At 45.2% G+C, this 121,896-nt stretch overlaps 1 protein-coding gene across 4 annotated transcripts; it reads left to right on the forward strand.

The window, feature by feature from the left end:
• Positions 1–31,766: 31,766 nt before the first annotated feature.
• Positions 31,767–120,976, forward strand: LMCD1 (LIM and cysteine rich domains 1). 4 transcript variants are annotated; one of them, XM_053296803.1, is made up of 6 exons: positions 31,767–31,972; positions 75,503–75,591; positions 93,000–93,255; positions 105,778–106,104; positions 113,499–113,714; positions 114,431–120,976. In XM_053296803.1, exons 1-6 carry the CDS (start codon positions 31,946–31,948, stop codon positions 114,587–114,589), a joined length of 1,074 nt encoding a protein of 357 aa, XP_053152778.1. In that variant the 5' UTR covers positions 31,767–31,945; the 3' UTR covers positions 114,590–120,976. The 4 variants fall into 4 exon arrangements, with proteins under 4 accessions (XP_053152778.1, XP_053152781.1, XP_053152780.1 ...); XM_053296806.1 differs by lacking the exon at positions 31,767–31,972 and adding an exon at positions 59,539–59,557; XM_053296805.1 differs by lacking the exon at positions 31,767–31,972 and adding an exon at positions 70,235–70,352.
• Positions 120,977–121,896: the final 920 nt, after the last annotated feature.

A 121,896-nucleotide genomic window follows, 5' to 3' on the forward strand; every position in this document is an offset into this window, starting at 1 on the left:
AGACTGAGTTACTCTGGGGCTGGCTTCATACCAGCAGTGATGTGACAACAGTGGCCAAGTTGCCACAGAACAATAATGAAACATATTTCCAAATTTTAGAGATATATTAGACTTCCAAGAAAAAATATTAGAAAGACTGTAAAAGGTACCAGCTAAAGGGGAAGAGGTGGTATACTTTACCGGTAGTCCAACTATTGGTAAAGTGGTTGCAGCCTTTGGTATATAGGTAGTAGTGAAAGTCATGTAATTCAATTAAGTCACATAGTGAATATAGAAATTAGAGGGAGAATAACAAAGAACCAAGAAGTGAACTTGAGGAACCCCAGCAGTCGAGCTGGAAGAAAGTGGAAGAACTTCTCATACTGGAAACAATGGCCAAAGTGACAGCATGCATATGTCGACATGAAGGACCCACTGGGGCTACTGTGCAACTTCAAAGGCAGTCCCAGCAGTGGAGTGTGATGGGGCTGCTACAGAATGACTTGAAACTGCTTTCAAGAAGCCATACAGTACTCTCTCCATTGAAAACAATGGAAGCAGTGTTACGGTGGAGTGCCACATACCCTCTTTTGGGGACCCAAAACATGGTTATAAAGCAAATAGTCTTCCCACTGAAAGAGTTTCAGGTACCTGATCCAAAAAGGTCCCACTGGACTTCCATGGAAGGGAGCAGGAGTAACCAAGCAAAAAGTGTAACAATTGTGAGTGACTGGCCTGTAGAATGCACTTGACTACCTCCCAGATTGCTTTCAGGTCAGTCACAGTGTGTCCTTTCAGCTGAAATGCTGAGAACTCATCTAGAACTCATCTAGAATCATGCCTTTTTACACATGAGTAGAATTCCTACTCTAGAGTGGTCCCATTGGTTACACTGGATGCTCCCCAACTTTTAACCGCCCTGAGCCATTTTGGAAGGGCGGTATATAAATCAAATAAATAAATAAATAAAATAAAACTTTTTCAGGCCACATAACCCAGAAAAAAATGTATATTTCACTCCAGAAGAGTGCTGCGGTGACCCCACCTCTCAATCATAGTGCCATGTGTGACTACACAACTTGCTGAGAATGTGAGCTTTTGGCAAATAAAAAGGAACATTTCAAACCACACACAAATAAGGATTCATACTTCAACATCTCAGTTCTCAGCATTTCAGCTGAAAGGACACACTGTGACTGACCTGAAAGCAATCTGGGAGGTAGTCAAGTGCATTCTACAGGCCAGTCACTCACAATTGTTACACTTTTTGCTTGGTTTCTTGTCAGTTGTCCTGGGCACAAACTTCCTGGGTACATACAATACCAATGTCTTCTGTCCATCCAAGCCAAACACAGATGACAGTGCTTCCCTTTGTGAATGTGGTTGCATCTCTGGGGTTATGTCTGGCTTGTTGTGTTTCATAGTGCTTACACAGGTCAACTCCTTGTTCAGGAGAGCCTCTGCTAGCTAGACACTGGGGTGGAAAGTTACCCCCATCACAAGTTACCCTTCACCACAATTTTCTGAGGGCAGGTTAAGATGAGCATTGCCCTGCACACGTAAGATCATCAGGTCTGTGGCAAGAACGCACTTGCCCTAATGTCACTGGTGGATGCACCAATGCACTCTAGGCACACCCTTTATTCACATGCGAAGAATGCTAATCTGAAATCACCCCTCCACATACACTTCAGCAAGCAGTTCCAAAGTGTTGTTCCATGGCTGTACACATTGCTGCACAACTTACAGGCCTACTTGTCTTTGTTGCAGTCCTCCTATAAATTGCTTCCCAAGGTCAACATCTCCTGTCAATGGGTAGGATATTTTTGCATCACAGCACCATCATAATTTCAAACTGTACTTATTTGGTTTGGAATGTGTGGCCAGAAGGGACAGCCAGTCTTGGAAAGCTAACTGCTGGTCAGACCCCAGAATGTAGCTGTGCTGCAGCTGCTCCACAAACAAGGTCCAGATACCTTGCCAGATTGGCAATCACTCTTCTCTGCTTTCATGTGGCTTTGTCATTGAACCTTAAATTATTTGTAATGTCCTCAAATTATCTCAGCTGTATCATGACATCTAAGTAGGAAGGCCCTGAATCTACTGCCCACTGTCCCTGCACCACTTCCTGATTGGCATGAAACACACCAGCCAGGACTAGCAGGCAAAAATACACTGAAGCTGTTCTCACGTGCACCCTAGCCCAGGCTAGGGAAGCCCAGCCTGGGCTAGGAGGACCGCTAGGATTGGGCCTGATCAAGTGAGCCCTTAACCCGAGCTTCAGGATTGTGTGTGCACTGGGGCTGCATTCAGCCCCAGCAGACACAGAGACAGGTGCTGCACCCATCTCCTTGGGAAATCCAACAATGCACCATGCATGTCATGCAATGCATTGTGGGATATCTGGAGGTCAGGAGACATCATCCCAGTCTCCAGAGCTCTGCACTCTGCCACATAGTGTGGATCGTCTGGAAGCGTGGCCCTTGGTCCCAGCACGATTCAAGCCCTCATCTGGGGGAAAAGGTAAGTTGAACCAGCCTTCCCCCTTGCCCGTCCATCCCCCTCTCCCCCGGCCATGTGAAGTTATTATTTATTTATTTATTACTTACATTTCTACACCACCCCATACAAAAATGTCCCTGGGCAGTTCACAATCAAAAAGCCATTAAAACATTGACACAATTAAAACAATCTAAAAATACAACTAAAAACTCTCGAACCCAAAGCTTTGAAACTATAGACTGGCTGAATGGCCCCACTTTCAGTTCTCTCATGGTGTTTCCATCAGAACACAGGAGTCTGTTGCCTGCTGAGTCAGACAGTAGGTCCATCTAGAGTAGCGCTGTCTACTCTGACTGGTGGTGGCTGTCCAGGACTTCAGGCAGTATTTGGATTCCTCCCTCAGGGTTCACGATGGTCCTCTCTCTCCCTCTCCCTCCACCCTTTCTCTCTCAGATTGCAGGGGAGGGTGTTGCTTCACTCATTGCCTCCTCCTCCTGCTGGACTAAACTTCTTTTGGTCTGGCCTTTCACCAGAGGATGTAGACCCCACCTCAGCACTGTGTGGTGGGCAAATAATATAAATAATTAATAGACTCTTTATAGACCGCTTTTCGCCATTTCTGCTTGTCATGTGACCCATTATTCTGGTACCTTCACTGGCAGGTGAATGAGGTTCAGCAAACTGTTCAGTGCCACATATTCCATCTCTATGTATTCCCGCTCTCTCCACCTGGAACCAAGAAAACACACACACACACACACACACACACACACACACACACACACACACACACGGCTTTATTCCAGTAGGAGAAATGGGAAAAGGCCAGAGATGTACTGCAGATGGATGAACCACTGATGCCAGGCTTACTGAAGTGGTTGCTGCTATTGTGATACTGTTGGCTTTGTTCCACTGGCTAAAATCCCTGCTTCTGCAAAGTCAAATGCTTCTGAATGCCTTACTTGTTCCAAACACTAGGTCTGGCATTGTGGGAGGGGCTGGTTTCATCTGTCCTATCTCAAGAACACAAAACTATACAGTGTCGCAGATTAGTTTTGAGACGCTATCATCATCTGGGGTGGAAACTGAAATTTCTAAAGAGAAATAGGGTGTTCTATCCCATCCCAAAGGGCTTATCATGAGTATGGGATACAAAATCACCCCACCATAGAAAGTCCATTCATTTCTGGAGTGGTTTTTCTCACAATTCACTTATAATGGGAATGGGATAGAAACCCCACCATAGGGATTCCATTCATTCCTGGGATGTTCTCTACCCTCTGTAGTTTTCTACCCTATTTTTATTAATATCATGACCAGTGAGGGGCCATATTTGTGGATACATTGTGTACCAGAGTGCAGGTAAGAGTTTGGCAACAAGAGCATAGCTGCTTGTTTACTCACCTTTATTCAACTGGGGGTGGAAATCCATCCCCAAATCCAGATGAGGGTTAAACAGAAATCCCGAATAGACTCGGGTACACATAGTAGGAAAGGTCAGGGAGAAATTGCTTCCTTGTAACTTGGTTGGCCTGTGGCTCAGCTTTCTCTGGCCATGGCTGAACCTGCAGGGTGGGGCTAAGTAAATGAAGTGATAGTGATGACTTCTGGGGCCAGGTGCCCAGGAAAGAGCATTCCCTGGGCTACCCGGTGAGTGCCACAAGCAGCATGGAGGACCATGTTCAGTGCTAAAGGGTTCTAATGCTCAGGGATGATGATTGGCTTGTCCAGCTGGAAACCACTAGGGTTTAAATGGACATTGCTCAGAGGCTCCCGGCATGGGAAATTCAGCTAAAAATCACTCATGGTTGGGCAGTGAAAACCCACTTTGGCTGGTAGTCTATGCTTTCATGAGAGAGTAGTCTGCCACTGAGAACCTGATACCTTGGAACAGGAAGGCTGTATATCCAAACTCAATGTGGTTATGATGTGGGTCTTTTTCAACTAAATTTTTGTGTGTAGTTTTTTTGCTAACAGAAGAGGCTCTTATGAGGTTTGGCTCTTTGGATACTGAGCGCTTGGTTGAGGACCCCTTCAGGAGCTTCTCTTTTTATTCAGGTGGGGGGGCCTTCGCTTCCTTTCCCGTGGGAACTGGGGATGAAACCCAATCTCACTAATCTGGTGAAAAATAGAACTCAGGGAAGCCTCCTAGCCTAGCTACCTGGATTCCTACTCCCATCTTCACTCACATACAGTGTATGCACACTCATACCCATGATATGAAGGGGGTCTCAGGAAGGATAGGAATATTTACCTGTCCATTTGAAGCGCTGACAACAAGCTGGGTCTCAAAAAGGATGGATGCTGGGGTGCAATGAAAAATCCAGATGGGCAGCAATCTCAAGAGTGATTTGGGAGGGGTTGATGGGCTTATTTTATGGGGTAAAAGCAGGAACATTCCAGGAGCACTGAAAAAGCATCTGGTTACTGATTACCTGGAGCGCTTCCCAGGTGAGACAAAAGAAAAATCTGGGGAACAAAAGGGTTAGGGTTTGCTTTTGGGCTTAGAAAGATCCAGAGGCGATGACCCAAAGGAATTGCTGAATGGAAGAGAAATGTGAAGGAATGCAGAAATGTATTGGAAATTTACAGGCAATGGAGAACTGTGTCCCACAGGTCTTGAAAGGGGGTAAGAATAGCCATACAGGGGTGTCTATTTTGGGTGTTGGGGGCCTTTTGCAGACCCACAAATGGATAGGAAGTCACTGCCATGCTTCCTTCTAGACATAACTCCCTGGGCTACTCCTATGCTTTAGCGCAAACGCTGCTTTCCCCGGACCAATGTACACATGAATACAAGCTACTCCATTTCATACACCTCAAGTAGGGGCATACAGGGGAGTGTCCAGACAGTCCAAAAGTGAACCTCCATAATATCAGCACTCTTTAACTGCCAGGAAATGATTTTAAGTTATTCAGAAGCAGCCCCTACACCATTAGGTAGATGGCAACCCCAGTGGGCCCTAATGTTGATGTAGGCTTGCCTGTCAAGCCAGCCAAGCTGCTGAAGTCATGAAAAAGGCAGTCTTTAATACATGATCATACTGTAACAAATACCCTTCAATCATTCAACCACCATAGCTAAAAATAATCATTTGAACGGTTTTGATCTGGCACTGATACTCTTCCCTCCCCCTATAAAAACTTGACGCCAGGTCATCGTGAGCTGATTTTTCATAGTCTTGCATTATTTACTTAGCCATCAAGGAAAACATACCCCCTACTTATGATATTTCCAAAGTGACATTGTGACCAAATATATATGGGCCTTAGAGAGGAAAGTACTAACAAAAATACAGGAGGTCTTGAGGCAACAGAGCTCTGCCATCTCACACACGCTGAACCTTTGCTTTTAAATGTAGTTTTACACTTCTGAGCTGATCATTGTAATTAACTGTGTGAAAGCAAGAATCAGTTTGAACATCATGATTATAGTGGTGCAGTGGTGCATTTGACCAGCCCTGTCAAATGGGAATGGCATCAGCTTCTGTTACAAACATTGCTTTTATTGCAATTTGTGATTTTAATTCTGATTCAAAATTGTGGTCCTCCAAGAACCTTCAGTTTAAGATGAGAGTTAAGATCTGTAGGCAGCAGGCACAGTCTGTGAACTCCCATGGAGGCGAGGCCCCGCCAGTGGCCAGGTGAGTGGTGGAGGCGATTCCTTGCCGCGGGGGCTGCTGGGCGGCATGGAGCACCGGCTCCTTTTACACTTAAAGATGCTGCCTGCCGCCCCCCCAGAGGCGCATTCACGGGCTGCACCTGGTAGGCAGTTATTGTGGCTGGAGTAGAGTGGACTTTCTGAGTGGACATTTAAAACACAGTTGGCATTTTGGGGGAGCACTATGCTTTGTAAAGATGCATCAGAAAGGAATTCATCAAGGGCATCTCTAGCGAGGAATTAGGAAAATTGCACTTAGTGAATTTATGCCTGGCTGTATCCCTCTCCATACCAATCTTGAGCTTAAAGACCAAGGCAAAAAGGTCATTCACATGGCCAAAAATGATGGTGCGGGGAGGCAGGCTCCTACCTGCCTTCCTGCACACAACCAAAGTTTGCTGGAAGGCTCTGCCTCTCATGGGGCTGCACAGCTTCACAGCAAGTGTCAGAACAGGAAGCTGGAGGAGGAAGTCCTCTGCATCTCTCAATACAGGAGCACGGTGCATTTACTCACAGCCAGGAGCTCTTGCCACCCAGCTCTGTGTGTGCTTGGGCTGCCTGAGCGCACCTCGGTAATAGCCCGGGGAAACTTCCTGTGCTACCGATTCTGTGCTACAGAATCGGCCTTGATCCCAGCGCTTCACATGAGTAGCCCTACCCTGGCACAAGCAGGGTAGCTTCATGTGAATAGCTTCAAAGTGTGGAGCATAGAGCCTCATTTGTAAAGCAGCATAATATACAAAGTTTTTACAGCTTATATGGCAGGGAAGTTAAGACAGGCACTATAGAATCCAGAGAATGAAAAGGAGGTATAACACCGGCAGATCAGGCAGTAGAATACAATTAACATTAATAATTTGATGACGCAAGTCTTCAATACAGCAAAACAATGCAGACTGCTCTCCTGCTGGTTCTCTATCTGTTCCACCTCCAGTCTAGGACTGGACTACACTGTAACTAAAGCATCATCTAAGAACTGGTCTGGATTAGGGGATGAATTAATCAGAAACACCACTGGCATCTTAACTTACAATTTGCATGCTTTTTAGAGTGAAAACTGAAAGCATCTTAACTGCCATCTTAAACTGAAGATTGTTGGATTACTGGATTTACAGGCTTTTTTGAAAAGGAAACTCTGATTGGACAACATGGAAAAGGGAAGTTTTAACAGTTGCTCTTACCCAGGCTGGTGGCTAAGTGGACCCTCCATATTCACAAGCAGAGCCTCTCTGATGTAGAGAGCGCCTGTTCAAAGGCCGTCTGCCACCACCTTGTGTGCACTTGCCAAGGCCCCTTCCTTCTAAGTCCACGTGCCACCTCGCCTCACTTGGCATGCCCTTGCTGCTGCCTCAGTGAAAGAGAATAAAAAGAGAAAATAAAAGCCCGTGAAAGGAAAAGGAGGAAGAAGGGAATGTCTGTTTGGCTCTAGAAGTGCCAGAGTGCTCCTAGAGTCTCCTTATCAAACAGCTACATTCAGAACCAGGAAGTCACGTGCAGGGCTTCAGAACCCTCCGTGGGCAGAACTGGTGATAAGCCCCCTTCTGTGATTTTACTCTGTTATTATGGGAACTTCAGAGGTAATAACTCGGAAAACTAGATCAGGTTTTTCCCCAAAAACAACAACCAATTATGCTTCAGAATATGCCTGAATTTTAAAAAGCATGTAAAAAACATGATGTTTTCTCTGATGGTAAAAAAAAAAGGGGGGGGGAGCATAGCAAACACATAAGCATCTGTTTTTATGAGTGATATTTAAACTGCTGTATCTCAGTCATATTTCAGTGGAACTGCACCAGATTTGGAGTGGTGGTGTCTCTTGTCACCTAGTTGACATCTGCTTGCAGTCAGGTAGATTTGACAGATAGTTTTGATTTTATGCTCAATGGAATGTTCAGGGCTTAAAATGATAGAAGACTGAAACAAGACCTCATCTTAACTATTCTGGCTCTACCGTGGCAGCATAATATCTTTTTAAACTTGGTACCTCTCTGAATTTTTTTTTTAAATAAGAAAATTAGAAGATGTATATACACTTTCAAATTTTTTCTGACCTAGAACATAAAGGAACCACAGAGTATAATGCCCAGTGTTTTTTTTTGTTTTGAAGTAAAGTAGAACTTAAACCAAGGTTTGTAAACTGATGCAGAACTCTGAAGATGAAGCTATTTTCTTTTAAATCTGTAATTGTTTTCATGATTTTACAAGCAAGCACTTAAGCAGGAAAGATTTACTGAGACCCTGGAGTATTTGTCTACTGAAAGACCACAGCATGTAAACACCATTTGTTCTCATGTCTATGAAAAAGCAAGGGAGCTTTAGGTAACTCTGAAATTGCTTACATTTCCAACAATGGTGCCTTTCTTTTCATAGATGCTGATTAATATTTATTGCTAGAGCAAATGGCAGCTCAAGTGGTGGCAATTAAGCAATACATCGTTAATTTAAAAAGAATACATACTGTCAGCTAACAATAAGCTGGACTTTATGAATAATTGAAGCAATATGACAAAAAATTTAAAAGTAATGGTTGGAGCATTATAATATCAACTTAGCAGAACATCTTAATCATCAGGGGGAGGGGAAAGGCTTTCCAGACAAAAGGCACAAATACAGGTTATTTGCTGGGTGAGGCATCAGGTCCTTGCAAAATAGTCTGCAACATTTATTCATAGGTAGGATTTTTGTGATCAATAAATGATAGTGAGGCAGATGTTGGGAATCCTTTATTAGTTCTGACTTGTTCGCATCTGGATCTCTGAGGCTTTCTTAAAGGAGAGGTTTTGGTGAATCATTCTGGTTTGTTAAAGTAAATGGAGTGAGAGCTAGGCAAAAACATATCGCTAAAATGTAAATGTACTTTTGGCTTCCCTCAGTGAAATAAGTAAGTAAGAGGGGATGCAAGGCCATTCCGCCTGCCTTGCCGGGACTCACCAACTGGCCCCTTTGCCTCCAGTGGAAACTCCAGCCCAGACAGGGAGCAGCCTGCCTGCCTGCCTGCTCGTGTCTGTTGCCAAGATCCAGCTGGCTGGCTGGCTGCCAGCCTCCCAGATTGTAGAACTGCACCACCTGTCACTTGTCCTGGGAGCTGCTTGTGGGAGGAGTGGCTTTTGGGGCTTGCAGGCTTAACAACAAGGAAGCTCACCAAAGGCGTAGCTGTTGGCGTGGCTGTCGGCCCGCCTGTAGGCAGCCTTTGAGGGTAGGGCTGGGGGGTTGGGTTGTGCCAGGCCTTTTGCAAGTATGTGTTTGGGCTCTCTTGAGTGGGATGGTGCTGGAAGTGCACCCAGCAGTTCTGGGGTAGCTATTACTGTCGTGGTGGGGAATAAAAGAATTGGTGCTGGCGGAGCAGCTGGCCGTTACAGGAGAAGGGATATCAGTAATTTAGTAACTGTTTCCACTTCCAACTGCTCTATCAACTCTCAGCCTCAGGGAGCAGCTCCAATGACCCACAGAGTCTGGCCTTGCTCCTCTGCAATGCCAGGTCAGTTCAGAAAAAGACTGAAATTGTCCACTATTTGATCATGGATGAGGGAGCTGACCTGGCATGTATAACTGAGACCTTGTTGGGGGAAGCAAGTGGTCCAGTGTGGGCTTAGCTTCTCCTTCCAGGTTACTCTGTCGTGGAGCAGGCTAGGGGAAGTGGGCGGGGCAGGGGGGTGGAGTGGCTGTAGTCCATAAGAATACCATTTCTCTTACCAGGGCCCCTGTGAGACAGTTGACTTATATTGAGTGCATATTTTTGAAAGTGGAAACTAGGGATAGATTGGGGATTCTGTTGGTGTACCATCCACCCCGCTGGCCAATTGACTCCCTAACTGAACTGACGGAGCTGGTCACAGAGTTGGTGTTGGAGTCTCCTAGACTTTTGGTGCTGGGGGACTTTGACATCCACTTTGGGGCTTGCTTGTCTGGTGTGGCTCAGGAGTTCATAGTGGCCATGACAACTATGGGCCTATCCCAATTAGTTTCTGAACCAACTCATGTTGCCGGCCACACTCTCAATTTGGACTTTTGTTCGCATCAGGGGGGTTGTCCATGGGTGGGGGATCCAGTGGTTTCCCCATTGTCATGGACAGACCACTACCTGGTTAAGGTTGGTTTCACAGCCACAATCCACCCCTACAGGGATGGTGGAACTATTAGGATGGTCCATCCAAAAAGGCTGCTGGACCCAGTAGGATTTCAAAAGGCCTTGGAGGATTTTAATGTTGGTGCGGAAAGTGATTCTGTCAATGCCCTGGTGGGAACCTGGAACAGGGATCTCATCAGGGCAGTAGACACAATTGCTCCTAAGCGTCCTTTCCAACCTCTTTCAAAAATGGCCCCTTGGTATACTGAGGAGTTGCGGGAGCTGAAGTGGTTGGGTAGGCAACTTGAGCGCAAGTGGAGGATAATTCAATTTGAATCTGACAGGACCCAGCATGTGACCCATTTGAAGACCTATGCGGTGGCAGTGTGTGCAGTGAAAAAGATATTTTGGTCTGCTCACATTGCAATTGCAGGTTCATGCTCAGCAGAGCTATCCTGGGTTGTGAGGAGTTTAGTCTCTGCTCCTTCTACTTTAAATCAGTCCCTGGGGTCGTTCTGCTGTGACACTTTTAATGGGTTCCTTGCGAACAAGATCTCCTGTATTCGGGCTGACTTGGACTCCACTATTTCTGCAAGGTCTATGGAGGACGTGTCCAGCGATCCCATTTTCAGTACTAGGTTGGATCAGTTTCAATGTGTGACTCCTGAGGATGTGGACAAGCTGCTTCGGGCAGTGTGGCCTACCACATGTTCTCTGGATCCTTGCCCAACTTGGCTGCTTCTATCTAGCAGGGAGATTGTTGGAGGTGGCCTGATTAATCTCATAAATGCACCACTGAGGTAGGGTAGGGTGCCTCCTTGTCTGAAGGAAGCAATGGTTAGACCGCTCCTTAAGAAGCCTTTCCTGGACACCTTAGCGATGGATAGTTACAGGCCAATCTCCACTCTCCCTTGGTTGGGCAAGGTGATTAAGAGGGTGGTGGCCAACCAGCTCCAGGCAGTTTTGGAGGAAACTGATTATCTAGACCCATTCAGGCATGGCTCGTGAACTCTCCTCCGGGGCGGCGGTGGGCGGCTTCTTTAAGGGTAAACGGAGCTGGTTATGGAGCCAGTTACAGAGCCGGGCACGGCCAGCAGCCCCCGTGGTGGGGAATCACGTCTGCCACTCACTGCCGGTTATCTTGAGCCCTATATTAAGCAGTCTGTTAGTTGCACAGATTGCTGTTAGCAACTTTCGCTTACCGCAGACTGTGTTCCTATTTAGAATTCCTCAACCTTTCGAGTTCCAGTTTGCCCTTGTTCTGTTCTTTCCTGCTCTGTTGTTTCTTGTTCCATTAATTCCTTGCTCTGGTGTCCTTTCTTCTATTCATTCCTTGCTCTGTTGTTTTCTTTTCAGTTATTACTCAGTTATCGTAGAAGGGGGTACCTAGTTCAGTTCAGGGGAATTTATTCGTTTACCACTATTTTTCTTTGTGAGTCTTTCATTTTCCTTCGTGCAGCTTCACTGCTACTTTCTGTTTAACTCACAGGAGGAGAGCTGAAGGGGTTGTAAATCCTGTTGGGTTAGCCGAGGTAACAGATTTATGACAGTGTTATCAGTACGCTGATGACACCCAAATCTACTTCATTTCATCTTCAGGAAATGGCACTCATTCTCTAAATGCCTGCCTACAGGCAGTAATGGGCTGGATGAGGGATAACAAAGCTGAACCCCCGCAAATACTGCTGCCATCACAGGAATTAATAAAGTATCTGTTTGAGTACTTCCAGGAGTCCTGCGACTGCATGGTTTGGCTCAGGTGTGATACATGTATAAAATGGCTCATAATAGGTTTGTTAGTAGGCAGTTATTTGGACAAGTGAAACAGTTGAATACAGGCATGGATTTTAATTAATGTAGATTCCAGATCAGAATAGATGTGAGTGATCTTGTAGAGGAGAGCTGGTCTTGTGGTAGCAAGAATGACTTGTCCCCTTAGCTAAGAAGGGTCCACCCTGGTTGCATATGAATGGGAGACTACATGTGTGAGCACTGTAAGATATTCCTCTTAGGGGATGGAGCCACTCTGTGAAGAGCATCTAGTTTCCAAGTTCCCTCTCTGGCATCTCCAAGATAGGGCTGAGAGAGATTCCTGCCTGAAACCTTGGAGAAGCTGCTGCCAGTCTGTGAAGACAATACTGAGCTAGCTAGACCAAAGGTCTGACTCAGTATATGGTAGCTTCCTGTGTTCCAATGATTTTATCCAAAGCTGGTGGTGGAAGCAATGCAGTAAGGCTAAAGACCTCTTGCAAAAATTATCATAAAGAGCTAGGGAAACTGGGCCAAGCCACACACAAAGGCTGTGGGGCTTTGTGTGGCCCAGAACAACAAGCAGAGGCACATGATATAAATCCACTCCCAAACCTGTGTTGGAATGTACATTCTCATCTGCTACCAATTGCAAGACATCTATGAAAGTACAAGGCACAATTCGAAAGGAATACAAATCTTCAGCTTAACCTTGCTGAATTATTCTTGATGAATAAGAATTGCCTGTGCAAGTAGAGATAACATTCCAATTCTCTTATATGTAAGGTAACCAAATTTGGAAATATGTAAGATGAATTATCTTCACAACCACATGTATTTTTAAAATGGTGAAATTATAGGGTCTATTTTTGCTCAGTAACTTAGTAGTATCCAGTGGGCGGGGGCCGAATTCTAGAGTGCCACAAAATACATCTCTGACTAGCAACTGTACTGCAGTAATATTACCTTTCCACCCAAGCAGTCAGGAATATAATTTTGAACAAGTAATCACAGATAAAACTGACACATAAAGAAGTCTTTCTTTGCTCTATTGGCAATCAATATGAGAACTGATAGCTGGATTTAATTGTATACTTTTTTTCATTTTGGCCTTCTTCCAGTAATTTCTCATGTTCTTTTTCATTTATTTTGGAACCTGCAGAATTTGAATTTTCAGCAAGAAACATTGACTTCTGTCAATGCTTCTTGGTATTGTCATTCCTCTTTTCAAAAGCATAGATGAAAAAATACAGTGAATATACCTTTGCAGAGGTATTTTCCATGTTAGTGATTTATTCATTGTCTCACAACAAAACAAAAAGCTTCTAAAAATTGCCTAAGAAAACAGCGATGCAAAAACTCGATGAGCCAAAAGCATTTTTAAAAAATCATTTGCTGCCATAATGTCATCTTCCAAAGTTTGTTTCCTGTGGAGCAATAACTAGGACAGGCAGAGTTTACTTACTAGTAGAAAAAGTTGTGCCGTCGAATGGGTATCGACTCCTGGTGACCACAGAGCCATGTGGTTTTCTTGGTAGAATATAGGAGGGGATTACTATTTTCATCTCCTGCGCGGTATGAGATGATATCGTTCAGCACCTTCCTATATTGCTGCTGACTGATATAGAAGTTTCCCATGTTCTGGGAAACACACCAGCGGGGATTCGGACCAACAGCCTCCTGCTCTCTAGGCAGGTTATTTCCCTGCTGTGCCAGTGCAAACCGGCTCAACCTCAAGCTGGTTGGATATTGAACTTGGCTGGCTCAAGGGTTTGCCCAAAGCTCGCCTTCAAGCCGAACCAGATCCAGTTCAGTTCGAACTCAAGCCGAACCACATACACTCCCCCAGCCAGTCTGGGGTTCTAACAACAAATCTTTTTAAAAGAAATAACCTCACTGCCTCTGGGGGCTGCTGCTGCGGGAGGTCTCTAGCAGTTCCTCCTGCCCCCACCAACCTCCCCCGATCACCCATTGGCCCAGTTCCAGCAGTTTTCCAGTGGTTTTTCGCCATTTCCAGACCATTGTGGACTTCTTCATGCTGACGGTGACCATTTTGGAGGCTGCCATGCATGCACACTGGCCATCTGCATGCCCAAAATGGCAACCGCCAGCACAAAAAAGCCCAGAACAGGCAAAAAATAGCTGGAAAGGGCTGGGAAAATGCACGGATTGGGTCTCCATTTGGAGACCAGGGGAGGCCTCGGGGGGGGGGGAGGAACCACCAGAGACACATACACACACCCCACTGAAGCTGCAGCCATAACCCCCCCAGAGGCAGTGAGTTTTTCCCCAAAAAAAGTTTTTTTCAGTTAGAACCCCAACCCCCAGGCCGAATTTGAGTCGAAACGGGGGGGTCTGTTCGGGGATGCAAAACTGAGCATACCTAGTTCTGTTCAAGTCCATTTCCGACTCAAACTGAACCGGGCATACTGGTTTCATGCACACCTCTACTCTCTAGGTGTATGACATGGACATGTACTCGTATTATAGAAATAACAACAACAACAACAATTGACAATAAAATTCTGGCATCCCAGGTCCTTGGGAAGGACTCGATGTCTGGATAAAACAAACCAGTCAATAACACCTGTATGACTGTGTAAACAATAGTAATAATAGTAATAATATAATATTTTTCTGCAGAGAGCAGGGCAAGCATGGTGTGTGTGTGTGGCCAGCAAGACCCAGGTTGGGCATCCCAGCCTCCCAATCACAGAAACATCTGCCATCATGGATACAGTGTTCACCTTTTCAAATGAATGCCACTGTAACCATGAGCCATGGTTGATAACCATAATAACCATGATATGATGTCATTTTCAGGTCATGCCAGATTGTTTTTAAAAAATGGCAGCTGCTAGAAAGACTGCTTTTCAGATTGCCACTGTTTACCCCACATGCACCAGGAACATGTGCATCAGAAGTCTTACTAAATTGGGGGTGGGGAGCTTCTGGTAAGCTGTTGTGATATTATGAGTCTGAAAAGCAGGGTATTAATTTTTTAAAAAATATATCCATACATACACATTTCAAAATTCAACAATTAACTGTAAATTAAAACAATAACAAGCCATTTGTCGCTGCAGCCTCCTGAGTGCTAGAAAAGCCATTCTTTAGGGACCTTTAGCAACCACATAAGATGCGGTAGGTAGTGGCTGCCAGAAGAAGGGGGAATTACATGTGTTGAAATGAGTGGAAGCAGGAAGGATATTTACACTGGCAGAGCACTTACTGCTCTAAAATATTAACAGTCACAATGCAGCAATAAATACACCAAAGATAACATTTGGGAAAACAAAATGGTCTTTGCCAGGCAACAAAAGGCTATGAATGTAGGTTCTATATTAAAGAAGGGATAGAATCTAACCAGGTAGAAAACCTAGGAGGACTGGAGTCCTCCACAGAAACCCTGTGGGTGACAATACAAGGCCTGAAAGGAAATGTGCTACTGGGGACATGCTATCACATCAGGGAGGCGTCAAGGAGAGACAGGGCAGTAATAATGGGTGACTTTAATTACCCACACACAGACTGGGTAAATTCACAGTCAGGTACTGAAAAAGAGATCAAATTTCTAGATACGCTGAATGACTGTGCCCTATTACAGTGGTCATGGAGCCGACCAGAAAGAAGGCGACCTTGGATCTAATTCTGAGTGACACTCAGGACCTGGTGCGTGATGTCAGTGTCATCGACCCTTTAGGGAACAGTGACCACAGTGCCATCAAATTCAGCATACATGCGGGGAGAGAATCACCAAGGATGTCTAACACAGACAGTTTCAATTTCAGAAGAGGAAACTTCTTCAAAATGAGGTGACCATAAGGGAGGCAGAAAGAGAGTTTGAGGAACATTTAGCTAAAAGCATCAAGGGGAATAACAAAAACTTCTTTAAATACCTCAGAAGCAGGAAACCTGCCAGGGAGGTGGTTGGACCGTTGGACAATGAGGGAGTGAAAGGGATTATTAAGGAGGATATGGACGTTGCGCATAGAAGCTAAATGAGTTCTGTGCATCCGTCTTCATGGCAGAGGATACTGAGCATATTCCTGTTCCTGAACCAGGCTTTTCGGGAATGGAGGCTAAAGAACTGAGTCAGATAGAAGTGACAAGAGATGATGTTCTAAACTGTCTGGAAAAACTGGAAACTAGCAAATCGCCAGGGCCGGAAGGCATCCATCCAAGTGTCCTCAAAGAACTCAAATGTGAAATTGCCGACCTCCTTGCTAAAATATATAACTTATCCCTGCAATCAGGCTCTGTACAAGAGGACTGGAAAATAGCAAATGTAATACCAATTTTCAAAAAGGGATCCAGGGGTGATCTGGGAAATTACAGGCTGGTTAGCTTAACATCCGTTCCAGGCAAATTGATGGAAAGTATCCTCAAGGATCAAATTGTAAAGCACATAGAAGAACAGGCCCTGCTGGGAGAGAACCAGCATGGCTTCTGCAAAGGTAAATCTTGCTTTACAAACCTTTTGGAATTCTTTGAGAGTATAAACAATTGTGTGGATAAAGGTGATCCAGATGACAGAGTATACCTGGACTTCCAAAAAGCTTTTGACTAAGTTCCTCATCAAAGACTCATGAGAAATGGGTTAAGGGGACAAGGGGATTGCTAACTGGTTGAAAGGCAGGAAACAGAAGGTAGGGATAAATGGAGTGTTTTGAAAATGGAGGGAAGAAAGAAGTTGGTTCCCCCAGGGATCTGTACTTGGGACTGGTGCTTTTAAATTTATTCATAAATGATCTAGAAGTAGGGGTAAGCAGCGAGGTGGCCATATTTGTAGATGATACCAAATTTGGGTAGTGAAATCCAAAACAGATTGTGAGGAGCTGCAAAAGGATCTCTCCAAACTGGGGGAGTGGGTGATAGTGATGTGCACGGACCGGTCCGGAGGCCATTCTACAGGGCTCCGGACCAGTCCGGACATGGGCGGTCTGGGGTTCGGCCGGACTGGGGTGGGGGTTCCTTTAAGGGTGGGGGGAGGGTGTACTTAACCCTCCTGCTGCTTTTCCCCCTCTGCGTGCCTTTTTTTAGTTAGCAATTGGGGCAGCAGGAATCCTCCCTGCCGCCCCTTTCCCCACTCGGCTGCAAAAGGCTACAGGAAGCTTTTTGAGCGTGCGCACATTGCGCGCACGCGTCATGTCTCTACAACATGCAAGCGCGTGGCCACACGTGCGCGCTCACATTGCGTCCCTGCCCTTAAAGGAACCCCCACCCCACTGCCGGACCGCAGCTCTGCGGTTCTGTGCACATCACTCGTGGGTGACAAAATGGCAAATGTAGTTCAATGTTGGCAAGTGTAAAGTGATGCACATTGGGATGAAAAACCCCAGCTTCTAGTATACGTTGATGGGATCTGAGCTGTCGGTGACTGACCAGGAGAGGGATCTTGGGCTCGTGGTGGACAGCTCATTGAACGTGTCGACTCAATGTGTGGCAGCTGTGAAAAAGGCCAATTCCATGCTAGGGATCATAAGGAAGGGGGTTGAAAATAAAATTGCTAATATTGGTTAGAGTGCTGGACTAGGACCAGGGAGACCCGAGTTCAAATCCCCATTCAGCCATGAAAACTAGCTGGGTGACTCTGGGCCAGTCACGTCTCTCTCAGCCTAACCTACTTCACAGGGTTGTTGTGAAAGAGAAACTCAAGTGTGTAGTACACCGCTCTGGGCTCCTTGGAGGAAGAGCGGGATATAAATGTAAAAATAACAACAACAACAACAACAACAACAACAACAACAACCTTATACAAAATGATGGTGCAGCCACACCTGGGGTACTGTGTACAATTCTGGTCACCACATCTAAAAAAGGGCATTGTTTAACTGGAAAAGGTGCAGAAGAGGGCAACTAAGATGATCAGGGGCCTAGGACACCTTTCTTATGAGGTAAGGCTACAATACCTGGGGCTTTTAGTTTAGAAAAAAAGATGACTGCGGGAAAACATGATAGAGGTCTATAAAATCATGCATGGTGTGGAGAAGGTGGATAGAGAGAAATTCTTCTCCCTCTCCCATAACACTAGAACCAGGGGTCATCCCATGAAATAGATTGCCAGGAAATCTAGGATCAGCAAATGGAAGTACTTTTTCACACAACACATAATCAACTTGTGGAACTCTCTGCCACAGGATGTGGTGACAGCCAACAACCTGGATGGCTTTAAGAGGGGTTTGGATAACTTTATGGAGGAGACGTCTATCATTGGCTACTAGTTGGAGGGCTAAAGGCCACCTCCAGCCTCCAAGGCAAGATGCCTCTGAGTAACAGTTGCAGGGGAGTAACAGCAGGAGAGAGGGCATGCCCTCAACTCCTGCCGTTGGCTTCCAACTGCATCTGGTGGGCCACTGTGTGAAACAGGATGCTGGACTAGATGGGCCTTGGGCCTGATCCAGCAGGGCTGTTCTCATGTGCACACTGAGTGTCTTTGGGGAGAGTACTACAATCTGTGCGTAAGCAACCAGAAGACCCTGTCTCTGGCTGCAACTGCCTAACCCTCTGTTAACTTCTCTGGAAGCTTTTGCTGAAAGGTGGCATAGAAGTCTTTTACATGAATTCATTAATTCATTCATATTTTGGGGACTTGTTTAAAAAACATAGATACATAAATGGCTAGATAATCTACAACGGGGCCATTCACACGACCATTTGGGAGGGCGGGCAGGGAGGAAGGCTTACCTTCCCCAGAAAATGATTATTTATTTGTTTGTTTGTTTAACAGTTAAATGTCTATATTGCTTTTCATTAAAACAATCTCAAGGTAGTACACATAAAAGTTAAAACAAGACTATTTATTATTCATTCATTCATTTATTTAATGTATTTTTATACTGCCCAAAACTTATGTCTCTGGGCGGTTTACAACAAAATAAAAACAGAAAGTCTGTTTAAAAAGTCTATAAAAACACACAGTTAAAATATTAAGCTAGAATATAAAAAATACAGCTCTGATTAAGAAGAATTAAAAAACAAGCACAATATAACCATAAAAATACGACAATGACAAATATTTATGTGCTGCTTTTCAGCAAAAAGTTCCCAAAGCTTTACATACTGTAGATATAAATAAATAAATAATGTGGCTCCCTTTCTCTAAGGGCTCACAATCTAAAAAACATAAGATAGATACCAGCAACAGCTACTGGGAGGATTCTCTGCTGGGGTGCATATGACCAGTTACCCCCCCCCCCCACTAAATTAAAAAGAATCACCATGTTTAAAAGGTGCCTCTTTGCCCAGTTAGCAGGAGTTAGGTTTAGGAGCAGCAATAGAAACACCTGGGTGAAAAGCCAAGATTTTACACGCTTTCTAAAAACTGTGATGGAGACTGAGGAGCAGATGGCCAAGACATTGCTGGGCATGCAGATCACATGCTCAGACAGTCCATTGCTGCCCAAGGCAGCACAGAGGTGTGGGTGTCAGGACGTGCCATCCCAGCCCCTGGAAATCCCACAATGCACTACGTGAGTGCATGGATCCCGGCAGTTCTCACAGGCAGCCAAGCCTGGGCTTGGCTGATCGTGAGAACATCCTCAACCTCTTTTTATTAGTAATGATAAAACTCATTTCAAACAGCTATAAACGGATGTAAAGGAGACAAGAAGTCTAGGCTTTTTTTGCCTCAGTATCTTGTCAGAATAAGAAAGGAATCCTGTTTAGTTAAGACATTACTAATTCCAAGTTTTCACTTCTGATTTACCAGCGTGCAACCATTCTTTTCTTTTATCATAGCAGACTTATTAATAGTTCTACTGACCCATGAATACACGTCAGGAAGCAGCAGCTTGAGGACTTGCAAAACCCACAGGAAATAGGTGATCTCTGTGTCGCACACTTTCCGATAATTAGGTCCTTTCCCCCTTCATCAGCTTGTCACGTTAGTTCCCAAATGAACCTGACTTTTACAGAGATATATCTGGGCTTAGTCAGTATATGATTTTGTCTCTCCATAGTATACCGGCAGGCATAACACAGACTTCTTAGTCAGAGGAGGTCAGGAAAAAAATTTTTTTTAATCCTGCCTACAGCCCAGGCATCTCAGTATCCTCTACAGTCCTTTGTTTACTTTCCTCCCATTTGCAGCTCTAATGCTTTCATTACTGCATGTGTTTGGTGGCCATTGTCATTTTTTACTGTAATTTGAAGCTTCAGTCAAATCTGACTATTCATTTTTGTCTCTTGAGTTTAGTAATGGTTCATTATTGGTGCCTAGTTTTATTTTTAGATAGGGATTTTAATTTCTCTTTGTTTTAGTTATCAGTAAAGCAAGCTGCTCTTTCAACAAACTGTTAATGGAGAAAGCGAGCATCTAGAAGCACCCTGCCAGACTAGAATTTTGTCTATTTAGCTAGCTACCAATTTGCAAAAATATATTGCTCTTCTGAGACAATTTGGCAACCACTTCACACAACCCACCATCAAGCCTATTCATAAAGGTACCTTGCAAAAGTTAAAAATTAGTGAAGCAATTTTTAACCTGTTTTCTGAAGGGAAGGAGGCTTATGAGATCACCATGTCTCTCTCTGTGTGGGTGTCCCTCTAATAGCTTTTGTGTTTACATTCCACTACAAACAAAATTCACAGCACATGGGAGGGGGCCCTAGAGGATCCTGATAGAGGTGGGGTTTTTTAAGTCAATACACCATGTTGGTTCAAGATGGCAGCTACTCAAAGTATGGGCTACTTATGCAGCTGGATAAAAACCAAATTCATCAGCATCAGCATCAATAGCAACTTTATTTGTTAGCCACCCCATAACAAATTGTTCTGTGGCAGCTTACAACACAACATTAAAACATAAGATAAAAATACACATTAAATCATAGCAGACAAAAAAGTGTGTGTGTGTGTGCGCACGCGCGCACGCAAACTACAATAAAATACCATTTTAAAAAACTTTTTTTAAAAAATCAGTTACAATCACATCAAATAAATTAAAATTTACAAAGCCTGAGTAAACAAAAATATCTTTACCTGGCATCTAAAAGAACAAATTGATGAAGCAAGGCAAACTTCACTGGGGAGGCTATTCCATAAATGGGGTGCAACCACCTAAAAGGTCCTCTCCCTGGTAGCCACCCACCTCACCTCATTTGGCAGGGGAACCCGGAGGAGAGCCTCCAAAGAAGATCTTAAGGACCAGGTTGGGACATATGGAGGCTGGGTTGAGAACACATGGGAAGGAATACTAGAGGACCATGGTGGGGTATATTTTTGCCAGTCTGCTATGCTGTTTCAAGATAGTGGTCCCTCTAGGTATAGGCAATACTCCTTTGTAACCCGTGTGTTAATATTTAGATACAAACCAAGTTCACAGCACATGGACAGGGATCTGAGGTAACAGTCACCATGTTCAGAAGGGTCAGCAACAGTATGTTCAGAAGACCGTATTATTCACATGAAAATTGTAGTTGCCACATCATAGCCTGTCATCACATTAAAACTCATGACAAACACTCTTTAAAATAAAAAGACCAGGAGTCGGTTGCCACCATAGTCCAGGAACCATTTTGTTTATAGAGCAAAACTCTGCATCATTGTTTTGCCATCTCCCTTACCATAGGGATATTTTAGAGCCAGAAACTTGAACCTGGATTAGTCTGGTGGATATATGTCACATGTATACCATTTCCAAAGAGACAAAAGCCCTATTCATGTGTTATAAACCCTCTTCAGTTGTTTGTGAGTGCCACTGAACTCATGGATTAAGCTCCCAAAGAGGCGGGAAAGTCCCACGAAGAAGCTGACACTCACCCCTTTGAGCTGGGCATTCAAAATTACAGCACTGTTTGTATGAAGGGGGAAGCACTGTAACCATGATGGCCAGTTTTTCCACGAGCAGCAAGCTCAGGTGACAATCCAGGTTGCTGTTCATGGAAGTGCTGGCCATCACCGTTACCTCCTTCATACAAACAGTGCCATAACCATGAACACCCAGCAGAAGCAGGTGAGCTCCTGGTCGGGACTTCTTTCCCAGTTTGGGAGCTGTAACCATGAGCACAGTGGCACTCACAAACATCTGAAGAGAACTAATTTGAATGCACATATAATCTATGTTAAATGTACACATGTACAGATCTGTACGCATGCTATGTCCAAAGGGCAGAACAGTCTCTAGCTTTTGCAGGGCCCAAGGTGAGAATAATTTATGGCGCCCTTTAGATGATTCAGTATTGTTCTAGCCCTACTGGAACCAAGAGTCTCTTGCTGTGTTACAACATTAACCTCTCATAAGTCCAGGGACTTGGAAGAGTCTGCCTCCCCCCTTCAGACAGGCCATCTGCACTTAAGGGGGCTTGTACCCAGGTTGACATTTAACTTGAATGTATGTATTTGCAAAATAACATGCACATGTCTACATGTTTACCAATACAGTATATACATACAGCATAGCACCGATGGACACATACAGCATAAGATCATACAGCAAAACTGAACAATCAATCAATCAATCAATCACAGCAGAATAAGGTTAAAGAGGTATCAAAATGACAATGAAATGGTGAATGAATTAAGGCAAGGCTGTGTTTATACTTACGTTTCGTGGAGTGGGGCGGATCTTGACCTGAGAATCCCAATAGTCAGACTCACCTCCCATGTTCTGTTCTGACTGCAAGCCTGGAAGGCAACATCAATTCTGTTAACGAGATTGTTCCAGAATGCTGACTATATTCAAACTGGGCTTTTGAGCTAATGTGGGGAATCAGCGTGACTATATGGAAAAGTTCATTACAGAATAAATTTGTGCAAAGTTTCGGTCTGGAAAAGGAGGAGGAGACGGAAATGTGGTACATTCAGATTTATTTAGGCATTATAGGGGTGCAGGAAAATGAAAGATTGGTTAGACAAGGTGAGGAGGCAATAAAATCGTAACTAATGGTATTAACTAGAGACTCACGTTTTAGCTAAGGGTCCAAATTGTCAAGGAATTAGCTTAAGGCTTTACTTTGAAAAAGGACCAAGATGTAGGCTTAGAGAGGGGAGAGAAAAGAGTAAGGAGTTTTAAAGGGATAGGTGGTTAGTATTACCGGTCCTGATCCATTGGTGAGACGGTTACACTTGCAGATTAGAGTGTGCAGGTACATTTCCTCACAGGGGGAAGGCAGCAGAAAAGCAGAAAGAAGAAAGGGTGAGGAGCAAAGCACGACAACTTGAACGCATTAGAACCAGCAGGGCAAAACTCCATGTGCACTCTGGTTCCAAATGTGATACCAAGTCTGATCCCAAGTCTGATCTAAAGGCCATGTGGCGAGGTCAGGGGTATTTGTACTCAGAAACAGAATCTGAGGCAATGCATAAATCAAGCACCCTGACTGCAGGGGTTGGAATTCGTGTTCAGGAAAGAGATTCATGTTTACATGAACCAGTCAAGTGTGTGTGTTCTTTAAAGAACAAAAGCTGGAATGGCTGGTGGAGACTTGTGTATGGGTGAACTCAAAAGCCTATCGGAGGCAGGGCATCACTTCCTGAGAGATATAGGTTTCCTTTTCTGTTAACAATCCTGCCTTTGGGTTCCTGCCAGCTCATTAACACAGTGATAGGAGGCTGAGGGTGTGCTTATCTGAGTAGTTGTGGAAGGAATTAGCGGAGCTAATCACATTGCAAAGAAGAGAGTTATCTATTTTGATTGTGAGGGTCTCTTTAACCCAAGTCTGCATGCTTGCTTCCTTTCTTTTCTGCAAGAGAGGCCATGGAGGTCTCCCTGTGGTCGATTGCGAACTTGACCTTGGCCAGTGCTGCCCCCCATATTTACTTGTGCCAAGCGACCAACTGCATATTTGCCAAATATGTACATGTACAGAGTTCACGATCCTGTTAGCTCAAGTAGCCAAGATGGAGGCTGCAAGCCTGCAACTCCAAATCACATAGAAGGGTGTTCTCTGCAGCCACAAGACAAGCTCTTTAGGAGAGGAGAGCTGGTCTTGTGGTAGCAAACATGACTTGTCCCCTTAGCTAAGCATGGTCCACCCTGGTTGCATTTGAATGGGAGACCACATGTGAGCACTATAAGATATTCCCCTCGGGGGATGGAGCCGCTCTGGGAAGAGCAGAAGGTTTCAAGTTCCCTCTCTGGCTTTTCCAAAATAGGGCTGAGAGAGATTCCTGCCTGCAGCCTTGGAGAAGCTGCTGCCAGTCTGTGTAGACTATACTGAGCTAGATTGACCTATGGTTGGACTCAGTATAAGGCAGCTTCCTATGTTCCTATGAAACAGATTGTACTGCTAATCAGCTGACCCCCAACCCCAGAACACCAGGCCCTATCAAGCCTGAGCCTCAAAGCTAGTTCTTCAGTCCAAGCAATCTGTTGTTACTGTGAGGAGGACTCTGCCTAGCTTATTAGCACCCACCTCGTTGGAAACTCTGACTTCCTGGAAAAACACTGCAGAAGCACAGCATAGGCACACCCTTGGTGCCACATGTGGACAGTGCATATGCATGTAGGCAAATGTAGCAACAAGGTCCTGCTTGCTCTCTTGGATCATGAGCATGGCCTGACTTGACCTTATACTTGTTTCTGGCGCTTCCACTCTGGGGTAGCTCAGTAGCAGCCGGTGCAGGTGCCAGCGGTGGGGGGCGGGCAGTAAGAGGCACCTTTAGGCATACCTTAGAAGGTGCTTACCTCCTCTCCAGCTGCAGCTGCAAGTTGCTCCAAGCAGCAGCATGCAGCCCAGTACTCCCTGCAGCAGAATATCAGTTTCATCACTCACCTGGCCACCAGCAGGGGATTGGCTCCATGGAAGCCAGGTGAGTGGAAGAGGCGATACCCCTCCGCAGGGAGTGCTGGGCGGCACGCTGCTGCTCAGAGCAGCTTGCAGGTGCAGCTGGAGTGGAGGTCAGCACCTTCTAATTTATGCTTAAAGGTGCCTCTTGCTGCCCACCCCCAGAGCAGTGATGTCTGCGCCAGCCACTACTGGGGTAACTATCTCAGACCTTGACCTTCTACCTGGCTGACCGTACCCCTGCCTTTGGCCCCTGGCATCCTGAGCTATGTTCCCTGGAACTGGGAACCCTTTCTGGTCTGGACCGAGCCCCTGTCTTCACCCCCAGGTCTTCTGGGTCTTGGAGCAGACCCCCTTGAGCCCTGCCAGTATGCTGTGATCCTTCACAGCACAGAAAATGTTTAGAATATGGCATTAGGCAGGATCAACCCTGGGGACAGTTTTGTTTTGCCCCTACCACATTTCAATCATAGGATGGTTTGCTTGACAACTGACTTGAAGGGAAAATAAAAATGTTTTCAAGCTACAAAATAGATTCTACACTTTCATGTTACATCTCTTGTTCTGTATAGACGTGTACAGTTGTCCCTCGCCAACCATGAGGGTTCTGTTCCTAGAAACCCTCACTGTTGGCGGATCCACGGTTGACGAAGCATAGCAATGCATGGGTAACAGGGGATTAGGGGAATCAAGGTTGGAAAAGACAAGAAAAAATAAGGTAAAAAATAGAAAAACCACCTCCTGACCCTCAGAAATAATCCTGTGAACCCCCCAAATCACCCCTGAACTCCCAAAATTCACCCCCAAACCTCTGAAAATCAGCCCCTAACCCCAGAGATGACCCCTGACTCCCAGAGATGACCCCCAAACCACCCAAATTTGGAAAAAGTGTTGCCAAACCATGGATACTTGGGTTGCAGTTGGCGACGGTGGACACAATTTCCCAGTCACAGATACTCAAATTCACGAGTGGGAAATCCGTGGTTGGCAAGGGACAACTGTATCTATTAACATGTAATGGTACGTTTCTATTGGTACACATGTAATAGTAAGCCTGAGTATATGTGTTCCATTAACTAGGAAGACATTGCTGTTAGATGGCACCAAATGTATTACAGAACTTTGGCCACTCATCACAAGGCAGTGCGGTCAGTGTGTCACTAAACAAACATCAGCCTTTAGATGACTGTCTGGAGAATAAAGTGGGCTCCAATAACATTGGAGTTAGCTGTCTGTGGTATAGGTGCAGAAATCTCAATTTTCATGTTTTAAAAATAAAGTTTGTAGCCCTTATGTCTGGAATGTAATGGCTGGTTAAATATAACACTATGGAAGGGCTGCTGAAGGAGTCAGTGGGCAGGGCTCCAGTGCCTGAATAATGTCTCACCCCTTTCTATGACAAGCAGAAGCAGGATAAATGATTCAAAATGATTAATTATGGAAATTTATTTAATTTGAATAATTTATATTGGTTGCGGCATTCTGTTTTCTCTTGCAGCAGGATGTTTCAGTTGATGCTTCATTTTATGTCATTTTAGTATAGCAAAGAGTAGACACTTTGAATATAAGCACTCATTTAATTGTTTGCACACAGTACACTCATATGGTTGCAGGCAGCCACTGCAAATGAAGATGGTTCTAATCTATGAATTCTTATGCCACAATAAAAGTGTTAGTCATTGATTTTCCTGCAACAGAGCATGACTACCCGCACATCCATTATTTGAGAGCCAAAGAATACACTGCACCAGGCCTTGACAAATGTTCTTTTGATCTAGCCCCAACATTTGGGTTGAGCTACAACTCAAAAATTTAAGAGCCAGACAATGTATACTTGAAAAAATTACTGACAGGCATTGTGGAAGGGGAAGATAAATTGGCTTCTTTTTATCTCCTTTACAAGTAACATACTTAGAACAGAAACAGCTGCCTGGGGCAAAATAACAACAACAACAACAACAACTCTGCCTCTGAATATCCCAGCCTACGTGCCACAATTAAATTTCTAGGAGCCATTGCTCCCTGGCACCTGTGATTCCTGGAAATCCTGCCAAAAGAATAGAACAGAAAGGAACCTAAACTCTGGCAGAAGTTTAAGGAGACAATAAGAGATGCAAAAAGTGAGTTTGAGGAGCATATCACTAGAAGTGTCAAGGGGAATAACAAAAACCCTTTTACATATGTCCGAAGCAGAAAACCTGCCAGGGAGACAATTGGCCCCTTAGATGATGAGGGCATGAAAGGGATAATTAAGGAGGATAAGGAGACTGCAGAGAAGCTGAGTGAGTTCTTTTCATCTATCTTCATGGCAGAGGATACTTACCATATACCCAATCCGGTACTGAGGTTTAGTGGCTGAAGAACTGGGCCAATTTTAGGTGGCAAGAGAGGATTTTGAAAAACTAAACATTAACAGATTGCCAGGGCCAGATGGCATCCACACAAGAGTCCTGAAGAAACTCAAGTGCTGATATCCTAGCAAAAAAAAAGTAACTTGTCCCTACAACCAGGTTCTGTACCAGAGGACTGGAAAGCAGCTAATGTAACTCCGATTTTCAAAAAAGGGATCCGGGGGGATCCGGGAAATTACAGGGCAGTTAGCTGAAATTCAGTGCCCGGTAAATTGATGGGAAGTATACTTAAGGACAAAATTGTTAAACATATAGAAAGACAGGTCTTGCTAAAGGAGAACCAGCATAGCTTCTGCAAAGGCAAGTCTTTTGCAGTTCTCTGTGGGTGTCAACAGGCATGTGGATAAAGGTGATCTGATTGACATAGTATACTTGGATTTCCAAAAACTTTAAAGCTTTTGACAAAGTTCCCCACCAAAGGGTATTGAGTAAAGTTATCAGTCATGGGATAAAAGGTCACGTGCATGTGTGGATTGGAAGCTGGCTGAAGGACAGAAAATGGAGGATAGAAATAAATGGACACGTCTCCAAATGGAAGGAAGTATGCAGTGGGGTCCCTCAGGGATCGGTACTGGGACCAGTGCTCTATAACTTGCTCATAAATGATCTAGAAGTTGAGGTGACCAGATAAGTTGCCAAATCTGTAGATGACATTAAATTATTTAGGGTAGTGAAATCCAAAACAGATTGTGAGGAGCTCCAAAGGGATCTCTTCAAACTGGGTGAGTGGGTAACAAAATGGCAAATAAGGTTCAATATAAGCAAATGTAAAGTGACGCATATTGGGGCAAAACCACCCAACTTCACATGGAATCTGAGACTTCATTGATAGAATCTGAGTTGTCAGTGAGGCTGTTCCCCCAATCAGGTGAAAGCGGGCTAGGGGAGCCTAGCCCAATTTCTCCTGATCATGAGAACCACCGGGCCCACAGGTGATTAATCCGCCAAACTACCTCCAGGTGGTTAACCCGACAAACTACCACTCCCCTTAAAGTGGGTTTGCAGAGCGAGCACTCCGCAAACCCGGTTTTTAAAATCGTGAATTGCCGCAGCGCAGCTCTACACCATGGCTACTCGCGAGGAGACCCCTGACTGGGAGGATCAAAAGCAGCCTCTCGGCTCGGGGGTCTCTCCAGCATGCCCTGTGTGCTCGCGCAAGGCATGCTGGAGCTTCCGGGGGCCATGCGGCCCCCAAACTCACTAGCCCCTGCTGGCTCCATGATGGAGCTGGCAGTCGTGTGGGCGGCCGATCCAGCCGTCCAGGGCTACTGCCCTGCTCGTGTGTGGGGAAAGCGGGCTATACCCGCTCTCCCCGCTAATCCCCTAGAGGCTCTTCTTACTAATCGTGAGAAGAGCCTCAGTGACTGACCAGGAAAGAGATCTTGAGGTAATGCTGGACAGCTCATTGAACGTGTTGACTCAGTCTGCAGCAGCTGTGAAAAAGGCAAATTCCATGCTAGGGATCATTAGGAAGGGTATTGAAAATAAAATGATGCCCTTATACAAATCTATGGTGTGGATAGATTTGGAGTACTGTGTACAGTTCTGGTTACTGTATCTCAAAAGGGACACTGTAGAACTGGAAAAGGTGCAGAAGAGGGCACCAAGATGATCAGGGGCCTGGAACACTTTCATGAGACAAGGCTACAGCATCTGGGGTTTTCTAGTTTGGAAAAGAGGTGACTATGGGGAGACATGATAGAGGTGTATAAAATGATATATGGAACAGAGAGAGCGGACAGAGAGAAATGTTATTCCCTCTCTTACAACACTACAACCAGGGGTCATCCCATGACACTGAGGCCAAGAAATTTAGGACCAACAAAAAAGTACTTTTTTACAGGAAGCATAATTAATCTATGGAATTCTCTGCCACAGGATGTGGTGATGGCCACTAGCTTGGATGGCTTTAAAAGGGGCTTTGAAAAAGTCATGGAGGACAGGTCTATCAGTGGCTACAGGCCACCTCCAGCCTCAGAGGCAAGAAGCCTCTGAATACCAGTTGCAGGGGAGCAACAGCAAGAGAGAGGTCATGCCCTCACATCTTGTTTGTGGGCTTCTCAGAAGCACCTGGTGAGCCACTGTGAGAAACAGGATGATCAACTAGATAGGCCTTGAGCCTGATCCAGCAGGGCTGTTCTTATGCTCTTATTTGTCAAGCCCTGCATTACACACAGACATATGCAACTGTGGCCCAATAGTCCTTTTTGTTTTAAAAGCTGCATTGGAAGAGTTTAATTGATCTTGGAAAAGTCATGGGGGTGAGGTGTCACCATGACTATTTAAGACTCGCATTAAATCTGGATTGAAAGACACAAAGGAGAAAAGATGGCCTGTCCTCTCCTAGCAACTTCATATGACTTCTTACAGAGGTGTAGTCCATTGCTTTAAATTCATATTCATGTCAGCTACTTTAAATAAATCCACAAGGGTTAGAGACTAGAACAGTAAACCAACCATTAATGTTAACTGGAACAATTTCTTAGACTTCATTTTCCATCTCACTTCCCATATCCCATCAGAACAGTGCCATTGTTTCAACAACAGGACTCCAGTAAGAGCTTTGCCTGAGGAATGGACTCTAAAAATGTGATCCTAAAGTGTAGTCACCAGTTGTGCCGACTCACAGCACAACTTTCCCTAAAGAATTAAATCCAACTGTTACTTTACTATGGTTTAGAATTGTAGCCTAGGGGAAAACTGCCCCTTTAAAGAATCTATTTCCATTTACATTCTTGAATAAAGAAATCAACCACAACAGTGTTTTCCTATTCTCCACCCCCACCACACACACACACACAAGAACATATGGAAGAAATTTTAGCAAGACATAACAGTATTAAAAATGGGAAATGGCAGATTTAGGTTAGGGCTTTTTTGTAGGACATAGTTAATATGCAGCCTTGAGATGGGGAAAATAAGTTCAATTTTGGAGCATGGCCATCCTTTAAAACTTTTTAAAAATCATGTTTTGACTTCAGAACAAAGGGAAAAGCCATGCTCTTTACTGTTAGAGTTGAATTTCCCATTTTCTCAGTATTTTTTCCTCCTTCACTGGGCTCAGATTTTATAGAAAATGGGAATCTAAAGTGGATATGAGATCCATTTGTACTTTTCACATTGCACAAATGGATTTTGTTGCTGAAGATCTTTTTTCTTTTGCTATAGCAAGATCAGTGGAAAAATTGCTTCTTAAAAGCAAGACAGCCCTGTAGGTTTATAAAATAACACTGTTAAAACTATTCTTGACCACCTCCCACCTCCCCATGCTAGCTAATTCAGTTGACCTGTGTCTACTGCCGTAGCTTATCTATATTGTCTCTTTTAAGTTCTATAAAACCACAAATACCTTCAAAGCTTAGGGTAAGCTTGACTGCTAAATAAGATGTTTATATAAAAACATAACTGTGACACAGGAAACATTTAAATGATGCCTATTCTTTGTTAAAATAGTCTTGTGGCAGCTGAAAAACTAACAGATTTATTTGTGGCATATACTTTGATCAACTTCAACTCACAATAAGATGTATGAAGATACATCTTATACAAACTTATAGTACCTCTTACATCTCATGGCCTTTTTGCCCCACGCTTATAGTTTTTAAATCTCTGTACCGATGTATCCACTTTTAAGTGGTGCAGTGGGGAAATGCTTGACTAGCAAGCAGAAGGTTGCTGGTTCAAATCCCCACTGGTATGTTTCCCAAACTATGAGAAAAACCTGTATTGGACAGCAACAATATAGGAAAATGCTGAAAGACGTCATCTCAGACTGCGCAGGAGGAGGCACTGGTAAACTCCTCCTGTATTCTACCAAAGGCAACTGCAGGGCTCTGTGGGAGCCAGGAGTCAAAATCGACTAGACAGCACATTTTACTTTACTTTACCCATGTAGTTATATTTGCCAACCAAGGACAACACTTTCAATGAAATACGTGGAAATGAATGCTACCAAAAAATATTGCAAAATATTTAAGATGTTACAAGTCTCTGGTAGTTTTGGTGCAAGAAACTTAACGAAACACTGCTCCTCTCCCCTGGTATCCTTTGCCAAGTACTTTAATAATTTACCCAAACCATAAATCACAGCAACCCAAACAAATCCTCACTTCAATCCCTATCTCTAGGTTTTGGGTTGCTGTTTTTTTAAGTTTCTCTGGCTTAAAAAAGAAAAAGTATTCGTTTTAGATAAACGTTCTGATTATTGTAAGGTCCCGATCAAGCTGTTGATGTAGGAATAACAAGGACTCCGGAGCCCAGCTTAGATCAGAATTTATTTTTGGCTGTAAAGAGCTAATAATAATATCACGGTCCCGCCACCGCTAAACGCACTCACTTCCTCTTTATGTGAATGAATTGGCTGTCTAAGTACAATGCTTCCCCGTCATCCTTTAAAAGGGAAAGAGGGAGACGTGTGATTCAGAGCAGGAATTCCAGCCTCCCTGCTTGCGCCATGTGAGGCAGATGTGCAACACGCCCTTCGCAGCTGGAAACTGGCGCAGCTCGTTCCTACTCTGTACTCCATCCCTCCCCTCAGGGGGTTAAAGCAAACCTAAGAACCTGAGGATAAACCCTCGCTTCGCATTGGCTGAAAGTTTGAATTCCGTCTCTGATTGGCTGGCGGGGTTTTAGAGGGAGCTGTGGGCTCCAATTAAAGGGACTTCGTTCAGCCAACTTGTGGATAAGAGCTCAGGATAGTGGAGAAGTAGCGTTATTCAGAACTACCGGTCCCTTTGGCATCCACACCAGTTTGTAGATAAAAAACACTCTACGACTGCTTCAGAGCTTAAAGCAATAGCCTGTCAGTTTTGCTACTGGTGGATTCAAAGTAAGAAAGACAAGCAGAGGAATGGATCTCAGTTCAGGAATCCAAAAGGTGAGTTTCATCACTTCTTTTTCTTTTTCTTCACTTCCTGAATTCATCGGGAATGTCCAGTGTAGCCTGCTCCCCTCTCTCTGTGCGTGGTGATTTTTTGACTGATCATGGCAATTAAGAGTCTCTTCTATGGGGGCTGCTGCTGCTTTTCATTGATAATAATGACTGTAACTTTATGGTGAGCAAAGTCTAATGTCTGCTCACTACTGCTCTGACTTGAATATGTAGTCTTGCCTAGGTTATTTTCCTGTCATGTCTTATTCTGGGGAAGTCTAGTAAATTGTCTTACACTTTCACAGTTTCTTCCTGCTCTTGTAGATTGCAGTCCCTGCCTTGGCTGCTTTATGTGCTAGAAAGCAATAGCAGCAGAGCAAGCATAAGGTTGCTAGGAGATATCCTCTCTCTCTCTCTCTCTCTCTCTCTTTCCCTTGACCTAGTCTGTTGCCCTGGTACTTTGGGTGTGGTCTTTCACTCACACACATTGTAGTATTGGTCATAAAGGAAAGGTTGTGCTGTCAAGTCGGTGTTGACTTCTTGTGACCACAGAGGCCATGTGGTTTTTGTGGTAGAATACAGGAGGGGTTTACCATTGCCATATCCTGCTCATTATGCGATGATGCCTTTCAGCACCTTCCTGTATCGCAGCTGCCCAGTATAGGAGTTCCCCATATTCTGAGAAACACCCCAGTGGGGATTTGAACCAACGGCCTCCTGGCAGGTTATTAGTCATGCTAAACCAAAAATGAGAAGTGTTCCAGTTATTCCAGTAGCTTGAATACAAAGTTTCACAAGTATTTAGAAAGCTAGCCATAAATTTGCTGCCATGATATGTATGCCATTTCATATAGCAAAACTTAAGATAATATCCCTGCAAGTCTGAATCTGTAAACTGTGTGTGAAAACAGTGCCTCAAGACCTATTGAGCTGGAAACATGTAGAAGTTGGTATTGCTGCACCCCTATGGCTTATTGCTAGGTAAATGTGTACAGGGCTGCAATACTAAGCTTGCTATCAATGGGCTTTACTCCTAAGTAAAGGTAAAGTAAAAGAAGGTTTCACTTCAAAGTAAAGGTTGGGTTTGAAATTAAAAATTGTTGGGGTGATTCTCATGACCAACAAAAATCGGGCTAGCAGAGGCTAGCCCGATTTTTGTTGACCGTAAGAACCACCGGGCTCGCAGCCAAGCCTGGTGGTTCTTGAGCAGGTAACCCACTCAAGAACCCCTGCTAAAATATAAAAACAGATCTAATTGAATTTTTTAAAAAATACTTACATAAAAATACCATACAATATACAAAGAAGCAGCAATGGAGACAATCACATAAAAGCCTGTGTAAAAAGCCAAGTCTTCACATATTTTCTAAAAGCCATGATGGAGACCGAGGAGCGAATAGCCATTGGGAGAGCATTCCAAACTCTGGGGGCAGCAACAGAGAAGGCCCTGTCCTGCGTGCACGTCAACCGAGCTTGCTTCATTGTCGGCAGACCCCCCTCAGATGACTTCGTCAAGTGGGCAGCAACCCTTGGGAGCAGGTGGTCCCTCAGGTATCCCAGGCCCAAACCGTTAAGGGCTTTAAAGGTCAAAACCAGCACCTTGAGTTGGACCTGGAAACAAACTGGTTTCTAGTTCTAGGTTTCACTTCAGCAGATCTTTGGGGAAACTATGCCCTAAAGCCGATAGATCTTAGACACAAAAAATGTGTGTTATACTTGTCAGTCCCTGAGGCTATTCTAGCGACTCCTGGAAAGTGGACTAAGGGAGTCCAGCTCACTTTCCAGTGGCCATGTACTGCAACGGGAGACGTGTGGCTCCCGGCAGCAAACTGCACTAAGTACCCCACACTGTTAAACAAAGTTAGCAGAGCGAATGCTCCACTAACCCCATTTCCCTGATCATGAGTTGCCACGGCGCAGCTCCATGGCAACTCACAAGGAGACCCCTGACTGGAAGGCTCCAACAAGCTTCCCAGCATGGGGGTCTCCCCAGAATGCCCCATGCACTTGCGTGGGGCATCCTGGGAATTCCAGGGGCCAGGTGGCCCCCGATCCCCACTGCCCCAACCGGCTCCAGGATGGAGCTGGTTATTGTGTGAGTGGCCAATCCAACCACCCAGGCAGGTTGGAGTGCTCATGTGCAAGGAGAACAGACCAAGCCAGGCGGCCCTTGAACCCTGCCACCCTTACTGACTCCGTGACGGTACCAGTAGTCATGTGGGTTGCCGATCCAGCTACACAGGGCAAGCTCCCTGCTCGTCTATGGGGAGAACAGGCTAAGCCTGCTCTCCCCACAGAGCCTGGTTAGGCTCTACACACTAATCGTTTGTAGAGCCTCAATGGCTCAGACAACCTACCCCTTGTTTCCATGCCTGACCAGACTTTTAAATCCAGGTTTCCATGCTAATCTGATGCATTCTACCAAAACGGATATCCAACAAGGCTTTTTTGGACCATAAAACTTGGGAATAACCTTTTCTAAAGCATCAAGCTTCATTATTGTTCTGTTCCCCACTCCCCACTCTCCCAGAGGCCTTGCTTTGGGTAGAATTACTATTGCATCTTGATTGATTGATTAAGTGCCGTCAAGTTGGTATCAACCCTTAGCGACCACATAGATAGATTCCCTCCATGATGATCTGTCTACAGCTTGGCCTTTAAGGTCTCTCAGTGGTGCATTCATTGCTGTCACAATCGAGTCCATCCACCTTGCTGCTGGTCATCCTCTTCTTCTCTTGCCCTCAACTTTTCCCAGCATTATGGACTTCTCAAGGGAGCGGATCTTCGCATACTGTGTCCAAAGTATAGTTTGAGCCTGGTCATTTGCGCCTCGAGTGAAAATTCTGGATTGATTTGTTCTATGATCCATTTGTTTGTATGTTTTCCTGGCTGGCAGCACCAAAGTTCAAAAGCGTCAACACTTTTTCTGTCTTGCTGCTTCAATGTCCAGCTTTTGCATCCATAGAGTGTCACAGGGAAAACCATTGTCTGAATGATTCTAATCTTTGTAGGTGTAGACATGTCACGGCATCTAAATATCTTTTCCAAGGCCTTCATTGCAACTCTACCAAGTGCTAGTCTGTGGCATATTGCAGCTTAGACTTGTGTTAAAAACACTTGTGTTGAAAATCCTCTGAATTGAGTTCTACTACTTTTTGACTCGATGGAGCATAATTACAGGATTGTGCAGACACTATTTGCAGACTTTCACCCCTTGCTTTCTCAGAGCTCATGTTACATACCTCCAAAAGCCATGATCTTGGAAATGGGCAGTTGAGAGCTTTATATATGTTATATTTAGAAAGGGGACAATTCAATGCCATCAGAGTGGAAATGGGCATGAGACACTGTTGCTTTCTAAAGAAACTGGTGATGACACTATCTGGCATGTAATATAATAGGTGTGCAACCTCATCTATCTGAATAAAATGGCAGATATCTGAAGCATTTGGCAAGTCAGAAAACTGAGTAATGGGAGTGTCATTTGCACAAGGCCCAAACACCCTGGTCATGGAATGAGGGAGATACTTCAGGCACCAGCAGGATCAGCCTGGGTGCTAGGAAGACCTATGTGGTTACATAGGGTATCAAACCTTGGTGTGTGTGTGAGGGGGGCGGGTGCTGCCACAGCCCCTGCAGTGGATAACCACTGTGATTCCCAATGGTGACTGGGGCATTGGAGAAGAAGATCATACCTTTTTTTTTTTTAAAGTGTAAAATATCCTGCCGCTTCTGCCTCACAACCTGTGCTTCTGCACCGCTCTACAGAGTCCACAGAGACTGCTTAGGTGGCTGAATTGCATGTGCAGTGACAATATGAGGGACCAGCCTGGTAACAAACTTGGTTGGACTGATCCCTCAAATGGTGGCTGCACATGCACACTGGGCAGCAGGGGTGGGGGTGGGCAGTGGGGGCAGACTCTGTGGACTTAGGCAGGAGCATGGGGTAGCAGAAGCATATCTTGTGAGTGTTTAAAGGTAAAATCTGCTTCCTCACCACCAGCACCCCACTCAGACAGTGCCAGCTTTCAGATGTGACTTTGGTGCCCCACCTCCCATATTAGGTTACAATTATATTCTGACGTGTTTCACACGACCCATGTGAAGCCCCAGATGGGGTTTGGCGGGGAGAGTGGGCTTAGCTGGCTCTCCCCACATATGAGCAGTCGCTCGTTGCTGGGCGGCTGGATGTGTACTGGTGGGATGGGATATAAATAGTTTAAATGAATTACTGGAAGCATTTAACAGCTCCATAACTTAAGCAAGCAGTGTTCCCATATTACAAATTGATGGGATGCTCCAATACTGGTTTCAGGGGCTTCTAGGCAAGTGCATGTTGGGATACCCAGGCCCTACTTGAATCCAGGGTTCTGGGAAGACAGCAGCCTGGAGCACTTTGCTGCTGCTGTGCTGGGAGATACCATCTTGTCCATCCTCTCTTTACCACCATGCAATGTATTCTTTTAAACAAAAGTATCCATCAGCTGGGCACAATTCATAGTGACTAAAAAAAGGCTGCAGAAATCCCCATTATTCCCTGTGGAGGGGAAAGCTTAAAGACATGCCAACTTCAAAAATTCTTTAAAAATCACCTCTTTGCCCAATTTCTTTGAAGAAATTGTGGCTTAAAAAAAAAAAGGTGCTTTGCACAGCTGCAGCAAAGTCCTCCAGGCCACTGCCATGAATCTTGGAGTGGATTCTGGAAGCTCTGCTGGTAGCCCATGTGCATGCGCACTGGAATGTACCTGTTTTGTGTTTGTTTTTTAAACAAGATGGCACCCATCAGGACAACAGTTGTGAACTAATCTGGGTGGCTGCCACTGTCTTACTGTCCAGGTAAGGCCCAATTAGGATGGCTTTCCAGGTGCCTCCCCCGTTGATGAATAGGCTTCTTTCACTGGCACGTATGTTGATCCAAGGCCTCTGGAAAAAGCCCATTCACAAATGGGGTATGTGGTGATGAGTGACTTGTTGTTTCCATCTTTCTAATTCACAAATGAGAACTTTATTCTATGAGGAAAGCTCCAATTTATGAACAGGAAAGTCAATGATGGAGCAACTCCCTCAGCTAAGAACTGTGGGCACTGGACAGATGGGCCTTCGGGGTTGGTCAGCAACGGCCTGACTCCCAATACTACCCCTGGGAGGAGCTAAAATCTTGACTTGGCTAAGGTTTTCCAATGAGTTCACTGGAAATTTGAACCCAGAGCTTCACTTGAGCTCATAGTTTATGTTCTTAATCATTTCACTACACACTTAAAATGCTCGGCTCCTGGCGACCACAGAGCCCTGTGGTTGTCTTTGGTAGAATACAGGAGGGGTTTACCATTCAGGTCTATTTCTGCCACCTCTTTGCCTCTTCCGCTTGCCTTGGCACCTCTTTCTCCCTCTCCACACTTCCAAATGTACCGCTGTTTCTGCCTCAAATCATCACTTCACCTCCTGCAGCCTCCTGAATTAGAGCTTAACATTCCCCCTTCCCTCTCTTTCCACCCTTGTTGGCTGTGAAGTCTTCACTTGCTCCCTTCAGTTTGATTTCTGGTCTTTCTACTCTACCAAACAGTTCTTTAAGAAATCACCAATGATTTCTGGCATTTCCATCAAACAACCTCGGTTCTGCTTGAACTCTCAGCAGCTCTTGACACAGTTGATAATCTCTTCTTTTTATAAATTCTCTCTAGGTTTTGAGGACTCTGTTTCTTCTTAGCTTTATGACTGATCATATACAGGATTTCTTCACTAGTTCGTTTTTCTGCTAGCGTACCCTGGGGCTCCATTCTTGGCTGCATCCGTGGCTTTATTCAACATTTAGAGTTTAGCTTAATCAATGAGGCTGTTCACACGAGCAGCCCTACCTGGGATTGCACAGCCCTGCTGGGGTAAGACTGCTCATGTGAAGTGCCAGGATCATGACCGATCCCAGTGCTGCCCCACTGGATAGCCCAGGGTTTTTAATCTGGCTTTTACCTGGGTAGAAGAGTGAGAGCGTGCCTCTCCCTGCTCAGGTCACCGGTCATGTATCTGCTTGGGCTGCCTTCCCAAACAGACACAGAGCCAGGCACCTAGGTTGCCAGGCTGAGAGAATCCCTCCATGCATCACACTCTGTGCACAGTGCACTTATAGATTTCTGGAGGTCGGGCTGTGTTTTCTCAGCCTCCAGATGGCCATGCAGTAGGGATGTGCGTGGAACTGGCTTTGCCAGTTCAGCTCAAATTCAGAGCAGATTTGAGGTGACCCAGCCTGCTCTGGGCTCAGGCCCAGCTGAACCATAACCAGCCGAGTCAGCTTGTGGACTGACTTGAGTGGGGGGGAGGGTTATACTTGTAAAGGGGGATCCTAGCTGGATCCTAAAATGGGGTTGGCAAAAGGGAAATCTTTTACCTTTAGTTTCCTGATGGTGGGGGCTCCTCCAGTCCCCTTGCTGGCTTTCCAAATGACAGGCTGGGCACAGAGTGCACAGGCTGGGTGCATGTGCTGGGTGCCTGTGCACAGAGGCTTGAACTGGGCCGCAGCCAGCCCAGCCTGGCATTTGGGAGGCCAGAGGGGGTGGGGTGGGGTTGGAGGATCTCCTGCCTCTGATGTTGTTGCTGCTATTCCTGCCAGCAGGAAACTAGAGGTAAAGGATTCCGCTTTCACCGCCGCCCACTTAAGCTTCCTAGAAGCCATTTGCAGCCCAGCCGGCAAAGGGGAAGGGGATGGCAGGGAGTTCTCCTGCCGTCCTCTTGCAATGGGGAGAAATTTAGCAAGAAGGGGGCGGCAGGGGTCTTCTTGGGGGCTGCAGGGGGCTTGAAGGGGGCGGCCGCCAGCCGAGCAGGGCTTTGTAGGGGGCAGCAGGGACTGGAAGCTATCCTGCCGCCCGATTCAGTATACAAAACGAGGAGCTGCGCCACGCCGAGCGGGAAATGAAGCGGGCGGTAGGGAGATATCCTGCCACCCGATTGCTCACAAAAATACGGTGCCTTTGTTGGGAGGGGTAAGTAAAGCCCCCCTATCTTTATTGGAACCCCACACCCCAGTGCCGGACCGCAGCTCCGCGGTTCCGTGCACACCCCTAGGGGAATCCCAGTAATGCACCACACATTTGTGCAGTGCATTATTGGGGATGGGGCGACATGTGGCAGCATGTCCCGGCACCCCAATCCCCAGAGCTGGTGGGCGAGCTGCATGTGACCTGCCGCTCATCTGGGCAGGCAATCCACTCTCCCGGGAATGGACAGGAGATCATCTGCGGGGAGGGTAAGCAAAACTCACTCTCCCCACGACCTCCACGAAGCTCTTCTCACTGGTCGTGAAAAGAGCTCCAAGGTCATTCACACAATCACGAACTGTGTTCTATCCAGGTTTGGGAGCTGTGTGTGCTCACAACCTTCAGTTGTGTGGAAGCAAGGTAGGAGAAAAACTTATCCGGGTTTTTCTCCTACGTTGCTTCTACACAACTGAAAACTAGGAGTACACACAGCTTCCAAACCTGGGGAGAACAGTTCTTGATTGTGTGAACGATCTCGGTGTATAAGAAGTGGAAGATGAAAGTCTGTCTCTCAGGTTTCATTATATCAGTTTAACAAATGTGAGCTCAGAAGAGACAGAGGAATGAAGAGGGTCTCCTAATTTTCTATCTCTCTACTCTTAATGCTCCTAATGGTCAATAGGATTTGCAAGTGCAGAGTCTTGATGCCTGCTGGAGCTTGCATTTCCAGCAGACAAAGCTTCCATAGCCTACTTACCAGGTGAAGCTTCCCCTTCTACTGACCTGCTCTCTTTCATTCATTGGAAATTCCTAGTACTTCCAGGGATTCTGCCTCCTAGATTGTGCCTCAGGGAATCATAGTGGAAATTCTCACGATCGGCAAAAAGCAGGCTAATGGAGCTGAGGCTGCTTTTTGCTGATTGTCTGCTGCCCGGGAGCCACGCAGCTCCCGGCAGCAAACCTCCCAGAGTACCCCTCCCCTTAGCTGAAGTTAATGGAGCGAGCACTCCGTTAACCTCATCTTTCTGATCGTTTATTGTCTCTCCACACCATGTCAACACATAAGGAGACCCCCGCTGGGAGGCTGAAATAAGCCTCCCGGCTCTGGGGGTCTCTCCAGGGTGCGCTGCGCACTCACGCGAGGCATCCTGGAACTTCCAGGGACCATACAGCTCCGATCCCGCAGCCCCCACCGGCTCCATGATGGAGCTGGCAGGAGTGTGGGTGGCCAATCCGGCCACCCAGGGCTGCCACCCTGCTCGTCTGTGGGGAGAGCGGGCGAAGCCCACTCTCCCCGCAAACCCCATTCCGGCAAGTCTCACTGATCATGAGACTCGCCTCATAGTTTGTGAGCTACTTCGAGCTTCCTTTCGTTGATGGTCTTGAATATTGAACATAACAAGATTGTGTTCCAGTGAATCACTGATGCTCACATTTAGTTGTGCTGGAGTTGCTGCCACCTAGGGCATGTAAAAAGGAACATCTTCTATAGTTTAGCTCTCAGAATTAAACATATATGATAAATATTGTAAACAAGCTTAATAGTCTTCTGTATGTAGTTGACGAAAACATCAACAGGACATTCTCAAGAGTCTTTCTTTTTAAAAAAAATTAAAAATGCAGATACCATATTCCTTTTGATTTCCATTGACCATCTCTGAACCTCTACCTGGATATTAGACCTACTCCTTGGTAGCCACTTTCCACATCTTACTGAAGCCATTAGTAAGTCTCCTGTTATTGCCTTCCAGTAGCCTTCAAATCTATATATAGATTTCTTGTGAGAGCGGAAATAAAACCACTCATAAATCCTGTATTGGTCATATTGCCTACACAGCACTTACCTTGGTGAACTGCTCATCTTCAAAAGTAGAATAAGTGGCAAAACACCTCCTGTTAAACAGAACATCACCTGCTAGACCAAAATCAAATACATTATAAAATGCAAGTGCCCTGGATGCAACATTCAGTACATTGGAAAAACAGACTGTCATGTACTACTTAGAAACCAAGTTGGCAATCGTAAATAACTTGAACAGCTGTTGCAAAACCTGTTAAATACTGATGGCCACAACCTTTCTGAGTTGGAAATATTCTTCAGAGAAACCATCTAATCCAAGGATATTGGAAGAAAAGAATTTCTAGATCTATAGACTTAAGATCCTAATACCCTATGGCCTGAATCTTGAAGATAATACTCTCTCTGCATGTTTAACTCACTTGTGCTATGTATGTGCTAGTCTGCTGAGAATTCCACTCCCCTTTAGTATTCTTTAAACTGTCATCTTGGATTGCACTGTTCACTTAAATAACTATGTTACAAAGGAAGGCAGAAGCCAGGACATCTGACTAAAGACTTATTTATTTTTTAGATCTGTTTTGTCATTCACTAGGATATTCCCCACCCCCCACTTCTGAACAAGAAATTTCAGCACCATAGTTGGATTATGAGGTGCATGCATACTGCAATGTGCTAACATTCCAAGTTCTGTCTGTCACCTGAATTGGGACAGAATGCTATAATGACAGACAAAATGAAAATAATCTTTAGCCAAACCACAATTTAGAACAGAAGTGTCATTGCCTAATGAAAATAAAGACCTTGAAGTTTCTCTGAATAGCACAAAAATGCAAACACATGCCTAGGCCAAGCATCATTTCAATGTATGGCTGCTTATTTTCCTGGGTTGTAAGAAGAGGGTTTTATTTTGGGTGGGTGGGGGCCATGAGGCTGAACTACTGTCAGTTGGAGTTAGGTTTGGCAATGTCACACAGCCAGTTTGAGCAAGTTTATGAACAGTCTGGAATCCATTACAGCTTGTTGCAGGGTCTTGAAATTCGATTGTTCACTCGCTGTTGGGCTTAATTATTGTTGATGCCTTAAGCAACATATCCTGAGTAAAAGAGAAGCAGTGGGTAGAGGAATAATCTCTTTGCTGGAATAATTTTACTTTTAAATGTGAAATGGAGAACCTTGAGTCAAAATGAAAAGAAGTTGATGGGTTTTGCTTTTTAACAATACTGGAAACATTTGGCATGGACACAGATGTAACCCAAGAACGTATAGCCCACTCACATTGATCTGAAACAATAAGGCTCTACACACGATCCGCGTGTAGAGCCAAAAGGGGGTCTGTGAGGAGAGTGGGTTTGACACGCACTCCCTGGGCAGCCGGATCGGCTGCCCAGATAATTACCACCTCAGACTCGGAGCTGGTTGGGACAGCAAGGTTTGGGGGCCTCCCGCCCCCCGGGAGTTCCATAAAGCACAGCGTGAATAGTAGTGGCTTGATGTAGTCTCCCAGTCAAGAGGCTACTCATGAGTTGCTGTGGCACAGAGCTGCACCACAGTGACACATAACATTTTAACCTGGTTTTCAGGCACTCTTGCATCCAAAACCCGGGTTAAGTGGTGGGCTTCTCAAGCGGGCTTGTTAGTGAGCCACCATTGGAAGCCATGTAGCTCTTGTTCCTGCACATGAGCAGCAGGAATTGGGCTGGGCTCCCTTAGCCCGGTTCCTGCTGCTCATGAGAATAGCCTCGATAGTTTCTTTAAGAGAAGGAAACGAGCTTGTTAGACAAGCTTGTGCTCCAAGCCCAAGCCTCACAATGGCACTGGAAATGTTCTCTGTACCCATACAATCACCAAGATGTCCCCGACCACCAAAAACGTCTATATACTATGAATAAGTTTGTACACTGAGAATACATCAGCTCATTATACACTTGATCTGGCAGTGTGATTTGTTTTTAATATCCACATACTGCTTTTCATCAATATTTAGAGAGAGATGAATAAGATGGTCCCCTGTTAACTCCAGCATTGTAGATATAAGGATGCAAATATTTAAGATTGGCTGAGACATTCTCCACAAATGCAACAAAAATGGTAAGACAGATACACTACTTAGATGGTAAACTCATCCTGTCCAGAGTTAGAAAGAAATTGGAGGTCTGGGGTGGAAATGCTGGATCAAATAAAATGCATGGGAGCTCATAGAAGATTTGTGTTCCCTAGAGAAAAATATTTAGGGAAGCAAAAGCTCCACAAAAATAATGGAGATGATAGATTGACATCTCCATTGTCATACAGCGAGTGAGGAATCCAGTTATCCATGTGGCTTTTCAGGTAAGACAGAATGAAGGCATGTGGTAGGGGGACAGGACGTTGGTGGCAGACTCTGCCTCTGACTTGCGTGCATTCATTTGAAGACCTAGAGGGGCAGGGGGAAGAGGGAGTGTGTGTACACTTATATGGTCCTCTCTGTGCAGTTGGGAACCCTGCTTTTTTTTAACGGTTCTTGATATGGAGAGGTATGTGATATATACAGGCTTTCTTCTGACTTTCAAATGTGCACAGGTTAGATGGAGTCTGGCACTGCACTTCCACCTTCCCTTGCTCTTGAACATCTGAAAAGCTGCTTCTGTATACCAATAGGAAGCAGGAGCATAGCAAGGCTGCAGGGGGCCCTGGAACAAGATATGAAGATGCCACACACCTTTGCCCCATTCCTCCTGCCTTCTCCAGGAAGCTGCAGGGGAGGGAGTAGCTCTACCCGTTGAGATGCTTCACCCCAACTCCACACTACCTGCTCTCCATTTGAGCCATTGTGGTCTGAAGATTATGCCAGCTGTGCTGAACCAGCAAGAACGGGGGCCACCTGTCCTCACTGGCCATGGGGCAGCTCTGCTCTTCAAGCTGGTGCAACAGCTGGAGAGTGCAGCCAGCACAAGTTGGGACCAAGTATCTGGTGGAGGAGGTGGCAGGTGATCCCTGGACACTTGTGCCCAGGTTGCCAGAACCTAAGGGGTATACTCGTAGGTCAAATGGGCCATAACCCAAAGTTTGGCTTTAAAAAAGCCAAACCTGCCAACCTGTTTCTGTGGTGGTTATGCCCCAATATGGAGCTGATGATATCTATAACATCCTTCCATAGGATGCCTATTTGAATTTAGAGAAACATGGCCCAGTGCTCACCATTTGGTGTTGGAGATAATTGGAGTTGACTTGACTTTCATTAGATAACTTAATCCCTCACTGAGAGAGACCTGGGCAAACAAGTGTTCAACTCAAAAGTATTTTGAGTAGACGAAAAATAGGTTTCAGCCACCAAATAGTGAGCTTTGTCTCTGATCTGCTGCTGCTGCCCTCTCCATTCCATCCTATGATCCCAAATTTAACCCAATTATAGGTTATCCCGACAGGAGCTTTTAATAACCTTTCCAATATGGTCCCTCCATCACTTTTACTACATGTGGAAAGGAAAAGAGAACTCAAGCTATGACCTTGTTTAAAAGTGTCACATAGAGGGCAGGGGAAGACTAACAAAAGCAGCCCCTTCTGAGCTTTTTTAGCCAGCAGCCTTGAACGAATGAAGCAGAGTAATAGCCAAGCAGAAACCAGAGAGCTCAAATCTACCATCCAATCCCTATGGACTTGCTCCTGGCCCTTCTAGCTATTAAGCTTTGACCTGACTCTGATGGAAACAGGATCAGGTTCGAATACAACGGCTACCCACCCTTTTAGCAACAAGAGGATTTTTCCTTGTCCACTGAACACCTGCAGTGTTTGATATATGATAGACTATAGACACCTAGTGGACATGTGCTAAGGACACAGGACTGAGAACTATGGCTGGTCGCATGCCAACACTGGTCTGCACAAAGTGTAACACATATAAAGCAAGAAAGCCTTATTTTATTTTTATACCACCCCAAACTCATGTCTCCAGTTTTCAACACACATTAGACAAATAACAGATCAAAACTACAATTCAAGTTAAAAAGCTTGGGTGAATAAATGCTTCTTGAGTCTTTTTTTTTTTTAACTGTCCAAGATGGGGTGTCTTGTATTTCACCAGGGAGCACAGTCCAAAGTTTTGGGGTGGCAACAGAGAAGGGCAAACCCTGAGTAGCCATCTGATGAGCCAGTGGCAACTGCAGATGGACCTGGGTGGCGGGGGGCTCATAGTGAAGATGTTCTCTTAAATACTGCCATCTGGGAGCAAACTTGAGCAGAAAAAAGGCTGAGGAGATGAAGTACAGTACTTAATTTTCCCCTTAATTGTTGCTTCCCTGCTCTCAAATGCATGTTTGTGGCTGTTTCCTTCCTCTGGCCACTTTACTGCTCAAAACCAATCTCCCCTCAAAAAGCAGACGACACTCAGTTTTTACATGTCACACCTCTTTACAGACCTCTTCAAACAATGGGTATTCAGATGTGCAGTGGACAAGCAACAATCCTGTTAGGTAGCCTTTGTTGCTGCAAGAACTCGGAGGGCAATTCTCTTGAAGTTTTGGGTAAATGTCACATTTGTTAGGGAAAGTGTTGTGGCAGGAGCCAGTGATAGCAGTCAGCGGCCCTGAGCATTGAGAGCAAGAATTCAAACTTGTGGCTGAAATGAGGTATAGCCAAAGGCACTTCAAGATATTTGGTTTCTTTATGGAATCTCTCTGGCATGGGCAATTCATGGAATACCAAACGATGGACATCTCCACCCTCTATTTTAAGTCTTACTTATTTACTTTTTAATATAAGTTTTTTATTTAAAAGAGTGAATAAAAATTGAAAGTATCTTAATTCTCAGCTTGAACAAAAGGTCTATGGTTGATGGACACACACACAATATAACTCTCTAAAGGGTTATAAATCTTGTTGGGGGTGGGTGGAGAAGTTGGCACCTGTACTCATGGTGGGGCTTATATTCTGAAGCTTGCTTCACTGAGTTAAGAAGGCTGGTGGAAAAACCCTGATCACAGGTGACATTTCAAATGTATTTCTGATCTAACTTCTCCTTTAGACGTTCAGGTGATAGCTTAACTTTCTCTCCAGCCTACCCGCTTCCCTGCTCCAAGCCCTGAGTAGAAAGCACTGTAGGGCATCCATCAGCTAAACTTCATTCTTGCCTCTGCATCACCTGTGCTACCCATACAATTTTGAACTATGTTCTGAGAAGCTGTAGGGAGGCCAAGCAGCGGCAATGTTGTTCATACAATTTGTCCATTTCCTCATGCCCAGATGAGATTTCTTGTGCTCTCCTCCCAGAAATAATGACCTATATGATATCTAGCACAGTCTAATAGAGATCCCCCTTGATGATATTGTAGGGATGTGTACAAACTGCACCTTTTTATTTTATCTCTGTTCAGTTTGGCCTTTCATTAAGCTTTCATTACATAAAATATTAGTTTAGACACTTAATTGGATTTAATTATATCTAATTAAAAGCCAGAATCTATATGCCGGTAGTATAGAATATTTATGAGCAACAATAACATACTAAAATGGCAGAGACATCAGCAGTTCTGTAGAAGCATAAACTCACCCTACCCTCCAGAGTACAAATGCTGTAAAGATGCAGGCAGGCAACCATCCATGCTTTCTGCATCTGACACTAGATCTTCTTGTCTAGCAGTGTGAGAGCTGGCGTTTATACACATGAAATGCAGACGGTGAAGACAAAGTTCATGCAAAAGAGTGAACTTGCAAAAAAGTCCAGGTAATATATAAATTATATGACTCTGCATGACAAGTCATCTAGACTTGTCTAGAAGAAAATACTTGGAAGCTGGTGTGTGTACATTTGGCAATATATGAATTATATACTGTGTACTAGAAGTCATCTACCTAAAGAGGAAAAAGCTTTAGAAGTCCTCTTTGAAGAAGATTTATTCCATGTTTTCCAAGTTCTTCAACATGGTTTTATTCACTTTGAAGATACTACCTGCTTCTATAAGAAACTATTTATTTATTTAATATAATTTTTATACCACCCAAAACTTACGTCTCTGGGCAATTTACAACAAAATAAAAGCAGAAAGTAAAACATTAGTTAACAAAGTTTAAAACACAACAATTTAAAAAATTTCTAACAATATTTTAAAACAGCATTTGAGATCTATACTTGAGCACTTGATAAAGTTTCTCGAAACAGTTATTCACTGGGTGTTATAATGATATACATATCTATATATTTAATTGTCTTGGGACATTCGTGCCCAGGATTTGGCAGCGGAACTCTCACGACACACTGCGAGAGTTCCGAAGTGAGGAGGAATGAGGAGGAGAGGGGGAAGAAAGTGCCGGCGGTGGCTGGCCGGTGGGCGGAGGAGGGGGGAGAGAAAAGCAGCAGTGGGCACCAGGCAGGGGAGAGAAAGGCGGTGGGTGGGGTGAGAGAGGTGGCGGGAGGGCGGGGGGGGGGAGAGAAAAGCCATGGTGGCAGGTGGATGGGAGGGAGAAAAAACAGTGGCGGCGGGGCCCTTCTTGGCTGCCTGCCACAGCTCTGTGTATGGGGAGGAACGAGAGGGGAGGAGGGCTGGAGAGTGCCCTCTTCCTATCTTATAGTGTTTTATTAGGTTAGACATTATTTGTCTTGCATCTTATATATGATTATTATATCTTTTAATAAATGAATATACTATCCAATCCACAGACTCCGGGCAGTGTACAAAGCAATAAAAGCATCCGAGACAAAAAACTCTTAAAGGACAAATGCCTGCCAGAAAAGAAATTTCTTCAATAAGACTGAAAGGGAGGAGGCAGACCGAATCTGGGGGAGGGGGAGATTCCTGAGTAGGGGGCAGCAACAGAGAAAGACCTTCCACGAGCCCTAGTACTATGGACCTCTCTGAGACCAGGGACTGTAAGAAGGGCAACCTGAGAAGATCTCACAGGGTAGACAGGACTGGCCGGCAGAGGCAGTCCTGAAAGTAAACAGGCACTAAGCCCTGAAGGGATTTAAAAGTGAGAACCAGCACTTTGAATTGGACTCAAAAGCAGATACAGTAAGTAACCAGTGCAGCAACCACAAAAAAAGTGTCACACTATTATATCTTCTAATGCCCATAAACAGGTGGGCCACCACATTCTGGATCAACTGAAGCTTCCAGGTCATCTTCAAAGGCAACCCCAGGTAGAGCACATTAGTCATCCAAATGAGAGATGATGAGGGCATGAGTTACCGTTGCCAGGGTTAGATAGGGCCGCAACTGGTGGACAAGCCAAAGCTGGACAAAGGCACCTCTGGCCATAGCTTCCACCTGCTGCTTGAGCAGGAGCCGTGAGTCCAAGAGAACCCCCAAGTTGCAGACCACCTCCTTTGGGGCACTGCAACCCCATCCAGAGAGACTCAAACTCAGCAGTTGGCCAGGTCGAGAAGTAAGCAAAAGCAACTCAGTCTTGGTGGGATTAAGTCTGAGCTTGTTTTGGCCCATCCAGATCCTAACTGCTTTCTGATACTGAGCAAGCACAGAAAGAGCCTCTCCAGAGTGGCCGGATTATTCATGATTAAGTACAGTTTTTCCTATTATACTTCATTTCTTGTGTGTGTTGTTGGATCTGTTTGTTGTGATTAATATTGGTGGTTCCAGATCACAGTACCCTGATTGTGTGGTGGCTGTACATATGCTCATTTAAATTGGGCCCCATGGATATCTTGCCAAAATTCATTTTAGGCCACTTCAGACCCTCTGCACTATTGAATTTGCAACAGATTTGATGCTGGTGAAATACCATTAGGGACAGATCTACTCCTCCCTATTCGTTGAAATACAACACTGTTTTGAAAAGGAGCATTGAAGATTTTCATTCATTTTCTGGGACAAAGACCCTACAGTAATCTCTCACCAATTGTGGTTTTGAGTATCCACGACTGGAAAATTGTGGCAGGTCTTGCCAACTGCAACCAGAGTATCTGCGGTTTAGCAAGATTTTTTGGCAAATTTTGGGTGGGTTTTTTGCTATGGGGGGGTCAGGGGTGGTTTTCAGGGGTTCCCCTTCACTCCTTTTACTGACCTGTAGTGAATCTGAGGGATTTTTTCTTTTAAAAAATTACTGTATTTTGCTGTCCTTCCATGACCATGATTCCCCTTGATTTCAGTGGCTTGCCAACTATTAAGTTTTCCCAGATTTGAACCATCACGGTTGGCAAGGGATGACTGTATTTGCTCACATTTTTTTCTAAGGTCTGTAGAAGCAGGGACCTGTTTGCCTAGAATTCTAAGGTGTCATGTACACTGATGGTGTGATGAAATCACTGGATTTAGAGATGGGCATTGTGGAGGAGGAGGGTAAATTGGCTTCTCTTTATCCTCTTTACAAGTAACATACTAAGAACAGAAACAGAGATACTTGGGTTAAAAAAAAACCCTTACTAAATAACTCTACCACTGAATATCTTAGTCTGGACACCATGGTTAAGCTTTTGGCACCATGACTACCTGTTTACTGGGTATTGCCACAGCACAACATGCAGTGTCATTTTCTTGCAAAAGATCCTAGGACGTGTAGTTCCAGATCAGTTTCCAATAGGGGAAAAGTTGCTCTGCCAGAACCAGGAGTGCCTGCAGGTAGGCAATTCCAAGGGTAATGGATTCAGACATGTTAACACTTTCAAGCAACTGTAGCCGTAAGCAAATCTTCAAAAAGATGTTGCATATGCCCACTGGCAGGAGACCATTTCCTCCTATAAGACCATATTTATTTTTTACAAAACCCTTAAATATTATAATATCAAACAAGCAAAATACATCAATAACAGAACTGGAATTACGCTGAAAAATTCTGATCCAGCTACTGATATTTTGCATGGTCTGGGGGAAGGAGAGTCATAGCGAAAGTGGCCTGCAATGTCCTCTACCACCGCCTTCTCCTGGCTCCAAGGTAAAATTCCTAGTGGCTTGGCACAGAGAGAAGGGGAAGTGGTAGGAGAGAGAGAGAGACACTTCCAAGCATTTAACAAGCAACTACATTGATTGATCAGATCTTGAGGTTTTGTGCACATGTTTGAGTGTTTTGGATTGATATGTGTTTCAAACAGAGTGAGCAGAGGGATGACTGTGCATCCCTAGCAATGGATTAAATTGTAAATAACTTGGAAATTTGGATGAAATATTGGCTCTGCCTTCCTGAGGGAGCCAAAACGCATGTTGCAGAAATTGGATTGACCTTTTGTTCTGTTGCTGCCCAGTATCCTAAGCCTTGTTATGGCATAAGCCCTATTAACACATTGAGGCTATTCTCATGTTGGAGGGAAACTGCCGAGCAAGGCACCCCAGGAAGGCACTGTGAACTTGTGTGGTGCCTTCCTGGGCTCTGGGGCTGGACGCAGGAGCGCCCAACAGAAGCCACCACTCAAAAATGCCCTAGAGCTGACTCTCTTGTGATTTAACTGGGGGAGAACGACTAAGCCACAGGCAAGTTCTTGGTACTATAATTGATACCTGCTCTAATGATGAGATGGAAGTCCATCTTCTTCTTCATCTTCTTCGTCTTCTTCTTCGTCTTCGTTTTCTTATGTTGTGGAAAAATTGAATAAAAAATTATTGTGGGCGGGGGAGAAGCCACCACTCATCTGGGCAGCCGATCCGGACACCCAGGAACAAGCAACTGCTTGTGTGCAGTTAGAGCAGGCTAAGCCCACTCTCCCCACAGAACCCCTTAAGCCTTTACACACTGATTGTGTGTAGAGCCTCAATATGTCCAACACTTTTACAACAAGTAAAAGCATTGCTAGCAAAAGCTCTTGGGTGCGGCCGACCCCGTCTGGCAGCCTGTCCATCTTTTTATACTCTGCAGTCATGTCAACAACTTTCACACCTGTCCATTGTATACAAGCTAAAGCGTTACTTTCAACCCCAAAGGTTCAGATTTGCTTCCAAGTGCTATATTTCCCACTTTCCGCTTCTCAAGACATCTGGCTTGTGGCCTTGGCCTGGTTCCCCTCCCCGTTGAGACATAGAGGCTATTCCCACAATCAGGCTAGGGGAGCCTAGCCTGATTTCACCTGACCGTGAGAACCACCAGCCTCGCAGGTGAGCCCAGTGGTCTCCAAGCGGCAAACCTGCTAAAGTAGCCCTCCTCTAAGCCCAGGTTAGCAGAGCAAGCGCTCCGCTAACCCGGGCTCCACAATCGTGAGTTGCTGTGGTGTGGCTCCACACTGTGGCAACTCACAAGTAGACCCTCAACTGGGAAGCTTAAAAGCAGCCCCCGGCTTGAGGGTCTCTCCAGCATGCACTGTGTGCTTGTGCAGGGCATACTGGAGCTTCCGGGGACCGTGATGGAGCCAGCTGTTGTGTGGGTGGCTGCAGCGGCTGCCCAGGCAGGGCTTGCTGCTCGTCTGCGGCTTATCCGGCTCTCCCCTCACACCCTCTGGAGGCAGGTCTCATTGATTGTGAGACCCACCTCATACACTCAAGCAATGTCATCATAAAATATCCTCAAGGCGAGGGGTGTGTGTGTGTGTGTCTACCAGCCACCACAAGTGCCATTGATAAGGTGCGTATAGCTAGTGCTGTGCAAACCAACCGTGCTTTTTCGCTGTTAAAACAAGTTGCAAACAATATTCCAACAAGGTGAACATTTTGGAATATAAAGAACTGAATGTGTACTATGTTTGGAATATGTTTTGTGTTTGGATAAATTATTGCACCAAGCAGATCATTGCCTATATCATACTACTATCTTGAGTTCAGACTTTAAAAAAGGGGAAAAAACCCCACCAAGCTCACATCTAGTTAGTGGGAGGGGAATTCTTGCTACTCTATTTTTAAAGCCTGTCTTTCTTTTTCTTATCATGAATTCACACATTGTTGCTGGGGAAAGGAATCCTGCCAAGTATTGGAAGGGCATGATATTTGCAGAGACTCTTGCACTGTTATATCTTTGTCACACTGGAAGGAGACTAAAATTTGGCAGCTACCCTTGGAATAGTTTTCTTTAGATATTGGTGCCTCTGTTTGTGTGCATGTGTCTGAACAGCCAATTAAATAACAAACAACTTTTAACAGCACATCCCCCTTGCCTTCTAGAACTGTTGCGTCAAACTAGGGCTTCCAAATCACCCAGGTGTCACTATGCTCTAAGTTAATGTACAAATCTTTAATGTTTTCTCACTCATTAGTGCAGTATTTTGTTCAGCTTGTATCTCTGGTGTCTGGTCAGTGTTTGCCAAAGTGTCATAGAAATACAGTTGCATGCTCGTTTATCTAATCAAGAAATTGTTGCTGAAGGTAGCTAATTACTAAAGGATTGTAATTGGAGGTAATTTCATCTGGATATCTGATTTTAGGACTTCCCAGCTTCAAACAAGAAATCCCCTTCATTTATATTGCTAGAACATGTTAACATTAACTTGAAGGCCTGCTGTTGAGAAGAAAGAGGGGTGACTTTGCAGAAGTGTGTCCGAGCCAAGGCTACCAGCAAGTCACAGATGTGTGAGTTGGAGAAGAGGAGACCATGTTTGTGGTCTGTGAATGAGGAAGCATCACGTTTACATGGAAGCAAAGCTGTGTTTGCACAGACTGTTCACTGGGCTAGCTACCAAAAGGAAGATAGTAAATTTATAGCCTTTATATGTTTAGCTTCTCTGCTACACAAATCTGTCAGCAAGATGGCATCAGAATGGCGTGCCAAAATTCAGCGTATACACTGCTTTCTGGTTACTTTTTACCAGAAGATATATTGCATAACTAAAAACTTGAATCAACCAAACATGGATGGAGAGAGTTTGCAATGTAGCTGGCATTAAAGTGGTTGCTTGCACCATGAAATGATATTTGGGGGCAGGAGTACAACTTCATAGATGGTGGTATGCATCTAATTACACTTTATGAAGCAGCACACTTTGTAAACAATAACAACTTGGCTAATCCTGTTTCTGCATGTGCGCTCTCTCTACTCATGCCTTCTTTCAAAGACTAATAGTGTGTGTTTTCATCCCCTGCTCCATGCAACCTAACCTTCCTCCTCAGACATGTGCTTGTGTAGGCAAACATAATCTGTGAACCAGGCAACTATAGTAGTAATTTCCCCAGTTGCTGTACTTGGTTCTTCAGAGGCTGACCAGTTCCCCCAAGCTATGCCATTCCAGCATTCAATCTAGCTACTTACTTCCCCCCTTCCACATTGAGTGTCACACCAAGGCTTCACCCACTTTATTATGTTTGCATAGGATATTAATGTTACACTAGCATGAAGCCAGCATTAGTGAGTGAAGCCTTCAAAGTAGGAAAGTTTGTAGACTTCAAATGCTCTTGGTTACACTTACATTCCTGCCACTTCATGACTTAAAAAGTAATCCCTCATAAGGAGTGTGTGTGTTAGATTCAGTACACCTGTCTATGCCTGCAAAGAGGTTGGTCCCAGTAGGCTTTTATGGAGGCTTCACAATCCTTTTGAAGAGGAACATCCAGACATCTGTAGACCTAGGCATACACAATACAAGGCAGGGAGCAAACTATCTGATAGAGTTTGCGTACAATTTAGCATAAACTTTTCCATACAGTAAGTGCTACTATTTCTTTAAAATCTATACAAGAAGTGTCTAGATCTGTTGGGATTAAATTTACAGTTTTGTAATTAAACTGCCAGTTTGCAATACCTGAGGTATACTATAAAAGTCTGGCGTGTTTTGTTAAACTGTAAGAAAGGGCTGCCCTGTCAAGGTTATCATGCTCCACTTCTTTCTTTCTTTTTTTAAGGTAGGGAGTTGAATCATCTCCTTTATACACAGGGACATCGAGAGCTTGATTGTTTTAGGTAGGGTATAGAATGTTAAATCTGGATCTGGATAGATTTCTATCACCCTATTGGAGCTGAATTTAAATCTTGTAAAAATTAAATCTGAATCATTAAAATGCTGAAACTTTAGATTTAGATGGCCAGAATCCGAAATTTGAATGGCAGCTTTCACCCAGATCCAACTGGTTAGATTAATGCAGCTAGTATAAAAAGTACTAAATTTTACCTTGTGTCTTAATGTAAAAATTTTACTGCTAGTAGCAGCCGGCTGTTGCATACTGTAAACTATATTGCAAAATCTTTGCATATCAAATTAGGAAGCTGAATATTTGATATCCAGGGAGCATCTGTCAAATACTTACCAAACCAAAGAATCTAAGTTACAGAAGAGAAAACCACCAGATTCATTTGAGCTGTGGTATCCTGTGTTTCTGGAAATACAATATTTAAAATCTCTATTGTTAGTTACAAACGACCAAAATCTAAGTTCTATAGCAGCCCAAGTTGCATCAACTTAAATATACAAAGCTAAATGGAAACATGTAAATCGTGTTCAATGATTTAATTATAACAGAAAAGTAATGAAAGTAAGCATCCGATTGTTTTGTGGCTTTTAAGCATTCCATTCCTAAGGCATTAATCAGTTAACTAAAAAACTGTTACTGAATCAGTTCAATATTGAATCTATTTCTCAACCATCTGGCAAACTCTTGTGCTTCCCCCTTTCAGTGTGCGGGGGGGTAGCCCCCCCTTCCAAAAATAAATGGTGCATTGCAAATTACTGTAAACTCTGTGCTGGTTTCTGCAAGGGTCTTTGCTGTGCTGGTTTCTGCAAGGGTCCTCCCTTATACCCTCAAACTAAGGGTTGTGCCCTTCATCATGTATATTTCTCTGGAAAACTCATGGTGCTTATATCAGCTTTTGTTTTAAACTGTCCAAGTGTGTTCAGGAGGATCTTCAACTTCTGTGGAAAAAGAGGAATATGTCTCATTCCTCTCACTCTCACTTAAATGATTCTCGCGACACTTTCAGCTGTTCTTTCAATATCCCCACAGCCCTGGCCAGCATAGGAACATGCAGGAGTGAATGAGATTATTATATGTCGAAACTATTTGAACCTCAAATATTTGCCTTGGTTTTGTTCCTAGCAGTGGGTGAACTGGTTCTTGGTTATTCTATCCAGACTGTTTTGCCATGCTTTTCACCTTAGACTCAAAGTAAACTTTAGAACAGTATGCTCTGTGCATTCATTTAGACACCAGTTCAAACAAGGATAAAAACTGTAGACAAGGCTCTCCTGTTGCTAGTATAAAGGCAGCAGACACCGCCATTACAAGCATGCCCTGTCTTGCATGGGATTAAGATCAAGTCTGGCAACTTCCCCTCCACCCCCACCCCCCAACACCGCCAGTTTGACAAATATCTTTGAATCCTCATCACTCAACTCATCACTGTGTTTTATGAATGTAGCTGATCTACTTTCCCCCTCCTCAAACTGATTCACTAAAGCATGCTAATGAATGCAAAATCTAATCTGATATGGCTTTTAAAATTAGGATGCTGCTCTTTAGATATACGTTCTGCATAAATACTGAAGCTATTCACACGACCAAGCGAAAGTGCAGTAATGCGGTCCAGCCCGCTTTTGCGTGGTCATGAGAATCACCGGGGTCATGGGTGAGCCCCGTGGTTCTCTGGTAGCTAGCCCGCCTAAACCCCTACCCCTAAACGAGGTTAACAGAGCAAGCATTCTGTTAACCTCGTCCTTTGGATCATGTTTCAGCTGTGGCTGCCCTGCTGACACACTCGGGGAGGGGGAGGGGACCTCGCGTGGTGCCTTCCTGGGGCTCCAGGGCCCTGATGCCATGCAGCAGTGCTCCCCTTCCGCAAACCCCCAGAGCTCCCCGATGGAGCTGTGGCCAATTCGGCCGCCCAGAAATGAGCAACTGCTTGTGTGTGGGGAGAGTGGGCTAAACCTGCTCTCCCCACCAAACCCTGTCTGGCACTTCACATGGATCGTGTGCAACACCTCACTGTCTAGCTTTTCAGCAGACAGACCCCTCTATCCCTTCCTCTTCCTTCTAACAAACCTGTCCACAGTGTCCAGCTGAGCCTGAAAGCAGGACTCTAAGGTTGTTCACACAACCTCACTCATCTGGTCCTGGGGAGAGCTGGGGTGAAGGCAGGAGCCATCCCCCCTTCCCCACATAACTCAAGCTGCTCTTGAGCTTGCTAGCATCTCACACCCACAGAAGCAGTGTGTGGCGGCTCCAGAAGTGGAATGAAATCAGGCTGCAGCCTCCCGCATCCCACAATGCACTGTGCAATAAGTGTGGTGCTGGTGCACTGGGGGATTTCCCCACAAGCCAGGCAGTCTAGGCACCCGACTCTGTGCCTGCTCGGGCTGCCTGCAGCCCAAATAAACACATGCACAGGGACCTGGGTAGAATGGCACACTTGCACCTCTTTTGCCCGGGGGGAAACCTTGGGCTACCCGAGATGCCAGCATTGGGATCGGCCTCAATCCCAGTGCTTCACGCGAGCAGCCCTACCCAGATGCTTGTGAACAGCCCCTGTTTATCTACTGTACCCCAGGGCAATTTTTGTAGTACAAAGATGATCCTTGCTTCAGATGTCTGCAAAGACTTTGGGGTTTTTTCCCTAATGGGAAAAGATCCAAATCAGATGCTGAATGGATTGTGAAACCGGTTTTTGATGGCAATATGCTAACCATTCTATTGTAATTGCAATAAACCACTGAATACCCACCTCATTTTGTCCCACTGTGAACTGCTCAACTTTCACTTGTTTGCCAGGTAAAATGGTCATATTAGCAATCTCTCTTCCCTTTAACTTGGGAAATTGTACCTGCTGCTGGGTGGGGCTCCCCCTTACTAGTGGGCATGGGTGGGTTGGCAGTGCAGGTGTGTGGCTGCTGACTAGCCAGTTACATCTTGCTTGGGAGCTACCATGAACATAGAACAGTCCTAGCCACGTCACCCACTCTGTGCTGATCCAGCCTCTAACTTCCTGCACTGCCATCTATCTCTTGGAGTCTCTTCCTATGGGACATAGGAAGCTGCTTTATTCCGCGTCAGACCATTGGTCCATTTAGCTCAGCCCTGAGGCGAGCCTCATGATCAGTGAGACTTGCCGGAAGGGGGTTTGCGGGGAGAGTGGGCAGAAGGCAGCCCTGAGCGGCCAGATCGGCTTCTTACACGACTACTGGCTCTGTCATGGAGCTGGCGGAGACTGTGTGGATCAGGGGCCATGCACCCCCCAGAAGTTCCACAGTGCCCCCCACAAGCACGTGGGGCATTCTGGAGAGACACTTGAGCCCAGAAGGCTGCTTGCAGCCTCCCAGTTGGGGGCTTACTCATGTGTCGCCACGTGTTGCAGCAACACATGAGCAAAAAGATGAGGTTAACCTCGTCTTAGGGGAGGGGTATTTATGACGGTTAGCTGCCGGGAGCTGCACGGGTCCCGTTGCAGCACATGATTGCCCAAAAGTGGGCTCCCTTAGCCTGCTTTTGAGTGATCATGAGAATCGCCTCACTGTCTGCCCTGACAGGCAGCAGCTTTCCAGGGTTCAGGAAGGGTCTCTCCCAGCCGCACCAGGAGATGTCGGAGATTGAATATGGGACCTTCTGCATGCAAAGTGATGCTCTACCACAGAGACAGCCCCAAGCCTTGTTGCTTTATATAGTGGCAACCAAATATGGACTACTAGCTCATCTCACCAACCACAACTGCTTAATTAAAAACTAAAAACTGCTCTCTAAGTTGCCCAAGTGGCAAGAGCACATGCATAGAGCTTCTTGGCATGAGCAGTGAGAAGGGCTAGATGGTGGGCTGTGGAGAAGGCTGGTTAAATGTACCTTCCATGCAGATGAGCAGTTCTTCCTTGGGCAGGTGGATCCCCTGCCCAGATGAGCGCTGGCTTCTGCCGGTAGTTCCGAAAGTCAGGGTGCTGGGGCATGTTGCCTCATGTTGCCCCACCCTGGAACTCTAATAATGCACTGTGCGAGTGAGCAGTGCATTATGGGGATCCCCCCTCCTCTCCTAGAGTTTGTCGGCTGCAGCTGCAAGCAGCCACGGCTGACACATGGAGCCGGGTCTCACGATCCGTGAGACCTGGTTTCTTCGGGTGAGCAGGGAGAGCGGGCTAAGCCCACTCTCCCCACTCACGAGTGGAGAGTGAGCCCTGGGTGGCCAGATTGGCCACCCACATGATTTCCGGCTCCGAGATGGAGCCAGCAGGGGCTGGGGAGCTCGGGGGCTGCGCAGCGAGTGCGCAGGGCATACTGGGGAGACCCCCAAGCCGGGACATGGCTTTTCGCCTCCCGGCCGGGGGTCTACTCATGAGTAGGTGCAGCGCGAAGGTGCTCCACGGCTACTCACGATTGTAAAAAGCAGGTTTGCAGAGTGCTCGCTCCGCAAACCTGCTTTTCACCAGGGGTTCCAGAGCAGGTTATCCACTCTAGAATCACCGGGCTCGCAGCCAAGCCCGGAGGTTCCGACGATTAACAAAAATCGGGCTAGGCTCGTGAGAATAGCCCCATGATCAGATAAATGGTTAGGAGAGTGCTCACTCTCCTAACCCCATTTAGAAGAATGGCTCCACAAGTGAGTTTGCCTCTAGGATCAGGTGTGATCCTGGTGGTTCACACGTGCATGCAAAACCAGGCTGGGCTCCCTTCACCCAGGCTTGCACGTGTGTGTGAATAGCCTTATTGAATGTGAATGTTTGAACTCCCAGCAATCAAGGTTTTTAAAACTTTGCCTCACTCACTCACAGACCAAACCATGAAAGAAACATGCCATTTTACAGGTAGGTTCCAGACCTTGCTACAATGAGAGAATATGGTCATTTCGTGGTACGGCAGGAATGCTTGCAAGCTGCAAGCCCTCTTACTAGTATTTGTATATATTGAAATTTCTTCATCTTTGACACCAACAAATATCTATTTCTTCCAGCCTTTGGAAATTGATGGTGATTTGAAATTTTCTGTATCTCGGGCACTCTGTCATGATTGATGTTTAACCTGTTTATTGAATATGTTCATTTTAGACCCATGGTTTATTTTATTTATTTAGGCTGGTGATGGTTTTGCTTTTATGACATTTGTTGGTTTTACTGTGCCAGACACCTTGAATCCCTGTGGGGGGGAAAGCCTTGGTGGAAATCTCTATAAATATTGATCAGATTAGTTTTGGTCGGAGCTCTAACATTAAACACAGCTGAATTTATGGGTGCTGTTAAGCATGGAATTGGGGGCCCAGGTCCGTGTGCCTACTCTCCTAAAGGGCCCCATAATGTTTTCCAAGGGGAAATAGAGCCACCTTTATATTTCCAGGCCTAGACTTCTGAAATTTGGAACAGATGTAGGACTGGTTATCAGGACTCTGTGTATTGATTTAGAAGAGGATTAGTTAAAAAATAATTTTTAATTTCTGTATTTAAAAAAAAAAACTTCAAAAAAAGTCCTATAAGTGCCTTGTTTTCTGGCAGAATATTACAAAAATTTCTGGAACTGAAGTTCCTCCTTGGACCATCATTCCAGTCCCATGCATAGGCAAAACTGGGGGGGGCAGCCAGGCCACATGCCCTAGGCACCACTGGGGGGTGCCAGTGCCATGCTGCCTCCCACCCTCTCACTAATTTGAGGATGTTTTTTAAAAAAAGAAGAGAAAACCATGTTTTTAACCTGTAGCCCCTTCAGGGGGCTTCCTAAGGGCTGCCGGGGGTCTGCAAACATTCCCCCTCCCCCCACCAGCCTCTAAGATCACTGCCGCAACCTGTCTCGGGCTAATTTTCAGGCATGTTTGGGCCTACAAAGATCAGTGCGGTGGCCGTTTTGGAGATCACCACACATGCTCAGAAGGCCTCTGCAAGGCCTGGCAAGGCATAGGACCTTGCAGGGACCATTTGAACATTTGAAAAAAATTAAAAGGCTGTTGAAAACAAAAATGGCCACCACACATGCTCAAATGGCCTCTTCAAGACCCAAGTCTAGATTTTTCCCTGATCTAGGGAGTCAGAAGAATGCAAAGTTGTTGGCAAGGGACCCGAGCATTTAAAAAACAGATATAAATGGCACAAAAGTAAGTGGACAGAACATCCCTTAAAAAGACAATGTTGGTTTAATACCTTGTAAGCTGGCAAAACTGAAGGCTGGGGGTGGAGAAGCACTGAATAAAATAGAAATATTCACTCTCATGCTGTTTAATCTTCTATACAGAGCTCTAGCTTTATCTGCATATTGTCAACCAATCTGATTAAAAGGTTTGTGGGATTTCAAACTTGGAAAGTGCCTGCCTTTAACCCTTATGGTGCTTTAAAAAAAACACCAAACAAACTGAATATCACACTGGGGCTATTCTCACAATAAGCCAAAATTGGGCTAGGAGAGCCTAGCCCAATTTTGGCTGATCATGTAAACCACCGGGCTTGCAGGCAAGCCTGGTGGCTTACAAGCGGCTAGCCTGCTTGTTTAGCCCTCCTCAAAGCCTGGGTTTGCGGAGCGCTCCACAAACCCCGGCTTTCCAATCGTGAGTAGCCGTGGCACAGCTCCATGCCACGTATACTCACGAGGAGACCCCCAGAGAGGAGGCAAAAAGCCACCTCCCAGCTCTGGGGGTCTCCCCATTATGCCCTGCGTGCTTGCGCAGGGCATACTGAAGCTTCCGGGGGCCGCACAGCCCCTGAGCTCCCCAGCCCCCGCCAGCTCCATCACGGAGCTGGCAATCGTGTGGACAGCTGATCCGGCCACCCAGGGCTCCCTCCCTGCTCGTGTGTGGGGAAAGCGGGCTTAGCCCGCTCTCACCGCTCACGCTACCAGACCGGGTCTCACTGATTGTGAGACCTGGCTCACTGTTTTGCTGTTCTGTGGCTAGCTGCAAATTCCACCTTCTTTTTGATCAGGCTGCTGGATTCAAGCCTATTGTAACATGCTGGATAATTTCAGATTGTTTGAGGCCCCTAGGATTTCCCATTGCAACCATCTCCCTTTAAGGCAAAAGCTGTTTGGACAGGAAAAAACCCATCCCTGAATTTCTTGGAGGCAACAATCTGTAGTGAGGTGTGCTGAGGTGGCAGAGCATTTGCTAAAGAGAGCTTTCACTGCTTAGCTCTGTGGAGCCATGCCCAGCACATGGATGTGCTGCATTTCCTTGGGAAGGCCAGTGGCACATATGTGCCACATGCATGGTTGTATGTGTGTGTGTATGCATGTGTGTGTTGCTTACAACCTTTTTCTCCTGAAAGTGTCCGAACTTGTATTTTTGAGCTGATATTATGGTAAAGTTATCCGAAAGATGGGTGTCCGATGTTTGGACAGGGGCGCAATTCCAGTGCTTGCCCTAGGTGCTATTTTCCCTAGATACACCTCTGGTCCATGTGAAGGATTCTGCCCTTCACTTTCATTTAAAAAGTGCAACATTCCCTTCCTTTTTGCCCAGCCCTTTACATTTCCAGAATTGCTGGGCTTAGAATTCTGAAATTGGACACACATGTAGCCCAAGATGGCAGGATTCTGAATTTTAATTTCAAGGAAATTGGTCAATCTTGTGACTTTTAAAAAACCAAAACGATTTCCCCCTACTGCAGTAAAGCTGCCAGAAAGTGTTCTCTCTATACACAGAGTACTTCACACCTAGAGAAAGTAGAACTGTTACTTCTGAATAAATTATCCCCACCGCACGTTACTTCTTTTACATTATCCCCACCGCACGTTAAGGTCATCTGGGGAGGTCCGTCTCCAGTTACTACCAGTTCATTTGGTGGCGACTCAGAGGTGGGCCTTCTCTGTAGCTGCTCCTGGGCCCTTAAAACCCATTTGTTTGGCCTGGCCTTTCAGGGTTTTTAATTAGTTTTAATTGTTTAATTGTTTTTTAAGATGTTTTAAAATTGGTGTTTATATTTGTATTTCTGTTTTAATTGTTTTTAATGATTTCTGGTTTTAAACTGTAAACTGCCCTGAGCCAGCTCGGAAGGGCGGTATAAAAATCGAATGAATGAATGAATAAATAATAACATTTTTGAAACAAATGCAGTATGCTCAAGTTGATTTGTGATCCAAAAGGTCTGCATGAGAACTGTGGAGCAAGGGGCACATGTTGCTCCCCAGTTAGTATGTGAATGGTCAGGAAGCTGTGTGAATATAATATTTACATAAGTACACACGCTTATTAGGTCCAGCGTCCAAAATGGCCTAGCTGCACATGTGTTTCCTTTTCCCCCTTTGCTTAATGGCGACTTAACTGGAGATACCCTCTTCTTACTACTGATGTCTGGCCTTTATTGACATGCAATCCTATATTAACTTGAAACTCTGCTAACAACTATGAAGTAAAACATAATCATCTGTACAAAATGCAATGAAGAATTTGACTTGCCAAGAATAACTGGAGATGCACAACAATAATAAATATGGCATCTGGTGGCCTTTTATTCTCAAGGGGTTAGAATGATTGTCTGAAATAGTTTGCAGCTGAAGTTAGCTTGCCAGTTCGTGCATAGTCTGCTATACTTGAAACTCGGAGCTGCAGCTGCACTGGTACTTGCCAGATACAATATTTCTGGCCTATATGAGAAGGTTGTGATGTGGTGACGTGTATATATAAGGGGGCGAGATCCAGCCAGCTCTCTTGTGAAATTGAACAGCAAGGAGCACAACTATACCTTTTCCCCCTCTTGGGGGAAAAGATAGTAAATGGATATTTTAGGAATGCAAGACTTAAGATGCTCTGAGTTAAGAGAAGTGGCAGTTAAACAGGCTATTTCCACAATCCGGCGAAATCAGGCTAGGGAAGCCTAGCCCGATTTCGCCTGACCGTGAGAACCACCAGGATTGCATGCAAGCCTGGTTGCCTCCAAGCGGTTAACCTACTTAAGTAACCCTCCCCTAAGCCCAGGTTAGCAGAGCGGCTCCGTGCTGTGGCAACTCATGAGTAGACCCCCAACCAGGAGGCTTAAAAGCAGCCTCCCGGCTCGGAGATCTCTCCAGCATGCCCTGCGCATTCGTGCAGCCCCCGATCCCCCCAGCCAGCTCTGTAACGGAGCCAGCAGTTGGAGCAGACTGACTGCTCATCTGTGGGGAGAGCAGCCCGCAAACCCCATCCTGGCTCTTCTCACTGATTGTGAGAAAAGCCTCAAGGTGTTGGTAAATCACTCCCATGTTTCAACTTCACAACACTTGCTGTGGGAGGAGGAGTAGGGATGTGCAGAACCAATTCTATTCAAACCGGGTTTGAATTGAACCAGCCTGATTTGACCAGTTCAGTCTCAAACCAAACTGGACCAGAAAAAGGGGATCCTAGTCTGAGTTTGAGCTGAACTGGCCCCATTTCTAATGAACTGGTTCAGTGGATTGAGGGGGCATGCTTGTAAAGGGGAATCCAGTGAGCATTCCCCTTTACAAGCAGGGTGGGTGGGTCCTGCCTGCCTTTAAAATGACTCTAGGGGTGGTGAAAGGGCACCTGTACATGATGTGATAGCATCATGGCTCCTCCAAATTATCTGGACCAGGCCCGGCACTCCCATGCATGGAGGCCAGAAGTGGGCCATGCTGGAGCACCAGTCCTGGTCTGGACAATTTGGAGGAGCTGTGCTGTGTACAAGTGCTCTCAAACCTCCCCATGAGGGTCTTAAAAAAAAAAAGTAGGCAAGATTCCCCTTCTTTGCTTGTAAAGAGGAATTCTCACCAGGATCCCCTCTACAAGCAAGCCCCTCAAACTGCCAAACCAGTTCAGCCAAGTTTGACACTCAGGCCGAACTGCGGGGGGCGGTTTGACACTAACTGGCTTGCAGGCCAGTTTAAGTTCGGCTTGAACTTTAACCAATTCGCTGAAATCTGTTCCATAGGAACATGCACACCCCTAGAGGGGAGGCTGCACTAAATGGCTGCTGGTGCCTGAACTAGAGGATGAGAAGAAGGCAATGACAGTGGTGACTCGGGTTCATATTTTTGGAAGGGCGGTATAGGAATCAAATAAATAAATATTGTCATGGAGACTGGCAGTCTTCGCAGCTTAGGAAGCTGTCATACTTTGAGGGAGCTGGAGAGTTTTCAATGGCATTGGATTAATAGGATCCCAGGAACCACCATAGGGATTTAAGGTGTGATAGAAATCTCTACTGAATGTAGAGCCATGACTCTAAATAAATAAATAAAAATCCCCTTTCAGAAAATGTTTCCCCAGACTTCTCTCCTGTTGTCAGTTGGTGCCCACAAATGGCCACTACATAGAATTCTCTCTTCAGTGATGCCCCATGTTCTTATTTGTATTGCCTTAATGTAAGCCTGCACCCTCCAAGCTTGTCAGTGATGTAGAAATACAACAAAACCCAGATGGGTTTGTAGAATAGTTAACAATGAAGTTTTAAAAAAATCTTGAGGAAATTGGCTTGATAAATTAGAAAAAGCAAAAAGCAGAAGTAGGGCCACACCTCTGATGGGTGTTTGGTGCTAGGAATGCCAAGTAGTAGGCAATCTTTTGAGTTCTCCAGAATTCTCCCTCAGACTCCATGTTAAGGGAGACCAGGGATGGTGGGCGGGGGGGGGGGAGAAATTTGGGCATAATCATGGGGCTTTTCTATCAAAGTTGTCTTGTCTTCCTCTCTCCCTATTTTGGTTTTATTTAACATGTAATCTGAAGAGTCCTGGAGAACTCCAAAAGCTTGCTCACTGCTTGGTGATCCTTTAGTTGATCTTAGTACTGGAATGAAATGTTTTGCTTGTGATGCAGTCTGTGGAGCTTGCGAGCCATCATTTGCATGAGTTATGTACCTTGGGGTTTCTAGCAGTCAGCAAGATTAGCGATTGTATCTGGCAGTGCCTTAAAGCCATTCATCAATGCCGGAATACTCAGTTGGATTTAGACATACAAGATCATGACTAGTAACAAGTTTTTTAAACCATTTCAAGCCAACTGTTTAATACTGGAGAATGTAGCAGTTCATTCAGACCTCCACAAGGGTGGAGTAACTTTCTCTGAGGGGTCCTTCTTGGCTCCAGTCAGTAGATGTGTGTAGCAGTGGGAGGTACCATAGTTCAGGCCATTCAGTGGAAATGCCTGTAACTTGGTCCATTCGGTGACTTGATGTTGTTGTTGTTTTTAGAAAGCAACTCTTCATTCTGCAGGGACCTCTATTGTTCTCGCATGCTTCTGAAACTGCCCGCCAATTCTGGATTTGCTGTACTAGCAACTAAGTACTAGGACTGAAAGTACTAACAGCTGTACCACAATACAACATTACACACCGAGTTGTTAACACCCAGGGATCCAAAGCTTTGCCAAGAGATATCTTAAATCTGGCAGGCATCTTAGGCAGGCATCTTAAATCTGGTCATATTCTCTTGAAAGCTGTTCTCACAAAAGATACTGAACTTGGAGGATTGAGTGAGGTTGCATTTCCTGCATGTGCAAATGGAATGAGGATTACTTGACTACCATATGCATTGGATTTTAAAAGGGTTTCTTTAGCACTCTATAGCACATGATCAGCTGCAAAAGGCACTCGATTGCAAGACTTGTTTGAGAGGGGTAGTTGTTTCAAGCCATACTCTGCATGTGGATAACCCTTGATACCTTAATCTCCCATTGAACTCAATGAAGCTATTCTCACAAGTAGTGAAAAACAGGCTAGGGAAGCCCAGCCCAGTTTTCACTGCGCGTGAGAACCACTGGGAGCCATACGGCTCCTGGCAGCAATGCAGCCCCGAGCCCTGTAAAGTAGCCCACTGCTTAACCCGGGTTTGGGCCATGAGCATGCCCAAAAACCGGGATAACTGATGGGGGGGGCTCCCAGTAATTCACTGCACACTCATGAGGTGCATTATTAGGGCTCTGGGGGATGGAGCGTGGCACAACAGAGCTTCCCTGCGCCCAACCCTAGAGCTGCTGAGTGAGCCACGGGTGGTTTGAGTTATGCCCGCCCAGGTAAAGGTGGGAGATGATCTGTAGGAAGGGTTGGGAAAACCTGCTCTCCCTGCAGACCTCCTTTTGGCACTTCACGCTGCTTGTATGAAGTGCCTCAATGACTTTAATACTTTCAAGTTAATATGCATAGGGCCATAGTGTGTAAACATGCCACATTGTGTTTGCTGTAATATATTTATTGTAGCATAAGTCTCTTTGTGGACAAGAGCCCACTTTTGTCAGATGCATGAAGTGGTGTCCTCAGATGGACTACATGCAACTGAAGTGGGCTCGGTTTAGGTTGTTACAAATCCCAAGCTTGCTGAAATTCATGGCTGAATAAATGGTTCCCAATCCCACCTGCTCCCCAGTGAATTAGATTTGATAAAACACCACATAAGAACAGCCCTGCTGGATCAGGCCCAAGGCCCATTTAGTCCAGCATCCTGTTTCACACAGTGGTCCACCAGATGCCACTGGACACCTACAGGCAGGAGTTGAGGGCATGCCGTCTCTCCTGCTGTTACTGCCCAAACATATGAAATGTTTCATACATTTTGTGGACAAATACACTACAGGTGAAACTTGGAAAATTAGAATATCGTGCAAAAGTCCAAGAACCAAGAAGACAAGGATTGAAGAATAGAACAATATCGGACCTCTGAAAAGTATACAGTGTACTGTACTTGATTGGCCAGCAAACTCGCCTGACCTGACCCCATAGAGAATCTATGGGGCATTGCCAAGAGAAGGATGAGAGACATGAGACCAAACATTGCAGAATTGCTGAAGGCCGCTAATGAAGCATCCTGGTCTTCCATAATACCTCATCAGTGCCACAGGCTGATAGCATCCATGCCACGCCACACTGAGGCAGTAATTGCTGCAAAAGGGGCCCAAACCAAGTACTGAATACATATGCATGCTTATACTTTTCAGAGGTCCAATATTGTTCTATTCTTCAATCCTTGTCTTCTTGGTTCCATGTAATATTCTAATTTTCTGAGATTGTGGATTTGGGGTTTTCATGAGCTGTACGCCATGATCATCACAATTATAACAAATTAAGGCTTGACTTATCTCGCTTTGCATGTAATGCGTCTGTCTCATATATCAGTTTCACCTTTTAATTTGCATTACTGAAATTAATGGACTTTTGCACGATATTCTAATTTTCCGAGTTTCACCTGTATAATGTATATTTTGGGGCAATTTTCACAATCGCTGGGGGTGGGGGGATGAGAAGGCTCCAAAGAGCTTACCTTTCGAGTGTGTTCTGTGCTCCCACATGAACAGCCCTACACCATGGAGCACGGAGCGGGACAGATGGCTCCGGGGCCGAAACTTGTTCTGACACAGGGATTCTACAGTGCATACTGCATTGCTCCCTAGGTGAGTTCTCACAGCCAGCCAAGCCCGGGCTTGGCTGCCCTATCCTAGTCCTGGCTGCTCATGAGAATGGCCTCTTAATCACACCAATAATTAGATAAGAAACATATTTAAATAGCACTGTTTATAAGGAAGGAAAGGTTCAATTAAACATTAACTGGCAACTCAAAGAGCACCTTTTAATATCCCAAATATTACTTCAGTTGTCATGACTGTATCCTTTGTGCAGACATCTTAATTAGGCTGGAGACAGAATAGCTTTTTCGGAATTGTAAGGCAGAGTCCTTGTTTTAGGGGCGTAACTATAATAGGGCAAAGGCAGACAATTGCCTGGGGGTCCACTGCCTTGGGAGGCCCCCAGAGGCAAGTCACATGACTGACTCCCCCAGCCGCGCACCCGCCCAGGCTTCCTTCAGTTGTATTCATTCTCCGAAATTGATGTGAGTGTTAAGACTTGGAGCTACCAGAACAGCATGTCTTTCTTTAGTACCATTAAATGACTTGCATCGTCCACAATTTACAAAACCTTAAAAAAATATAATTTAGGATGATGGCCTCATTTAAGATTTCTTTACTTCATGAGCTGAGCTTCAGTGAGTGGGGGGCATTTTAAAATCTTGTCTCTGGGCCCACTCCAGCCTTGCTATGCCCCTGCCCTGTTTGGTGTACATTCTCAACCCACTCTGACCCTTAAATGGGTTTTACCTTATGTTGCCCCTGGCTGAACTGGTTTTGCAGGCTTTGGAACTCAAAAACCTGTGTGTTTTTGAGGAGACTCTCTTGAACTAGTTTCAGCTCTTCTCTGTGTTCAGCTTCAAGATTGTGGCCATGACTGGCAGCTGTGACTGCAAGCTGCTCAACATCTCCCTTTCTTGGAACAAATGGTCTTGGTCCTACTTCTCCTGTGAATCCAATCACTACTATGTTGTCAGAAATACCATTTTTAAAATATGGTTTTCCAGAATAAGGTCTTGAAAATACATGGTATCTCATGCCCTGATAAGCAGAGCTTACTTTCCTTCCATTTATCCTCCAGACATCCTGACATCTAACTTTATCTACTGGGATTATGAATTTCTACAGGCGTTTTTCATTTTCAGTCTGTGCAGTTGCACCTCGTATTTCACTGCATCAGTTTTGCAAGCCACAGCTAGTATAGGTGGGGCTGGGGAGAACAAAGAAGGAACCTGGATTGTTAATCTCTTTGAAACTTATTTCTCCTGTTCCCAAGTTGCCTCCCGCCTCCAGTTACTCCCTAATTTCTCAAGATTTGCCAGCAACAATGATAAGACATTGAAATAGAAACTAGAGACACCAATATTTCTGATCAAAAAGCTTTTAAAAGGAGAAAAAACCCCAAATGCAGGCAAATCTTGCTTGTAGTGAATTGTTATTTGCTGGCTTTAACTGATGGCAAGGCATGTTTCCTAGAGCTTATGGTTGCCAACTTTTCAGTCAATCTTGTAGTTGTGCTTTATGTAGAGACACTTTCTCCTGAAGATGTTCTTATTTCCATGCTTTGAAAAGCTTCTGTTGCATTCTGCACATAAAGTTGCTGTTAAGGCACAAGAACTAGGCTTTTTTCCTGGTACACGGTAACCCAAACTAGTGGGAGTATTTTTTTATAAAATAATAAGGGATGGGTTGATTCAGAGGCATAGCTATTGCTGTATAGATATATGAGGTGACTGTAGTAGGTGTGTGTGTGTGTGTGTGTGTGTGTGTGTGTGTGTGTGTGTGTAATATAATTCTAGCCGCCTAATGGTGCAGCAGGGAAGTAACCTGCCTAGGGGGCAAGAGGCTGCTGGTTTGAATCCTCCCTGGTATGTTTCCCAGAGTATGGGAAACACCTATATCTGGCAGCAGCAATATAGGAAGATGCTGAAAGGCATCATCTTATACTGCACAGGAGATGGCGATGGTAAACTGCCCAGAGACTTGCATTTTGGGCAGTATACAAATAAATAAATAAATAAATAAATAATGAAGCCCTCCTGTATTCTACCAAAGAAAACCACATGGCTCTGTGGTTGCCAGGAGTCGACACCGACTTGACAGCACAACTTTACTTTACGAACTATTTACTGCCTACTTTCTTTCACTAATCCTGCAACTGGACTAAACTTGGCCCAAATCAGTTAGGCAGTTCACAAGTTCACTCACTTGTGCCTCCAAATGTTAATCCTGTACTTGAACCGGTGCTTTTTAATGTATTCATAAATGATCTATAAGCAGGGGTAAGCAGTGAGGTGGCCAAATTTGCAGATGATACCAAACTCTTTCAGGTAGTGAAATCCAAAATGGATTGTGAGGAGCTCCAAAAGGATCTCTCCAAACTGGGTGAGTGGGCGACAAAGTGGCAAATGCGCTTCAGTGTTGGCAAGTGTAAGGTGATGCACATTGGGACGAAAAAACCCAACTTCAAGTATATGCTGATGGGATCTGAGCTGTTGGTGACTGACCCGGAGAGGGATCTTGGGGTCATGGTGGACAGCTCGTTGAAAGTGTCCACTCAATGTGCGGCAGCTGTAACTATGGTGCAACCACACTTGGAGTACTGCGTACAATTCTGGTCACCAAATCTAAAAAAGGACATTGTAGAACTTTAAAAGGTGCAGAAGAGGGCAACCAAGATGATTAGGGGCCTTGAGCACCTTTCTTATGAGGCAAGACTACAACACCTGGGGCTTTTTAGTTTAGAAAAAAAGATGATTTTTTTCTTTAAAAGAGAGAGAGAGGGATTATCGAGGTCTGTAAAATCATGCATGGTGTGGAGAAAGTGGCTAGAGAGAAATTCTTCTCCCTCTCCCATAACACTAGAACCAGGGGTCATCCCATGAAACTGATTGCCAGGAAATCTAGGATCAACAAACGGAAGTACTTTTTCACACAACACATAATCCACTTATGGAATTCTCTGCCACAAGATGTGGTGACAGCCAAAAACCTGGATGGCTTTAAGAAGGGTTTGATAACTTCATGGAGTAGAGGTCTATCAATGGCTACTAATCAGCAGAGGCGTAACAATAGGGGGGGCAGGGGGGCACGTGCCCCCGGCGCCATTTTTGCGGGTCACGTGGGGGGCGCCGCCATGACCCCTGCCGATCCCCCAAATTATTATTTTTTAAAAAAATTTAAAATAAAAAATTCTCCGGCTCAGCAGCAGCAAAGGAGCGCGTCGGCGCCCCCTCCTGAGTCCCGAGCGGTCCCTGCCGTGCCCCCACCCCCACCCCATTGCTTTGCTGGCCCCCCCCCACTTCTTCTCGATTTCTACAAGGAACCGGGACGAGTCAGAACAAGACATTCAGATTTTGAATGGAGGAGACCTGGGCTAGCCTGATGACGTTGCCTCATCCAAATGGCCCTTCGGCGCAGTGACATCAAGGCTAGACGGAGGAGAATGGGCTTGAGCTTGATGATCAGTTTGAAGCAAGAGAAAGCCGGAGGAAAAAGCCTGAGCGGAGCCCTGCAGCAGGGATTGACATGGGATAGAAATATGGGCGTGGAGATACTGCTCAGTACCAGTGGCTGAGCCGGTAACAAAAGCAGCCTCAGCCTACCTTCGACCCGAGCAGGGAACTCCAACCAGGTACAGATGCAAAGGGGTGGATTTTTCACACACTTGAAAAATCCCCTTTTGCTGTGCTGCTTCTCACTCTGAACTCTGCCTTGTGCTCCGCCCCGCCCCGCCCCGCCCCCTTAGTAAGCACTGCAGTTGTCCAGCAAGGAAGCGAAGCTGCATCATGGGACGGAGGAGGGAATTGTTTGCTGGGCTGCTCTCAACAAGGAAAGTACAAACGAAACCTTATGATAAAGCCCTTATCTGTTTCCCCCATCTCTTTGTGTGTGTGAGTTTGAGATTTCTAAACCCACCCACCCCCACTTGCTTAGAAGCCACCATTGGGTCTGTGTATGTTTCCCGTGTGTTTGTGTGTGTGTGTGAGCAAGAGCAGTACTGCCTCCAACACACTCAAAACATCCCCCTTTTTGTTATGCTGCTTCTCACTCTGAGTTCTGCCTTGTGCTCTGCCCACCTTAGTAAGCAGTTCCCCAGCGAGGAAGCAAAGCTGAATGGGACGGAGGAGGGAATTGTTTGCTGGGCTGCTCTCAAGGAAAGTACAAACAACACCTTATGATAAAGCCCTTATCTGTTTTCCCCATCTGTGTGAGTGGGAGAGGGAGAGGGAGAGACTTCTAAAAAAAAACCCCTTGCTTAGAAGCCACTGGCATTTGATTTGTGTGCATGTGTTTCTTCCCTTCCCAGCCCGTGTGTGTATCTTCCTCACTTCCCTCCTTCTTCCCCCTGATTTGGAACTGCTTATTTACTTGGGAGAAAGACCCCCACCCCACACTTGAAAAATCCTGCTTTTTGTTTTGCCTTGTGCTCCCACCCCCTTGGAATGCAGGCTTTCAAGTGGAGACAGTACTGCTCTCGCTCACACGTGGCAGCGAGAAGGGGCGCAATTTCAGTGCTTGCCCTGGGTGCTGTTTTCCCTAGTTACACCTCTGCTAATCAGAGGGCTAAAGGCCACCTCCAGACTCAAAGGCAGGATGCAGGGGCATAACAAGGCTGGAGTGGGCCCAGAGACAAAATCTTAAAATGGGCCCCTTGCTGATACACACACACGTCACAATATATAGTCATGTGACTTGCCTCTGGGGGGGGGGCCTCGAGGCGTGGGGGTCCCCAGGCAGCCACCTCCCCTTGCCTAATAGTAGTTACGCCCCTGGCAGGATGCCTCTGAGTACCAGTTGTGGGGGAGTAACAGCAGGAGAGAGGGCATGCCCTCAACTATTGCCTGTGGCTTCCAGCAGCATCTGGTGGGCCACTGTGCAAAACAGGATGCTGGACTAGATGGGCTTTGGGCCTGATCCAACAGAGCTGTTCTTATGTTCTTATGTTCCACATCTTGAATTGAGGTAGATGACATCACAAACTATGTGTTTGAGGTGTCCCTATGTGTCCCTACAACTGTACTTAATTTAGCCCTAATAGGTTCCCACTTGCACCTCAAACATTCATGTGTCTGCCATCTTGAATCAGGGTGGATGACATCATTACTAACTACCCTATTAAGCTGTCCTTGCAACTGCACCTTATTTGGTACAGGCATTGCAAAGTTGATGGGGGATGGACAGGGGGACAGAATGCTGGGTGATCTCATAAACCTGCTGGAAAGTAGGTTAAAAATGTTTTGTTTTTCACCATGTCCTTGCAGTTCTCCTGCAGCAAAGACCTGGGGGTGGGGCCGAGAAGGCCAGGAGCCCATCTTGTTCCAGGGTCCACTCCAAACTTGCTATGGCCCTGTGTAAATTGTTGCATAAAATGAGTAGACACTATTATTCTTCTCATGTTCCAAGGTTTGTAAAGCTTATCCTAAACTATAGAAATGAGGCTTGGGGCAGGGATAAAAATGCAAGTATCCCAAAAATGGAGTGCTGGTGATGGTTCTTCATCTGTATATGAAAGCACTACACAGAACTTGGTGGAGGGGTGTGTGTGTGTGTTCCAGAGTGTGTGATCCGAGTTACAAAGTAATGCTTTATGAATCTATTAATATTCAACAAATGAACATATCCATTAACACTAATGTTAATATTCACTAAATGTGCCACAGCATATCACTAGCAGCTGACTTATCTGCACGGTGCTGGACTTGGTACAATATGCAAATCCTGCCCTCTCGACATGCACACACATCCTAAGGATAGGCATTTTGCAAGTTTCCAATAAAGACTGAAGTGGTTTCAAGTTTAGACTGGCACCTTTCTGAGAGAATTGCTGCCAGATCAGAGGAAATGGTCTCTTAGAGTCTGGGAAGGTTCTTTGAGGGAGGGGAAGAATGATGGGGTTGATATAAAGTCAGCATTCCATGGTATCACTTCTCCTATAATAGATCTTTTTAGAATAACTTTGTGTTTGGCTCCTATTATACATTTTCCCCCCATTCTCTTTAAAACAGACTTTGTTGATCACTTTCCGAAGGTTAAAGACAGGGATGTTTTGGATTTTAAAGCATAATTGGAATGCTTGCTCTGCAATTAAGCTCCTGGAGCACCCTCTGTATTCCACCTTCTTAAAAAATTGAATTTTAAAAGTGGAATCTGTGTTTTTATAGCTTCTTTCTTAATGGACCTTTGCTCTGCTGTCTCTCATGAATGAACAGCATGGCATTATCGCAACACTCCTGCCCCTATTTTCCCCTTAAGATATTTGTATTATTCTCCTGCCATGTTTCCCACTCACCATGGAAACCTCAGCAAAGCAGAACAGCAAAGAAGTGGAAACCAGCCACTTTGTCTTTGTGGGACACACAGAGTTGGTAGGCCAATAAAACTGGCTTGAATAGAAGTTGCCAATGTAGTGCAATCTTTTGATTATCTTTCCTTGTCTAGTAGCAAAACAAATTCTTGAGTAACCAGAATGAACATGGCAGTACTATTTTTTTTAAAAAAAATCCTACTTCCACCCATGAAATCGTTGTCTTCAACGTGTGTTAGAATTACTCGAAACATGTGGATGTATTTTATCTATTGCAGAATATTAGTGAGCAAGGATGGCTGTTTCATTTCCTTAACAACTGTGGGGGAAATGCCCTTGGATAAATACTTAGCATGCTTTCTTAATTTGCAACTTTGCATCCCTTATTAAAAGCACTTTTTGAGAATCACAAGATATGACTCTATAAGAACACTGAGAAAAACTATGAATCACTGACTGACATCCTAATGAACTTTAGGATAATGAACATGAACATTAGGTGGCTTTGCAGGGATGCATTGGGGACCCACACACAACTCCCCCAGTCCTCTTCTGTATATGCTATTGCACCAGTGCATAAAATGTCTCAGCTCTGCCAGTGCTTTAAAAAGGAGAAAGCAGGTCGCTGAGGTTCAGTGATGTGCTTCTTCTCTTAACGGAGCACATCTGCAGCACAGGAAGACCTGGTGAGTTTGTAACAGTAGGCCCAGAGGAGGACTGGGGCCTATCTTGTCCCAGCACAGCCTTGTCATGCATACACTTTGTTAGGATGCCAATCACTGTTTAGAGAAATCAAATTAGCATTCAAAGCCTAGGATATTGTTGCAGTCTTACATCTAAATAGATTCCCATACAGCCCTGCTGGATCAGTTTCAAGGCCCTCTAGTCCAGCATCCTGTTTCACACAGTGGCCCATCAGAAGCCTCTGAGAAGGCCACAGGCAAGAGGTGAGGGCATGCCCCCTCTCCTGGTATTTAGCAACATCATGCCTCGGAGGGTGGAGGTGGCCCATAGTCGCCATCATTTTATTTTCTCCTGGTTGATTGGCCTTAATTCTGTGGATCTGTAATTACAAATTTGCTACAGTCCCTCTTCTCATATACCTGTACCAGTGCTTAATATGATCCAAAGTCTCTAGAATTTATTTTCAATGCCTGAAATAGGTTAAGTCTTTTTAATAATGGTGAATAAAGATTACTTTCAAGCCTCTTCAGAGTACTTTCCTCTCCCCAGTGAGTGAGCCATTGTCTGCCCACATACATCTGGAATTATGGTGTAAGAGCATGCAGATCAGAAAACACAACTTCAAGAGAATGTGTTCATTGACACTCATAACCACATGAAGACCTAGTGCATGAGCACAACTAGGCATTAAATGAACTGGATTTCAGTCACTTAAATCTCTGCTTTCTATTTTAATGCCTACATGTCTTGACACTTTAATAGCAATTTTTTGGCAAAGTCTACAGGACCTCATGCTGGGGAGTAGATTCCATATAATGTTTTTACCTCTCTACATGTGGGAATTGTTTGGACTTTGTTAAAATGCAACCAATGCTTCTGCAACAAATGTATGGTCTAGAAAGGAGCCAATTTAACTTTTGGATCATTCTGAACAAAAACAAGACATATGGGACAAGCTTATAAAACCTTGAAATCCTACTAGAGTACTAGATAATAAGGTTATTTGCACAAGCAGCCAACCCTGGGCTTGGCTGCCTGTGAGAACTGCCAAGATCCCCTTGGATCCCGGCACTACCCCACCACCAAACCCGGCTCTGTAGCCTGGCTCTTAGCCAAACTTAAGGGCGCAAGCACAACCTTAACCCAGCTGCCAGGAGTGTGTGTGTGCGTGTGTGCACACATGCGCACGCACAAGTGTGCTCAGGCAGCTTGAGCACTCATCTAATGAGGGACTCCCCAAATGCGCCATTCTTGGCAAGCAGTGCATTATGGGATTCCTGGAAGCTTGGATGCATTGTCTTGGCCTCTGCTCTGCTTGGCACAGTGTAGATCATCTGGGAGTGCAGTCTACGCTCCAGGCAACACTTGTTTTATAGTCTGGGGGGAAAGTAGGTAAAATACCTTAATAATATTCCTTTAAAGGGTATTAAGGGAAATACCCTGAATGAGTGTTTCCAATTCTTCTGGGACCAAATCATCATGCATTGGAGGTTCTATTTGGCAAGGGTGATGGAGATGACTGGGAATCGGCACCAGAAAGTTAATATGTCAATCTCTCTCTCTCTACTATGATCAGTCTGAGAGCAGAAACATTTGTGACTGGATTGCTGGCATGGATTTCCATGCTTTTCAAATATTTTGCCTTCAGACCATCTGCATAAAACAAAGTAGTTGTAAAGAAGTTAAGGTTACAGGCAAATGATATATACAATGAGAAGCCCACAGTAAAACCTATATAGATTAGGTAACATAAAATAAAATAACTGCTTTATCTGCTGCTTTTCTCCCTTCAGATGTCAATTAACCAGCAACCATCAGGAAGAGGTGTGCCTTGTTTAAGATGCAGAGGGATGTGTGCTGGCTTCGAGCCACATTCTTGGAGGTAATATGTCTACCACAACATGGATTCTGTTTGTCAACCTTTTTGTTTATGGTCTAACTTAAACATGTGTCTGGTGCAACTGTGAATGGACCAGTGTCTGATTATATAAAAGAAATTATATTATCTCTCTCATTCAGAGATCAACAGTCTCCTGTTACTTCTCTGTGCTGTGACTTTGCAGTATACTATCATACTGAAGTTGCCATGGATTTGAAAAGAATTGCAATATAAAGCATTGTACTCTTCTCCCTGCCACCCACCAACATTCAAACTAGCCAAATATCTGGTCATCTTAACAAGAACACATTTGGAGTGCTTAGGGAAAGTACTATATGTACTCTTACATACAGAGCTTTACATGTATTAGTGCAGTAATTCTTGCCACAATGCTAAAGTAGACTGCTTTTAATGTATAGTTGGTGGGCTTAGGCTGCGGAAGTCATGCAGAAGACCAACTGACAAGTCCGTGGCTGAGTTAAAGTTTGAACTGGGGGACTTCAGCTCTTAACCCTATATACCAAATGTGTGGTGTATGATCACATACCCATTTCCCACGCAGGTCTGAACAATTATGAATCAAAAGTACAACATACATTGCCAATGCCCATTTTTCTCATTCTTGTGTGACTGCAGTGCCTGTTCTCAGTCCTTGGTTATTCATTGCTCATTAGTATTTGAGGGGAGTATTGGAGTTCTTAACAATGTGTCCAGCAGGAATGATGCTGCACCCAGTTCTCTGATGCCACATTTTTTCCCCATGGGCATCCCTGAACTGAGACTTTGTAATCTTCCATAGAAAGTGATTATGGAGTTGGTACCTACCAACCCCCCCAGTAGGGCTGTGCACGGAACCAGTTCGGAGGCCCTTTATGGGCCTCCAAACTGGTTTGAAGAACCAGAGGTTCCACCAGTTCAAAGGCAGCGGGGGTGCCGTTTTTAAGAGCGGGAGAGGGTGCGCTTACACCTCCCGCTGCTTTTCCCTGGCCGGTGTCTTTTTTTTTTTTTTTTTAGAAAGCTAACTGGGGTGGCAGCATGCCTCCCTGCCGCCCCCAATGGCTGGATATGCTGGGAAGTCCCCGATGTGCCTGTGTGTGCTGGCACGTGCGTGTGCGCATGCTGGTGTGCACAGGTGTGTTGGGGACTTCCGGCCATATCTGGTGAACGGGGCGGCCGGGAGGTACGCTGCCGCCCCAATTAGCGTTCTTAAAAAAGGATGCTGGTGGGGGGAAAGCGGCGGGAGGGGTGAGTGCACCCTCCCCCATGCTTAAAGTGGCACCCCTGCCGCCTTCAAATCACCCCACCGCAGTTCCGTGCACATCCCTACCCTCCAGTCACTAATGCAGGCTAGATGTAACCTTGCTTGGTAAGAGTACAACAGTCCATCATTTGTACCACTTTTTTTAGTTTAAAACTGATTACAGAGGAAACACTTTTATTGACTTTGGAACATGGTTGAGATGCCAGATTGAAGTCGCAGTTACTCAGCTGAGAGAAGAGAGTATAAATTTCACTTTGCTAGTAAAACACCCTCTAGCTTGTGTCTAACTAGGGGCATTCTCCAGCAGTGTTTCTCAACCTTTTTGGAGTCATGGACTGGTACATTTTTCATGTGCAGTTTGCTGGACCAGCAGTTAGTAAGGGGATCTCCCCTCTTGCCCCCAACCCTACCTCCAGGCACCCCCCCCAAAAAAAAACCCAGCTCATTTCTGGGCAGTCCTTGCTGCTGGATAATGTTAATTTCAAAATGAACATTATCCAGCAGTGAGGGCTGCCTGGAAATGAGCTCTGGAGAGCCCATGCCAGCCCAAAATTGTGGTTGTTTTTTGGGTGTGTGTGTGATTTTAATTAGTGATGCCTCATGGACCTGTACCAAACACCTTGCGGACTAGCACCGGTCCACGAACCGGTGGTTGAGAAACACTGTTCTACAGCATCCCTAAGAATACCCTGAAAAGCCACAACCTCCTCCCCTCCACCTCTACTCTTACTGCTGCTTTCCATGCCTATAGCATTTGTCTCTACAGACAGATACTGTGCTTGTGGAGATCTTCACCATTATGCAGAATGCTGGTGCACCCCACTCTTCCACATCATGAGAGGATGGATCTCTCCATAAGTACAGTAGGAACTTGCGTACAGTGCTATATTCTCTCTACCATTACAACCACACATTCGTTAGTACGCGGCCGTGTTTTATCGGGAAATTCTATTCACTGTTGCTTTTGTAAACCATATGTTAAACATTCTCTAATAAAAGTCCATTTATCTCTGCAGACACACTATAAGCATGGAGAGTGGGAGGCAGTGTGTTTGTGTGCATCATGGCAGGGGTGGGGGCTTTCGAGTGCATTCTTGAGGATGCTGTATGGAGCGACAGCACCCCAAGTTTGCTTTTTGCCTGCACAGAGCTTCTGTCTCTTGTCAATTGCTTTCTTCAGTGTTTCAGGTTTGGCAACGGATACAGTAATCTTTAGTTTGCTGCTTTTGTGTTTTGAATCATTACACAATTTTGTCAAAAGGTCACTGTATATAATTGTGTGTCCCTGACTCTGCCCTGTCTGATAGTGGGTAGCTGTTAAGACATTCCAGTCAAAGGACACCAGTTGTTCAGCAGTGATGTCATCCTTTAAAAATGTCGCATTCCTCAAGCCTCTGCTCACAAGGGAACAGTTTAGAAAGACTCAAGTGACCCTTTTGAATGAAAATATTCAGGCCTTTTGATATATCTCTTCAGCCAGCATTCACATAAACTATCAGGCATGTCATGAATTTGGTCTGTTTTGATTTCAGTGGGAAAACATTTTCAGACCAATGATCCAAGATGCACATAAAGAGGCAGCATCATTCCTGCCTCTATTTAAACTTATTCAGTTCCAGATGGGTTTCAATAATAACATCTCTGCAGTATGCTGGCAATACAGGATTATTCAGGGCTGGCACTTCTTAAAGGCTTCTTTTGCCTACATCTTGCCTTGATTCTACCACCCCCACAACTACCCAAGACTTCTCACTCCAATTTGTTCTCTGTGTAGATGTTTGTGAAACATTTAAAGGAAATCTCCACTGAGGTGAGGATCTAAGAAGTTTTGCTCCTTCTGATGATCCAAGTATGTTATAATGCTGGTCCCAAACTTCAGGGCTTTAAAAAAAATCAATCATGTTCCACTCTTCATGGGAAAGCTCCTGCTATTCTGTACTAATTATCTGGGAGCTGATTCAGACATTCATCATACCATTTGGAAAAGCCAGTGGTGTGCCAAATAAAAGGACTCTGAATGTCGAAAAGCAAAGTTAGCACATCAGGTGAAGGCTAGGCAGGAAGGTTTATTCCAGGTGTGTCAGCTCTGCATGTGCAGGTCGTTCTGGTTGGTATTTATTTTCCCAACCTTTTTGAATCTTTATTTCCCAGCCTGTGGGGTGTCTTGGTTTTTTTTTTTGATACAGTCTTAAATAGAGAGGCACTTCATACGAGCAGTGTGAAGCACTGAAAGTAGGTCTGAGGGGAGAGTGGGTTTGACCCACTCTCCCCACACATTATCACTTACTCTTCCTCAAGTGGGCAGATCACCCACCCCAGATGAGCAGCGGCTCGCCTTTGGCTCTCCCATGCCCCACCTGGCAGCTCTGGGGGTCGGGCGCAGGGAAGCACTGCTGTGCGATGCCCTACCCTCTGGAGCCCCAGTAATGCACCACACAAGTGCATGGTGCTACTGGGAGCCCTCTCCCTGCTGAACATGTCCGCCGTGGCTGCAAGCAGCTGTGGCAGACACATGGTCACTTAGCCTGGTTTTTGGGCACACTTGCGCCCAGAACCAGGCTTATGCAGCAGGCTACTTAAGAAGTAGCTGCTGGGAGCTGTGCGGCTCCCAGTGGTTCTCACGCGCAGTGAAAACTGGACTCGGCTTCCCTAGCCCGGTTTTTGCTGCTCGTGAGAATACCTTCATAGTTTACAATGGGGTGGGGCTACACTGAAGCTATTGCAGACAAAGGATGTACATAAAAATATCTCTATGGCTAGATGCAAGACATTTCCTGCAATTGCTCTGAGGTTATCATCATACTTTATTTACGGTCTTTGACCAAAAAAGCTCTGAGGTTATGGAATGACTTCTCCTATAAAATTTGACTATGCCGTTCCTTATGGTACGTATAGCAGTGTTTCTCAACTATTTTGGAGTCATGGACCAGTACATTCTTTGTGCGCAGTTTCCCGGACCAGCAGTTAGTAAAGGGGTCGCCCCCCTCGCTGCCACCCCTTCCACCAGTGATGTCATGCGCAAAGCCTGACAGAGCTCATTTCTCGGCAGGCAGCCCTCACTGCTGGATAATGTTCATTTCGCTTCCTCAAAAAGAACATTATCCAGCACAAGAAGTGCCTGGAAACGAGCTTTGGAGAGCTCCCACTGGTGGCCCCTGCCAGCCCGAAATTGGTTTCTTTTTGTGGGGGTGTGTGATTTTTATTAGCGATGCCTCACGAACCAGTACCCAGTGCCTCGCAGACCGGCACCTGTTGAGTAACACTGCTGTATAGAACTATGGATGGAAAGTCTGCCCCTAAAAAGCTGAGGCAGCTTTCTGCTTCTGTAGAACGGCTTCTGTTATGATTATTATTTTGAGACTGAAACTGTGTGTTCTGTAATTTCACTGGAAGCCACCATGAAGAGATGATGTACAAATGTGTTAAATAAAGCAGTAGTTATTCTGCACCTCCACTAGCATGACTACCAAAGTTGGAAATATGAAAGAATGAGTGGGACTAAAGCATAAGGGAGGGTATCTATAGCGCCATCAATGCGTGTGGCGGTCTTATAGAGAAACACACTCAAATCACACTCAGGTCCCTGCCTTGAGGATCATGAAGTCCAAAGGGCTTTATTCCTCCTTGTAAATGTATCAACACTTGTGCAAAGCCATTCCAATGCCAGTTGTTCCTCCTGCTGCATCTTTGGAGCTGTGTGTTCCAACTACTGACTGCAGTGCAAGGGTTGGATCGTGGTTTAAACTCTCAGCATGGGGGGGAGGTAAGGAAGAGGAGAAAAGGCAAAGAGCAAGTCGAATAAATGGAAGCTTCATTCAGTCACACGGTTGGTTTTGTATTAAAGATATAGGGCCCATTCACTCAACTGTTTGGGAGAGTGGGCAGGGCGGAAGGAAGGCTGCCTAGCCTTACCCTCGCTGCAGATGCTTACCAAGACGTTGCTGGGCATGTGGATCACACATGCCCAGATGGTCCACTGCTGCCTCAGGTAGTGTGGAGGTGCAGGGGTCGGGACATGTCATCCCAGCCCTCAGAAATCCCACAATGCACCACGATGTACTGTGTTGCATTGTGGGGATCCCCCCCCCCCAGTAACAACCGGGAGCTCACTCCTGTGTGAGTACTGGCTGGGAGCAGCTGGCGCTCACTCACACACGAGCAGTTAGCTCTAAGGAGCTCTTCTTAACCAGGGGACTCCGTCCGTAGGCGGGTTTGCCGAAGAGCCTCATTCACTGCCTTGTAATATTGTTTTCAGTACATTGTTAATGAGGCCTAAGCCACAGCTCTTCTCCAGCTGTTCCCTTTTATCATTAAAGGGACTTGCTTACATAACCGCTTCCTCCAAACTTGACTGTGACAACCAAGAAACCATTAGTAATGTGCCCTAGTACTTGCATTACCCACAAGTGATACCATCATTGCAAGAAGATGGGCTTCATTTCATTAACAAAATCAGTCATTTTTACTGTGTGTATCACTTAGAGACGCAGCTTCAGAAATGCTTTTAAAAGGAACTATCTGGATTGAAGTCACTGGGATGTTGATTCCATTTGCTTCAAGCAGTACTGCCAATACATCATCCTACCCTCATAAAAACACATGCTCTGCTTCATTCACCTACATTATGACTACGCTGAAGCCAGGAAACACTTTTTAATAACCATGATGGTCTTTCCTGCTGCTAAAGCTATGGGCCTCCAATATATAAGATCTGAAAGAACATACTCTCTGGCTTATGCCCTGCAAAGTAGAGGCCTATAAAAGTTAAATTGACTCTGTTTTTGGATTCAGGTTCCCTCACACTCCTCCTAAGCAGCATGTTTACAGCATACTTGGCATGAAAGGAGGACACAAACACTTGGATATATTGGGGGCCAGAACTTGGTGGCTGAGCACATGCTTTGCATGCACAAGGTTCCAGGTTCAATCCCTGGCATCTCCAGTTAAAACGATATCATGTTGCTGGAATGGAAAGACGCCTGCCTGAGCTGAGACTATGAGAAGCAACTGCCAGTCAGGTCAGGAAGTAATTGCCTAGTCAGGGCTGCTCAACTTTGGCCCTCCTGCAGATGTTGGCCTACAACTCTCATAATCCCTGGCTATTGGCCACTGTGGCTAGGGATTATGGGAGTTGTAGTCCAAAAACAGCTGAGGGCCCTAAATTGAGCAGTCCTGGCTAGATGAACCAATTATCGGGCTCTGGGGATTTAAAGTTTCCATGTGCATAGGGTAGCACCCAGACTAAGTTGTGTCTATAGGGGACACAAGTTAGTTATGACTAACTGTTTTATAGCTGCTTTCCTTGTAAACGCAAAGCAATCTTAGGTCTGTTTCACTAAGCTTTATTCAGAAACCACTCCATTTTTCTCCTTCTCCCCACCCCTTCCTTTCTGACTCTACTCCCCACGGTCTCTACTGAATCCCCACTGTGACAAAATTCTAAACAATATAACCCAAAAGATTACTAGATAGAATACAACACAAACTTTAGTCTGGATCCTGTCCATCATATTTTCTGGGCTTGTTTTGGGGGAGATGCTGTAATTCCCTGACCAGCAACTTATTTTCCTTGGGTGCTACTTTCAGAACTACGTGAGGTGGGTGGGCCAGAGCCTCAATCCTCCCCACGCCCCAAACAGATCTGCCAGCAAGTTCTTTTGCCACACGTTTCTGTTTTGGCAGCTATACGAGCTGTCGGCATCTCTCTGAGAAATGAATGTGGCCCAGGTGCTTTCAAAGTTCACTCCTCATGCAAGCGCTAGAAGAGTTTTTTTCATTAACAAAATTTTTGCAACTTCAGCTCATGGTTTGTCTTCAGCTGCAACTTTTTTGCCATCGGCTCATGGTTTGCCTTGTGTTCTGGACTGGAGCCCTTTCTTCTCAGTATGGTACTTCAACTTATTTTTGCTTTCCTCTCTGTAGTCGCCTTTATTTTCTTGGTTAGTCTTTGGCGGATGTGCAGGGAAACCCCTGTTTTTGGACTAGACGCCCTCCTTGTCCTTTATCAACAAAATAGTGCATGTAAGAGGTTGTCTGATATGAGAAACTGAAAAATTAATAGAAGCTGGAGAGCTGTCTGTCAGGGGTGTTTTAACTGTGGTTTTCCTGCACTGAGCAAGGGGGTAAACTAATTGCTTCAAGCCTCCCACTATCTCTGATTCTAAGAGAAATGTGAATTAGCTGGCCAAATGAGCATCCTGCCTACATCCTCTCTTACTTTTGGATGGACTGCTTCTGAGAGTGATTTAAAAACAACAACACCACCACCTTTTGGTTTTAAAAGCAAAAGTTTGTGTTGTCTACTCTGGGGATTAGGCAGACTAGAATGCTAAAATAGTATCTTAATTCTATAGCTGAATGTCTAGCAGGGCTGGTCCATTCATGAGAGGGCCACCTCACAGGAGGTGGGGGGGGGGCACACTGCATGTCTCTGCCCACTACTGCTACTCTTCTTTCTCCTGCACAGGAGATTATCTAACCCACCGTTTCTCTCTTTCACAATTCCTTCCTCATCTGTTCAATCCCACTTTTTGTTTTGAAATCCAGGGAGGTCAGGAGGCGTGGCAGTGGCTCTTTGTGTGCTTCTGGGTAAGGGGCATGGCAAAGCACCATTGAGGGGGGAGCACTTGGGTGCGGCCTGATCTTGGACTAGGTTGGAAGCACTTTAGATGAATGTGTAAACTGATCCTCGTTAAAAAGAGAAATATCCCAAGGGTAAATGGATCAAACAATAGTTAATCATAGCCCAGTACATTGTGATTGACGGAAGCAAATTTCAAATCCAGCTCCCCAGGATCTTTGGCAGAGGCTTTTTTCCTAGCTCTGCTACCGGACATCCAAGGACCGGAGCACTGAAAGCTGAAATCTAGAGGCCTGTACATTCAGTGTCTGCATGTCACTAAGCCATCAAAAGAAATACCCTCTAGTACAGTCTGCCTGTGACTCTCTTGGTAACTGAGTTTTAGGTGGGTTTTAGGTGAAGAAAATGTGACGACCTTGTCTGATGCTCTTTAATGTACATATTGGACATGCGCCATTTAATGAGTCCATTTCACGCAAAAACAAAAGTAGTGCTCTGTACTCAGCCAGCACAACTTAGAATTTCTCTCCACATCCCCACCAGCCAAATGTAGTCCAATATTGTGGCCTGCTAAAAGACTTACTGCTCCCCTGGTTTTGCAGTTCCAGGCAAGCACTACAACAGGAAGCCTATTGATTCTCTGGTGGTAGCCTTGGTGATCACAAGTTGTGGGCTTACCCCATACAGTTACCTTTTATAAATATAAACTTGTAACAGGATGGGTGTTCCTTAACTTTCTGCTTTGTTCACTCTGTTGCTCCTCAGCATGGACATGTTCATTCAGGTAGTGAGATAAATCTGGTCATGTATAGGGTCACACTCCCACTGAAAGAATAAGTCCACATCTTGGGGGTGCTTCTGGACCTGATGCTGTTCTTGGAGGCACAGGTGGTGGTGGTGCACAGAAGTGCTTTTTACCATCTACAGCCAGCATGCCAGCTGTGACCCAAATTGGAAAATTCGGGCCTGACCTCACTCACTCATGCTTTGTGACATCCTGATTGGACTACTGCAATGCACTTTATGTGGGGCTGTCCTTGCAGACTGTCCAGAAGCTGGTCCAGAATGCTGCTGCTAGGATGATCGTGGGCGCAAATCATTTGATGAGCGTTGCACCCATCCTGCGCTTTATTGGCTACCGGTCTGATTCTGAGCTAGATTTAAGATGCTGGTCTTAACCTTTTAAAAAGCCCTAAATGGCTTGGGCCAGGGGTACCTGTTGGACTGCATTCCCCCATATGAACCTGCTAGGGCCTTCCACTTGGCATCTCAGGCCCTGCTCATGGACCCACCACTAATGGAGATCTGGCTGATGGGTACTAGAGGCAGGACCTTTTCATTTGTGGCCCTTCAATTTTGCAACACCCTCCCAAAAGAGCTTCTACATGCTCCTCTCCTTAGTGTTTTAAGAAACAACTGAAGACCCATCTTTTTAGAGAAGCTTTTTAAATATCTTATCCTCTGCTTTTATCTGGTAGGCTTTTTAGTGTTTAGCTTTTTACTAATAACTTTTAATTTCAGTTTTAAAACTTGTTTTAATTGTGGTTTTAGCCTGGACTCTTAATGTCTCAACACTATTAAATTTTTATGCTATGTTGTATCAATTTTATTAATGTTGTAACCCACCCTGAGTAGTAGTGCACTGAAGGGGCTGTTGGAGAGTAATTACTTATAGAGGAGAAGTAATTGAACTGGAAGCCGACTTTAACTGTGAAACAAGAGTTTGATATTTATTACTAACTAAACATAGGCTAAGTAAACAATACAGGAAAATCTCGGTATTCCCTGGGGTTCCATTCCTGGCTAGTGCTGTGGATACCGAAACCGCAAATCCTGGGTAATTGGGGCTATGGAACCATGGGAATTAAGTTCCTAAAGTGGGGGGGGGGGTTAAGAAATTGGCTGGAAAATGGCCAAAAATCAGGCAAAAAATGGCTTTTTAACCCTTCAAAAATCACCACAGATGGCAGCAGAGGCGGCAGGATTGCAGGAGAGGAGGCATATTTTACCTGCTAAAATCACCACAGATGGCAGCAAAGAAGGCGGCAACAGCAGGGATTGCATAGAGGTGGTGGTGCATTTTGCCTTTTCAAATCACTGCAGAGGTGCCCACAATGGCAGGGATTGCAGTGGAGGCAGCAAGAGAGACTCCCCCCTCCAAGCCTCTCTTCCAACTGATGGGGGTGGTGGTCTGCATTCCATTTCAGGCCTCTCTGAGCATGTGCGTGTCATCTGTGGTGATTTTAGCCAGTAAAATTTGCTGCTGCCATCTATGGCGATTTTAAAGTGTAACATGTTGCCTCCTTTCCCCTCACCCCGCCCCCCCCCCGCCCCAACCAAGCCCTTTACTTGTAAAGGGGAATCTTTGCCAGATTCCCCTTTACAAGTATGGCCGTGGTCAACCCCCAACCCGCGAGTTTGTCTCTCCCCACCCCCGTTATGCCGAGGTCGGGTGTCTATTCCCCAACCATGGATGTGCAAAACTGCAAGTGCTGAATGAGGATTGAGAAGATTGCTTGTAGAGACCAAGAGCTTCTTCTCACGAGCAGTGAGATGGGTTCGTAGGCGGGTTGTGGGGAAGATGAATTAAACCTACTTTCCCTGCAGAAGACTATCTCCCCTTTCCTGTGCTGGCAGATCACCTGCCCAGATGAGCAGCGGCTGCTCTCAGCAGCTCTGTGGATCAGGGTGCCCGGAGCCACTGGCGGCTTCAGGGATTGGGGGCTGCGCAGCACCTGGAAGTCCCAGGATGCCCCACGTTGGTGCATGGGACATCCTGGAGAGACCCCTGAGCGGCTGCTTGCAGCCTCCTGGCCGGGGGTCTACTTATGTGTCACTGTGTGCCGCAGTGACACACGGGCAATGAAATGAGGTTAACAGAGCACTCGCTCTGTTAACCTCGTTTAAGGGGAGGGTGTTCTAGGCGGGCTAGCCGCCTTGGGAGCACTGGGTTCTCCCGCAAGCCTAGTGGTTCCCACATTCTATGGAAAGTGGGCTAAGCTCCCTTAGCCCGCTTTCCATTGATCGAGGGAATAGCCTCAGTGAGGTGAGTCTCACGATCAGTGAGACCCACTTTTGCCGATACTGCAGGGAGAGCGGGCTAAGCCTGTTTTCCCCACAGAAGATCGCTGCAGGGGCCCAGGCGGCCGTATTGGCCGCCCACACGATTGCCAGCTCCGTGATGGAGCTGGCGGGGCTGGGGGGAGTGGGGGCCAATCGGGCCTCCCCGCTAGGGGTCTCCTCATGAGTAACCGAGCCGTGCCACCGCTATTCATGATCAGATAGCCCAGGTTTGCGGAGCACTCACTCCACAAACCTGGGCTATGGGGAGGGCTACAGAAATGGGTTACCCGCTCGAGAACCACCGGGCTTGCAGCCAAGCCTGGTGGTTCTTACAATCTGCAAAAATCGGGCTAGGCTCTCCTAGCCCAATTTTTGCAGATCATGAGAATAGCCCCAATGTCTATGACAAAATCCCAACAGGGGCAGGATATAAGTATTTCAAATAGTAATTTTTTAGAATACAAAACTTCAAGTAACTTTTGCATACCCTTCACATTACATATTAAAATGAGGATGTCCTTGTAGTGCTTATTCAAACCAACTGATTCTATCCAAGATTCTCTCCTCACTATCCCCGATTGCACATTACTTTGTCTAATGTATGTTGTGTATCTGTTTACTCTGCAATATCTTATTCTACACCAACTTAAAAACCAAGGGGATTTGCTTCTTTAGAGTAAAGGTGTGCTACATTTGGTGTCGACTCCTGGCAACCACAGAGCCCTTTGGTTTTCTTTGGTAGAATACAGGAGGGGTTTACCATTGCCTCCTCCCGTACAGTATGAGCTGATGCCTTTCAGCATCTTCCTATACTGCTGCTGCCCGATATAAGTGTTTCCCATAGTCTGGAAAACATACCAGCAGGGATTCAAACCAGCAACCTCTTGCTCCCTAGGCAAGCTACTTCCCTGCTGCACCATTTAAAAATAAAGTTGTGCCATCAACTCCTGGCGACCACAGAGCCTTCTGGTCTTGAGCCCTGTCCCTGGTAAATAGAGATTTTTGGTGGAGGTCAAATAGTCTTATGCCTCCAATTCTCCTTCCCACATGCTTCCTTTCTATGTCTTTAAGAGCCTATTTAGGACAAAGAATTGCTTTTGTGGAATGGAATTTGTGAACAGTCGTTGAAATAGCTTCTTGGTTCTCTACAATGTTTTTCCTGAAGTGTCCACATGCTATTTTTAGTGTTTAAAAAATCATAAATGAAACCTAATCGCCCTGACTTGATATACCTTGGGGAGTATAAGAGACTAGGAATTCTCAAAAGAAGGCATTTGTCCTTGTTCTGTAACACTAGTCCTCTTTTCTGAATTGAACTCTGGCAAGGCCAACTTAAAACAAACATTCTTTTGTGGCATTAGCCAATTGCAGAAAAGCAGCCACATCCCGACTCTTTATTGGTGCAACAGGGGGGAAGAGGGCATGATGCCAAAGTAATTACTCTCTACTCACAAGTGAGCCTCCTAATTCACTGCATATGGATTTTTAAGCTGTGATACCTTTCTCTACATCTGAGAGAAACTTTGGCTTCCAGATCTAATTATTTGAACACAGGCTAATATATCCCATTTGTCTTACTTGCTATCAGGTTGGGAGCTTTTTGGCAATAATAATAATTCCTTTACGATATTCTGTTCACTTTCTTGTTCCTGTAGAGTACAGCGGTGTCATATGTAGTTAGCATGCCTTTGGAAAGGCAGTTTTAAAGTACTCAAATGTTGGTGTGTTATCAGCAGCTAAACCTTAGTACTGCATTGTTTTGTATCCTGTGTTCACATTCTTACTACAGTTCCATGCAAGAAATGCATTTTGATAATCTCATAATATGTAGGTCATACCTGCCAACATGTCCCTATTTTCCCATTCACCTGAATGGGAAAATAGGGACATGTTGGCAGGTGAAACAGGAAATATTAGCCATGTGAAATGGCAGCACACACTAGACCTCTAATACGGCAACTGTTGTTTACAACTAACTGGAAAAGCACTGTCCATAACACTTACGCCGCATTCTCACATAATGGGAAACCAGAGTTAAATGGGGCAGAGGCTAGATTTCTTGTACATCCGAATGCATGGAACCTCTGTCCCGTTCAAAAAAGGGAGATTCTCATGATCCACTAAAAGCAGGCTAAGGCCCAGCCCACTTTTGGTGGATTGTGTGCTGCCACGGGAGCCACGTGTAATTAACCCTCTTAATTCCCCCTCCCCTTAGACGAGGTTAGCGGAGTGAGCATTCCACTAACCTCATCTATTTGATCGTGTGTTGCTGCGGCATGGCAACACAGGAGGAGACGCCCACCAGGAGCCTGAAACAAGCCTCCTGGCCCCGGGGGTCTCTCCAGGATGCCCCACACACTTGCACGGGGCATCCTGGAACTTCCGCGGGCCGCATGGCCCCCGATCTGCCAGCCCCCACCGGCTCCATGACGGAGCCGGCAGTAGTGTGGGAAGCCGTTCTGGCCACCCTGGGCTGTCTGGGGATCATCTGCGGGGAGAGCGGGTACCCCTTCCCAGCAAGTCTCACTGATCGGGAGACTCGTCTCGAGGTTTCCATCCTCAAACTCCAATTTGAACCCTCAGGTTGTTGTGAGTTTTGTTGCTCCTACCTGAGATTTCAGTTCAGGGTCATTGCATCTGAACGCTGAACTGGAGGCAGCCTTCTCCGAGACCGGAATTGAGGGGAGGAAGCTCCTCCCTCTCTCTGTTTTGATTTGCTGCCGCAGCTGTCCTTCATGTAAAGGAGGAGGCCCAGCAGCCAGTTTCCTCTCCTTTCTGCAGTCTCCCTGAGTACTGTTTGGGTCCTGGCAGTTTTGTCCAAACATGGACAGGTTTGCACGTTGCCAGGGGAGGGAGCGGGACACCGCTGCTCCATTGGACCCTTGGTTCTGCATTACATGCAAATGCAGCCTTAGAGTGTCTGTCTTTTTAAAGTATAACTTACCTAGTCTAAGAATATTCAGGCTCCTGAAGAGATCATCTATAAGCACAGCCACTCACACCAGATTCTGCTGCAAAATTCAGAGTTGCTTATCTTGGGTCCATGGGATGTGACTCCTAAAAAGGCAGTATACAACACAAAAAGAATGACCTTGGTGCTGGAGTGATATTTCGATGTGTCTCATTCCAAAGAGAAATGATCTTAGCAGGAGAGCCTTAGGTTTGTTTGCCAGCAGTTTACATGATGTGCATTGTTATCTACATTCCAGTTTGAAAGATTCTCCTTTGCACTACTTCTTGTCTTGCCTTCCTTGTATGTAAGGTCTTGGCTGTAAGGTCTCTCTCCTATCTTTACATGTCTCTTCAGGAAGGATAAGATACCCCTAAAGTAAACCAGGGGTGTGCACAAAACCAGTTGGCCTGGTTTGATTCGAGCCCGGACTGGGCCAGTTTGGTTTTGCACCCCCTCAACTACCACCCAGTTCAGTTTGGGTTGGTGGGTTCGAAGTTAAAAAATATATAAATAACTTTACAAGCAGAACACCACCCAAACCAAGTGATTTCTGGCAATAATGGAGGCCAGCGGGGGAGAGGGAACCTCCAGAGACCCCCCTGTAGCCGCATCAGTGCCCCCCCCCCCGGGGTAAATTGATTTTTTTTTAAGGTTTACTTTGAACTCCCTGAACAGGTCAGTGGGGTTCAGCTTGATACCAAACCAGGGGGGTGGGGGGGTTCGCTCTACATTGAGAAGTCAAACCAAACCAGTTTGATGTAGAACCGATTTGGTTCTGAACCATTTTGCACATCCATAAAGTAAACTATTGCCTATTATGCAAAGTGTGTTATGCTGGCCTATGGCCATAATAAAGGTGATTTCAGATGCAAAATGTTTACTTCCACCATGACAAGGAACTGACACCCAAAATGGTGGTCTGTGTCAAGTTCTCTTCTTGTAATGCTTGCTTTTTGCTATCGCATTGTGTATTTCCCTGCTAGTTGCAGCTAATGATGTGGGGCGGGGAACAGGATAACTTGATGCAAGGATTTTTTTCCCCCCAGTGAGCCCCATATCCTGCTTAATTTGTGAAGTTTCTTCTTTCCCCTCCCCACTGCCACTTCAGACAGAGAAGCTATTCTCACAAAGCTATTCTCACAAAGAAGCCCAGCCCGTTTTTTCCCCATCGTGAGACCCAGAGGGTTTACGGGCGAGCCCAGTGGTTCTCTGGTGGCTAGCCCGCCAAAGTAGCCCTCCCCTTAGCCCAGGTTAGCAGAGTGAGCGCTCCGCTAGCCCAGGTTTTCGGATTGTGTGCTGCCACGGCGCAGCTCCGCGCCACAGCGACACATGAGGAGACCCCCTCCCAGAGGCTGCAAGCAGCCACCTAGGCTTTGGGGTCTCTCCAGGATTCCCTGTGCGCTTGTGCGTGGCATCCTGAAACTTCTGAGGGCCGCATTGCCCACAATCCCTGCTGCTCCTGTTGGTTCAGTCTGCTGAACCGTCTGCTCAGCTGCTCGTCTGTGGGGAGAGCGAGCTAAGCCTGTTCTCCCCACAGAACCTTCACCAATTGTGTGAAGCGCCTCACAGTCTGATGATATGTATGTACACTTGACAAGGTTTCAGCTGGCCTCTGTTCCTAGGCAGGGGTGCAGTGGAGGGGTGAACACCCAGGAACAGGGTGCCGGTGGTACTTGGCTCCCCTGGTTGTTGGGCTGGGTATGGTCATGGGGGCTATCAGGGAGAGCACCTGCACTTCTGAATTTGCAACTACATCACTATTCCTAGCACATGTACTCTTTATGCTAGACTTGTCTCTCAGATACCTGAGTTAGAGTATTGCACTTCTTTCTATAGAAAGAGCAGATGACATCAATTCAGGGGGTTGTTGGATCAACAGTGATTGATTGTAATGGTGAAATGGAGCCTCCATGTTCAGGCTAGCCCCTGAATATCAGTTGCTGCAGAAAACAATGAGAGAGCTGCTATCTCCATACCCTGTTTGTGGGCTTTCCAGAGGCATCTGGATGCTGGAGTTGATGGACCTTTTTGGTTTGATTGGACAGGGCTGCTCTTAGATGCCATTTTAACTATGTAGTTTTAATTATAGACTAATTCAGATGAGATGTCTGATCAGCCGCTCCCTTGTGTGGCTAAGAGTGCGCGTGCAGATCTCTTCCCTATATGGTACGCCATTGCATGGAGAGGAGAGGGCATCCAAACCACTCTTCACTGTGTGAGTTTCTTTTTTTAAAAAATCTACAGGCCAGAGCCTCAGAAAAGATTACATTTCCCAGAAGCACCTGCCTCTTTCTCAAGACTCCAGGGAAAGTAAAGGGGGAAAGTCAGATTAAATACAAACGATGGAAGATGTTGTCTGCTCCCTCGCTGCCAGAAATTAGGATATAGGGCAGCAGCTTGTCTCTAGCTTCCTGCCTGGTCCTGTAAATAGCACTTTTAGGTTGCGGGGGTGAAGTACTGAAGTGAAGCTTTGGAGGGTCAAAGGGGTTGATACAAAACAGCACCCCATACGCAAAATGGGGGCTGATCTCAAGTGCCAAGGTGCCCCTCGGATCAAAGCGGGGCTGCTCTGCACAGCTGACATACTCTGGGGGTCAGTGACGTGTTTCCTGTCTTGCCACGCCCTTCCAGAGTGCCAAGAATACTTGGAACCCCCTCATGGTTCTTGTGCAACAATGCACACAGAAAAAATGGCTGAGTTGCACAAGAACCCTGTCCCTCAAAGCATACTTGCTCCATTTAGTTGGAAGATCAACCTATATGTCAATATTAACATTTTCCCGCACTTGATAATATTACACTATTAATATTAAGCAATCAAAACTCCATAATATATTGTTGCAATTTCCACACTTTGGGAACCTGGGAACCATAGCTGTTAAAGTCTTCTTTTGTTTTGCTGTCTGTTTTGCCATCTTCATGACTTTAATGCAATCTCTAAAAAGATATTTTATGTACTCTGCCTGAGCCTTGTAAAGAAGGACTTTGTCTACATTTCAGTATCTTGTAATATAGTGGTGTGTACTTTATTAACCAGAGGACAAAAACCTAGGTGAAGGTCTTCTGAATACTTGAATGTGCTCCAATTCTAGTTGATTGTACCTCAGTTAACTCAATTTACAAAACAGTTGTAAAAATATAGAGATTAAGCAGTAGGATCTTATTCCCTGTCACAATGAAATTTATCTAATCTTCCTTTTTACAACTCATGCAAATGGCTGGCTGGACTCATGGCAACTTAGAAGGAAAACATGTTTACTGTGCCTTGTAGCTTTTCCTCTGGGCCTCTGCTGTGCAGCTTTTTACTGTTTTGTATGTGTGGGTGCTCCTTTTTTTTAAACATTTCACACCATTGCAAATTCCATTAATTCCCTAGCTTACCAACGTTCCTCTCCAGACAGAGTTCTTGCCAACAAAGGACTTCTGTCCTATGTCATGATCCATTTGAGATTTAACCTTCAGTGTTTCTAAAGCACACCCTGGAACCTCTAAAAGATCACATGCCTATTGAGGTCCAGCTGATGTCAAAGGATGACCTCATTTGTCTCCCACAGGAAAATATGCAAGTCATGCAAGTGCAGCCCGGAAGATCATAGCCTAAGCTCCGATGCAGAAGATGATCGGAAAATTGGCCGCTTGCTCTCTGATTCAAAGTATTCTTCACTAACTGCCCGGGTAAAAGGTGGTGATGGTGTCCGCATATATAAAAGGAATCGCATGATTATCACTAATCCTATAGTGTCCCGGAAAGATCCAACCTTCAACACTGTTACATACGAATGGGCTCCACCTGGACTGACTCAGAAACTGGTAAGATATCACATATACATAAGAACTTCTTACAAACATTATAATATAGAAATGTATTGATGCTGCAAGAAACAGACTTGTTACCTCTCTCTCTTCTCCCCCTAACAACCCAACATGTGGCATTGTGTAATTTGGGCAAGGCATTGCCCCTGCCTCCCAACATTGGCTGTCAGTAAACAGGGATGGCAAATCTTACAAGAAAGAGGAGGAGAATTTCATAGCCTTTTCCAGACATCAGACACCTGTATGCACAGGGTTGCCATATTCTAGCTTTCCAAATGTGGGCACCAAATTTGCATATTATGTAAATTAGCTTGAAAATTTTGCATATGCAAATTAACAGCTGCACTTTCCAGTTGACTTGTACTTGCTCTGGATATCTACCAACAATGGTTGGGGGATATCTTTGCCCGATATCTTTGCCTGACGATTTTCTTTGACATTTTAACAGCAGCAATAGAACAACAAAAATAAATAAATACAGCTTTTTCCTGAACTCATTTATTTACGGTCGAGCACAGCTTTTTAATTAAGGCTGCCATTCTGTACACACTTATTTGAGAGAAGATCTGATTGAAACCAAGGGTGCTTGCTTCTATGTCGGCATGCGCTGAACATAAAGCCAAGCAAGTCCTTAAACATTACAATACACAGCCTGGTAGGCAGGCAGTGATTTACATCAAAAGCAAACTATCCTCTCAGCTGCCAGATACAGATCCCCTGCTTTTTTTTTCTTTTTTAAAAACAAAGGCAACATTCCTCAGGGGATTACTGTACTTGTGGAAGTGAAATTCTCCCAGTGATCCTCCTGTGCTACCTCTCCTAATCAAAGTCTAGCAGTTGAGTAGAATAGACTGCACGTTTTGCTCCATAACTGCACTTCTGCAAGGGCTAGAGCTTAGCTTCTTTAAAAACGGAAAGAAAAGGAAAGCTGAAATCCAGGTGAGATGCTGGGTAAAAAGTCCAGGTAAAACACAGTGTTCTGGGGGACATGGCAACTCTATGTATGCATGAACAATGAAATATGTATATGTTCTTCTGTGAATGACTGTATGCATTCATTTTAAAAGTGAACCTGAGTATAGGGCATGCCAAATACAAGGTTCACATAGGAAGCATACTATTGTACATATGTTGAACGTAACGTCTGAATAACTGCATACATGGTACACAGTGCATGCACTGAACATTACATGGATAGGGCTAATGTTTGTCTCAAAACTAGCCTGATCCATGGAGTAATGTATTGTGGAGAAGGAAAGGCTTCTTCAACCCAAATACCAGAACTTTCATTTGATTCTGAAACTCCATTGCAGATATGTTTGCTCAGCATGTACAAGCCTGGGCCTGCTTGTTACATAAGCTCTTGCATTTTCCTGTGTGACCAAACAACAGACTGGGAGCTAATGGGTGAGCCATCATGCAAATGGTTTTTCTATTGTCCTACCGATCTCCCACCATCAAGGTAATGGCTGAGTCATGGGATGCTGCCATCAGGGCAAACATCCACCATTATTCTTGGATGTCTGCATAGGTGGAGAGGTAAATGTTAACACCTGGCTCCAGAATCTGCCAGTGTCAGATAATGGAAACGCAACTCTTTCCCTTTTGAAGTTTACTATAAAATGTGAGGGAGAAAAAGATATGTGTGTTCTTCTTGGGTGGGGGCTTCTTCAAGAAACTCTTGCTGTGAGTTCAGCCTGCATGTTCTGGAAAGCATGCAGACTTCTTTGTTCCAGCAAGGAGAAGAGGACTGCTCAAATCATGCAGTCAACTTTCAGATTCTAAAATCCATTTTTTGCAACTAAGATTATCAGCTCATGACTTCTTCCTGACTTGTGATGATGTTAACATGCGTTTACCTTTCAACACCTGCGTTTACAGTTTTTGACTGCCTGTAAGTTTTTAGACTAAAGGGGGGATTTCTGTATTAATGTACTGGACTCATCCTCAGCGGTTCTGGAAGGCTAGTCTAATTTTTATGGTCCTAGCTGATAATGCTGGGTGGGGGCAGCAAAAAACTGCCACCACCCAGCAACTCCCTTTTGTGGGAGGGAGTTTGGGGGTGCATTTGGCTTGGAGGCTAAGGCCTGGTATGCACTGGGCTTTCTCCTCATCCTCCACATGTGTCTTTTAAAAATACAGAAATACACTTTGGGTGACTCTAAACATCAAGATCTGCTTCTGTCACCTCTCTTCTGAAAAAATACATCTTTGTGTCTTGATTATAATATGTACCTCACCAATATCCAAAAAAAGCTTGAATTATTGGAAACCCATCCACTAAGCTTTCTTCTTTTGGAAAAGCTCATGCAAGCTTGAGAACAGGAATTACATGTCAATCTGTTTTCCTGTATGTTCAGGACTATACTGTTGGCAGTATTTAGGCTAATATTTACACCAGCCAAATAGAAATGTTAATTTCAAAAACTGAGTTGGCCCATTCTCTTATTCAGTAGACAACACCAGAAGTCCTGAATTTGACCCCACCCACCCCCAACAAGGACAAAGAGCAGCATACTACGCTTTCAGTGTTGCAAATTCAGTAACTGGTCATACTTGAAGACCTAGAATGAATGACAAAAATGGCAGCACTTTGTTACTTCTGTCACAGAAATTATTGTGCCTACAGTGAGGGAGTAAGGTGCACTATCTGAAGTAAAAATATAAGAACATAAGAAAAGCCCTGATGGATCAGGCCCAAGGCTATCTCTCCTACCGCTGCTCCCCTGTAACTGGTATTTAGAGGCATCTTGCCTCTGAGGCTGGAGGTGGCCTGTTATTGCAAAGGTTGGTTATTGAATAATCAGCCTAACAAGAGTTTAGCGTGAAGAGGGCAGGAACTCAATATGTGCCCAGGGCGTATACTGACTGCTTACTACCAGCTTGCTTGTAAGCCCTGCAGTTCCTGGGTAAACCATAGAATGGCAAATGGTGCAAGACAAAGCATGACAAGGTCACTCGGTCACTCCTAGATGTTTCCAGCTTATTGTGCATTCTAGTTGCAGGACTGGTTTAATGCTCAAAGTCCCAAGGTCTTTTGTGGTAGTTCCTACCAAAGAGCTTGTAGTATGCCCCAAAGTGAAGGCAAAAGTAAAGTATGCTGTCGAGTCGATTTCAACTCCTGGCGCCCACAGGGCCCTGTGGTTTTTCTTTGGTAGAATACAGGAGAGGTTTACCATTGCCTCCTCCCACGCAGTATGAGATGATGCCTTTCAGCATCTTCCTATATCGCTGCTGCCTGATATAGGTGTTTCCCATAGTCTGGGATTCAAACCGGAAACCTTCTGCTTGTTAGTCAAGCATTTCCCCATTGTGCCACTTAAGGTGGCAAAGTGTGCATATTTAACATTTTTCCTAAGATATGGAAGATCAGACTTGGTAAGATCATGGGCTGGAATGGCATCTCCTTTTGAAAGGAAACTGATGTATTGGGATCCAATAATTTAACATGAGGATTGGAATTCATGTTTGTTATATTAAAAAAAAGATGTCTACCAATTTCCTGATCAATGTGTTACGTATTTCCTGATGAATGAGTAAATACAATTCTTGGGCAGAGCATTCTTGAAAATGAGAAATCCAGTGGGAATGAATGGTGCTTTTGGCAAAGCATGTTTAAAGTCTAAACATCTAGGTGCCTGACCCCCTGACAATGGGGTCAGGGCGTATCTTCGAAGTGTGCTTCCACACTTCCTGCGTCCTGACACCTCAGTCCCTACGCGGACAGCAGGGTACCGTTCACATTTCCAATGCCCTGTTTTGAATTTAATCGCTGTGATATAGAGCTAGGACGTTGTATATCCGGTGTGGAAAAGTTGCTGTTTTTTCAAGTTGTTAGTTGCTGTGAGACTGCTCCCCCTGCTGTTTGCACTTTGAATGTGACTTGCCCAAATGGAGGCATTTTGCTGCTGATGAGCAGCTAGCCTGGAAAGCACCCTGGAGAGGGGTATGTTTCTGCTTTTATATCGGGAGGAATAGAGAGAGAGGAGCCTTTTGAATGTTCTCTCTTGAGCTATAGATCAGCTGAATTTAGTGTGTTCTTCTCAAAGGCTGCAATTTCAAACCCCATGTGAAATAATCAAAGTAAACGTTGGTTCAGGCTGCTGTTTGAAATCTGTGTGTAAAAGGAGCATCTTCTCCTTGAAAACTAAAGAAGTGTGTTAGGGGCAAAACTATGTTCTGTCTGCTGCTTGAAAAGGATTTAGGAGGCTCTTTCCACCTGTGGATAAATGTGGGACAGTATGTGCACGGTTTGTGTGCATGCTCACATCCACATTTACTTTAATGGTTCTCTGGCGAGGGCCAGGAGGCATTTCTGTGAGGAAACAAACTTCTGTTAATGTCTTAAATTGGTTGGTAACAAGTCCCTGCAAACTTTACTTTCAGATTCTTCATTCTGAATTCTATATTAATTATTTCAAGTCAATATTAAACCACTGCTTGTTGCTTATGTTAGACATGGTGATCAGTCCAGCTTCTCAGCCTTTTCGGTTGCTTCTCGGCCTTTTGTAGATCAGTTATAGATCAGTCCCAGGGGTGTAGTTATAACTGAGTGAATGGGTTCAAAGAACCCGGGACCTGCAGCTCCACCCCTCCCTATTTTCATCATTATCTCCCTCACTCCAAGAGGCTGCTGGGGAGAGGGGTGAACACAGGTCCCCTCTCCCCTAGCTACTCTCCTTATCAACCCAGATCTTTTTGATGTCCATTATAAAGAGTAACATGTTCTGTAAAGGTGTTTCCCTCTGCCCTCCCCACTGATACAGATTTCTGAAGGCTAGAGAAGATTCTTATAAATCTGTTTCCAGGATGGGGTATTTCCTTGATCTTCTGCAGGTGGTAGATTGTGCCTCCAAAGAGAAGATACCAAAAGGCTTCTCAATAGTATTGTGAGTGATGGCATAATGGAACGATGTTCTAGCTGTCCTGGAGCTTGATATTGGTATTAAATGTAATGAGTGCCGTTCATAGAGGTGGTTTGGAACCTCTGTTGGGTGGATGATATATAGCCTGTGACTGTTCAGGGAGAGTGGGGTAAAGCCTCCTTTGTATGCATGAGGAGGAGGATATAATCTACATCCACAATCTATAGTGACGCTTGCATGTTTTATTGCCCCTTGAGAGAGAAGGGAGTGCTATCTGTAGCTTTTTGAAAGAAGTCCTGCTGAAGGAGGAGAGGGAGGATGTTATGTCTACTTATACTCAAGTTGAATCCTTCATTTATAAATTGGCTTATTGTTGGTTGGATTTCATTCCTTATTAACATGATTTCTTGCTTGTTGGAATTATAATGGCATTACAATTAACGGTATTTGCATTTTTATTGGCTTGGAAATACTGTGGCTTTATTGTGTGTACTGGATTACTCACTTCTTGTCCATTGGCATGATTAAGTGCATTAGTAGTTAGGCGTATTGCATTGTCACAGTTGCTCTGATTTTATTCAGTGCACTTTAATTCCAGTATAGAGTGGTGTTGGTAATGTTGTATACACTTGTCACTCTATGTGAAACTGCCCTGAGCCATTTTTGGAAGGGCGGTATAGAAATATAATAAAATAAATAAAATAAACACTTTAAGCAGGGATAATGGAGTCAGGGGAGACAACTGTCCCTGGGCCACAGGAGGTGAGGGGACTGCCAGGGCACCCCCTTCATCGCCCCACTTCTCCCCCCCCCACCCGAGTCCAGGTACACTGCCACATGCCAGCCATGCCCTTTAGCTTTGCATCATTATGAAGATACAGATGGTGTGGCTGGCACTGGGGAGGAATACATAGCAGCCTCTCCCTGGGCTACCACCCAGCTTGCTATTCCCCTGGCTCTGAGCACACTGGGCAACGTCCAGTCATGACTAAGCACATGGATTTCAATGAGACTAGTTAGTCACAATTGACTTAAGTCTCACTAATTTCAATAAGATTCTGTCTGGATGCTACTTGCTGTATGCAAGAAAGTGACATATAAAATAGGACTGCATTCCTATACCCCCAAAAGCTTTGCACTGATGCTTTCCCATCTTTGCTATCCTCCTTCTTTGAAGTAAGAAGTCACTCTGAGTTTTGCAATCCCTTTCAACATCTGGCCTCTTAACATCAAGGGGTGGTGACACCTAAACTGGAGAGTGGAGAGGTTAATAAGAGGTGTCTTATATAAGTATAATTCTAGACTTGCTTTGGGTGACCTTCTAAAGTTACAGTTCAGCTCAAATCTGCATGTTTGTAAAAGTTGATTGTCACTTGAAAGGAATGAAACTGGGATTCTTGGGACACCTGTCAGTCTCCCTTGGCAAGTCTTAATCCCAAATACATCTGTTGCTCTTGAAGAGGTAATGTCACATTGTTAGATTAGTCCTGGATTGACCTAGTCCTACTTTTTAAAATACATATGGTACTTTTGAGGTCTTTGTATAAATTACCTAGAAGATATGGCCACTGAATGTGGGGTGCCCAAGAATCAGCCCCGGAATTGGAAAGTGTGTGTGTGTGTGTGTGTGTGTGTGTGTGTGTGTGTGTGTGTGTGTGTGTTTTCATGAAATGCAACTTGTTGGGGTGACTGGTGGCAAAGGGGCTCATAGTCCAAGAAGCAACATAAGGGAGACACCAGGATGCTGTGCTGGGACTGAATAGAGCAATTGCTGTTCCCCTGTTCAGTATAAAAGAATTGCGACTTTGAAAGGTGCATCTTTGCTTAGTTAGCAGGAGACCAATATGTCTGAAACTGATGAATACATCTAAGGAGTCAGATGTGTAAGTATTCAATTTAGGTTTCCTCTTAGATTAGAATAGTTGTGGCACAGTAGGATAGAATGCTACTATGGAATTTGTGTGGGAGTTCTACCTGTGTTGTTTTGAACACTTTGGTTTGGGACCAATAATGGATTGGTATGCATCTTCAAGTGCAGCTGTCATTGGCAGTATGACTTGTTCTTGTTTTTGTTTTTTGTTTTTTAATGGTACATGTTTGGTTTGGGTTGCAAATTCTGGTTGGTATTTGGCTAATTCAGATATGTGAATCCAGGGCTTCTCCCTCTTAAGTATGTGTGTGGAGTGCTCTTGACTGTGAGAACAGATTTGACCCAGTTCTGTTTACTTTGTGTCAGTTGGTGAATTTATATACAAGCATTCTACCCAGGCTTGTGATCATGTATAAGTAAAAAGCAAGGTAGGTGGCAGTGGAAGTGATTGTGTGTGAGGCTCCTACGCAGCAGCTGTTAAGTAAGCTAGGAGTAAAAGCCCTCCCACCCGTGTGAGGCTTACAGATAAGGGTACCCCCACCTCCCTCCTTGCTTTTTACTCTCACACAGTCACAAAATATGAGCATGCACAGCTCCTGAACTTGAGTAGGATGCTTGTCCTACCCTATTGCCACTCATGAGAACCACTCTACTGTGTGGGATATCATGTAAGCCCTGAACCAAGTTTCAGTGCAGCCACTAAATGCCTTAGCAATGTTACATAACCAGAGTTCAAAAGGGTATACATTTCTTGTTGAAACTAGTGGCTGAGTAGCCTTTAAGCTATACACATATTGAGGTTGTTCACATGACCAGGCAGGATGGCGGGTTGGGTGGAAGGCTGACTGAACTCTCCTTCCTGCAAAACGAGCTCTTGACCGTTGCTGGGAGCACAGACTGTGCTCCCAGATGATCCCTGCTGTGTGGAGCAGCATGGAGCTCTGGAGGCCAGGACAACATGTCCTGGCCTCCAGATACTCCACAATGCACCATGCATCATGCACAATACATTGGGGGATTCCCTCAGGAGACGGGCGCTTTAGGTGCCAGTCTCTGTCTCCATCTCCTCTGGCGCTGAATGTCACCCCAGCAAACACATGATCCTGGGCAGGGGTGTAGGTATAATTGGGCGAACGGGTTCAAAGAACCCGAGCCGTGCCCAATCAGGAGCCGCCATTCGCGGCCCTGACATGCTCCCTGCGTCTGACGTTAGACGCGGGGGCAGTAGTTTAGCTCCTGAGAGGGGGCCGCACGGCCCCTTCAAGCGCTAAACAAAGGCTGGCGCTGCGTTCGCAGCGCCAGCCAGGAGCGGCTCTTCCCTGCAAAGGCAGGGAAGAGTCGCTCCTGGCTGGTGCTGCGAACGCAGCGCCAGCCTAACTAGCTCCTGAAGGGGCCACCCGGCCCCTTCAGGAGCTAAGACTGGTGCTGTGTTTGCAACGCAGCCCAGAAGCGGCTCTTCCCTGCAGGGAAGAGCCGCTCCTGGGCTGCGCTGCGAATGCAGCACCAGCCTTTGTTTAACTGCTGAAGGGGCCGCATGGCCCCTTCAGCAGTTAAGCTGCTTCTCCTGAACGGAGCCTCAAGGCTCCGTTCAGGAGCCAGACCACGTCCCCCACATCTGACGTCAGACGCGGGGGCGTTGCTATCCCCTGCGACTGACGTCAGACACAGGGGGCGGGGCTATTGGGGCGCCCGCCATGGCCACACACAGGCTGCTGGCGGGCTAGCTACGCCCCTGATCCTGGGTTAAGGGCTTGCTCGAGCTGGGCTTCTTTGGTTTTGTCATCAATTCAGTCTGAGATTTTTGTTTGTCTTGTAGTTGGAATTTTACCATAAAACTGAATAAAGCATTTCTTCCTTGCCACCAGACTGGAGTTTAGTAGGTCTCCAAACTGGGACAAGTATTCTTCTCCATACTTGGTATCTGGACTCTGCTGACTTGACCCAACTAAAACTACACATGAGAATGCATTCAAGATACAAGGAACAGGTTTAGCCAGCTTCAAGAGGAGTTTCACTGTGTGCTGTGATATCTATGCTTGTATTTTTAATATGGAGAGTGTTTTTCACTTTCAGACTGAATGAAGATGTTTTCCACTTAGCGCTCAAAGTCGATTTGCTCTGAAGTTAGAAGCAAAAATGGCACAACTCACAAATTAGAGGCAGACGGAATGTTCTAAACTATATCTTTAAAGTCTGGGTGAAAAAAGCATATTGCATGAGTCAAGTCAAACAATATTAACTTAGCTATGTTCCTAATTTTAAAGTATTCTGTGGCTTGTTTCTTGTTGCTGGTTATTCTAGCCCAAAGCTGTACATGACAGTAGCCTTGATTTATTTTCATATGCATTAATGCAAGTGGAATTATGGGGAAACCAATGTGTTTCCTTTCTTCTTTCATAGCTCCCCAGAAAGATAAGCAACATAATGGGATACAGAAAAAAAAAGGAGCAGTTGCAGTTCCTCAATGGATCAAAGATCCTGCCAGAGTCAATTTGCAAGAAGCTAATGCTAGGAATTGCTGGGATAGTGGATACTACAGTGTCCATGGGAGAACCTTGGCAAATCCAGGGCTGATGTGCTCTTCCACCACATCTTCTCCCCCCACACATTCCCAGTTTTCCAGAGTGTTCATCTGCAGATGAACTGTGGCAGAAAGTAGATGCCTCATTCTAATCCCATCACTTAAAACCTAAAATTCAAGGTTGGAGCTACATGATAAGGAGGCGAGTCACTGAGACTCACCGGGAAGGGGTTTGCAGGGATAGCGGGCTTAGCCCGCTCTCCCTGTAGATGGGCAGGAAAGCAGCCTTGGATGGCCGGATCGGCCACCCACACGACTGCCGGCTCTGTCATGGAGCCAGAGGGGGCTATGGGGATCGGGGGCCACATGGCCCCCGGAAGTTCCAGGATGCCCCGTGCAAGTGTGTGGGGCATCCTGAAGAGACCCCCAGGGCCGGGAGGCTTGTTTCAACCTCCCAGAGGGGGTCTCCTCATGTTTTGCTGTGGTGCAGAGCCACGCCGTGGCAACAGACAATTGAAAAGACGGGGTTTGTGGAGCGTTCGCTCCGCTAACCTCATCTAAGAGGAGGGGGAATTAGGAGGGTTTGCTGCTGGGAGCTGCGCGTCTCCCGTGGCAGCAGACGATTGAGCAAAAGTGGGCTAGGCTCTTTTAGCCCACTTTTGCCCGTTCGTGAGAATCCCCTCAAGATCTGCTGACCACCACTGAATTTGCACTGACTCAACTTTATGCAATAGAATGGAACATTTTTCACCAATTGTGTGACACTTCAATAACTATGCTGAATAAACAGTGTGCTTAATTGGTCACAGAAGGCTTTGCCCTGAACTGATCCATGACTTTCTTGCTTGTGCAATTATGCTTTGCCTCCTTAAAATGTTTAAGGAACAGATTTTCTATCAAGGTCTAGCGGGTTGTACTGTGCATTTCTTGTAGCTGAATTTGTTAAACTCTCTACCAAGGGTATATATGAGCAGTCTAGCAGTCAATCCCTTCATTAGGCAAATACTGACCAAGATGGAAATAAATTCAGTGCAGCTGAAAGCCTGACTTGAAGCGGAACCGTGAATGGCCAACTGGCTGCTTATTAACAGTTAATGCTACAATAGAGGAAAATGTATCCAGGGGCTTTTTCACACTGGGCTTTTAGTTCACATCTCCTCTGGAATGGAGGGTGTGTGTTCACATATCAGCCAGATTTACCCCGAAATCCCTGATTGCTATCAGGGAGCACACACAATTTGGGTTTTTCATTACACATTAGAGTGTAGCCTAATTTCTATCCAGGGTAAAAAAAATACACCTTTTGCATCTGTTTTGGGGGGGCAACTTTGTACTCAAGGAAAGCCTCGCAATAAAGCCATGGTAAAGCCTGCTTTCTGGAAATGCTCCAGCAGAGAACCACTTTCTGTTTGGACTTGACTCCAGAAGGAATTGACTGAGCAGACCACATCCTGGTCTGAAGCCTATCTGCATGTCCAACTAAGAATCAAAAGCCAATTGGTTACCAAAAAACTGTTCTCCAATTTTGAGAGCAAACTAAACTTGGGAAATCACTTGACAAAATAAAGGGCAGACTCCTTTCTCATTGTTTTTAATAATACTCAACAGCATACTTGGGATAAAATGGTGTTGCCTAGTAATGCTGGTGGCCATCAAGTTCAAAGGATAAACTTGGGAAATTAGAGTCTACAATTGGCTTATTAGGCTAAACAACTTTTGTATTGGAAGCCATTCCAGGCAGTATAAAACCTGGAGCAATTTTTCTTCCAATATCCTCCCTGAGCATTAAACAAGAATCATTAACATCTCACTCAGATATTATATATACACTACATGGAAGTTTATAAGGCATAGCAGCTGGCGGTTAACCATTATAACAAGCTGGCCTTGAATGGCTTTTAGCCAGCTAAATGCTGGCAACTCGTTGCATGTAATCTTTCATAAGTAGGAAGCATGTCTCCAGGCACGTATTTGGTATTTGCTAAAAACCAGAGATGCCAAAAAGGTATGGGAGACTGAATTTTACTCAAGCGTTTAGTTTTTGTGGCACCTGATGTGTGCTGTGAATTTTCTTAACCTGTTAAATGTCTAGAAACCAACTGGGGTGGAACCAGGACACTTCTTCCCTGTCTGGCGGGGGCAAGGAATGTTGTCACCAGGTCAAGAACAGAGTAGAAAGGAAACCCTGACTCTTATTGTATGCATCTGTCCTAGGTCTTTGAAAGAACGCTTGAGCTTGATATGTTTTCACTGCTGCATGCTCCCTATGTGGGTATTGGATCATGATGTGAGACTCATAGAATTTATAACTGTTTTCAAATTTAATTGTTTTAATGTTTTGATCTGTGTTTTATTGTTAAGCACTCAGATGTGAGTTTGGGTGGTATATAAAGGTAAAGTTGTGCCGTCGAGTCGGTGTCGTCTCCTGGCGCCCAGAGAGCCCTGTGGTTTTCTTTGGTAAAATACAGGAGGGGTTGACCATTGCCTCCTCCCACACAGTGTGAGATGATGCCTTTCAGTATTAATAATAATAATAATATTTTACATTTATATCCCGCTCTTCCTCCAAGGAGCCCAGAGCGGTGTACTACATACTTAAGTTTCTCTTTCACAACAACCCTGTGAAGTAGGTTAGGCTGAGAGAGAAGTGACTAGCCCAGAGTCACTCAGCAAGTATTATGGCTGAATGGGGATTTGAACTCAGGTCTCCCCGGTGCTAGTCCAGCACTCTAACCGCTACACCATGCTGGCTCTTCCTATATCACTGCTGCCTGATATGGGTGTTTCCCATAGTCTGGGAAACATACCAGCAGGGATTCAAAGCAGCAACCTCTTGCTCCCTAGACAAGTTACTACTTGGCTGGCACAAGGAGGCTAGTTGCATTGTTTCAGGGCAGTTGTATTTATGTGTGGAAGGACCAGTGGTAATATATTTCATATTGTTGCTTAGTTTGTACTACAATGTCCTCTAGCTTCAGCTTTTGAAGAAACCCAAAAGAGACTGAGGTATCTGTTCTGCTGCACTTATGTATTTTATTTTATTTTATTTTATTTTTATACCGCCCAAAACTTACATCTCTGGGCAGTTTCCTTACTGGCAGGGCGGTTTCCTTACTGGAATCACTTGTGGGTGATTCCTTAAAACAAAAAGTCTAGCAGAGCCCAGAATGCTCCTACCCCTACCACTTTTGGAAAGTATCGTCCGTTCTCTTATTCTCTTTTCTTCCCCCACCCCTTATTTTTGTTTCCCTTCTACAAACCAGGCTACCCAGTACATGGAACTGATTTCAAAGGAAATGCAGCCAGTGGCTGGTACAGAAGGTGCTTATTATCGCCGCAGGAGGCTTATGAGACAGCTTCCGATCTATGACCAGGACCCTTCTCACTGCCATGGCCTTTCAGATAACGAAATAAAATTGATGGAAGACTTTGTAAAGAAATATAAAAGTGAAGCTCTTGCAGTTGGAGAGGTTGCACTGCCAGGTCAAGGAGGAATGGCCAAAGAAGAAGGGAAGCATCCAGACAAAAATGTTCCTGCCAGTAAGGAAACCAATGGAACACTGGGAGATGCACCCAAAAGGCAGGAATTTGTAAGTACTCAGAGGCTTAGAACTGCAGTGCTTTGTGACGGGTGGCTGCATAGAAAGAGATGGCAAGGGTGACCTTCTCAATGCATGTGTTCATTTGGCCAAATCTGTGTTAACAAAATGGATAAATACATAGCAAAATGTGCTTAAAATTCTCTCAAAGCATGACTTCAGAATACACTTAAAACAATGGAGCTGTATTTATCAATATATGCGTTAAATATGGAAGTGTAAACTGACTGTGTGATAATAGAGAGGAGATGAACTAGGAAGGATTGGGCGAGGAGGTGTGGGCTTCCAGTTCTCCACCCCAAGAGGAACCTTCTAGCTGCAGGGGGTACTGACTCCCTGTATTCGATAGGATCACATGATGGGGCAGTTGGGCTTGGAGACGTTTGTTTCACCCACCCCTTCTCATACTCAATTACTCTCCCTATAGCCTTTTAATTCAGTCATTCAAAAACTTTCACATTAATATGCTTCTTATTTTCACTTGTGCTCTAGAAAGCATGGAAATTGTAAGTTAAGGTGCCCGTATCAACTTCTATGCCATAAAAACTACAAAGATGCATTATTTCTAAAGCAGCATAATTTACAAGACGGCACAACCAGGGCCGGTGCTAGGGTTTTTTGCGCCCTAGGCGAGATCACCTTCTGGCGCCCCGCCCCCGGCCAATCATATTTCAAACACAGATGTATTATAGGAAGAATGAAAAGCACAGAATTTGAAATCCCCCCCCCCCGCCAGCGCTCATCGGGGCAGCAGCGTTGCCCCCTTTACCGGATGTAACTGGAAGTACTCGACACGCCTGTGTGAGTTGCACACACACCCAACGCGCACAGATATGTTGAGTATCTCCAGTTCCATCTGGTAAAGGGGGCAACAGGGCGGCACGATGCCAGCCCAACGGACTTTTAGGAAATCGAGCGCGGGGAGGGGAGAGAAGTGCACCCTCCCCTGCCCTTAAAGTTACCCCAGGCCAGTTCCATGCACCTCCCTAATGTGGGGCCCATGGAGCAGACTTGCAGGAGCTAAGCAGCCAGGGGAGCCAATGGGATGAGAGGCAGTAGGGATGGGGGGGACCCTTCTGGGCAGTCTCTCCCCGCAGTGAGCCAGCTGGCTGGGTCCAGGGTGGCTTGGGGGAGGTGGTGGTGTCTTGCCATGGAGCTGGTGGCCCTTTGGCTACTGCCGGCCACCAGGCACTGCCAGGCTGTCCCGGGGCTGTGGCTGCTGGTTTCTGCAGCCCTCTTGCCTGATGTCTCTGTGCCACCCACAACCCTAACCCTACCCCGCCCACCAGAGAGGGAGCAGTGGCAGCCCGCTGAGTGTGCAGGGCGGCGGGGGGGGGGGCAGCCTTCTTGCAGGCGGCGGCAGCAGCGGCCTCAGCCTCCTCCTTGCAGGCCTCTCCTCCGCGGCCGACCAAGCAGGAGCTGCTTTCCGCCCTCCTGCCGCTTGTGCCGCCGGCGTCGCCGTGCGCCCCGCGAGCTCCTCAGCGGGCAACTGCCAGGCTGCTGCTGGGCGGGCGCCACCACTGAGGCCCTCGACTCAGCCGCGGCGGGCTTCCTGTGCTGAGAGTCACTCAGCAGAGCCGGCCCGCTGCTGACGGTGGCTCCGGGGCATCCAGTGGCCGGTCAGGGCTCCGGGGTGAGGGTGGTCGCCCTCCTCCTCCTGCAGCCGCAGCTGGCAGGCTGGGCAAAGCAGGGCGCAGGGGTGGGCTGGGGAGCCCCGCCACGCCAGAGGCGCGGCTGGCTGGCTGGCCGGGGTTGCGGGGTGCCCAGCAGCAGCAGCAGGCCGCTGCCTGGCAGGTGCCCCCGCTGGCTGGCCTTCGGTGGGAGCCTCCGCACGGGGGGCTCCCTCTGGAGCGGGAGGTGAAGGCGGTCCTCACAAGGCCTGGACTGCTCCATCCAGCAGGCGCGGCGCGGCCAGAGAGAGCGAGCTGAGTCCCACCCTGCCCCCGGAGGAGGCAGCGCCGCCTGCTTGCTGCTGCCTCGGAGGCTGGTCGGGGCCTGCTTCTGCTGCCTGCCTGGCCCCAGCCACGCCCGGCAGGGGGAGCCCAGGGAGCGGGGCGGCGGCAGCACCGGGTTGGGTCCCCCGCCTCGCCCCGCCTCCAGACAAGGGCTGCTGCCTTGTCCTGCCTTCTTGGCCCCTCGCTCTCCCCCGCCAGGCAGGGGCCTGCAGGCTGACCGCTCGGCGTGGGGGAGCGGCAGGCTGGCCAGCGTGGCGCCCCCTCCATTTTGGCGCCCTAGGCAACTGCCTAGTTCGCCTTAATGGACGCGCCGGCACTGGGCACAACTTACCACTTATATGGTGCAGAAGTTAAGATGGGCACCTTAACTTGCAACTTCCATGCTTTCTAGAGCACAAGTGAAAATTCAAAGAAACTTAACTCATCTTAAGCCAAAGGTTTCTAGATGATTGAACTTGCGTGCTTTTTGAAAAGGAAAATCCAATCGGGCACTGTGGGAAAAGGAAGCTTAACAGTAGTATTAGTCATGCTGGCTAGGAGGAGCTTCCATATTCAAGGCAGTATATCTCTGATGTTGAAAGTTCATGTTCAAAGGCAGTCTACCACCATCTCATGCGCCTTTTAAAGAGCTCCTGCCATCATACTGCTACCTCACCCTACTTTGCTCTCTTGACAAGGCCCCTTGCTGCTGTCTCAATGAAAGAAAATAAAAAGAGAAAAGAAAAGCCCATAAAGAGGAGGGGAATGTCTGTTTTAACTCTAGAAGTGCCAGTGTTCCTAAAGTAAAGGCACCCACGGAGCCCTGTGGTTGACTTTGGTAGAATACAGGAGGGGTTTACCATTGCCTCCTCCCACGCAGTATGAGCTGATGCCTTTCAGCATCTTCCTATATTGCTGCTACCCGATATAGGTGTACCAGCGGGGATTTGAACCAGCAACCTTCTGCTTGTTAGTCAAGCATTTCCTCACTACGCGACTTAAAGTGACTTGACTTTCCTTATTAAGCAGCTACATTCAGAACCCAGAATTCACTTGCCAGGACTTACCCCTCCCAAGCCTGGCTTCAGAACCTTCAGTGAGCAAAACTGACAATTGGTGCCCTACATTGATTTTACCCTGTTATGGGGATATCAAGAGGCTAATAACTCGGGGGAAACTAGATACATTATTTTAAAAAACCACAGGAATTTCAGGTATATGTGTCAACCAGTAGCAGCTGGTGGGAGATTTTTTAAAAATCCTGAACTTAGCTGCTGCGGCTGGGAACCAACATCCTTGAAACTGTTAGAGGTTGTTGATTTTTTTTTAACCCACAATAGGTAAAACAGCAGAGCACTAAGGAATGAGCACACACTCCAGTTACAGAGTAGGTAGCAGAGGATGGTTTGGATATTGCAGCTATTTAGAGAAAAGACATGGAGATCCTTGTATGACTAAACACTAAATATTTATTGGTTAAATACACTTAGATAGGAAAGACCTATCTCTGATCTAAAGGACTACATAGTGGATAGGTTAGGAGAGGGAGAGAGATGTTTCCATCTGCTCTCTAGGAAGAAAGGAAGGATTGTGACTCAGCACAGGAAGAGCTGCAGAGTCAGTTCAGAGGTCATAGAGTAGGGACAGATAGGGAGGCCCTGACTGACTGTCTCTACTCCCAATGCCCCTAGTGGTCATTAGGACAGTTGGTGCAAAAGGTCGATGCACTGGAAGTTCATCTCCAACAGAAACTGGCAGCTGCCGACCCAGCATCCCTCAGGGAGACTGCCCTGCCCCCACCACTCAGCTGGCCTCCACACATCTGCAGCGGCCCTTTGGGTGGTCAGCACAGCAAGTTTGCATGGAAGCCAGCTGAGCAGCGGAGGCGGAGCAGCCTCCCTGTGGGAAGCTGGGTCAGCAGCTGCCAATTCCCCCAGGAGGTTGGGTGCTGGCAGTGGCTACATTCAGGATTTTTTAAAGGTACTTCTCCCCACCCCCTGAACCACGCTCACCAGTCACTACTGGCAGAAGCATATACCTGAATTAAAAAAAAAAAAAAAAAAAAAACCTTTCAAGATGAGCCCCTGGTGGCGCAGTGGTAAAACTGCCGCCCTGTAACCAGAAGGTTGCAAGTTCGATCCTGACCAGGGGCTCAAGGTTGACTCAGCCTTCCATCCTCCGAGGTCAGTAAAATGAGTACCCAGAGTGTTGGGGGGCAATATGCTAAATCATTGTAAACCGCTTAGAGAGCTTCGGCTATAGAGCGGTATATAAATGTAAGTGCTATTGCTATTGCTATTATGATGTTTGCCATGTTATCTGATTAGAAAAAAGCAGAGCAAACATGAGTCTTTTTTTTTTAGGAGTGATATTTAAACTGTGATGCATCAGCCATTTTTCAGTGGCTCTGCACCAAATTAGCGTAGCATGTAGTGTGTAGGCTAGTGTGTCTTGTCACCTAGATGAGTCTGCATGTGGTCAGATGGTTTTGATTTTATGGCCAAGAGAAAGTTCAGGTCTTATAATGGTAGAATGTTGAAACAACTGCTCCTCTTAACTTTACGGGCACTACGATGAAGTAACTTAAAGTGGTTACTTCGTCCTTGTTAAACTAGCTGTCCGCAGAACCAGTGTGGTATAAAAAGTGGGATTAAAAAAGGAGGGGGAAAGGTCCCCTATCTTTGCCCTGCCTCTTTACAATGAAAACCTGGTAGGATGTCTGTACTTTCAAGCTGTGTTTATTGAATACAGCAACGGCTCAGACTGGGCAAAGATTTTTTCCTCTCTTGCAAAAAAAACAACTTGCCAGCTGAAGGAGGAGACTGCCGCTAAATACATTTGTAGAAACCATCTTGGCAAGGCGGGTGTACTTTGACTGCAAGGCCATCCTTCCAAATAAATACATATCTGTGGTGTTTGTTCTCCAGAAGAATTTAAAGCTTTGGCCTCCTCTGCCTACCCCCGCCACTTTGGGCACCAATGGGAAAGTGAAATTCTTCTTAAAAGAATTACAAAAGCTCAATTTTCTGCAAATGCAGCAGATAGCAAAGCTCTGAGGCAGCTCTGCAAAATTCCACTGGAGGTTTTGATATTCCAAAAAAGAACGTTACTTTTTTGTAGACAAGCAAAAGGTACCCATGCTACGACTAGTGTTTGCTTTTGTAGTGGCCTAAATGCATACAAGTCCAAAACCCTGGGTGCGTCGGGGAACGCCATCATAAAATATTGCAGGATGATAAAGTGTAGCCCAATTCCTGGTTTTTAAAAAAGCCTAGATTTATGGACATTGCACTTGGCATTACTTAGAACACAGTTTGATACTCGGCTGGAATAATCCCATTATGCTACTGAATTTTGTATATGTGTGCATGCTAGAATTTGAGTATCTTGAGATTAAAGTTGCAGTTGTTTTATTTCTCAAGAAAACATTGTAACCTTGTGAAATATGCCAGCATTATCCAGAGTGTGCTGCCACCATTGCAGCTACAATATCTGCATTAAGGAAATGCATTTTTATAAAATTTGATAGAATGCTATAGTAGTTTTTGTGAATTTAAAGTTTTTAAAGGCTTTATAACATCACTGAAAATTTGGTCACTATAAGTCCAATGGACATGACAAGCAAATCATAACACACTGAAAGAAAGCTGAAAATATTGCAGTGATATCACCCAGTTTTTCCATCTCTAGGGGTATAGACCTTGTCAAGAATCACAATGAGTGCACATAAGAACATAAGAACAGCCCTGCTGGATCAGGCCCAAGGCCCATCTAGTCCAGCATCCTGTTTCACACAGTGGCCCACCAGATGCCGCTGGAAGCCACAGGCAGGAGTTGAGGGCATGCCCTCTCTCCTGCTGTTACTCCCCTGCAACTGGTACTCAGAGGCATCCTGCCTTGGAGGCTGGAGGTGGCCTATACCCTCCGACTAGTAGCTGTTGATAGACCTCTCCTCCATGAAGTTATCCAAACCCCTCTTAAAGCCATCCAGGTTGTTGGCTACCACCACATCTTGTGGCAGAGAATTCCACAAGTTGATTATGCGTTGTGTGAAAAAATATTTCCATTTGCTGGTCCTAAATCTCCTGGCAATCAATTTCTTGGGATGACCCCTGGCTCTAGTGTTATGTGAGAGGGTGAACAATTTCTCTCTATCCACTTTCTCCACACCATGCATGATTTTATAGACTTCTATCATGTCTCCCCATAATTATTCATCTTCCCCGATGGTCACAATCACCCCAGCTGGTTCATGTACTAGTTTTGGCTACTTGTTCAGATTTCAGTGCTGAACATAAACAGATAGGGAAAAGTAACCCACAATTTATATTCATCTATAGTTAAATCCAGTATAAACTGTTAGAGAGCTTGAGGGCAGATTTCTTGATCTACCCCAGCTGCAGCGGAAGTGCACAGGTAAGGAGAGCACTACTAATTTAATATTGTCTTGAGACATGAAGTTAAAGTTGTAAATATAGTAGGTTATTTAGGAAATCCATTGGGGAGATCTATAAGGCCTACATGCCTTGCTGCTCACTACATACAGGAAGAAGAGGAAGGGAGAATAAGGAAATGTCTCTCTCCAGGTGAGGGAATGAAACCTGAGACTAAGGAGAAGTAGAGCAGAGAAAGCATAGTCAAAGAAGGAATTCCCTTACTCACTATCTCTACACCTATTGCTCCTAGTGAACAATAGGGTTCTTGGTGCTAAGAGCTGATGCCATCCGGAGCTGCATCTCCAAGATAAACCAGGGATGATATTGCAAGGGGTGCTAAGAAACCTTCTATCTCGAAAGTCTCTCTCTTTTTTAAAAGCATTGTTAATTTATCTGAGATACCCATGACAAAAGCAAAAAAAACCACTTTAGAGTGTGTATTCTGTTGAACATGGCAACCTTTGTGTCTGGTCCACAGCCTTTAAAAAATGTAGCAATTTTGCTGTTGCTTGGTGAAGTTCTCTTACAACACATCTACACCCACTCAGTCCTCCCACTCAGAAGTCACTTGAAATGGTCATTAGCTGGTGTCTGCTCCATAGAGCAGCAGTTAACATGCAAAGCAGCTAACACCTTTGATGGAATGTGATCATGCCAATGCCAAAGCTGGATGTTCCTAGTAGCTGCTACCAGAGGCATGGAGACTTTCATTCTTGCAGTGGTGCTAAGTTGCATGTTGAGCTGCTATACGCAGTACACTTGCCACACCAATGCTTATTTAAGTGCTTCATTATGGAGGGTGGAATATGTGGACGCCCCTAAGAGATTTCTCCTTGTGAAGAATCCTGACCCTAGTTTTGAGTTTTCAAACATGTTAGGAAGCTGATCTTACTGTGAATCAAAGTTGTCAAAAGCTGAGCAAGTGATTACAAGTCTGGCTATGAACTCGGTGAGTGTTGCTAATTATTGCAAAAGGGTGCCTATAAATCACATACAGACTTGATCTCTTCCCTAGTTCTGTGACCTCTGCAAACATACACTGCCAATGGAATGTCCTGTGGTATACGCAGACAGAGCAGGCTATGATCACCAGTGGCATCCTGCATGTTTTGTTTGCTCCAAATGCTCTGAACCACTCGTGGATCTGATCTACTTCTGGAACAATGGAGCCATCTGGTGTGGACGCCATTACTGTGAGAGCATACGGCCACGCTGTGCAGCCTGTGATGAGGTATGATAGCTTGAGAAATTGTGTCTCTTGTGCAACTTTGAACATGATAAATACTGGGTAGTGGTAATTTTTGTATGCCTGTGCACTTAAAGGCAGAGAAAATCTTCCTGATTCAGAGCCCATCTGAAATTTCTGCATGTACAAGAATTTACTGGAACTCTGGAACGATGTTTGGCTGAAGGAATCTGAAAATGGAGTAATTGCCTACAACATTGCATGATGGATTTATGTTTTGCAGGGGGAGGGGACAATTTGGTGGCTCTGGCACAGGTTAATAAAAGAGCACTTGTCAAGAAGTCTGAATCCTTAATGGAGATACCTGCTGGGTTCTCTAGAAACGGGTTCTCTAGATAGTGAATCTGAAATAGATTTAAATAGATTTAAATGGCTATAATCAAAAACATGTTTAATGTGTGAGTTTCAGATTACCGTAATCTTTTGTATGAGGATTTTTCTATAAAACCCGAAGCTCAGTTTAAATTTGCTCTGTGGTTTTAGATTAATTGGGCCCTAGTTATGCATTCTCTAAGAATAGCCTTTCTGTGCAATACTAATAGTGGTGATGTGTTCATTACTTTGTGTTTATATATGGCTTGGCTTGTTAACCTTTTTATTTGCTTTTTAAAATTATTTTCCTTTTCTGCATAATGAAAGAGCAAGGCAGGTCAAATCTTGGGAAGAAAAGAGATGATAAATAGAGTTGTTTACTTCCACAGATAATATTTTCTGAGGACTACCAGCAAGTTGAGGGCCTTGCCTGGCACAAACAACACTTTACCTGCCTGGAATGTGAGAGCTCGCTGACTGGCAAACCCTTCATCCTGGATGCATCTAACCTGCTGTGTATGCCTTGTAGTAAAAACAAACCTACTTAAACAGCATGTGGTTTCAGAATCCAAAGTCTGTTTTCTGACTCAAACCAGACTTGACTTAATTGGACAAATAATGGGGAGGGGGCCCTAAGGGAAGAAAGTCACTTCATATTGGATTCGGACTACTGTGATTATTTTTGAGCAAGTAATTATAGGAAACTGGAAGAGAAATGATTACATGGTAGGAAACACATTGGGGGTAAAATCTAGAGGATGGAATGTTCTAGATAAAACCAAATGTGTTGGAAACCCAGTGCTATCATGTTAAATTATACAGTGGCCGCATGTTTAAAAAAAATAAACCCAATCCAGGATGTTGAAAAACAACAAATTCTTAATTCAGCTGTCAGATCTTGTTCCTTATTACAGTGCTATGTTTGCAGTATAGACCATCGCATACTCATTCCAGCTGAATTAATGGTTCTAAATGGGAAATATTTAGATGAGAAAATGTTTTTGTCCTTGGCGTTCACAAGAGTTTTTTCCTTTGTTTTAATGACTTATCAGCTGCAATGTGTCTTTGTTAAGAGACTACAGCAGTTGGAGAACAGGTGAATTACTATAGTGAACTATTTAGCCCACATACTGTGCAGTCAGCCGCCAATCCAAGCAATGGGAGTAGCATTGCAAGTGTGATTACTTATTTTTATTTTGTCGTGACAGAGCAGCCCCACCTTTTGGAAGCAGTGCAGTTGGAATGTAGAGTGGCTAAGAAGGACACCTCTCACTTGGTCTGGTGGCTCACTACACAGCATGGGAGCCATTGTCCTTAAAAAGAACATGAGAGTGCGTGAATGGCTTGTACAGGCTAATTGGAATACACACACACACACACACAAACATGGCATACAAAACATTCTAGCTATGGTTATAATCAAAGGAAATGTGTTGGCCTTATCCTTAGTTTTAAAAGATTTTGTTGGGATACATATTATTTTTTTAACAAGTCCTTTTCTTCCTCCCCCCAAATAGATTGTGTATTGCAATGTCATTTCTTTTACACCTCCATCCCCAGCCATGTGTCTCCATTGCTGCAGTCACATGGTGGAAGTAATGCATGAGTGGGGGCATGCTGACCAATATCCTTTTCTCAAAAGCTTAGTTTATTCAACTTCTTTCCCTCCAAAACAGATGAAATAATCTGAACAGGATCTTTTGGAGACTAGATGTTGGTGTACGTTACTGTGTGACTGTGGCAATCGGGACCTTTCATATTAAGCCTATTAACTAGACACACTAATGAATATCGATAGCTGTATATAGGTTTGAAAGTCCCTGTAATCTTTCTTATTTAAATATTCTGCCTAATACTTCATTTCGCTTCATGTAGGAGTCTAGGAAAATGGCATGGTAATGAAGTCTCTTGATTTAAAAAATGGGTGTACATATGACGTACCCAACACGGAAGCATTGGCTCTGGTGATAAGAATACATTGGAACCACCCAGTTCCTGTTTTTGCCCTTGGAATCGCCAGCAAGGCGAAGTGGCATGTTTTATGAAGTTCTATTTTGATTCAGCAGAAATGATGCCTATTTATAGTAGTTGAGGGAGTTCACATAAAGCATAAAAACGTGTGTTTGCTGCTAATCCTCTAAACAACATTTGGCCAGCAATAACTCCTAGGGCTAGATGCTTCTTTATACAGGAGGAAAAGAAACTACTTGATACAGTGAACTGGAAAATACCCTCAGTTAATAAGATTTCTCATCCAGACAGATAACCAGGTCATCATCTGCTAGACATTTGTATCTCTCTCTCTTTAGTATATCTGAAGCATGACTGCTTAAAAAACGAGTATGGACAAAGCTTAGAAGCCTTTGATTCTAAAGAAACACAGAATCTTGTCATGGGCCAATCTGTATTAAATATACAAACCAGCTATAATGTCCCAGTATGTTCTTCTGTGGCCAAATAACTGCTGAAATGGAAAGACTTAACATAAAGGAAGATCCATCAGTACAAATGAATTGAACTGTGGACCTGAATCCACTTTTAAACAAAAAAAAAACCCACCCCTCCCTCCAATACCTGTGTAGCAGTATTAAAAATATCAAGATTGGGGACCAGTGTAATCAATTGGCTGTGGGATAGCCATGTAGGTTCATTTAGTGGGACTACATGGGGCCATTTTATCTGATTAGGATTGGACATGTCTCAAGATCATCCATCATTTGACAGAATCATTAAAACTTTTGTTGTGCAAATAACTTACTTTAGGCTTTATCCCCTCTACCCAAGATTTCAAATGACGCACTCCTGAAACAATACAAGAGCCAGAACTTTCTCCAGCATGCTAACACTGCTGGGGACCAAGGCTTGAGTTCAGTGCTCTGAGCTGTACCCACCCTGCCCAAGCTTCTCCATTCACTTCAGTGTTGGAGAAAACTTCAGCAGGATATTTTAATATTGAGAAATCCTTGCAAACATGTGAAGTAAGTTTCTGGATTTAATGCAAAAACTGCAGTCCATTTGTACAAACATGTTGGGGGTTGTCTGTCAGTGGTGACAGAGGAATGCACCCAGTTGGATTAGATTTCCATAGCCAGCAGTGAGTCTAACAGGACCATGCATTCATACAAGCTACATTGAAGTGTGTATTTGGTGTGCATTCATTTTGTTGATGCTTCCATGGAGGAAATTCTGGTGGATAGTCTGGAGGTTGCAAACAGAAATGTACTTATGAATAATCTCATTGACTCCCCCCCCCCCGAACATATTTACAAGTGTGTGTTGTTTACAAGTGTGGAACAGAAATGCATAACCTGCTCAGTCAATAGTGGGTGATATGGAAATTCTCTTCCTCAAAAGAAATTGTTACCCCAAACAGAATTTCTTAGCAGGTGGTTATTGTTAAATTGCATAGAAAATAAGTAACAGGAAAGTGCTCCTGTGATGTACAGATATTACTGTAAAATAAATCAATATAACACTCTGAATTTTTTGGAAATGTTAGAAGCCTGTTATTTGAAATATTAAAATGGCTCTAATGCAGGCATCTCCATGGCCTCTTCCCCCAATAGAGTTGTATCATCTTTTGGGGGGGAGTAAATTAGTGTCTTTTTATAGAGTCCCTTATTCTCTACACCAGGGTTTTTCAGGTCCTCCGATGCTGAATTACAGCTTGCATCATCCTTAGCCATAACAGCCATTGTGGCTAAGGATTATGGGAGTTGTAGTCCAACAACATGGGGACCCAATAATCCTTGCTCCATGCACGTGTAAAGAATAAGATGGTAGGCTGGGGTGGTAGAAGCTCCTCCTGCTGTGCTATACTACTTTCAACCTTTTATGTATTCAGTGGCTGCATTAGCCCACTTAGCTATATTTAGAAAAAGATGGGCAAAGGCTATCCTCTCCCACACTGTAACATCATTCTGTGGGCCCTTAATGTTCACTTTGCATGTAATTCCCCTCTGGTGCCAGAACACTGACCCTTGCTCCCGCCATCACCTGCAAAGAAGTGAGCAGCATTGTATTCCTCTGAAACAAAGCTCCCCTCCCTCATACACATGAACAAGATGTTATGCTACTGATGCAGGAGCAAGTTCACACTTGGGGGGATATTCCCATGCCGGAACAAAACCAGGCTAAGGAAGCCCAGTGCATGTGAACCTCTGGGAGTCATGTGGCTCATGGCGACAAACCTGCTTAAGCGTGTTGCCCCATTTTTGATCGGCAAACCTGCTTAAGCAGCCCACCTCTTAGCCTGGGTTTTGAGTGTGAGGGCACCCAGAAACCAGGCTTGGTGCTCATGTGTCAGTGCCACATGGGCACTGATATGTGAGTAGCCTCCCGGACAGTGCCGTGAGGCTCCCCATAATGCACCACACTCTTGCGCAGTGCATTATGGGAGTTCCAGGGGCCTCCCAGCCCCCAAACCTTCTGGCTGCCAGTAGCAGCTGGCAAATGTCTGAGCAAGCAATCCGCTCGCCCAGCCAGAAGAGCAATCCGCTCGCCCAGTGGCTTCCTCCCCTCACCCCTTTTGAGCCGTTTCTCCAACTGTGAGCAAGGGCTCCTTATTTGCGTAGAAGGGCCCCCATCCTTCATTAAACAGATAATCAGTTAAGTTGATACAGGTGTGTGTGTGTGTGTGTGTGTGTAGGTAGTGTGTTCTTATGCATTCTTTCTCAAACCAGTGGTTGACATTCTTAACAAGTACACTTACTAGGAGGATCTGCAGGGATGTGACAGGAGGTTTGGTGAAACTCCTCCAGTCCTGTGCATGTGCTGTTGTGCCAGACGGCAAAGACTTGCCTGTGTGCCATAACAGAGGAAAAACATTGCGGAGGGTCAGCACGTGTTTCCTCTGCTACCGAGCACTTCCGGAGGACAGGCAGCCCTTTGGTGCAACAGCCCACAAGGAGGAGGAGGAGGAGCAGGGAAGTGGCATGTGGGCTCCCATTGCAGAGCCTCCCATGGATCCACTCCAACCTTGCTACATCCCTGTTCCTAATGCATGTGCTTTGTTGGGATGTCAGCCAGTGTCTCTAACTAGAGATGCCGGAAGCAATTTGTCTGAAATTTGTTTTTCTCAGCAGCCTGAATGGATGTAACAGGGGACGTAAAAGTAATGAGTAGACATTACAATGAGCTTGGCTACCATCCATGCAAACAAAGGACTGCATTGTTTGAAGAAACCGATCTCTCAGTATAGAAACCAATAGCTCTGGATGCCTTTGTGCCCTAATATGAACTGAGCAGGCTCTCTGTGGCCAAGATCTCTCTTTTAAAAATGTACCTGGCTATAAAACATGCTGCGGTAGTGCCACTGCCAGGGTCATTCACACCGGCGGGAAGGCTGCACCATCTTTCCTTCCTCCCAGACGATCCCAGAAATGCTGCTGGGAGTGCAGACGATCTGTGTTGCACCATGCAGCGTGGAGCTCCGGAGGCTAGGGCAATGCATCCTGTCCTCCAGATATATCACAATGCACTGTGCCAATGAGTGCATTGACAAGATTCCCCATAAAATGGGTGCTTTAGGTGCCCATCCCTGTGTCTTCTCAGGCTGTGTGTAGCCCAAGAGACACATGGGTTAAGGGAGCTTAGGAGTGGGGTTAGGCTGGGCATGAGCAGCCCAGCCCAGCCCGTGAGAACAGCCTCCGAATAATTTCTGATATTGCATCAATACAACACTTGTTACATGCTGTCCTAAGCAATCACTTAGTATTACAGCAAATCTTGAATTTTGAGATGTAAAACTAATAACTAGCAGGTCTATGGGAGTGCTTGGAAATGCACAGCTAAGTGTTTGGGGCTGATCTTATTTCAGTGGGATTGTAAATGCCCTTGGAATTGTGCCTAAAATTTTTTATAACATTGGTGAGATCTGAGAGCTGCAAACAACTTTTTAAAAAATACGCAGCAGTAAATGCATAAAGACACTTTGCTGTTAATGGTGTTTAGGAAAGTAGATCTTATTCTAGCAAATGTTAGAAATTGCAGTCACCCTTCATCTGTGCAAGGGTAAGGACCAAGAGGTGCAATAAAATCCTCTTCCCTCCTTAGCTAGCCCTTTGTGTGCAGCCATTTCACAGACTGGAAGGGCTGCTGCTCATGCCTTATCCAGCCATTTCTCCCCAGTGTTTCTCTGTAATTAACTCAGAGCCTGAGCTCCAGCAGCTTGCAAACCAGGGTACCAGAAAGGAGAGTGAATGGAAGTGTGCATGGCCCGTCCAGTCTGGGTGATAACCAGAATGCTGCAGCGCGCATGTATCTCTACAAATAGGCCAAGGTGCAGGGAGAGAAGGGGACTACTTTCAGCCCTGTGCTGATCACTCTCCACATAAAGATGAATCATGCCCTACAAATGTACACATGCCTAGTTTGAGAAGTAAATAATAGGCTTATCTTAAAAACATGCTCCTTATATTGGCTTAAGATGGATCATAAAGTCTGCTGCAGCAAAAAGTTACAAAACGCAGGCATAAGTCTCTACGCAAGCTGCTTAAATCAGATTGCATGGCCTAACTATGAGCAGAATAGCCCATGACATCACACTGGCATTGATGGATATTCTGAGTACTGAAATAATGTAACCCACAAAAAATAGTTGACAGAGCGATGCTTTCTTTAAGGCAACTAATCAAGTTCTGATTCACTGGATGTTCTTGTGCTTTGGAAAATCTTATCCATGGAATTTTAATTACCAGCCTGATAGGGCAAAATTCACCAAATCCTGTATTTTCCTTGTAAATGGGTATTGCAAGTGAAGCAGTACTGGGAGGATTATGCCCATCAGTTCAACAAGGTTTTATATATGTAGAGTGTGAATAATAGTCATGTCTGTTGTTGTGAAATTAAAATATGTAACACCTTCTATTCCTAAAATTTAACTGACAAGACATGAAAATGTTCCTAAATGCTTAAATAAAGGATTCAAAATGAAAGCCCTTGTGCTTTTGTTTCCTTCCTTTTCAGAGTCTTCTCTGCCTAGTCAAATCTTGCTTATTGCCTTATTTCAGAAAACATTTGAATGTAAAGGAGTTTTCCTTTCCTTCACCACTATTTTTGTGAAAGTTGCAGATAACTCTCTAATTATATTGCAGTGTTCATGTATGTACCTCTGGGTACAGCCAATAAATGGAAGATAACAGCTGGCTCTTCCCCCATCCCCAGACTAAATGAACATTCACATGGTGATACTAAGTTCCCTTATTACCAAATGAAAGCAAAAATTTGACAAAAATGTCTCAAAAATTTGTCTCAAAAATGAGACAAAATTTGAAATGATATTAAGCAAAAGTTTACCAGCCTTTGAATAACTCCTGGGAAGCTGAAGCCAATGAGGAAATAGTGACCAGCATATGAAAAATCGTGATTCAGGGAAATGGACATCCACTTTGAATTAAGCAACAGGGTGCTTCAGAGGCATGTGCTTACTCAGCCTAGGAAACTGTTCGCAGTACTAGAACGCAGCTCAGTCTCTCTCATACAAACTTCACTCCATTTGAACAGACTAATTTTAGGCGTGGGGGTGGGAAGCATGGTATTGATAAACAGTTAAGACTCAGATCACTTTGCCAATCTACTGCAGCTCATTCATAGATCTCCCTCTTAATTATCTACCTTCTGCCTGTCCTTGGTCTAGCATGCTGGAACATCTCAAAATGTGCCTCATGGCCATACTAATATGTCCTTACTATATGCACTCCATGAAGAGATCACAAACTGGAAAGGATGGGTTGGATTTATGAGTTTATGCAATTGTTTTGCTCAGATTATGAAATATTTTTGCTACTTCAACTGGTTATGAAATATAGTCACCCCTCACCAACTGAGGGTTCTGTTCTGGGGAAAACGTTGCAGT

The sequence above is a fragment of the Hemicordylus capensis genome, chromosome 2 (genome assembly GCF_027244095.1).
Source record: "Hemicordylus capensis ecotype Gifberg chromosome 2, rHemCap1.1.pri, whole genome shotgun sequence".
Taxonomy (NCBI): domain Eukaryota; kingdom Metazoa; phylum Chordata; class Lepidosauria; order Squamata; family Cordylidae; genus Hemicordylus; species Hemicordylus capensis.

Bases quoted from the DNA above. Each gene is read 5' to 3' on its own strand.
- LMCD1 (XM_053296803.1), top strand. From the start codon at position 31,946: ATGGATCTCAGTTCAGGAATCCAAAAG. The intron at 93,256-105,777 runs GTAAGATATCAC...TCTACAAACCAG, and splicing joins CTGGACTGACTCAGAAACTG to GCTACCCAGTACATGGAACT. The intron at 106,105-113,498 runs GTAAGTACTCAG...TCTCTTCCCTAG, and splicing joins CACCCAAAAGGCAGGAATTT to TTCTGTGACCTCTGCAAACA.